Source organism: Balaenoptera musculus, chromosome 3, assembly GCF_009873245.2.
Source record: "Balaenoptera musculus isolate JJ_BM4_2016_0621 chromosome 3, mBalMus1.pri.v3, whole genome shotgun sequence".
NCBI classification, from domain to species: Eukaryota; Metazoa; Chordata; class Mammalia; order Artiodactyla; family Balaenopteridae; genus Balaenoptera; species Balaenoptera musculus.
Genome location: NC_045787.1, coordinates 167,225,256 through 167,367,418, shown reverse-complemented (window position 1 = coordinate 167,367,418; position 142,163 = coordinate 167,225,256). Strand labels below are relative to the sequence as shown.

The 142,163-nt window shown below is 53.2% G+C and overlaps 1 protein-coding gene across 7 annotated transcripts; it reads right to left on the bottom strand.

The window, feature by feature from the left end:
* Positions 1–37,064: 37,064 nt before the first annotated feature.
* PTPRS (protein tyrosine phosphatase receptor type S) lies at positions 37,065–140,255 on the bottom strand. Of its 7 annotated transcripts, none has more exons than XM_036846699.1 (35): positions 140,100–140,255; positions 100,887–101,086; positions 94,387–94,532; positions 93,677–93,818; positions 87,138–87,326; positions 80,828–80,938; positions 69,638–69,907; positions 67,567–68,148; positions 66,382–66,515; positions 65,976–66,120; positions 60,214–60,519; positions 58,650–58,843; positions 58,476–58,502; positions 56,247–56,364; positions 53,998–54,606; positions 53,449–53,546; positions 52,577–52,830; positions 51,598–51,691; positions 51,277–51,492; positions 50,637–50,794; positions 50,106–50,117; positions 49,815–49,927; positions 48,246–48,293; positions 46,927–47,024; positions 46,726–46,849; positions 45,964–46,139; positions 45,765–45,884; positions 42,450–42,604; positions 42,066–42,351; positions 41,653–41,831; positions 40,789–40,915; positions 40,578–40,703; positions 38,454–38,608; positions 38,127–38,262; positions 37,065–37,400 (listed from the first exon to the last, which is right to left on the bottom strand). In XM_036846699.1, exons 2-35 carry the CDS (start codon positions 100,975–100,977, stop codon positions 37,332–37,334), a joined length of 5,808 nt encoding a protein of 1,935 aa, XP_036702594.1. In that variant the 5' UTR covers positions 100,978–101,086; positions 140,100–140,255; the 3' UTR covers positions 37,065–37,331. The 7 variants fall into 7 exon arrangements, with proteins under 7 accessions (XP_036702594.1, XP_036702593.1, XP_036702596.1 ...); XM_036846698.1 differs by lacking the exon at positions 140,100–140,255 and adding an exon at positions 108,133–108,264; XM_036846701.1 differs by lacking the exons at positions 48,246–48,293; positions 140,100–140,255 and adding an exon at positions 108,133–108,264.
* Positions 140,256–142,163: the final 1,908 nt, after the last annotated feature.

The following is a 142,163-nucleotide window of genomic DNA, read 5'->3' as shown; positions in this document are numbered from 1 at the left end:
CTCTGGTGGCTGCGGCGGGGAGGACAGACTGTAGGTGGCCAGGGCAGGAGCCTGGAACCAGGGCGGAGGCAAGTGAGCTGGTCCAGATAGGCAATGATGGGGGCTGGACCAAGTGGAATCAGAATGACCATTCTTTGGGTTTAACAACGTGGGGTCCCTGCTGACCCTGAAAAGGGGCAGTTAGGGTAGAGCAGGGGCATGAATGCCTGGTTGGAGAAGGGTCCACATTTTTACACAAAGAATTGCCCTGTTCTTTGGTAAAAAGTAATATTCCATAGTGCAGATGGACTGTTAATTTGTTTAATCAACACCCTATTGATGGACTCGGAGGTTATTTCCAATTTTTCCCAATTGTGAGCTATGCTATAGCAAAGCAGTTTTGTTATTGCTCACGTGTGCATGTTTCTCTAGAATAAATATCTAAAAACGGGGGTGGGGAGGGGAGGACTGATGGGTGGAAGCTTCTGTCACTTTACTTTTAATTCCTGCAGCCAGGTGACCGCCCCCCCAAATACCTTGTGCACCCCGACGTGCGTTGGAGGAGGGTGCCTCCTCCCCGTACCTTCCAGGATGAAAGCTCTCACCTAGCCTGTGATCCCCATCTATCGGATCGGTGAAAAGCTATATCTGATCATGGCCTTAACATTTATTCCTTTTATAATGAATCAGGTTGAGCATCCTTTCAGATGATTAAAAGCCTTTTGTCAGAACTGTCTTGAAACACAGTATTTTAAAATTCCCCGATGACCATTTCCTGCCAGCGAGAGGGCTGATTTGATGTCCAATCTTTCGCCGTGCTGTATCCATCCAGCCCCGCGTCACTGGCTGAGCTGTGGGTCAGGGGCCACACCCAGGTTTACCCTTCTCTTATCTGATTCTGTGAAATTAGAAAAACCAAGCCCGTAATTACTGAGTAGTGAGACTGTCAGCAAACGGCTGGTGGTTGGACATCAGCTCAAAGTAGGACTGGGAAAATGCAGGCATGTCTTGCTAAAGACACCTGCCCATCACTGCAGGCTGGAAAACTGGTCCTTGCCATCTGGGGAAGGACCATACACTCGACACCCCAAGTTTGGTTGCGTTAACGCTGCAAAGAATCCCACATTTGTGTCTGCTGTAGTGTTTGGATATGGTTTTAAAATATACCCCCATGATGAATCATCCATCTTGTTCTCCAGCAGGAAAAGAAAATCATCACTGAAGGCTCAGACCTCTGGTGACGGAGCTCCGTTTTCTTAAGAAACCCCAATTTGTTCTCAGAGTTAGGAATGGCAGCCCCAAAGGGATTGCCCCGGGCTTCCCGAGTGGCTGAACACCTCCCGGCCACACTCCTGGTGAGCAGCCGTCTGAAATAACAGCCGCAGACGTGGGCAGCATGATCAGTGTTGCAGAGAAATATCTCAACATGCATGTTTCAGAAATGCATGTGAGCACTTTTTCCCAGGAATGCCTGCATCCTTCAGTGGACAAAGTCTTCTCGCTGCTGCTCAGCTTGAAGAGGGTGATGGGACTGGTTTCATGATCATTTTCATTGCTGTGTCCCCATGAGAAGGCAAGTCACTGCTACTGGCTGTTTTTGCTATATAAAGCTGTGTGGAATTTGTAGTTTATGAGCGACCACGTATTTATGCAGCCATGGCTCCTCCTGGTTGTCCCCCAAGCGGGTGGCCCTTGAGTACCCACCCCACCTCGCCTTCCCCTAGCTACCCTGTGGCTCACAAAGAAATGCTTAATTGTAAAGATCCTTCCTTAGAGAAAAAGTTTTTAGTGATTAAACAGGGCAGATGCTGTTGGTGGAAAAACCCAGCAGACATCCCCAGCTGCTTCTCCCTTGTCCTCCTCCTTTACGTTAAAGGCTGGGAAATCAAAGTACTTGCCTTCCCAGCCTCCCTTGCAGCTATATATGGTCATATGACATGGTTCTGGGCAATGAGACATAGGCAGGGGATTCTGGAGAAGTTTTTTATTTCCTCGTGAAAGGGACAGTCAAGGACATGCCCTTTTTTCCCATTCCTCTTACCTCTCCCTCCCATATGGAATGTGGGCATGATGGCCAGAGCCACAGCAACCATTTTACAAGAGAGAGGCTGAGAGATGTCCTTGACATCCTTCATTCATTCATTCATTCTTTGGATTGGTAGTATTTGCTTATTTACAGGGTGTAAATACTCTCACCATGGCTGAATTCAAGCTAGCAACCTGATGTCACTGATTGCAGAATCATAAAAAGAAGCACAGTAGCCCACCATCATATAGTGTTTCCACCAGATACAATAAATATAAAAAACCTGAAGAACATAAATGATAGCAAAACACAGTAAAATAAGTAGCAAGTGATGAGTTTTGAATATTTATTGCTTTTTTTAAATATAATTTCATTGGAAGTTTATATAATTTTATTTTTCATAATGGCTGTGTTTAACAACCAGTTCACAACAATAATTGCCTTATTTTGCTCAAGTTTGAGAGTGGGATTAAAAACGTTTGGTTGAGCCCAAAGGTCACTGAGTTTTGTTTGAAAAGTATTTCGTCTGGTCCTGTTATATTTTTTTGCGGCTCAGATTGCTAGGGGCTCCACATCATCTTTCAAGAGCATTTCCTAACCGTTGACACCAGGAACAGGGCTCGAATGACCACAGAGCTGATAAACGCCAATCGATTGCTGTACTTTCCATTCACACTCTTTCCAGTGCTTGTGAGAATTCCTCACGCTCACGACTTGATGAGTCCTGGCACATACAGATTCTCTGTTTCCTATTTGGGCTGACCTGTAACTACCACTCATGCTAACAGCATATTTCTAGGTATTTACCTTACGATTTTAGCACAGCTTTTACACCTCAATGAACCACTTCCAAGCCACTGATACAATTAAAAAAATTTTTTTTTATTAAGCCATCATTTACATACCATAAACATATCTTCACTCTCACAGTTCTATAAGTTTGGCAAATGCATCCTCATGAATAACCACCACCCAAAACATGATATAGAACATCTCCCTCCCTCCACAATATTGCCTCATCACCCTCCAAGCTCCAAGGCAACTGTTGATCTGTTTTCTACTCCTCTAGATTAGTGTGACCTGTTCTAGAACTTTCTGTAAATGGAATCCTGCAGAATGCAGCCATGTGTGTCTGGCTTCTTTTCTTCAGCACAGTGCACTTGAGATTCACCCTCGTTGCGTGTTTCAGCAGGGAGTTTCTTTTTCGTAGCTGTATAGTATTCCACGCAGGGCTGGACCACAGTTTGTTTTGTATGCTCACCAGTCAATGGACATATGTGATTGCAAGTGAAGCCACGTGAATTCATGCATACCCACAGCTGCTTGTGGGTATTTCATGAGACTATTATTCTCAGCTTTCACTGCTGCTTACTGAACCTTCTCCAGCTGGGGTTTCCAGCATGGAGCTCTTTCAAAGAAAGTTGCAATGATTAACCTTGTATCTGATTGCAGAGCAGAGGAGGGACAATGCATGGGCGGACCAGGGACATTCACAGCCACCAGTGTGGCTGGAACAGGGTGAGTGATGGGGGAGCGGGAGGAGACAGAGGGAGCTTGCCCCAGGGAGGAGCTTGGCTTTTGTGCATTTTGCTGGAAGAGGACTGGGATCTCTGGAAAGATTCTGAGTAGGGAAACGTTAGGATCAGCCCAGAGTGGGAGTCAGGAGACCCTGTGAATCCCCTGAAGGGCCACGATGATAGAACTAGGCGGGGCTGATGGACCAGCCCCACATCCCCCGGGAAAGGGGTGGAGGGCAGCCCGCGAACCCCTGCCTCCGCTGGATTAAACGTATTGACACCAGGGTCACGACCATCTGATAACAGAATCTGTTCAGAACAGCTGCCTGGTGACAAGTGTAATAAAGCGTATTAATGAGGCCTTTATTACTCCCTAATTAAAAGCTAATAATGAAGAGTTAATTGCCTTTAAAAGATGAAGCAAGGCCGGGCTGGGATTTATCTCTGTTTGCCTTTGCTTGCCTGGATAAGCTGATATTTGGGAACTAATTAATTGAATCAAATCTTACAGAAAACTAATAATCTCCTCATGCCGCTTGGGCTGTTGAATTAAAAGGTGTTTGCTGCGTGTCTGAGTGTTTCCATTTTAAGGTCCTGGGTCCTCTGTTCCTGGCAGGGGGTGGGGTTGGCGAGGTGAGGGGGGGTGGGCTCTGGGGGCCATTTGTCCTCCTGATTCTGGTTCACCCTCAGCTGCCCAGAGGCTGTTCCAGGGAACAGACAGACCTGGCCGAATCTCAGATCTATTTCCATAATAATAATAATTATTATTACCTTTTATTTTGAAATAGCTTAAGACAAAAGAAGTTACCAAAAATAGTACAGAGAAGTCCTATGTCCCCTTCACCCCAGCTCCCCTAGAATCCTATTTTACACAGCTGTTCTACCTTATCCAAACCAAATTGGCATCATACAGTTAACTCAGGCACAAGCCTTATTCTGATTTCACCATTTTCCTTTTAGAGTTTATATGGGGATATGTCACATGTCAGCAAGTTCAGCCTTTTAAAGTGTACAGTTCAGTGGCTTTTATTGTATTTACAAGGTTGTGCAGCCATCGCCTCTAATTCCAGAACATTTTATCACCCCAGAAAGAAACCCCGTCCCCATTAGCGTCATTGCCTTTCCCCCTCCCCCAGCCCCTGACAACCACGAATCCACTCATCGTTTCTGTGGATCTGCCTGTTCTGGACGTTTCCCATCAGTGGAATCACACCCTGTGTGTCCTTCTGTGTCTGGCTTCTCTCACTGAGCATCGTGTTCTCAGGGTCCATCCACGTTGTAGCGAGTGTCAGGGCTCCTCTCCTTTTTGTGGGCAAGTTTGTGAATGAATGTATGTTTTCAATTGTCTTGGGTCTGTATTCATTTTTAATTGCACACATCAAATGCAAATATGCCACTGAACACTAGGCATAAAGCTAAATCTTTCTCCACCTCCTGCCTGTTTCCTCAGCCAGGACCCCCCTCTCAGAGGTCAGACCCTATCACATTTTGGCGGGGGGGCCCCTCCTACACACTGTTCTCTGGGTGTTGACGGATGTCCACATGTCCCCAGGGAGATGCATTCACTGTCTTGAGACTGTTTTCACGAAGATGAAATCTCAGTTCTAAAGAAATTTGACCTTGTTCCTTGTTTGTTTTTCTAGAAAATCCCCATACAATTACCTGCATTTATTTTTCCCTTTTGCTTTTACAAATTGAGTTATCACTTAACTATAAAATGATGCTACAACCTTAAGAGTACAACTTGATGGTTTTGCATATGGAGAGAGACACCTGGGTTACCACCACCCAAACAAGTAGAACAGGGGTTGGCAAACCCTGACCCTCCAGCCAGATCCAGCCCCGTGCCTGTTATTGTATGGCCTGGGGACTAAGGGTGTTTTTACATTCTTTTATTTTTTTTTTTGGCCGTGCCGCTTGGCATGTGGGATCTTAGTTCCCCGACCAGGGAACGAAACCGCGCCCCTTGCATTGGAAGTGCGGAGTCTTAACCACTGAACTGCCAGGCAAGTCCTGTTTTTACATTCTTAAATGAATTTTTAAAAACCAAGAGATGACTAATACATCACCACACATGACAACTGTATGAAATTCCCATTTCTGTGCCATAAATAAAGTTTTACTGAAACACGGCCGTGCCCATTCGTTTGTGTATTATCTGTGGCTGTCTTCGAATGACAGGGACATTGCTGAGAAGTTGTGACAGAGACCCTCTGGCCCATCAAGCCTAACATATTTCTTCTCTGGCTCTTTACAAAAAATGTTTGCTGAGCCCCGACGGGCGGGTCTCCTTCGTGCTCTGAGGTTCAGAGAGGTCAAGAGCGGTGCCCAAGGTCACAAAGCTAATGTTCTCCTCCTTGGCTCACACAATAATAGGCAAACTTCCGGTCAGTCATTTCTTTATGCAACAGTTATGTAACCATGTCCCCCTACGTCCTTCCTGTGCTGGTTGAAATTGGGGCCTCAGGCTGGCTTCTGTGGAGCCCCCAGATTGGGGGAGATCAAGCTAGAACCAGACACCCCTCGTCCTTTGGGGTCAGAGCTCGGGGAGGCCAGAGCGGGCTGCAGTGGGGACCCCAGAAGGCTGGTTGGGGAGCTGCTGATGGAAGCAGGCTTTGGAGGACAGGGGTTCTCTCTGGGGAGAGTGGTGTCACAGGTACAAAGATACCACCGTGTCAGGTGGGGTGAGGCGATCAGAGCTTGAAGCACCCAGAGATGGTGCTGTATCTTGAACCCCCGGTCAAGAGCATGCACCACAACCCAAGAGTGACAGAGAACCATCAAAATCACAAAGCTGGTAGTGCCCCGCCATTATTCAATAACCTTCCTTGGCTCCCCATTGCCCCAGGATAAAGTCCAAACTATTGATGTTATGAACATAGCTTAAAAGGGCCTTCAGCATCTGGTCCCTATTGGCCTTCCCCTGCCCCCCCCCCACCTCTCTGCTTTTAATCCATTTCCGTTTAAAATCGTTATTGACAGGTAAGGACTTACTATTGCCATTTTGTTCATCGTTTTCTAGCTCTTTTTTAGATCTTGCTTCTTATCCAGCTGTCTTTTTGTGTGTTTTGAGGCCTTGGTATCAATATGCTTTGATTTCTTTATCCGGTTCATGTGTGTAACTACTACAGGTTTTTCCCCTTTCGTTACCACAAGGCTTACATAAAGTGTCTTCAAATTGTAACAGCTACTTTTAAACTGAAAATAACTGAACCTAGATAGCAATCCTAAGCTTTACACTTTTACTTTCCCCTTCACCTTTCAAGTTACAGTTTACATATGTTTTATATTGTGTATCCAATAAAAGATTATTATACTTGTGATTATTTTTTTACTTTTGCTTTTTAATTTTTAAACTCAAGTTTTATGTGAATTACACACAGCCTTACCATATCACAGAATCTTTGACCATATTTTTACCATTACCAGTGAGTTTTATGCTACCTCCTTAAGTTTTAATGATGTTCATTAGTATCCTTTTGTTGCCACTTAAAGAACTCCCTTTAACGTTTCTTGTAAGGCAGGTGTCCTGGTGATAACTCCCTCAGCTGTTGTCTATTTTGGGGGTCTTTATCTCTTCTTCATTTCTGAAGGACAGCTTTGCCGGATACAGAATTCTTGGTTGACATTTTTTTTTTCTTTCAATATTTTGAATCTGTCATCCCATTCTCCCCTGGCTTGAAAAGTTTTTGTTGAGATATCCACCTATAGTGTTATGGCGGTTCCCTTGTATGTATGTATGGGGGCCACTGGCTTTGCTCTGCAGACCGTCAGCTCTGCCTACCAGACCCTCCCCTCCAGCCTTGCTGGGCTTCACAGCCCCCCAGCTGTTACCAGTCAGGCCTTCTGGTCCACAGGGCCCCCCGCCCCCCCGCACGCAGCACCACGCAGGGGTGGGCGGGGCTATGAATTAGTATCCCTACCTGAGCAGGAGGGGGCTAGACGAGGCTCCAGGGTCCGCAGGGCTCCTCCTTTGAGGGTCCACATCAGGCAGACCTGCATCCCACCAAGTTCCCTGGTCAGGCTGTCACCATCCTGGTTCTGCAGATGAGCAAAGCTGCCGGCTGAGATGACTACTTGGACGCCGCAGGTAGGAGCTCTGTCTGCCAAGATCCCAGGGCTGATTGTTGTAAGCCCCTCCCCCCTTCTCCATCTTGGTCCTATTCCCCGTGGTCAAGCCCTGAAGATGCCCCTGCACTCTCCGTGGGGCGAGACCAAAGCGGGGGTTCCCAAGGAGCAACCCACAACGCTGGGGGAGCTGGGTGTCCACCCTGGGCTCTCTGAGCCCACTGGAGGAGCCCGCTCGGTTGGTACTGTGCCGGCTGGGGGGAGGGGCAACGCGGTCTGTATGCCGCTGTTTCTCTTACCCTCTGATGCAGCCTGTCTTGGTCTCTGTGGCGCAGGAGATGCTCAGCCTTAACTGCATGTTCTAGGATGTTCTCAGTGGTTCCTTGTCCATGAATAGTTGTTAGTTGTTGTTCTTGTGACAGGGAGCAAAGTCGGGAATGAACTATGTCACCATCTGGGTGGCATCACCTCCCTGTGTCTCTGCTTTTATACTCCAGGCAAGACCTGCAGGCCCCCAAACTCACCTCCTCCGGACCTTTGCACTTGCTGTTCCCTCTGCCTGGGATGCTGGGCCCCTCATCTTTACCTGTCTCTCTCCTGTTTCTCCTTTGGCTCTCATTTGGAGGTCACCTCCTCCAGGAAGCCTGCCCTGCCCCCTGATTTTGCTGTGTTATGTACCCTTCTCTCTGTGAGCCCCGGTTGCCAAGGACAGCTGTGTTCACCGCTTAGATCTCAATCTGTGGGTGTGTTGATTGACTGTGTGAGGGTAGTCTGAAATCCTTAGGGGAAGATGCATGTGTAGACCAGGATGCAAGCCAGAAAAGGCTTGGCAGGACAGGAGAAGGGCTATCAGGCCAAAGGACCAGCCCGAGCGAAGGCCTGGAGGCAGGACTTGCCAGAAGAGGCTTTCGGGCAAGTGGTCCACGGTCTCCGTGTGTCTGGGCCCAGCACGCGTGAATCATTGGAGGTGCCCATCACTCTGCCCCCATCACACTGCACGTGTGTGCCTTGTGGCCGCTCGCCGGGGACCTAGAGCATGGTAAGAACAGTCTGCTCACCCTGTGGTTGGTAAGGCTGATTGTTTCAGTACAACTTCTGCCAGGGTCATGGGCAATGCAGGAGACGTCGGTTCCTAACTTTTGAAGTTCAGTGAGCCCCTTATGGGCAGATGGGGCAGTGGCTTCTGCAGAGGTCCCCGAGCTGCCTCACTCTTAGTGCCTGGGGTCTCCCAGGGAGTCATGTGATCTCGGGTGAGTCTTTGCTGCTGGGAAGATTTGTCATATATAAGACCACAGACCTCAGCCCATTCTTTTTTTTTTTTTTTTTAACTTTTTATTTTGGAATGATTCTAGATCCGAAGGAAGTTGCCAAGATTGTACAGAGAGAAACGGTATACAATTATGTATATGATTATATGTATCTTACATAACCCACCCGTTAGTATAATATCCAAACCAGGAAACTGACATGGGTACATTGTGTCTCATTCTGTGCAATTGTATCACACACGTGTGTTGACTCTTGTAACCACCATCTGGATACAGATCTGTTCCATATCCACAAAGATCTCTCCTCCATCTCTATAATTTTGGTTATTTCAAGAATGTTGTATAAAGGCAAGAGTACAGTACCGTTGTGCTTTGAGATTGCTTTTTTTACTCGGAGTAATGCACTTGAGGTTCATCGAAGCATCTGTGCCTTTTCTTTACTGAGTAGTATTCCCTGGTGTGGATGGACCATGGTTTGCTTAACGGGTGAATCCCTGTTGCGGGACGTCGGGGTTGTTCCCAGTGTTTGTCTATTACGAATAAAGCAGCAACAAACACTCATGTCCAGGTTTTTGCAAGGACATAAGTTTTTATTTCTCTGGGATAAATGCCCAGGAGTACAATTGCTGGATCGTATGGTAAGTGTTTTGTGTTTTAAGAAACTGCCAAGCTGTGTCCCACAGGGGCTGTACCATTATACATTCTCACCAGCAGAACATGAGATACGGTTTCTCTGTACTCCATTCAGCTTTGATCTCCTGGAAGCCCCACATCCCAGGGTTTTTTGTTTTGTTTTGTTTTTGTTTTTGTTTTGGGAGGTGGTTTCCTGGGCCCCAGGGACAGCCCTTGGAAGAGGGGGGGAATGTGGGCTTGTGATTCTATTTCAGGGCAAATTCTGCCATGGACTGAAATTGTCCATCCCCAACACCCAAATCCCTATTTTGAAACCCTAATCCCCAGTGTAATGGTATTTGGAGGTGGAGCCTTTTAGAGGTAATTGGGTTTGGATGAGGTCATGAGGGCGATGCCCCCATGATGGGATTAGTGTCCTTCTAAGGGGCTGAAGGGACCAGAGCTCTCTCTCTCTCTGGGCCATGTGAGGACACAGCAAGAAAGAGGCCATCTGCAAGCCAGGGAGAGGGCTCTTGCCAGAACCCAACCATGCTGGCACCCCGATCTCGGACTTCCAGCCTCCAAAACTGTGAGGAATTAAGCCACCCAGTCGATGGTATTTTTGTTATGGCAGCTCAAGCCGGCTAGGACAAGTTGGAAAGCTCCCAGCCCCTGGAGCTCTGAGCCTTCCTAAGCAATATAGTATCCAAGATGCTACCAACCACCAGACAGAACATCCACACAAATCAGGTGCCAGAATTTGAAGCACATAATTGCAGGCATTCACTGAGGAATTTATCTTAAAAAACAAAATATGCAATTTGTTTTATTTTATCCTATGGTCCATACAGTTTTAGTCTTGCAGCTATGTGTGAATCTTTAAGTAAAGTAAAAGAAACCATCAACTGTTGGGGACAATTTTGGCATATTTTTCTCCCAACATATTGCACCCCGAATGACACACACCTCTCTCTGCCTCTTTGATTTTATAGTGCTAATAATCACAGGGGCTTTTTGCACACACACACACACTCACACATGAGGTTCTATTAGTCTTGCCAAGAGCCTCTGTCTCTTAACCCATTGCTAATCAGATCTAATCTTTTGGTGTGTTTTTTTTTTTTTTTTCTTTTTTTTTTAGAGTACCTACTCTTTTTTTTTTTTAATTTATTTATTTTTTATTTTTATTTTTGGCTGCATTGGGTCTTTGTTGCTGCGCACAGGCTTTCTCTGGTTGCGGCGAGCGGGGGCTCCTCTTCTTTGCAGTGCGCGGGCTTCTCATTGCGGTGGCTTCTCTTGTTGCGGAGCACGGGCTCTAGGTGCGCTGGCTTCAGTAGTTGTGGCACGCGGGCTCAGTAGTTGTGGCTTGCAAGGTCTAGAGCGCAGGCTCAGTAATTGTGGCGCACGGGCTGATTTGCTCCGCAGCATGTAGGATCTTCCCGGGCCAGGGCTCGAACCCCTGTCCCCTGCATTGGCAGGCGGATTCTTAACCACTGCACCACCAGGGAAGCCCCTAATCTTTTGGTTTTTTAACTTTTTTTTGTTTATAATAATTATAGATGGACAGGAAGTTGCAAAAATAGTACATAGAGTCCCGTGTACCCTTCACCCAGCTTCCCCCAGAGCTGACATTTTTTATGGCTCTAGGGCAATATCAAGGCCAGGAAATTGACATTGGGATAGTACTGTTAATTAGATGATGATATTCAGATTTCATTGTTTTTTTGACCTGTGTGTGTGTGTGTGTGTGTGTGTGTGTGTGCAGATGCAGTTTTATTCCATAGATGGATTTGTGTACCCATCAACACTGTCAAGATCCAGGACTTCTACTTCTCCATCTCCACAAAGCAATTCTCTCATGCTATTTTTTTTTTTTTTAATTTTATGGAAGTATAGTTGATTGACAATATTGTGTTAATTTCTGCTGTACAGCAAAGTGACTCATTTATACATATATATATTCTTTTTCATATTCTTTTCCATTATGGTTTATCACAGGATATTGAATATAATTCACTGTGCTATACAGTAGGACCTTGGTTTTTTTTTTGGCTGCGTTGGATCTCTGTTGCTGCACGTGGGCTTTCTCTAGTTGCGGCGAGTGGGGGCTACTCTTCGTTGAGGTGCGCGAGCTTCTCATTGTGGTGGCTTCTCTTGTTGCGGAGCACGGGCTCTAGGCACGTGGGCTTCAGTAGTTGCAGCATGCGGGCTCAGTAGTTGTGGCTCACGGGCTTAGTTGCTCCACGGCATGTGGGATCTTCCCAGACCAGGGCTCGAACCCGTGTCCCCTGCACTGGCAGGCGGATTTGTAACCACTGAGCCACCAGGAAAGTCCCTAGGACCTTGTTTATCCATCCTATATATAATAGTCTGCATCTGCTAACACCAAACTCCCAATCCTTCCCTTCCCCATCCTCTCTCCCCCTTGGCTGTTCTCTATGTCTGTGAGTCTATTTCTGTTTCATGGATAAGTTCATTTGTGTCATATTTTAGATTCCACATGTAAGTGTTCTCATATGGTATTTGTCTTTCTCCTTCTGACTTCCTTCACTTCGTATGATAATCTCTAGGTCCATCCATGTTGCTGAAAATGGCATTGTTTCATTCTTTTTTATGGCTGAGTAGTATTCCATTGTATATATGTACCACATCTTCTTTATCCATTCCTCTGTTGATGGACATTTAGGTTGCTTCCATGTCTTGGCTATTGTGAATAGTCCTGCTCTGAACATAGGGGTACATGTATCTTTTCGAATTATAGTTTTGTCTGGGTCTATGCCCAGGAGTGGGATTGCTGGGTCATATCCTCATGCTAGTTCTTTATATTAACCCCACCTGTGCTCCCCTGGCCCCAGGAAACACTAATCTGCTCTCCATTTCTTTGGTTTTGTCATTTTGAGAATATTGTATAAACGAAATCAGACAGCACATAACCTTCCGTGATCGACTGTCTTTGCTCTGCATGACTGCCCCGAGGTCTGTGCAGGTTGCTGTGTGTATCGATCGGTTTTTCCCTTTTTATGGCTGAGTAATACTCCAGGTATTGGTTTGCCAATATTTGTTCACCCATTCAATCACTGAAGGACATTTGGTTTCCAGTATTTTGCTCTTATGAGTGGAGCTGTTATGAATATTTGTGTACACTTTTTTGTATGAACATATGTTTTCATTGCTCTGGGATAAATGCCCAGGAATGCATTTGTCAAGTTGTATGGCAGCTCCATATTTGGTTTTTAAAGAAATTGCCAATCCAAGGTCCAGAGTTGCTCTACCATTTTACATGCCCACCAGTAACAAGTGACAGATCCAGTTTTCCTGCGGCCTCCCCAGCATCTGGTATCGTCACCATTTCCTGTTTTAGCTCTTCTAATACGTGTGATGGCATCTCATGGTGGTTTTAGTTTACGTTTCCCTAATGCCTAATGATGCTGAACATCTTTTCATGTGCTCTTTTGGCATCAGATCATTCTCTTTTTCCAAAAACAAAAAAAAATTAACTGAGGCTTTCCATACAGTAAAGAGTGCATATCTTCAATGTATGTCTTTTTATTTATTTATTTTTTGGCTGCATTGGGTCTTTGTTTCTGCAGGCGGGCTTTCTCTAGTTGCGGCCACTGGGGGCTACTCTTCGTTGCAGTGTGCGGGCTTCTCATTGCGGTGGCTTCTCTTGTTGTGGAACATGGGCTTCAGTAGTTGTGGCACGCAGGCTCGGTAGTTGTGGCTTGAGGCCTCAGTAGTTGTGGCACACGGGCGCAGTAGTTGTGGCTTGCCGGCTCTAGAGAGCAGGCTCAGTAGTTGTGGCGCACGGGCTTTGTTGCTCCACGACATGTGGGATCTTCCCGGACCAGGGCTCGAGCCCGTGTCCCCTGCATTAGCAGGCAGATACTTAACCACTGTGCCACCAGGGAAGTCCCTATTTATTCATTTTTAATTGAAGTATGGTTGACCTAAAATACTATATTGGTTTCAGGTGTACCACATAGTAATTTGATATCTTCACAGAGTATATTCCATACAAAGTTACTATAAACTATTGACTCCATTCCCTGTGCTCACATGTGACTATTTAAATTCAAATTAATTCAAATGAAATAGAATTGAAAATCCAGCTCTTCAGTCATGCTGGTCCCATTTCATGTGTTCAATGGCCATGTGTAGCTAGAAGCTACTGTATTGAACAGCACAGATAGAGACCATGTCCATCACTGCAGAAAGTTCTAGTAAATAGTGCTTTTTGGGACCTTCCTGGTGGCGCAGTGGTTAAGAATCAGCCTGCCAATGCAGGGGACACGGGTTCGAGCCCTTGTCCGGGAAGATCCCACATGCCGCAGAGCAGCTAAGCCCGTGTGCTACAACTACTGAGCCTGCGTGCCACAACTACTGAAGCCCGCGTGCCACAACTACTGAAGTCTGCATGCCTAGAGCCTGTGCTCTGCAACAAGAGAAGCCACCGCAGTGAGAAGCCCGTGCACCACAACGAAGAGTAGTCCCCGCTCGCCACAACTAGAAGAAAGCCAGCACGCAGCAATGAGGACCCAATGCAGCCACAAAAAAAAAAAATAGTGCTTTTCTTTTTTTTTTTTTTTTAATTTAATTAATTAATTTATTTATTTATGGTTGTGTTGGGTCTTCGTTTCTGTGTGAGGGCTTTCTCTAGTTGCGGCAAGTGGGGGCCACTCTTCATCGCGGTGCGCGGGCCTCTCACTATTGTGGCCTCTCCCGTTGCGGAACACAGGCTCCAGACGCGCAGGCTCAGCAATTGTGGCTCACGGGCTTAGTCGCTCCGCGGCATGTGGGATCTTCCCAGACCAGGGCTCGAACCCGTGTCCCCTGCATTGGCAGGCAGATTCTCAACCACTGCGCCACCAGGGAAGCCCAATAGTGCTTTTCTAGTGAGGATGAAGAGGTATCTCATTATGGCTTTAATTTGTTTTCATTGAAGTATAGTTGATTTACAGTCTTGTGTTAGTTTCTGGTGTACAGCACAGCGATTCGTATATATATTCATATATACATATTCAGATATATATATTCAGATTTTCTGTTATAGGTTACTACAGGTTACTGAATATAGTTCCCTGTGCTATGCAGTAGGTCCTTGTTGTTGTTTTAATATTCCTTTCTCATACTGTCCCCGAATGAATATTTTTTGCGGGGGGACCATGCCACATGGCATGCGGGACCTTAGTTCACCAGCCAGGGATCAAACCCATGCCCCCTACAGTGGAAGCATGGAGTCCTAACCACTGGACCGCCAGGGGAGTCCCTAGGTCCTTGTAGTTTATCTCTTTTATATATAGTAGTGTGTATCTGTTAATCCCGAACTCCTAATTTATCCCTCCCCCCTTTCCCCTTTGGTAACGTAAGTTTGTTTTCTATGTCTATGAGTCTGTTTCTGTTTTGTAAATAAGTTCATTTGTATCATTTTTTTAGATTCCACATATAAGTGCTATCATATGATATTTGTCTTTGTCTGACTTATTTCACTTAGTATGATAATCTCTAGGTCCATCCATGTTGCTGCAAATGGCATTATTTCATTCTTTTTTATGGCTGAGTAATATTCCTACATAAAGTACTGAGCAAGTAGGAGGTGCTCCCAGGAAGCCCTGGGAGGGGTGGAGAACTTAGATGGGAAGGAAAGGAGCCAATATAGGATGCATGCATAAGTAGGTGACAGCTATGGGTAACTGGGGCTCAGTCCCACTGGGGTCCCTGGAGACAGTACAGAGCGCAACCTGAGTTGTCCTACCTAAAGGATGAGGGAGCTGGGGAATTGATCTACCAAATCCTACTGTCCTTGTGAGTGAGGGGTGAGTGAGAGGCGAGCTTCAGGTGGGGGCCAGTAACCTCCCTACACCCAGGCTCACCCTGCACAGGTGCTGAGCTTGCTCTGGCAGCCAGAGAAAAATCCCACAGCAGAGTCCGGGATTTGCATTCAGCAGCCTTTGGCGTGTTGAGACGAGCACGTGGGTGTGGACATCTTCCAAGGCCCCCCATTCTTCTTAGGAAAGACTCCTCAGTGTCAGTTTCAAAGTCCAGCATCCCTTGCCTTCACCACTTGGACCTTGTTCCACGCCACACTCTTCACCCCCAAATTCTTCAAAGGCACCAAGCCCCTTCCACCTTGCAGGCCTTTCCCTGGGCTGCTCCCGGGAGCGCCTTCCACCCCCACCCCGTTCTCCTGGCCAACTCCAGTTCATCCTTTGGGTCTCAGCTTAAATGCCACCTTCTCCAGAAGCCTCTCCTGATGCCCCCATCCAGTTTGAACCCCCCGTTCCAGCTTCCTGCATCCTTCCCGTGCTCGCCTTTGGCGAAATTCTCATAGCCATATTTATACAATTATTTGTACATGATATAGCGTTTGTCTCATCTGCCTGCTCCCCCAAAGGTGCCTCACTGTATCTGGGGCACCCAGCCTGGGGCCTGGTATACAGCAGATGCTCAATCTACAGGGAAACTCATGAGGGCAGACCTTCCTCTGCCAGGGGAATGAAGTGTGGCCCGGATCACACGGCAGGGCTCGCTGACATCCTTCCTGCTGCCTCCACAGTCCCCCTGGGGACCCCCTTGGCCCTTTACTCCAGAACTCCTGTAATTGAAAGCAAATGTTCCCTCCAGAAGTTTACCATATCTGTGTTCATCTTCTTCACGGGCTAATTTTATTAAAGTTCCCCAAAGAGAGAATTGTAAATTCATTAGTGCGCATCTTAGACCAGACCCTCCTGTACACCGGGTAAAAAAAGATTAGAAGTAAGCTGGGCCCGATGATAATGAAACAGAAGATGCTCAAACATAATTCTTAATTAAACTGTAATGAGATAAGAAGTTGTTGCCGTCTTGTGGGCCTGGCCTGAGTCCCCCATGTCACTGTAACTCCGTGATTTATGATTTTCCTCCCTCAAAGATGTAATTAGTTTTTTTCTTCCCACTTAAAAAAAAAAAAATCCAAAACATTATTTAGATTATTTAAAAAAAACCTGGGCCGCAATCGGGGGTTGTTTTTATCCTGGTGCAATAGTAACGTCAATTTAGAAAAAAATAAATGTAGGAGGCTGAAGGAGGAGGGTTCAAGATGAGAAAATGCAGTGTAATAGCAGGAGACTGTGTCCAGTTCTGCCCTGAGCCGGCCTCTTGGACTTGGGATTGGCTGGTGCTGCCGCAGGGGATGCCCTTTCTTCTCTGCAGATTGGGGTCATTTAGGGCCCCCTGCCTCCCTCAGAGCCGCTTGCAGCCCCACGGTGCAGGAATATTTAGGGTCCACTTGGCTTCTGTCTCCTGGTCACTGAGCCCTGTGATTAGGATGGGCTTGTATCTCACAGGATCGTTTGGTGGCAAGTGACAGAAACCACTTCTGGCTGTCTTGGAGGGGATGGGATTGAGTGGTAGGATATGGAGGGGAACTTACAGAATGGAAATAAGGGGCAGTCAGGTTTGCTTCACGGCCTCATGATGTCTCCCTCCCCTCCTGTCACCTGTTCCAGTTTCAAAGCTCCAGGAGAGGGTGACCCAGCCTCAACCTAGGACTGCCCCTCACACACCCTTGTACAGGGTCAGGGGAGGACCAGATCCTTCACTGAAAGAGGTCATAATGGCACCCTGAAGCCACATGCAGCAAGAGGCTCCCTGAAATGGAAGCCAGGTCCAATTAAACATGACTGCTTAGGCCCCAAATGACGACTCTGCTGTGGGACTTGCTGCAGGCTCTTTGAAGGGAGGGTTGTGGTGGAGGGGGGCGGTGGTCTGGGGTCCCCAGTCAGAACATCTGTTCCTCAGGAGTGGGCTCATCACTGCCACAATGACAGGAATAATCAAAACCATTGAGCCCCCTTCTGTGCATCTGACACTGTGGTCAGTGTATCAGTCGGCTATTGCTGCGTAACGAGTAATCCCAGAACTTAACAGCTTGAAAAACAATATTTCATATCTCACAATCTCTGTGGGCAGGACTCTGGGTGCAGCTCAAGTAGGTGCCCTGCTTGAGGGTCTTACAGGTTATAACAAGGTGTTGGTCAGGGGCTGCCGCCTCATCTAAAGGCTCAACTGGCAAGGAGCTGCTTCCAAGCTTCCTCCATGCCTCTTGGCAGGATTCAGTCCTCATGGGCTGTGGGACTGAGGGCCTCAGTTCCTTGCTGGCTGTGGGCCACAACCCGGTGTCAGTAGATTGGCATTGCTGTGTGGTGGGCAAACGGACCCAAGGTCAGTTTGGTAACATGGTGAGGCAAGGAGAGTACAGTGTTTATTGTAGGTGCCAAGCAAGGAGAATGGGCAGTTCATGCTCAAAAGACCTGAACTCCCCGGTGGCTTTCGGGGAAGGGCTTTTAAAGGCAACATTAGGGGTGTGGGTTGTGGCGTGTATGATCAGCTTGTGGACCTTCTTCTGATTGGTTGGTGGTGAGGTAACAGGGTGATGTTTCAGGAATCTCAGCCGTCAGCCTTCTGGTTCCAACCAATCTGGGATCTAGTGCTTGTGGTCAGCATGTAGTCACCATCCTCCACCTGGGTGGGGGTCTTAGTTTCTGCAAAACAACTCAAAGATATTGTGTCAGGTTGTTATGTACATCCCTTGAGGAGGAACTAAGACTCTGTTTTATCACTGAAGTATTGTTTAAGCTATTATTACTTTTCTTGATTGACTGTTTTTCCTTTGTTTCTGCATCCCCTCACTTCCCTAATTAATAACTGCTGTGCCAGCTCTTTGGAATTCGGGGAAAGCCTAGGAGACTAGAGCTTTCCCAAACAAGAAGCAGGGGACACAGAGGGGATTTTGTACCCAGGAGGGCTCTGCAGAGTCCTGCCAGTTTCAACCAAAACCCAGTAGACTGGCTTTGCTTGCACGGGCGAGTGGACCCAAAGTCGGTTCAGTAACAATTCGTTCACCTATTCAATAGATACTTACTGTGCAACTACTATGTGCCAGGCCTCTGCTGGGTGCTGAGGACCCGGCAGTGACCAAGAGAGACCAGATCCCTGCCTTTAGGCACCTCACGATCTAGTAGGGGGAGACCAACGTTCAATAAATAACCACACACCGAAATATAAAATCACAACTGTGATCACCACTGAGAAGGAACAGCGAGTTAGGAGGATGGTTTAAGGGGGATCGACCTGGTCTGGGAGGGTCGATGAAGACTTCTGGAAGAAGTTTGAGCTGGGAGCTGAAGGATGTGTGTGGGGTACGGGGCCGGACAGGCCAGAGAGGAGTGCGCCAGACGGAGGGAACAGCTCGGGCAAAGGCCCCGAGATGGGACAGAAAGAGGGGCTGGAGGGAGGCTGAGAGTTAGGAGTTTGCCTCAGGAGGCCCTGAAGGTTAAAAAATGTGATTTTTTTTTTTTTTTTTTTCTTTTTTGGCTACATCACGCGCAGCTTGTGGGATCCTAGCTCCCTGACCAGGGATCGAACCCAGGGCCTCAGCAATGATCGTGCTGAAAGTGCTGAGTCCTAACCACTGGACCACCAGATAATTCCCTTTTTTTGTAGTTTTATTGGAGTAGAGTTGACTTACAATGTTGTGTTAATTTCTGCTGTACATTAAATGGACTCAGTTATACATATATATACATTCTTTTTCATATTATTTTCCATTATGGTTTATCACAGGATATTGAATATAGTTTCCTGTGCTACACAGTAGGACCTTTTTGTTTATCCATCCTATATATAATAGTTTGCATCTGCTAATACCAAACTCCCAATCCTTCCCTCCCTCCCCCTTCCTCTCCCTTGGCAACCACAAGTCTGTTCTCTATGTCTGTGTATCTGTTTCTGTTTCACAGATATGTTCATTTGTGTCATATTTTAGATTCCACATGTAAGTGATAGCATATGGTATTTGTCTTTTAAAAAAAAAAAAAAGGTTTTTTACATTGAGTTAATTACTGGGACTTCTCTGATGGTCCAGTGGCTAAGGCTCCGTGCTCCCAATGCAGGGGGCCTGGGTTCAATCCCTGGTCAGGGAACTAGATCCCACATTGCCGCAACTGAGACCAGGTGCAGCCAAATAAATAAATAAAATAAATATATATTTTTTAATTGAGTTAATTACATAGCCTAAAACTCACTGCTTTATACAATTCAGTGGTTTTCAGTATAGTCACAGAGTGGTGCAACTATCACCAGTATCTGATATCAGAACATTCTCTGTCCCCATTCCCTCTCCCCAGCCCCTGATAACCACGAATCCACTTCCTGTCTCTGTGGATTTGTCTGTTCTGGACGTTTCACATCAATGGAATCACACACTGTGTGGTCTTCTGTGTCTGGCTTCTCTCATTGAGCATCACGTTTTCGAGGTTTATCCGTGTTGTAGTGAGTGTCAGGGCTTCACTCCTTTTCATGTCTGAATAATGCTGCATTGTATGGTTATCCCACATTTTGTTCATCCATTTGGCATTGATGGACATTATGGTTATTTCCACCTTTTGGCTATTGTGAATCATGCTGCTATAAACATTTCCATATACGTTTTTGTGCAAACATATGTTTTCAATTCTCTTGGGTAGATACCTAGGAGAATTGCTAGATTCTGTGATAATTCTATGTTTAACCTTTGGAGGAACTTCCAAACTGTTCCCCTAAGTGGCTGCACCTTTTCATATCCCACCAATAGTGTATGAAGGCTCCAGTTTCTCCCCATCCTCGTCGATGCTTGTTATTGAATTTTTTAAAAAATTAATTAATTAATTAATTTATTTTTGGCTGTGTTGGGTCTTCGTTTCTGTGCAAGGGTTTTCTCTAGTTGCGGCAAGTGGGGGCCACTCTTCATCGCGGTGCGCGGGCCTCTCACTATCGCGGCCTCTCTTGTTGCGGAGCACAGGCTCCAGACGCGCAGGCTCGGTAGTGGTGGCTCACGGGCCTAGTTGCTCCGCGGCATGTGGGATCTTCCCAGACCAGGGCTCGAACCCGTGTCCCCTGCATTGGCAGGCAGATTCTCAACCACTGCGCCACCAGGGAAGCCCCTATTTTTTTTTTTTTTTTAAGTGAGCCATTCTAGTGTATGTAGTGCGGGTTCGCTCCCTGTGGTTCTCGTGGGTTATAAGCCTGGAGGGACATTGGAGGTAGGAAGTCACTGCAGAGAGAGCTCAGATCTAGTTGATAAAGCCACTGGGCTCCGAGAGAGGATGAAACTTGCAAGTGCCCCCAGCTCTCTGGTGCTCTCCTGCCTGGTGTCCATTGTGAGGGCTCCGAGGGTGGGTGGGAGGGAGGGAGTTAAGCCAACCCAGTCCTCCCAGGACTGGGAACCATCAGCAGGGCCCCAAGACAGCAAGGTTTGCTATTCAAGAGGCTCATTCAGCCGGAGCCCCTTTCTAAAAGGGCTAGAGAGGGAGGAGGCCCCGCTGCTCCTTGCGAACAAAACTCTGAGGTGGAGCGGCCTCATTCCTTCCTTTGTAGGGTCCAGCTCGGCTCTCTGTCTGGGGCACTGCGGGGGTGGGGACAGCCTCGCCTGAAGCCCTCTGGCTGCAGACGCCCATTGTTTGCCCTGATTGAAATGCAAAGAGAAAATTAGAATTCACCAGCTTCCTTTCCCCTCTTTCTTCTGGATTTTAATGAATTCAGTGGTTACAGGCCGAGCAGGTGAAGAAAATGGCTTTTGAAATGTTTTTCAAAAGAACAATTTTTGTTTCCAGTCTGGTCCTCGCGTTCAACTTCATTCGGCAGAATGTTCCTCCAAAGTTTAGGGGTCTGGGCAGCTCTTTCCCGACCCACCAACTCCCTTCTCCTTCTGATTCATAAGCTGACTTAAAGAGCCACAAATTGTGTCACCTGATTACGAGACAGATCAGCAGGAAAATACATATATGGGAGAATATATTTGCAAAAGACACAGCTGATCAAGGACTGTTATCCAGAATATACAGAGAACTCTTAAAACTCAACAATAAGCTCACCTCAGACTCAATGGTGACAAGCTGAAAGCTTTTCCTCTAAGATCAGGAACAAGACAAGGGTGCCCACTTATGCCATCTCTGTTTAAAATAGTCCTGGGACTTCTCTGGTGGTGCAGTGGTTAAGAATCTGCCTGCCAACAACAATGAAGAGTAGCCCCCACTCGCCGCAGCTAGAGAAAGCCTACGCACAGCAACGAAGACCGAACGCAGCCAAAAATAAATAAATATATTAAAAATATATATATATTAAAAAAAAACTAAGAAAAAAAAAGAACTAATATTGTTAAAATGTCCATATTACCTAAAATGACCTATAGATTCAATGCAATCTCTATCAAAATTCCAGTGGCATTTTTCTCAGAAATAGGAAAAACAATCCTAAAATTTTTTTTTTAGAGATGGGAATGATTTCTAATTTTCGATTTGGACGGTTCTTCCTCACTCTCTCTTGGGTTACTAGTCTTTTTTTAAATTTTATTTATTTATTTATTTATGGCTGTGTTGGGTCTTCGTTTCTGTGCGAGGGCTTTCTCTAGTTGTGGCAAGTGGGGGCCACTCTTCATCGCAGTGCGCGGGCCTCTCACTATCGCGGCCTCTCTTGTTGAGGAGCACAGGCTCCAGACGCGCAGGCTCAGTAATTGTGGCTCATGGGCCCAGCTGCTCCGTGGCATGTGGGATCCTCCCAGACCAGGGTTCGAACCCATGTCCCCTGCATTGGCAGGCGGATTCTCAACCACTGCGCCACCAGGGAAGCCCAACAATCCTGAAATTTATATGGAATCACAAGAGACTCTGAATAACGAAGCAATCTTGAACCAGAAGAACAAAGGTGGAGACATCACACTTCATGATCAAAACAGTATGGTACTGGTATAAAAACAGACATAAAGACCAATGGAACAGAATGGAGAGCCCAAGGACTTCCCTGGTGGTCCAGTGGTTAAGACTCCATGCTTCCATTGCATGGGGCACTGGTTTGATCCCTGGTTGGGAACTAAGGTCCCACATGCTGCACAATGCAAAAAAAAAAAAAAAAAAAAGAATGGAGAGGCCAGAAATAAGTCCACACACCAATGGCTAACTAATCATTGACAGGGGGGCTAAAAACACAGAATGGGGAGAGGACATTCTTTTCAATAAATGGTTTTGGGAAGCTGGATGTCCAAATTCAGAAGAATGAAATGGGACACTTATCTCACAGCACATATAAAAATCAACTCAAAATGGATTAAAAACTTAAATACAAGACCTGAAATTGTAAGAGACTAGAAGAAAACACTGGGGAAAATCTTCTTGACATTGGTCTAGGTGATGATTTTTTTTCCATATGACCCCAAAAGCAAAAATAGACAAGTGGGATTATATCAGACTAAAAAGCTTTTACCTATTGAAGGAACTAATCAACAGAGTGAAGCAACCACCTATGGGATTGGAGAAAATATTTGTCAACAATATATCTGATGGGTTAATATCCAAAATATATGAGGAACTTAGCTCAATAGCAAGAACACCCAAATAACCCACTTTAAAAATGGGCAAAGGACCTGAACAGACATTTCTCATAGCCAACAGGTACATGAAAAGGCACTCAACATGACTAGTCAGCAGGGAAATGCAAATTAAAACCACGCGATATCACCTCACACCTATCAGAATAGCTATTATCAAAAAGCCAAGAGATAACAAGTGCTGGCCAGGATGAGGAGGAAGGGGAACCCTTGTGCACTGTTGGTGGGAATGTCAATTGGTGGCAGCCACTATAGCAAACAATATGGAGGTTCCTCAAGGCTCCATACACTGTGATTCCAACTATAGGACATTCTAGAAAAGGCAAAACTGTGGAGACAGTAAGAAGATCAGTGGTTACTGGGGGTTAGATGAGGAGGGGTGAATAGGTGGAGTGCATGGGATTTTTAGGATGGTGAAACTATTCTGGGTGATACTACAATGATGAATAGAAAAAAGACGGAATCACATAACAAGAGCAACACACAACTGCATGCTAAAGAAAGAAGCCAGACCTCAAGGAGAATGTGCTACGTGATTTCATTTCTATGAATCTCAAGAACAGGCAAGACTAATTTATGGTGATATAAATCAGAACAGCCATTCTTCCTGGGGTGGGAGCATTGCCTGGGAGGGGGTGTGAGGGAACCTTCTTGGGGATGGTGCTGTCTCACCGAATACCAGAGGCTGGGTGGTTCATAAACAACAGACATTTATTCCTCAAAGTTCTAGAGGGTGGGAGTCCAAGATCAAGGCTCCTACTAGTATACCAGCCGCTTGACATCAGCAGTGGTCAAATCAGAGCAAAATCCTTACCCTCCTAAAGCTGACATTTTGCAACAGAGAAATATGATCAGTTTTTTTTTTAATTTATTTAATTTATTTTTGGCTGCATTGGGTCTTCGTTGCTGCACGCAGGCTTTCTCTAGTTGCGGTGAGCGGGGGCTACTCTTCGTTGAGGTGAGCGGGCTTCTCATTGTGGTGGCTTCTCTTGTTGTGGAGCACGGGCTCTAGGCATGCAGGCTTCAGTAGTTGTGGCACGCAGGCTTCAGTAGTTGTGGCACGCAGGCTCAGTAGTTGTGGCTCACGGGCTCTAGAGCACAGGCTCAGTAGTTGTGGTGCACGGGCTTAGTTGCTCCACAGCATGTGGGATCTCCCCGGACCAGGGCTTGAACCCGTGTCCCCTGCATTGGAAGGCGGATTCTTAACTACTGTGCCACCAGGGAAGCCCTATGATCAGTTTTTAAAAGATCATTCTGACTTTTGCGTGGATAAAGTACAGGAGGAGCTGGAGGCTGGGAACAGGAAGCAGGAGCTTCCAGGGAGGAGTGGGGATGGAGAGTCATGGGATGAAGGATGTGGTGAGGGACTGGATATGGGGCTGGCAAGGGAGATGGGATTCCCTGGTCATGGCCCAAAGAAAACACTGGAAGTCCAAGATCAAGGCACTGGCAGAGCTAGTGCCTGGTGAGAACCGACCTCCTGGTTCATAGATGGCCATCCTCTCACTGTGTCCTCATATGGTAGAAGGAGTGAGGGAGCTCTCTGGGGTCTCCTTTATAAGGGCACTAGTCCCATACACGAGGGCTCCACCCTCATGACATAATCACCTCCTAAAGGCTTCACCTCCACATACCATCACATTGGGGTGGGGTTCAATATACAAAGGGAGGGGGCACATACAGACTATATAGCAAGCTGGAAACATTCTTATTATCTTGATCTGGGTGGGTAAGTAGATGTAAACATTCATCCAGCTGTACACTTAATATTTGGACTTTGATGGTGTGTAAATTATACCTCAATTTTTTAAAAAGATAGGAGGAGGTGAGCAAGAGGTGGGGTGGTTGTGATAAGTAACACTCAGCTGTGTCTTTTTGCCTGGACCTGAACAGTAGAATTAAGAGAGAATTAAAACAGAACGTCCTTATTTTCAATTCAAAGTTATTTGGTGCCATTCCCTGGGCCATCTAAAATCATCCCCCTTCCCACAGATTCTACTTACCTTCTGTGCTTTGGTTCCCAAACTTGGGAAACCAGGTACACTGGTTTGCTTGTGCTGCTGTAGCAAAGCCCCACTGATGGGGCAGCTTAAATAATAGACATTTATTGTCTCACAGTCTGGAGGCTGGAAGTCCAAGATCAAGGTGTCGGCAGGGTTGGTTCCCTCTGATGCTTCTCTCCTTGGCTTGCAGGTGGCTGTCTTCTCCCTGTGTCCTCACATGGTCATCCCTCTGTGTGGGTCTGTATCCTAATCCAGCGGTCCCCAACCTTTTTGGCACCAGGGACCAGGTTCGTGGAAGACAATTTTTCCATGGACGAGGTGGGTGGTGGGGTGGGGTGTGGAGGTGTGGGGGATGGTTCAGACGGTAATGCGAGCAATGGGGAGCAATGGGGAGCGGCAGATGAAGCTTTGCTTGCTTGCCCGCCGTGCACCTCCTGCTGTGTGGCCCGGTTCCTAACAGGCCGTGGATTGGTACTGGTCCATGGCCTGGGGGTTGGGGACCCCTGTCCTAATCTCCTCTTCTTATAAGGACATCAGTCATACTAGAGTAGGGCCCACCCTAATAACCTCATTTTTAACCTAATCACCTCTTTAAAGACAGTATCTCCAAAGAGCCACATTCTGAGGTCCTGGGGGTTAGGACTTCAACATATGACTTTGGAAGGACACAATTCAGCCCATAACCAGCTGGTTTAACTCAGTGTAGAACCAGAAGAAAGATTCAGCTGGCTGGACAAAGGCTTGAGCAGGGGCAGTCTCTAAGTGGGTGGGGGCAAATCGTCCTGGCAGTACTTCCCTCATTCCAGAAACGGCTGTTTGTAGTCTATGGAATAGTGGGGGAAGGTTGACACCCCCTGGAGCTGGCTCAAGATGGCTCTATTATCTCCCAAAGATTCATCTGGTGGAGGAGGCTGCAAGTTGGGCCTGAGCGGAATTGCTGGGATAACAGCTGTCAGTCAAGGGCACAGCCACCAGTCCTCTTCCTCCTCTAGGAGTCTGTGTCCAGCTCCCCCAGACCCCAGCCGGGGTGTATGAACATTAAAACTGTCCTTTGGAGGGGAGGGCCCATTGTCAGTCTGTCTGGGCCCTTCACATCAATCAAAATGTGTTGCATCTGCCATGCTGTTTTCAAATGCCATGCTCTCTGACTGGTCCTTGCATGAGTTGTGCCTTCTTCCAGGAACCTTTCCTCTCCACAGTGAAGAAATTAAAATCCTTCTCGCCTTGACCTCTGGGAAGCCTTTCCCGACCACCCTCCCATCTATGTACCCATTGACCCCATGTATTCCACCTGGCAGAAAAGAACAGAAATGTCCTGTTTATGGGTCTGTCTCCCCAACTTGGCAACAAACCTATGAAGGCAGGGGTTATATCTTATGCATTCTTAAATATCCAGTTCCCAGTGCAATGTTTGTTCAATTCCTGGCCCTGCCATTTTTCAGGCTGTGTAACCTTGGGCAAGTTACTTAACCTCTCTGTGCCTCAGTTTTCTCATCTGCAAAAAGGGGGTGATAATACTACTTTCTCACTGTGGTGTAAAAACACCACAGTTACCACTCAATAAACAGGAGCTCTTTTTCTATGATTGTGACAGGGCCCCCAGGGGAGATGGCATAGTTAGCAAGATTTAGCTGTGCTCTCATGCTTGTGGGCTGCTGCTGTCTGCCCACGATGAGCTAAGTCTCTAATACCTGATAGTGGATGGAAGGGCTTTATTTTTTTTAAATTTATTTTAATCACAAATACTGTATAAATGCATTTTCCATCATAAAAACAAAAATATTATTATAAGAACTAAAGTTCTCTTTCACTCATCTTTCATCCTAGTCTGGTCTTTGCCCTCTGTTCTAGTTTATATGGCTGTACAACCTCCACCCCCAACCTCCTGTTGTAAGCTTCAGTCATTTTGTTATGCTCATGGGTCAGTCATTTGGACCAAGAGTGGTGGGGATGACTTGTTTCCATTACGTGATCTCTGGGACCTGAGCTAGGAGGCTAGGACTCCAGACCAGGGCAGCTATATGTGGCCTCTCTGTGTGGCTTGGGCTTCCTCACAGTATGGCGGGGATCCAAGAGGGCATCCTGAGAAGATGCTTCCAAGAAGTGAATGTCTCAAGGGAACCAGGTGGAAGCTGATAGCCTTATATGACCTCATTTACAATCTTTCTTTTCTTATTGTGTTAAAATAACATAAAATTTACCATTGTAATAATTTTAAAGTGTGCATCTCAAAAAAAGTGTACAGCTCAGTGGCATGAAATATATGCACATCCGCATAACTCTTTTCATCTTGTAAATCTGAAATTCTGACCCTATTAAACACTAATTCCCCATTCTCCCTACCTCCCAGCCCCTGGCAATCACCATTATGATGTAGTGTCTTTTTTTATTTACAATTTCTAATTGGTTATTGCTGATAGTACAACTGGCTGATGACTTTAAAAATATTATTATAACTTTTTATTTTGAAATTTAGACCCACAGAGAAGTTGCAAAAATTCCTGTGTAACCTTCACCCAGCTTCTCCTAATGTTAGCATCTTACATAACCACAGTACATTTATTGAAACCAGGAAATTAACATTGATACAATACTAGCAGCTAACTTACAGACCTTATTCAAATGTAAGCAGTTGTGGTTTTTTTTAAAATTTATTTATTTATTTATTTATTCATTTATGGCTGCATTGGGTCTTCGTTGCTGCCCGCGGGCTTTCTCTAGTTGCGGCAAGCGGGGGCTACTCTACGTTGCGGTGCGCGGGCTTCTCATTGTGGTGGCTTCTCTTGTTGTGGAGCATGGGCTCTAGGCATGCGGGCTTCAGTAGTTGTGGCACGTGGGCTCAGTAGTTGTGGCTCATGGGCTTTAGAGTGCAGGCTCAGCAGTTGTGGCGCACGGGCTTAGTTGCTCCGCGGCATGTGGGATCTTCCCAGACCAGGGCTCGAACCCATGTCCCCTGCATTGGCAGGCGGATTCTTAACCACTGCGCCACCAGGAAAGCCCCCAAATGTAAGCAGTTTTGACTCTCAAGTCCTTTTTCTGGTCTGTAATCAATCCAGGACCCATGTTGCATTTAGTCATCACATTCCCTAAGTGATAGATTAGATTCTCATTCTTTGCCTTTTATGTTCTTGGGTACGTGGAAGCGTACTGGTCAGTTATTTTGTAGAAAGTCCCTCAAGCTGAGTTTGTCTGTTTTCTCATGATTAGATTGAGGTTATGCATTTGGGGGCAAGAATATCACAAAGGTGATGTTGTGTCCTTCTCAGTCGGTATATCAGGAGGCAAATGATGTTGATGTGTCTCATCACTGGGGCCCTTGACCTTGATCACTTGGTTAAGGTCCTGTTGGCCAGATTTCTCTATGGTAAAGTTACTGTTTTCCCCTTTGTAATTAAAAAAATAACATGTGTGGAGATATTTTGAGACTATGCAAATACCCTGTTTTTAATCCTTTTCTTTTCACCCGTTAATTTTTTTTGGGGGGGGGGGCTGTGTTGGGTCTTTTTTGCTGTGCGCGGGCTTTCTCTAGTCCTCGGGAGTGGGGGCTACTCTTCGTTGTGGTGCACGGGCTTCCCATTGCAGTGGCTTCTCTTGTTGTGGAGCATGGGCTCTAGGCATGTGGGCTCCGTAGTTGTGGCTCACGGGCTCTAGAGTGCAGGCTCAGTAGTTGTGGTGCACGGGCTTCGTTGCTCTGCAGCATGTGGGATCTTCCTGGACCAGGGCTCGAATCCATGTCTCCTGTATTGGCAGGCAGATTCTTAACCACTGCGCCACCAGGGAAGTCCCAGGCCAATGACTTTTATGGTGGCTTTGTTAATTGGTATTTTGTTGGATTTTCTTCTTACTTATAGTACAATTTAAGATGATTCGTTCAAGTTGTCTGGTAGGCAGTCATATTTCTTGCAGTAATGAAAGCTTTGTCATTTTTCTTTCACACTTGTACCTCATTTCTTGTTCTTGTCTTGTTGCACTGGCTGGGGTCCCTAGTATTATATGAAATGATTGTTATGATAATGGAATTCCTTGAATCATTTCCAAGTTCACTGGATATGTTTCTAGATCAGAGACTGGCTCACTATGGCCTGTGGGCCAAATCCAGTTCACTACCTGTTTTTATAAATAAAGTTTTATTGAAACACAGCCACACCCATTTGTTTTGTCTATGGCTGCACGTGTGCTGTAGCAGCCCAGCTGAGTAGTTGCAACAGAGACCTTCTGGCCTGCAAAACCTAAACTATTTGCCCACTTTTGTTCTAAAGTTTCAGCATTCTCAATTACTTTATCAAATTAAGGAACAGTTGTTTATTTTTTTTAAATCAAATGCTTTGGGGTGATATTTCTTTTTTCCATGGATTGATTTATTATTTTATTTCAGATATACAAAAGTGATATAATGATATAATGGACACCATATCCTTAACACCCAAGTTAAAAATTAAAACATATACATTGAGTTGGATTTACATGTGTACCCTTTGCTGAATGCGTTCCGCTTACTCCTGCCCAGAGGGAACAATTACCCTGAATTTGTTTACAGATGAGTTTTTCTAAGAGCTTTATAGTTTTAACCCTTTTACATTTAGGTCTTTGATCCATTTTGAGTTAATTTTCATATATTGTGTGAGGTAGGGGTAAAATTTCATTCTTTTGCATGTGGATATGTGGTGTTGTCCCAGCACCATTAGCTGAAGAGACTTTTCCTTTTTCATTGAATGGTCTTGGCACCCTTGTCAAAAATCAATTGGTCACAGATGTATGGGTTGATTTCTGGATTGTCATTTCTATTCCATTGATCTGTATGTCTATCTTTATGCTTTATCACAGTGTTTTGATTACTGTAGCTTTGTAGTAAATTTTGAAATTGGGAAGCGTGAGTCTTCCAAATTTATTGTTCCTTTTCAAGATTGTTTTGACTCTTCAGATTTCTCTGCACTTCCATATAAGTTTGAGGATTAGCTTTGCCATTTCTGCAAAAAAATCATCATTGGGATTTTGATAGGTGTTGCATTGACTCTGTAGATTGCTTTGAGTAGTACTGCCATATAGATGAGTTTTTATATATTTGCTGCTTATGCATTTATCTCTAATATATACTTGCTTTATGTGTTTTAAAATGTTCTATAATGGAGTTACACTAACTTTTCTTCCTGTGGCCTGCTTGTTTTTGCTTAGTGTATTTGGGATTTGTTTATATTGTGGTGCAGAGTTCCAATTGCTTCGTGTTCATTGCTGTATAGTATTTCATTGTATGACCAAACAGAGTTCTTTATACATTCTCCTGCTAGTGGATATTTTTTAAAAATTTTATTGGAGTATAGTTGATCTGCAATGTTGTGTTAATTTCTGCTGTATAGAAAAGTGATTTAGTTATATATATATATTATATATATATTCTTTTTCATATTCTTTTCCATTATGGTTTATCACAGGATATTGAATATAGTTCCCTGTGCTATATAGTAGGACCTTGCTGTTTATCCATCCTATATATAATAGCTTGCATCTGCTAATCCCAAACTACTAATCCTTCCCTCCCCCGCCCCCCTCCCCCTTGGCAACCACAGGCCTGTTCTCTACATCTGTGAGTTTGTTTCTGTTTCATAGACCATGTTCATTTCTGTTATATTTTATTTTTTAAATTTATTTATTTTATTTATTTATTTTTGGCTGTGTTGGGTCTTTGTTGCTGCATGCGGGCCTTCTCTAGTTGTGGCAAGCAGGGGCTACTCTTTGTTGCGGTGTGTGAGCTTCTCATTGCGGTGGCTTCTCTTGTTGCAGAGCACAGGCTCTAGGCACTCAGGCTTCAGTAGTTGTGGCATGTGGGCTCAGTAGTTGTGGTGCACAGGCTTAGTTGCTCTGCGGCATGTGGGATCTTCCTGGACCAGGGCTCAAACCTGTGTCCCCTGCATTGGCAGGCAGATTCTTTACCACTGCACCATCAGGGAAGTCCCTGTGTTATATTTTAGATTCCACATGTAAGTGATATCATACAGTATGTCTTTCTCTTTCTGATTTACTTCACTAGAATGATAATCTCTAGGTCCATCCATGTTGCTGCAAATGGCATTATTTCATTCTTTTTTATGGCTAATATTCTAGTGTGTGTGTGTGTGTGTGTGTGTGTGTGTGTGTATCACATCTTTTTTATCCATTCATCTGTTGATGGACATTTAGGTTGTTTCCATGTCTTGGCTATGGTAAGTAGTACAGCTATGAACATAGGGGTGAATGATCTTTTCGAATTATAGTTTTGTCTGGGTATATGCCCAGGAGTGGGATTGCTGGATCATATGGCAACTCTATTCTTAGTTTTTTGAAGAACCTCCATACTGTTTTTCCATAGTGGCTGCACCAGTTTACATTCCTACCGGCAGTGTAGGAGCGTTCCCCTTTTCTCCACACCCCCTTCCTGCTGGTGGATATTTAAGTTGATTCCAATCCTTTATAAAATAAAAATATTATTTCCAGGTTTTAAATTTATTTTTTGTTTATAATAAAAATGTATTATACAGTGTCCTTTTTAAAAAAAAAACAAATAATTCCACTATGGACAAACCTCTACATGTCTCCTTGGCCACATCTGCCCAAGACAAGTCTCTGTAAGATGTGTAGGAGTGGAATTATTGAGTCAAAAGATTATGTACATTTTCATCTGACTAGATACTGTCAATTTGCTCTCCAAGGTAGCAATTTATTCTAACTTTGAGTGGGCTTTCTAATGTTAAGCCATCCTTGCATTCCATAAATCCTTCCCTATTGAGTCATAACATCCTATTCTTTTGAAGAGATGCTAGATTTGCATTGCTAGTATTTTCTTAGCCTTTTTGAATCTAGGCACATAAGTGGGATAGATTTTTTTTTCTTGGCTTGTCCTGTACAGTTTGAGTACTATCTCTTTTTTTCCCTCTGTAAGCTGACATAGCTTATAAAAGATTCAAATCATCTTTTTCTTGAAGATGTGGCAGAACTCACCTGAAAAACCATCTGGGAAGGTGCCTGGTACGGCGGCTAGATCTTTGACCATCATTTCCATGTTTTTGAAGGTTATTCACTTTTTAATGACTTGGTTTTCTTAGATTTTTTCCTATTTTATCATTTTATACAGTTAGTGGTATAACGTTGTATATATGTAGTATATGCTCATCCTTTAAAATATCTCCCTTGTAAGAATTGTTGGTTCCTCTGTCATCCTTAACATTTATTTGTGCTGTCTTCTTGACAAAGGTTTTCCTCTTTTATGGGTGTTTCCAAAGATCCAGCTTTTTATATTATTTTGTTATTGTTACTGTAGTTTCCCGTTTCATTAATTTCAGATTTTCTTAATAATGTTTTCCCTTGACTTTCCTTGGGTTTATTTGTCCTTTTGTGGGTGCTTGAGTTGAAAGCTTAACTAGTTTATTTTCAGTTATTTTCCTCGTAAATTCATATAAGGCTACATATTTTCCCTGAGTACTTTCTTTGACTACATATTTCATTTATATGCAGTGATCTCCCTCCCTCCATAAATGCACTTACAACTTTGAATTTACCTCTGAGTACATTTTTGGTTACAACCCAAAGGTTTTAATTTGCAGTTGTCTTATCATTCCGTTCTAAATGCTTTGTAATTTATGTATGGCTTATCTTTTTTTTTAAATTAATTTATTTTTTGGCTGCATTGGGTCTTAATTGACGGTGGCTTCTCTTGTTGCAGAGCACGGGCTCTAGGCACGTGGGCTTCAGTAGTTGTGGCTCGCGGGCTCTAGAGCGCAGGCTCAGTAGTTGTGGCGCACGGGCTTAGTTGCTCCATGGCATGTGGGATCTTCTCAGACCAGGGCTCAAACCAGTGTCCCCTGCATTGGCAGGAGGACTCTTAACCACTGTGCCACCAGGGAAGCCCTGTGTGGCTTATCTTTAACTCATTTGTTTTAACACTTCCACCTATGTAAATTTGAGGAGCTACATGTCATCACTGATTTATAATTTTACTGCATTGTGGCTAGTGAGTGAAGCCTGAACGTTTTTTTTTTTATGGTCTAATTCATGGTCCTTTTTTTGGCGATGGGCTCTTAGTGTTTGGACAGAACATACATTCTTTATTTGTTGGGCACATAGTCCTGTACATATCTATTTGCTCAAGTTTGCTATTGCATTATTCATCTCCTCAAGATCCTTATTATTTTTATTTTTTTATTATTTTACTTTATTATTTTGTCAGTTTGGTCTTTCCATTGCTGAGTTAGCTTCAGCACCCAGCACCACTGTAGTTCTGTTCATTTCTCCTCGTGGGTATTTTAGTTTGAAACATTTCTAAGTGATGTTATTAGTTAGGGACAAAGTGTGTATTTAGGGTATTTGCACCTTCCAGAGCACTAGAATGCTTTGGCCCCTCACAGGTCCTTGGTGATGGGAGGTGGGGCTCTGTTCTAGGACCCTGTCCCTCTCAGCTTGGTGCTGATGCTGACTGTGGTCCGGAGGAGCTCCTAGATGTCTTGAACTTTCTCACTCTCACCGTGGGAAATGGCCAGATCTGGGCCCACGTCCAGGTTCCATTACTTACCATCTGTGTGATCTTGGGTAAGAAACCTGGCCCATTGGAACCTCAGTTTTCCCACCTGTACATTGGTGCATTGTCAGAAGGATTGAGATTGTACAAGCCAAGCATACAGTAAGTGCTCAATAAATGGGGGATGGATGTTATGGAATCCTACGGAGGGTCAAGGCAACTTGGAGATGCTTAAGAGTCTTGGTGTTCTTGTTAGTGGGTTGAGGCAATTCCTCAGGGCCTTCCTCTTCCAGGAATTCGTCAGATAAATCCCTGTCTGCCACCACCTACCCCCAACTATAGCCATGAGCATCTCAAGGGAGGAACCTCAGAGCTAAGGGTCACACACTCAAGGAAGGCAAGGTAGATCCTATTCAGACACCTTAGCCTCAGTGGGCTTGAGTGAAACAGAGAAGGGAAATAAGAGATGCCTTCTTAGAGGAGCTTTTAGTACTGGGTTTTGAGGACTGAGTAGGAGTCCTATGGGCAGAGAAGCCTGTTGATAAAGTCTTGGATAATTTAGGTAGGACCAGGCTTGGGTTAGACTCTGACTTTTTTATCCCTTTGGTCCCCCAGTCTATTACTAAGAAGAGGACCCCTCCACTACTTCTTGAATTCAGAACTCAGAGGCTACTAAATGTAGTCCTTTACATGCTATTTCTTCACCTTTCTCTCTTTACTGCCTGTTCTTCCCACCATCCCACAGGGGGAGAGTGAGGGACTTTTTTCCCATGTCAGCTCTGCTATCGGTCCCACTATCCCTCCCTCTCTACTGTCTTTCCTGCTTGTCTCCCCTGATACTCGTCTCACAATTTTAAAAAAGCCTCAATCTGTAGTTAATGTTTTCCCCCATTTTCCTGGATTTGGATGCTCTCTTTTCTTGACTGTACTTGCCTGAGACTTATTATGCTGTTTTTTATTGATTGATTGATTGATGGCTGTGTTGGGTCTTCGTTTCTGTGCGAGGGCTTTCTCTAGTTGCGGCAAGCGGGGGCCACTCTTCATCGCGGTGCGCGGGCCTCTCACTATCGCGGCCTCTCTTGTTGCGGAACACAGGCTCCAGACGCGCAGGCTCAGTAGTTGTGGCTCACGGGCCCAGTTGCTCCGCGGCATGTGGGATCTTCCCAGACCAGGGCTCGAACCTGTGTCCCCTGCATTGGCAGGCAGATTCTCAACCACTGCGCCACCAGGGAAGCCCCCTATTATGCTGTTTTTAAAGAAAGGTTTTTATTTTGTTAATGCAAAAGAACCTCAATCATGCCCAATTAGAGTTACTTGAGCTGAAAGTTTGGTTCATATATTTTAAAAGTTGACTTGTTCTCAGAATTTGTTTTCTTATCAACATGTTCAAGGCTATGTTTTCCTCTGGGTATCCCTTTGGCTGCATCCCACAGGTTTCATTACATAATGTACTATCTGAATTGTTCAGTTTCAAAAACTTGTAATTTCTATGTTGATTGCTTCTTTAACTCATGCCTCGTTTAGAAACATGTTTTTAAAATTTCTCATTGTAGGCCTTTTCAGGGGAGTCTAAGTATTACAGAATCTAATCCTGGGGCCAAGATCAGGTTATCTTATATTTGTTTCTTGAAATTTATGAAGATCTCCACTGCTCGTTTTTATTAATGCTGATTTTTTTTAATATTTTATTTATTTATTTATTTATTTATGGCTGTGTTGGGTCTTCGTTTCTGTGCGTGGGCTTTCTCTAGTTATGGCGAGCGGGGGCCACTCTTCATCGCGGTGCGCGGGCCTCTCACTATCGCGGCCTCTCTCGTTGCGGAGCACAGGCTCCAGACGCGCAGGCTCAGTAATTGTGGCTCCCGGGCTTAGTTGCTCCGCGGCATGTGCGATCTTCCCAGACCAGGGCTCGAACCCATGTACCCTGCATTGGTAGGCAGACTCTCAACCACTGCGCCACCAGGGAAGCCCCTTAATGCTGATTTTTATAAATGTTCCATATGTGTTTGAGAATTTTAGGGGTGGGGATAGAGGGTTTGGTAAATCTGTTTGACTGAGCTTATTAATGGCGGTGATCACTTTTTTGATTTATTTACTGACTACCGGATCTGATTGCTTCTAAAAGGGATGACCCCACTCTTTCCTAGGCTGGGCCCCTTCCCTAAGACCCTCTTCTCATCCCTGGAGCATCTCTGTGAGAACAGGGGGAATCTTTCATCCATCTCAGGGTCTTAAGCCAGATGGGGAAGGGACCCAAGCATGGGTGTAGACCCAGAACGGCTCTCCCTCCATCCTCCAGGGTCTGACTCTGGCTCAGAGTAGGGTCCACTCACTGGGTGGCCTAGAGCGTGGGGAAGAATAGTGCTCCCAACCCAGTTCTTCCCTCCATGAACTCAGCTTTATCACTGACCCTTCTGTGGGCTGTGGATGAGACTGGCTGGGGTGTGAATCCCAGGTCCACTTCAAACCACTGTGTGACTTTGCATTGGTGCCTGCCCTCTCTGTTTCCTCATCTATAAATTGGGTTGACTCCCACCTCAGAGGGCTGGCCCGTGGTAGATGCTCAGTTGTGGTCACAGTTATCAGTAAGAGTAACTACTATCAATGAAGCAGCCCCTGCAGGGCCAGGGCTTGGGGTTTGCGTTCAAGCTCTCCAGGCCCCCGGCTGCCCCAGGGAGATGGGGTAGACGAGGTGGGGGCTTGACAAAGACTCCACCACTGGCCGGGGTCAGACGATCTTCCTTTAATACAAAGTCGATTTATCTACATACACAGAGGTGGGAAAACCACCCAGCTGCTTCCGTTTGAATAAACAGTGTTGAAAGCAACGGCAGATCTGCTCTTGTACAAAGAGAAAAACTTACTTGCTCAGGGGTTGTGGGGGGGGGGGGGGGCGGGAAATCCCATCCTTCTGCCCCAAAACTTGCCCCATGGTCCCAGGGGGCGGAAAGGGTCCCTGATCTGGGGCAGCACATGGCCTCTCTCTCCCCGAAGAAGTGAGAACCTCCCGTTTTGTTCAGTCCTTCTCCTCGGGGTGGGAGACAGGGGGATGGGGGCTCAGGCTGCGGGGAGGGGGTCGCTGCCATCTCCTCTGTGGCAGCGCCCAGCCCGTGGGCTCGAGGCCTGACGCTGGTGGGCCCGAGTTCCCCTGCTCCCCACCCCCACCCTCCTGGATATGTCTGAGAATTTCATTATAAAAGAAGCAAAAAAAAAAAAAAAAGAAAAATCAGGAGCAAAAGGTCCTATTCTTGAGTGAGGCACACCTTCAGATGGTAGGAAAAAAAAAAAGAAAAAAAAAAGCAAGCCACAGGGGCAGTCTAAGCCCGCGCACGCCTGCCAACACAGCTGGCACACAAGAACGGCTGCTACAGTGAAAAAATAGACTGTCTGTGAACGGAATAGGAATAAGCCAAGTTTTTCTTTTTAAATTCGTTGACTGTCAAGTCTTTCTTTTTTTTTCCCCCGTTTGTTTCTTCTTTAAAAAAAAAAAGAAAAGGAAAAAAAAATACACTATTTAAAAAAAAACAGGAAATGTCACTGGATAGTTACACTGCGTTCGAAAGAGAGCTGCATCGGGTCCCCATCCCCGGCGCCCTCCAGGCTGTGGGGCGGGAAGGCTCCCCAGGGGAGGACGAGGGCCAAGTTCACAGCCCCCGCCCTCCTCCGGTTCTGGGGAAGAACCCCCCCCCCCCGTTTGCTCACCGCCTCCCCCCTCCCCCCACCCCGGAATCTCTCGTTTTGGAATCTCGTTCTGGAAGGAAATGAGGAATGTGCCGAGTAGCGAAGGCGGCGGCCGGTCCAGGGGGGGTGGCTGGGGCCACGCGGGGGGTTTGGGGCTCGAGGGGCCGCGTCGCTCCCGGAGACCCTGCGGAAACGCGGCCGCCGCCTCCTGCCCCGGCCGCCGGGGTCCAGGCCTCGGGGCCCGCCCGGCACGGGAGGCGTCGGGGCCGGTGGAGTCGGGCCGGGCCGACAAGGCTCTAGGTTGCATAGTGGTCAAAGCTCCCGAGGTACTCCAGAGCCGCCTGGTAGCAGAACTGGTACTCGTCCTGCGTGGGGGAGGGGAGGGGTGGGCCTCTGTCAGCGCCGCTCCTGCTCTGAAGCCTCCCAGGGCTGCCCGGGGCCCCCAGAGCAGCCTGCGCCTTCGCTGGGCTCTCCCCTCCTCATCCGCCTCCGCATCTCTTAGGACGCGGCCGCTTGGCCATCCCCTACGACACCCCCCGGGGGGCTGGCACACTGCCACTCCAGCTCCGTCTCCCCAGAGACGGGAGAGTTTGGAGGACACTGGTTTTTCTTTTGCTTTTAATTTTCTTTCTTTTTTGGCAGCGCCGCACGGCCTGTGGGATCTTAGTTCCCCGACCAGGGATCCAACCCATATTCCCTGCATTGGGAGCGCAGTCTTAACCACTGGACCGCCACGGAAGTCCCTGGAGGACACTGTTAGAATGTCCCATGTGAACTCGATGGCAGGAAGTCCCTCCCCGCTCTGAGCCTCACTTCAGGGTTCGGGACCCGTGCCGGGGTCCTGGCTGAGCCTGACCTCGCTGTGACTCTGGGGCCGGGATGGACGCATCCCTGCCCACTCCAAGGGACGCTTCTCAGCTCTGGCCTTCAGCTTACTCTTGCGGCAGCCCAAAGCAGGAGGGGCTGAGGACCTTCCACCCACGAGCACCCAGAGAGTGGAGGGTGGCTGTGCTCATCTCACGGGGGAGGAAACAGAGGCCCGGGCCAGCACCGGCATGGGGCCCGGCCGCCGCCTCCCGTCCCGCCCTCACCTCCATCTGCACCATGGCTGGCCTCTGGGTCCGCAGCATCTTCACGGTCTGGAAGATGTCCACCACGCCTTCGTACCGCATCCGCTCCAGCACGATGCTGAGCGTGATGAAGACGCCCGTCCTGCCCACGCCGGCGCTGTTGGGGAGAGTGCGGGAGTTCAGGGGCGGGTGCTTGGGGGAGCCTGACCTAACTGCCCGATTCCCGTCCCTCCTGCTCTGAGGCCTCCCAGGGATGGAAAGAGCCCAGACGGGAGCGCCTGAGGCCGTCCTCACGAGGCCTCGGTTTCCCTAGCCGGGCCACGGGCCGGGGCTCGGGGAGCAGCCCACCTGCAGTGGACAGAGATGGGGCCGTCCTGGCCGAACTGTTCCTTGGTCTTGTGCACTTGGCCGATGAAGTCGATGAAGCCCTCCCCTGACTTGGGCACGCCCTGTTCCGGCCAGTCCGTGAACTGGAACTGCCGGACAGTCCGGGACTGTCCATCCTGGAACAGAGAGAGAGAGAGAGAGAGCCCGCTCTTGTTATCAAGGTCAGTGGCGGTCATGGTTGTTTTCCCACCCTCGCCAAAGTCCCAGCCTCCACCACCAGCCAACACCACCCTCCGTCCTTCCCCATCCTCCGCCCCATTTTCCGCCATCCACCCTGACGACTCCTTGTCCTGTGCTGTCTAATGGCACCATCTTTCACTGAGATGCCCCAATCTCGTCTTCACCACCCGAGGATGCCACGCTCATCCTCCTCACCAGCCTCTAACTTCACCATCCAGTGACACCACCTTATATGGCCATCGTTCACCCCCCACCCCACAAATGCTCCTCTCTGCCCAGCTCCAATCCCATCCACCCCTGCTGTCTGCCATCTTCCATCCTGTGCCATCCCAGAGTGCACCCAACACCTGCCCTTCTTGGTCCCATTCTCCAGCTCCCTGGCGTCCTCCACTCTGTACCATCTCAGAGTACAAGAGCACTGCCCCATACCATCACCTTCCAGTGGTGCCATCTTCCATCCCCCACCACTGACTGACTGCTCACTGTCTTCGACCACCCACCAGCGCCATCACCTACTAGCCTTCACCACCCAAGGGCGCCATCTTCTACCAGCCACCACTGGAAGCTCACCTTCTACCCGTGCTACCCAACACCGTTACCTCCTAACTTTCACCATCCACTGCGGGTAACTCATAGTCCTTGAGCATCCCACGATGCCGCCTCCCACTGACGTACTCCACCCCCACCACTCAACCATCCTTCTCACCAATCCCATCTTCCCACGACCCAGCAGGGCCATCCAACATCATGGCTCTCTGCCACCTTCCATTCATCACGACCCAATGGTGCCATCATCTTCCATAATCTGTCCCTAGTAATTCAGCACTCTTCCCCCTCTAAGGACCATCTTCCACTGACGCTCACCACCCTCCTTTACTCATCATCTACCTTTTCCCAGTCACAGTCTCTATGTCAAAATGGTGCCATCCAGTGATGTCGTCTTACCCTGATGGTCTCCATCCTCCACCACCTAACACTTCCTTCCTCCAATCCCACCTTCCTCTACCTTATGCCATCAACAGCACTGTCTACTACCACTGATCGCTGAATGTTCGTCATTCTTTACTCTCTCCAAAGTCATTTCCCATTGCGCGTCTCTATCCGCCACTGGCCAAACATCTGCCCTCTCCAGTCTCATCTTCCTCCACCCATTGCTGATAACACATCACCCTTCACTAACCCGCAGTACCATGTTCTGTTGGCATTCTCCATCCTGTTATCCACACGTTCCAATCTCCAGCCCCACCTTCCTCCCACCCAACACCATCCTTGTTTACCACCCTCCTCCACGACCACCCAACAGCAACATCTTCCACTGATTCTGCAACCCCCCCCATTCCACCAACCCAACGGTGCCATCTTGCACTACCCACGCACGATGACTAACGATGCTCTTTACCCATCAGTCTTTGCCATCCACTGGCAACATCCCGACTGACATTCCCATGCCCCATCATGCCACCCGTGGATTCTCCGCTCTTTTCCATCTACGGCTCCGTCGGCCACCACCCGGCACCATCAATCCATTACCTCTCCCCCAGCCCGCTTTCAGCCCTCTAACGCTACTACCCTCCATGGGTTGTTGCTTCCAGGGAAACGCCCCACTCACTCCCTTTAACATGATCGCCTTGGGCCATGTTCCCTCGTGAGTGGTGTGACACACGCTCCAACGGGGATGCCATGGGGTCAAGGCCCTCTCTTCCACCCACTTGGTGGTGGGAGTGATTGTCCAACTGGCCAACTTCACTCCTCTTCCACCCAACCCTGGGGGCTTTTCCTTCCCCTGGGCCTTTGCTTCTACCCCCAACTAGGGAAGCCCTCTCCAGACCACTAGAGGAACGGTGAGCAGCCTGTAGGGTCCGGCCCGGGTTCTGGTGCTTCCCAGCACTCCGTCCCCAAACTCACCCTGGCGTCTGTGACCTTGAACTCCCGCAGGATGTACTGAGGCATGTTGTATTCCGCCATCGGATCCACCACGAAGTACTGGTAGCGGGCGGAGCGCTCGGCCGGCCAGTACTGGTGACATTTCTCCTGTTGGGGGGGTGGCCGCCGTGGTCAGCCCTGCCCCCCGGCCCTGGCCCGGCCCCTGCCCCGCCCCCCGTGGCCCCCGGCTCACCCGGCCCATCTCCCGCAGCTTGGTCAGCATCACCACGATGGTTGAGTTGTTCTCCCAGAGCATGCGCCAGAAGTCCTCCGTGGTTTCCGCCAGCGGCCCCTGCGTGGCGATGTAGGCCTTCTGCTGCCTGCGGGGGGTGGGGGGGGCATGTGTGAGTCCAGGGCCACGGGGAAACCCCGGCCCAGGCGTCATCTCCCTCCCTGTCTGGTTCAACCCTCCAAATAATCCCGTTTTCCACCTGGAGAGACCATCAGCCTGAGAATAGAGTCCCGCTTCTCCAGGAGGCTGCAGGACTGTCTGCTGACCTGTCCTGCCTTCCTCCTCCGCCCGCACTCGAGTACCATTAAACTAATGTCCGTTGTTTGCACAGGCCAAGCTCTCCCTAGGGCTGTGCGTAGGCAGTAGCCCCCCCCCCCACCCCGGAACAGCCTCCCTTGGCCAGGGTTTCTCAACCCCGGCACTGCCGACGTTCGGGACTGGATGATTCTTTGTGGCGGGGCCGTGTCCTGTGCACTGTGGGGTGCTGAGCAGCACCCCTGGCCTCTGCCCACTAGATGCCAGTAGTAATCCTGCCCCCTCACTCCCGTTATGACCATCCAAACGTCCCTAGATGCTGTCAAATTTCCCCTGGCTGGCAGAGTTGCCCAGATTGAGAACCTCTGATAGAGAAGGACAGACAGAACCATGTTACGGACAGCAGCCATCAGTTAAATACACGTCTAAAGATTCCCTCCACCTCAGCTGTGACTGAGACTGGCAGCGTCTGTCTAGCTCTCTCCCATGCGAGACTGGAGGCCCCCCGAGGGCAGGGCTGGGACCTTTCTGGAGCCTCAGCATCGCCCGGCAGCGGCCAGGGGCGGGTACCTGTAGCCATCAATGAAGCTGGCGTTAATGTAGTCAGAGCCCTCCACACCCCGGATGGGCTGCAGACAGACCCGTGTGCTCTCGTAGGGCATGATGTTGACCAGGCGGTTCTTGAACTTGTTACAAGGCAGATTGGCACTGATGAAGCGGGATGTGTGGGCTTTGGAGTTGGCCAGCCGCTGTGGGGACGAGAGACGAGGGGACAGGAGGTCACCATCAGGACAGCCTCCGGCTGGGAACCCGCTTTCCCCAGGGATGGGGTGGGCTGTGTGTTTTCAGCCAGGGCGCTAACAGGGGCCTGGCAGGCAGGGGAACACCAACCCCCCCCCACCCTCTGGTCCCCTTAACTCTGGTCTCCCGCTCAGCCCCCTCCCCGAGCCGGCCCACAGCAACCTCTACCCCCCCCAGGCCACCTTAAACTCGAGTTCCATGCCGGTGACGTGCTCGCCGGGCTCCACCTGGGTCAGCTTCTGGATGTAGGCGTAGAGGCTGCGGGCAGGCACCTCCGTGTTGCCGCAGCCCACGGCCTCCAGCAGGGCCTCGTGGATGAAGCTGTACTGGTCCTCGGTCTGTACCATGTAGTTGCGCTGGGACCGCATGAGCGTCACGTGGCCGTACACGTCCACCGTCTTCTCCGGCTTGATCCGCTCCAGCATGGCGTCGATGACAATGAAGCAGCCCGTGCGGCCCACGCCAGCGCTGCGGAGACAGGCAGGGTCGTCAGGGGCCCCCCGGGCAAGGGGGTGGGGTAGGTGCGGCGGGGCGCCGCGGGGAGCGGGGGACCGGGACAGGGGTACCTGCAGTGGACCACGATGGGGCCCGCGTCCGGCGGGTTGCAGGTCTTGACTCTCCGCAGGAAAGCCAGGAATGGCGTCGGGTACTCGGGCACCCCGTGGTCCGGCCACGCCGTGAACTGGAACTGCCGGACCTCCCGTTTCTCGCTGGAGCCGTTCTGGGGGCCAAAGGGACACCGCTGGTCACCGCAGCCCACCACCCACGTGCTGGGGGCCACGTTCATGCCTCCAGGCCACCACTTCTCCGAGTGCCTCCGAGTGACTCAGGTGCGCGGCTGCCCCGGGGCTTGGGGGTGTCTCTGCCTGGGAGTTTCACTGGCATCTTACGTTCAACGCGGCCAGCACTGTGCCCCCCACTTTCTCCCCAAACCCGCTCTCCCCATCTCAGCTGATGGCGGCGCCATCCTTTCCACGCACTCCGGCCGGAATTTAGGAGTCGCCCTTGACTCCCCTCCCCTGCCTTCCCACATCCAAGCCATCAGTCAGCACCGTCAGCTCTGCCTTCAAAGTCTACCCCAAGCCCACCCACTTCTCACTCGCCCCCTCCATGGTGACCACCCTGGTCCAGCCCCATCAACATCCATCCAGACCAGAGCAGTCACCCTGGTCCCCGGGCATCCCCACCGCAGTCTATTCCCCCCGCAGCAGACGGAGGGCACTGGTGAGCACCCAAGTCAGGTCTCGCCCCTCCTCTGCTTCCTCTGCCCACAGCCCTCCCTGGGGGTAAAAGCCCAAGTCTCCCCTGCAGCCCACAGAGTCCTGCACGACCTGCCCCGTCCCCTCCCTGCCCTCCCCTCCTCCCTCTCTCCCCCTCGCTCACTCTGCTCCAGTCACACAGGACTCCTGGCTGTTCCTAAAACACCCCAGGCACAGTCTGGCCCCAGGGCCTTTGCCCAGGCTGTGCCCTCTGCCTGGAATGCTGTTATCCCAGATCTCCTCCCTTCCTCACCAACTCCAGGTCCTCCACTACCCATTCTATTCTTCCCTGTTTTATGTGTAAGATTTCCTGTCATTTTACATATTTATTGTCTGTGTCTTGTCCACTAGACTGTAAGCCCCACGAGAGCAGGACACTTTGGGTGTCCTGATGCCCAGGTAAGCGTCTGACACACAGTGTGTGCTTAAGGTGTGAATCAACTGAAAATCCGTACTCCCTTGTGTCCGTTTACTGTTTTCTGGCACCTGGGCCAGATGTATGCTTAATGTTGAGAGGACCTGGCTGGCGGCCAGGGGAACACTGTGGTGCCAGGAGCACCTCCGCTCCCCAGCATGACACTAAAAAATGTCCCCTAAAAAAAAAAAAAAAAAATGTCCCCTGTCTCCCAAAGCACTAGAAATAAAAACAAAAATAAACAAATGGAACCCTAATTAAACTTACAAGCTTTTGCACAGCAAAGGAAACCATAAACAAAAAGACAACGTACAAAAAATATCTGCAAACGATGTGACCGACAAGGGCTTAATTTCCAAAATATACAGACAGCTCATACAACTCCTCAACGACAAGAAAAACAAACAACCCAATGGAAAAATGGGCAGAAGACCTAAATAGACATTTCTCCAAAGAAGACATACAAATGGCCAATAGGCAAGTGAAAAGATGCTCAACATCGCTAATTATTAGAGAAATGCAAATCAAAACTACAGTGAGGTACCACCTCACACTGGTCAGAATGACCATCATTAAAAAACTCCACAAATACCAAATGCTAGAGAGGGTGTGGAGAAAAGGGAACCCTCCTAACACTGTTGGTGCGAATGTAAATTGGTGCAGCTACTGTGGAAAACAATATGGAGGTTTCTCAGAAAACTAAAAACAGAGCTACCATATGATCCTGCAATCCCACTCCTGGACATATATCCAGACAAAACCCCAATTCAAAAAGATACATGCACTTCTATGTTCATAGCACCACTATTCACAATAGCCAAGACATGGAAACAACCTAAATGTCCATTGACAGATGAATGGATAAAGAATATGTAGTACATATATACAATGGACTACTACTCAGCCATAAAAAAGAACGAAATAAGGCCACTTGCAGCAACATGGATGCAATTAGAGATTATCATACTAAGTGAAGTCAGAAAGAGAAAGACAAATACCACATAATATCACTTATATGCAGAATCTAATGACACAAATGAACCATCTATGAAACAGAAACACACTCACGGACATACAGAATGGATTTGTGGTTGCCAAGGGGGAGGGGGTTGGGGGAGGGAAGGAGTGGGAGGTTGGGGTCAGCAGATGTAAGTTATTATATACAGAATGAATAAACAACAAGGTCCTACTGTACAGCACAGGGAACTATATTCAATGTCCTGTGATAAACCATAATGGAAAAGAATATGAAAAAGAATGTATATTTATGTATAACTGAATCACTTTGCTGTACAGCAGAAATTAATACAACACTGTAAATGAGCTACACTTCAATAAAAAAATTTTTAAAAAGTGCCCCCAGGGCTTCCCTGGTGGCGCAGTGGTTGGGAGTCCGCCTGCCAATGCAGGGGACACGGGTTCGAGCCCTGGTCTGGGAGGATCCCACATGCCGCGGAGCAACTGGGCCCGTGAGCTACGGCTGCTGAGCCTGCGCGTCTGGAGCCTGTGCTCCGCAACAAGAGAGGCCGCGATAGTGAGAGGCCCGCGCACCGCGATGAAGAGTGGCCCCCGCTTGCCACAACTAGAGAAAGCCCTGGCACAGAAACGAAGACCCAACACAGCCATAAATAAATAAATAAATAAATAAAAATTAAAAAAAAAAAAAAAAGTGCCCCCAGACATTGCCAAATGTCCCCTGAATGGCAAAATGCCCCAACTGAAAACCACTGATGTACAAGGACACACGGAACCATGTTATGCACAGCAGCCATCAGTTAAATACATATCTAAAGACTCCCTCTGCCCCAGTCTCGACTGCCCACTGTGTCTTCCATCCAAGACTGGAAGCCCCTTGAGTGCCTGGCCAAGACCCTGCCAGGACCCTGCCATAAACCCAGGCTGGGTGAGGCCAGAGAGCAAGGAAGACCTGGTGTGGGGGACAGGGTGATTGATGGCAAGGGGACAGCAGGTTCACTGCTAAGTAGGATCCTGCTGGTTTGTCCTCCTGCAGTGGCTAGAGACAAGAGCTGTTCCCCTCTGAGTCTCAGTGTCCCCATCCATGAAGTGGGCCACCTGAGAATGTGGTCAGCCTGGGTCAACATGGTTTCTTCTCTGTCCCATGGGGAGCTCCCAGGGCAGAAGCTCGTCTTCCTCCTCCACCCCCATCACCCCGTCCCCAGAGCCCCCAGTCCCGGCCTGGGCCCCACCTTGTGCAGGGAGAACGTCCGCACGCAGAACGTGGCCAGCTCGATGGTGTCCAGCAGGGTGACCTGGATGAAGCCGTAGGTCTCCGTGCCCCTGTTGGGCCAGTACTGATCACATTTGATCTGCACCAGGTAAGAGAACAGAGGTGAGTGTGGGCCAGGGCCGACTGAGGGCTTGGGGGCCACAGGGTCCAGGCCTCACCCGTGATTTCTCCTCTAGCCGTGTCATCATAACGATGGTAGCGGACCGCTGCTCCCACACCATACGCCAGAAGTCACCGAAGGTCTCGGGCAGCGGCCCCTGGGTGGCAATGTACGCATTCTGCCGCCGATAGCCATCCACGTAGTTGGCGTTGATATAATCGCTGCCCACGATGCCTACGGCCGGGGTGAGAAGCCAGAGATCAGTGGGGGCACTCTGTCCTTCTCGGCTGGTTCCACCTTGGTCCACCGCCTCCCACTTCCTGGAAGCCCTCCTGGACTGCCTCAATCCGTCCCCAAGGAAATCGTGCGGCATGTCCTTCATGGTTTCTCCACCTCAACGCTATGGCCATTTGGGGCCAGATCATTCTATGCTGGGGGCTGTCCTGTGCATTGCAAGTTATTGAGCAGTATCCCCAGCCTCTAGCCCCTAGACACCACTAACACCTCCTTCCTCTAAGCTGTGACAACAAAAATGTCCCCAGACATCGCCAAATGTCCCGAGTGGTGGAACTGCCCTGATGAGCGTCACTGACGTAGAGAAACAGATGGAAGTATGTCATGGACAGCGGCCATCAGTTAAATACATATCTAAAACTTCCCAGTGGCTTCTGGCTGGCGTTGGACCAGGCCTCAGTCTCCCCACCTGTCCCCTAGCTAGTCCACTCTGGCCTGGCCCCGTGGCCAAGAGGAGGCATGGGGGTCTACGCGCTCTCTGTGGAGTGAGGCCGGGCATGATGGATCCTGGGGCCCCGCGTGCTACCTTCGATGGGCTGGAGGATGACACGAGAGTGGTCGTAGGCGATGACGTTGGCATAGCGGTTTTTGGGCTTGTTCACTTCCAGGTTGGAGTGCTCCCACGTGAACTGCTGGCCCGGATCGATGGACTGCGGGGAAGGGGAGGCGGGGGGTGTCAGGGTGGTGTCTGTGGGCCCAGGAGAGTGGGAGGCGGGGGCCAGCTCACCTCGTACTCCTGGGAGAGCTTGAGGCTATCGTTGGCCTTGAGGCGTTCTGTGTGCTCCGCCATGTCCGCGATGGGGATGGGCGGGTGACTGAGCATGCCTGCGGGAAGAGAAGACCCGCCGGCGTGGCCGGTCACTCGGGGGCCAGCCTGGGGGCCGGGGGGGAGGGCGGGGGGGGTGCTCTACAGTGTGAGTCTGCGATGGACGAGCTGCAGTTAGAGGGAGTGGCGGGGGAGGGGAAGGTTCAGGGCAGCCCCCGTGGGGGCAGGGACCCCAGGCCTGCGGGGCTGGAGGGGGAGCCCGAGGCGGCGGCTCTGGGCCGAGCCCCAGCTCCCACCCTCCCCAGTGCCCCCCGCAACCAGCTGGGGATGCAGGGGCTGGGGAAGGGTCAACCCCCCCAGGACTTCAAGCTCCTGGTGCCTCGTGGCAAGAAGCAGGCAAGTGACACAGAGATGAAGAAGCGGATGCAGCTGGCCGGGCTTTCGGAAATACCGTCCCTGGGGCAGGGGCGGGAGGCCGATACCCCTTTCGGCCCCTTGGGGATCACAGGGACCAAAAAGTCCTCTGCCAGGTGGAGCTGAGGGACCGGGGAGGGGAGACACGGGGTATGTGTGTGTTGGATGGTGGGGCAGCTGCCACGAACCCCTGACCTCTGAGGGCTCATTTTCTCATCTGGTACATGGGATGGTGACATCCCTTATCTTTGGAGCCCCCGGTGGGGGGGTGGCTGGAGGTCGTGGGGTGGGCCTGGCTCTTTCCTCCCCATATCTGAGCCTGCCAGACCCCTGTCCTCTCCTCTCCTGGGGCCTGGTGGCCATGCATGCGCTCACACATTCGCTCTGCAGCTATAGGGAGACTGAGAGCTATACGCCAGCACCGAAGCACTGGTGTTAAACCGATAAAGATGTGCTGAGCCAGCTGGTGAAGAGCTGTTGTTCTGAGCCCCTGCGTGTCCCCCGCCACCCTGGGTGCTGCCCCAGAGCCCACAGCTAAGGGGTCTGAGGCTGGTGTCCATTTGGTGGGTCCCCTATCACATGGGCGATACTTACATGTACATACATGTCTCACCTAGACGCCTGCTCCCAAGCTCGCTCTCTCTCTCTCTCTCTCTCTCACACACACACACACACACACACACACACACACGCAGTCACAACCCGCGACCTCAGGGCCCAGCAGACCACACCCCCGCCCCCCCCCACGCCCGAGAAGCCAGCGCAGGACAGGTGGGCAGAGAGAGAGGAGGCGGGATGGAGAAACCAAGGATGAAATACAAACAGGGGCGAAAGGAAGCTAAGAACAGAGAGACACAGGAACTAACTTTCAAAGTGAAACCCCGGCTCCCTGAGGGGGCTGCTGAGGCCTGAATCTGCAGAAACAGCAAACAATAAATAAATGAAAACACGCGGGGAGGCCACCTCCCCCCGCCCCTCGCTGGGTGCACGCGCAGCAGCCGGCGGACAGACGCAAAGGGCAGAGCAACAAGTGAGGGACACACGGCCGCCTGGGCCCCAACCAGAGAACCGACAGCAGCTGCTGTGCACCCCTCCGGCTGGACACCAGCCAGTCCTGATTTTCAGCTGTGACTTCGGAAAGATTCCAAAGCTTCAGGCTCTTCTATCAACACGTCCCCCCAGACCAACCTGGCCTTGGGTCCCCTGTTGGGGTCAGCAGAGGGGATTTTGGAGGAGAGGCAGGATGGTGAGGGAGAAACTTGGGGGCAGGGGAAGGACATACGGGCCCATGCCATGACCTTTAAGGAGGACAGCACCAATCACTTAAACATACACATTTAAAATCCTCATTTGGATGGAAACAGAATTGATATAAGCTAGTCCAGAGACAGAAAAGAGAAGGGAGTATATCAGGGGTGCCATGAGACCTTTCATGATCTCTTATGAAGGACTGCAGCCATCAGTTAAAATAAATGATCAAAATCCTCGTTTGGATAAACATGGAACTAACATGAGACAGTCCAGCAGCAGAAAAGAGAGAGAAATAAATATGTTAGGAATAGCAGGCAAGGCTATATGCATGAGCCCTTCAGGAGGACTGCAGCCATCAGTTCAATATAAATGTTTAAAAATCTCCATCTGGTTGGAAAGAGTTAATATGAACGAGTTCAGAGACAAGAAGTGAAGAGCTGGGTGCAAGCAGAGAGACAGACGTTACCATGCTGTGAGTTCATAAGGAGAACAGCAGCCATCAGTTAAATTAAAAATTCCTTATTTGGTGAGAAGCAGCTGGCATGAGCCCGTTAAGAGGGAGGAGGTGAGGGAATGAGAGGATCACTGCACATGAAGATGATCAAGGGCAAGATCCTGATTCACTTCTCCCACCAAGCATGGCAGGCGACTCTGCTGAATCCTATTAACCTACAGGGAACTATAAAGAGGCAGGGAGAACATGAGCATCTGCGGCCATGGAGGGGAGAGAGACAGACTGTGGTGGAGGCGGAATTCTTGCGCCTTGCTAGGGGCACGTCCCTGGGGAATGTGGGAAAAACCCTACCACCCACCACTGAGTGGCCTTAAGACTAGAGGTGTGAACAGAAGCAGAGCTCGTTCTGCCAGAAGAAATGAGGATTCAGAAAAGTTTTGCTTTTGTCTTTGTCTGAAGATGTCCTTTAAGCTCCCAGAGAAGACAGCAGCCACCAGTTAAATGCAACTCTCCAAAAGCCTCCTTTGCTTGTAAGCAGAATCAACCCACGACAGTTCCAAACCCAGAGCCACGGAGGAATTTGGGAATTAGGAACTGAATCGTACCAAGCACAGTTCAGTGGGGGCAGTCCTCGGGATCCACCGAGGTGGCAGCTTCCTCTCTCCCTACGCTACCTCTCCCCTCCCCCACCCCGTCGCTGTCGTCCCTGGCACCTGGGATCAGCACATACCTGGCGTCTGGAAGTTAATGCGTCTCATTTCCACGGGGTCCTTGGGGTGGTGGGGGGCGAGGTCGGCGTTGTTCAGTAGGCATTTGGTGCGGGGCTCTGAGTCCTTGCGTTTACTTTGTAGGAGCAAGCAGACACGCGAACATGTGACCCAGCTGCGCACAACTGGGGTTCCCACGACCACGCACAGACACGTGTGCAACGGCTGGAGCAGCCAGGCGCCCGCTCACCCAACAGGCACGACGCCACCCCGGTTCCCCTCCTTGGCCTCCAAAGGGCAGGACCAGTTCTTACCTGTCAGGCTTACTGCTCCCGAAAACATAGGTGAGGAGTTGGGGAGGGGGGGAAAGAAAACAGGTGAGGGTGTGCTGGCCATCAGGGGCCTGTTCTGTGACTGTGGGTGGCTTTCTTTCCCTCTCTGAGTCTCGGTCTCCTCCAGAAAATGGGGCTAATCCTTCCTGCGTGGGTCCCCCGCCGCAAGGAGTAACATCTCAGCCCTCTCTTTCTAAGCTGGGACATGTCCCACGTGACCTTGTTTAAACTGGACAGAGGCAGCCCCCACCCCAAATCTTGCCCAGTGGAGCGCCAGACTTGACAGGAGTCAAATCACTGGCTGGGTTGGAACCCTAGCCCTGCCATTTCCCAGGCTGTGTGACTCTGATCAGGTGGCTTAATTTCTCTGAGCCCTGGTTTCCCTGTCTGGACCATACAGGGCTTCTGCGATGATCCTCTGAGATGACTGTTCCCCGCTGGATCTTTCCAGACCCCTCTCCTTTTTTAAGAAGACTTCCCTCCTGTCAAGTGGTGGGGGGGCAGGGGGCTCACTTCTTGTAGAGCAAGATGGCAATAACGATGCAGATGATGAAAACCACAGCCAGCACGGGCCCGATCACCCAGATGAGCCCCTCCTCGCCATCCACAATGGGCTGTGGGTCTGGGTTATCCAGCTGGAAGGGGTCTGAGAAGGGGCTTGCCGCAAATGTCTGCAGGAATGGGGTGGGGGGACCTCCATCAGTGCCCGTCCTCCTCACGGTGGCCACATGGGTCTTTCTCAATCACAAATCCATGTCCATCCCCTACTCTAAACCCTCCTGCAGCTCCCAAGAACCCTGACCCTGGTGGCCTGCATGGCCTGGCCCTTGCCAATCTTCACTCTCCCCCTTCCTGTTTCAGCCACTCTGAAATCCCTTTTGCTCCTCTTGCACCCCAGACCTTTGCACATGCAAACTGTGGGATGCCCTTTCTTTACCGAACTCTTACACATCCGTCAAAGCCTTAGTTCCGAAATCCTTTCCTCTAAAAAACCTTCCCTATGGGATACCCTCAACCTCAAACCGTTCCCTCTGCCCAACTCTGACCACAGTTAGGAAGATCTGTGTCTGGTTCTGAGGTCAGGGCCCTAGAGACTGGCCTGCCTCACTCAGTGGGTGTGGCTGGATATGGGCAGACACCATTTGGGACTTACGGGTTCACTCTTCTGCAGCACAGCAAGCACAAAGAGAACGTATCGGTGGCCAGGCTCCAAGCCCCTGTTGTCAAAGCCACCGTACTGCTTCTGGTCACCGGGATGGAAGGTGGGTGGCAGCACTGAGAAGCGAGCCGCGATGTAGGGCCGGGGCACCTCCAGCTGGCGTGAGTGCCGCAGGCTGCGCCTCTGCAGCCGTGCGATATCCTGGATCAGCTGTGGGAACAGAGATGTGGGCCGCTCAGAACCTGGCTGGGAGCAACTGGGCTCACGAAAGCTGGGACATGTCTGGGCCCCACTGGTTGGGCCCCAGGCTCTTACCTCCTCCAGGTCCATTTCCTCTGGGCTACCCAGCGGGGTCAGGAACTGGCCACCACGAGATTTGCGCAGTGGCACCATCACAATGAAGTAGTTCCTATCAGGAGATGGAGTCATGGGAGGTTGTCTACTAGCATGACCAAGGGATGCTATCTGGGGCTGAGCTGGGGAGCTGTCCCTCTCTGTATCTTCCCTTCTGCTCATATACAATGGGCGTATGGCCCCAGTCACATAGGACTATAGTTCCTGATTCAAGCCTCCAGGCTTTTGATGATACTGTACCTTTTGCCTAGAAAGCCTACCCTGTGCAATTACAGTTGACCCTTCAACAACATGGGGGTTAAGGGGGCCGACCCCCTGAGCAGTCAAAAATCCATATATAAGTACAGTTGGTCCTCTGTATCAACGGTTCTCTATCTGTGGATTCAACCAGCCGTAGATCGTGTAATACTGTAGTCTGTACTTGTTGAAAGAAATACGCATATAAGTGGACCCCTGTAATTCAAACCTATGCTGTTCAAGGGTCAACTGTATATTTCTCAAACTCCTATACATCCTTCAAAACCCCAGCTTCCATGCCCACACAGTCTTGTAATCCTCGATTTTTCCCTGCTTCCCAGAGTCATCCTCTCCTTACTGGGGACTCTCAGCCCTGGTGCCTCTCACTGCCACACCATGGGACTGAGGGTGTCTGTGTCCAGCTCTGCCTCCCCACCAGTCTAGGAACCTAGAACCAGTATAAGGTCAGGCATATGGGGGCGTCAGGGAATGCTCAAGGAGCAGACACGAGGCCACATTTAGTGACAACATCTACGAGAAGCACTGGACCTTCAGGGGAACCACACGGGGTGGGGCTGATGCGATCTCTGTTTTACAGACAGGTGAGGAAACTAAGGCACAGAGAGGTCAAGCGGCTGGCCCCAGTCACAGAGCTGGCTGGTGGAGGGGTGCAAAATCCCTGAGGGGGGCGAGTTGAGCTTACTGGACGGGCACAGGGCTCTGGCCGTCGGGCAGATACACCACGATGTAGCCATCGGAGTCGGGCTTGGGGGTCACGCTGGGCTTAGAGCTGAGCAGGTTGAAGGCGGTCCAGGCAGTGACTGTCTGCTGGAGGCCACCCAGGCTGCTGCCGCGGTTGGTCAGCACGAAGTTGTAAAAGGTGTTGGGCTTGAGGTGCGTGATGAGCTTCTTGGTGGTGCGGCCGTCCACGTCCAGCGTGAGCCCATTGTACTGGATCTGTGGGCCGGGCCAGCTCAGTAGGGCTCTGGGTTGAGCCCCTGGTCCTGACCGAGCCTGGATCCCAGACTTAGCCCTGACCCTGCCAACTGTGACCCCAGACTGAGCCTCAATCCCAGCTGAGCCCCAATTCCAACAGAGCCTTGATCCCAGACTAAGTCTTGACCCCAAACTCAGCCCCAACCCCAGACTGAGCCCCGAACCCAGGATGAGCTATAATCGCAGCCAAGTCCCGGCTCTAAGTCCCAATCCTTAAACAGCCCTAATTCCAGACTGAGGCTTGAGCCTAGACTGAGACACTGAGCCTGAATCCTAGCTGAGCCCCGATCCCAGGCTAAGCCCCAGCTCTGACTGAGCCCTAATCCCCTACTGAGCCCCAAACCCAGAATGAACTTCAACCCCTGGGACTGATCCCAGGCTAGGCCCCAATTCTGACTGAGCCTTGATCCCAGACTAATAAGTCTTGATTGACATCAGACTAAGCCCCAACCCTAGACTGAGCCTCAAGCCTACCCGGCAGCGAGTCCAGCTGACCCCGAGCCCTGGACTCAGCCCCGACTCCAGACCAGGCCCCAACCCCGGCCAAGCCCCGCCCCCCGACTCGTCGGGAGGCTGCACCTTGTAGGGCGTGGGTGAGTGGTAGTTGTCGGGGAACTCCCAGCTGAGCAAGACCGCCGTCTTCATGATCATCTTCACCTTGAAGTTCTTGGGCGAGACTGTGCCAGGCAGCGGCAGGCGGGAAAGAGCAAAGGAGAGGTCCCGTGAGTGCTGGGGGGCGGGGGGAGCGGGGGGACGGGGCTGTGTGTGGGGCGGCCCAGGCGCTCCCTGTCGTCCGCTGTGCCCGTGGCCTTACTGCCTGGCCCTGGCCCGGCCCTGCCTGTTCCAAGTCCCTGCCGCGGGAGACGGCGCAGCTGCAGAGAGAAGGCGGAGGTGGAGGGGGGTTGGGGGGGACGGGGTGGGCTGGGGGCGGTGTAGGGGGGCGGCCGTGCCACCTAGGTGTGTCCCACCTTTGCCAACGCCGGAGCCTCGGGGTCCGGACTCGCCTTGAGCGTCCACGAGGAAGCAGAAAAGTGACCACTTACCTGGGCGGGGGAGAGGGAGGGGGCTGGGGTGGGGGTGGGCGCGAGGCCCGGTCCGGCTCTGGTGCGGGGATCACCGCGCGCCTACCTTGGTCCCGCAGGAACGTCCGGTAGCGGACGGGGGGGCTGTAAGGGCCGGGGCCGCGGCGCGTGTGGGCCCGCACTTGGAGGTCATAGGCCGTGTCGGGCTTGAGGCCCTGCAGCGTGAGCACGTTCTCGGCGCCCGGCTCGGCTGCCGCGGGCAGCTCGGTCTCTCGGGCGGGGCCCAGGGCGCCGGCCTCCCGCACGGCCACCGTATACTTGACAACGGCCCCGTTGCGCTCGGCGGGCACTGGCGGCAGCCAACGGAGCAGGACTGTGCCGGCGGAGGCGTTGCCGGCCGCCTCGAGGATCTGTGGGTGGCCGTGGGGCGTATCCTCGGGGATGCTCAGGACCTCGGCCGCCTCCTCGCCCAGGCCGCCTCGGCTCCGGGCCGCCAGCCGGAACACGTACGTGGCGCCCTTGTGCACGCCCGACGCAGTGTAGTGGTCCTCGGTGGGCGGGAACTCCAGTGTGGCCAGGGGCGACGAGTCCTCGCGGCCGAACTGCAGGCGATAGCCCAGCACCTGGTCCTCGGCGGTGCCGGCCGGGGGCTCCCAGCGTGCCAGCAGGCTGCCCTCGGTGGTCTGCTGCACCGACAGGGTGGGGCGGCCCAGCACTGTGGGGGGGATACAGGGCCGGGGTCAGCCTGGGAGCACAGGGTGAGATTGCCTTTTTTTTTTTTGGCCACACCGTGCAGCTTGTGGGATCTTAGTTCCCTGACCAGGGATTGAACCCGGGCCCTCCGCAGTGAAAGCGTGGAGTCCTAACCACTGGACCGCCAGAGAATTCCCAAGGGGTTGCAATTTTTAAAAGCGGTCTTGGGAAGGCCTCGCTCAGAAGCAAAGACTTGAAGGAGGTGAGGGAGGGAGCCGCGGGGAGGTCTGGGGAGAAAAGTGATTCAGGCAGAAGGAACAGCCAGTGCAAAGGTCCTGAGGTGAAACTGTGCTGGGTGAGTACAAGGAACAGCGAGGAAGCAGGGGACTCATAGGACCCGATAAAGGAAAACATTAACAGATGTCACAGCAGGCCCGCATCTATGTTTCTCCTTCTTCTGTTAGTAAGTCACTCAGCTCTTGCCTCCTGCCGGCACCTGATTAATATCCATGGAACGGAGGAGTGTCCAAAACCCTGCCCCTGCCCCCACGGTTCTCACAGTCTGGGTAGTGATCAATGTGTCAAGGCCCTGAGAAGCCCTGCAGTGCTGAAGCTCTACACATGAAACCAGGCCTCTCCACTGCAGGACTTATCAGGACCTTTAATGGATGGTGGCATGAACAGTCACAGTGTATGCAGCAGGCTATGCTTAGCAAGCATGGCTCCAATGTAACGTCCCTGAGAAAGGACGGCAGATCACAGGAAGCTTCCTGGAAGAGGTGACGTGGGCGCTGGAGGACACAGAGACGAGGCAGACGAAGGGAACGGTAGGGGCATGGGCTGGCAGCGGTGTGGAGGGGTGCTGTGTCCAGCTGGGAGGCCTTGAACATCAGGCTCTGTGGTCAGCAGTGAGGCATGGAGGGTGCAGGAAGTGGGGTGGAGGCCAGCATGGAGGGTGCAGGAAGTGGGGTGGAGGCCACGGGGGCCTTTGTTCCTCGAACACACCAAGCTTGTTCCCTCCTCTGAGCCTTTGCCCGGGCTCTGCTCTCTGCCTAGAATACCCTCCCCCCTTACATTTTCATGGCTCTCTCTCTCTCTCTCCTCACTCAGCTGTGTCTGGCTGGTGAAAAACCAGCCTCTTGGGACTGATGGGAGGGGCCCGAGGGGGAAACTGAGGCAGGGCTGCCAGGAGAGGAGGCTTCAGGGTGCAGCAGGGGAGATGGGCACACCACCCTGAAATGACAACCCGCCTGGGGTGATCAGAGCTGGGATAGGGGAGGCACGGGGTGCTGGGGGCAGGAGAGGTGCAGAGAGGCGGCCTGACCAAGACCGTGGCACGGGGGTGAGTGGGGAAGGCTTCCTGAGGAGGTGCTGACTAACCAAAGACCCAAAGGATGCAGAGGAGACGGCCAGCCCGGAGAAGGGTATCCAGGCAGGGGGAACAGGAGGCAGAGGGTGAGGAGTTAAGAGTTGGCTGTTAAAGGTTTCCATCTGGCTAGAGCTGAGCGGGGCTGGACCACACTGGGTCTTAATATCCTCTGGAGCAGCCCCACACCTTTGCTCTCCCTGTTCCTCCTGCTTGGCGCATCCTCCCCACCAACAGGGGCTCAAGAACTCTGCAGGGATGCTCTGAGGGCAAAGGGGCCATAGAGGGTCTCGCACCTGCTCCCTTGGTCACTACCACCTTGGGTTTACTGCGAGCGCCATCGCCTTTCATGGTGTAGGCGGCTACCGTGATGGAATAGGCGGTCTCAGGCTGCAGGTTTGTGATGATCATCTCCTGCGGGCAGGGGCAGGGGTGGGGAATCAGTGACACAACCAGGGCTGCCCACCCTCCTCCCCATGCTAGGGACAAGCAAGGCAGACACGGGGCCCAATCTGCGGGCAGAGACGTGCACCCGAGCTCATGCACAGACCCCGACACGTAGCACGTCCATGCTGAGATGGGCACAGGTGGTCTGACATCTGTCGTGGACCGCCTGGCCCAGTGCAGTCCCCGCCCCTCTGGTCCCCAGCTACCACTCTTGCCCCACCCCCGTTCTGTCCTCCCTGCAGTGGCCCCCAGAGGGTGCCTGTGAGCAGCTGAGTCAGGTCTCCAGGGCTCTGGTCTCCCTGGGGGCAAAAGCCCAAGTCCTTCGCACCACCCCAAGTCCTCTGCCGCCCACAAGGCCCTGCACGACCTGCCCCTGTCCCCTCCCTGCCCTCACCTCCTCCCTCCCTCACTCTGCTCCAGCCACACGGGACTGCCTTGCTATCCCTCCTCCAACCAGACATGGTCCTGCCCCAGGGCCTTTGCACTGACTGTGTCCCCCCCCCACCCGAACCCTGTCTCCACTACATCCATTGGTGTGCTGGAGATTCCTTATACCAGCTCTTGAAAGCCAACAGTCGAATTTTCAGAAAATTTGCAAGCCACTTATTAAACAGCCGTTATTATAAATGAAATTATATAAACGTACGATCAAATAAATAGTAAAAACAAAGGTAATAAGTACTCAAAACCCACCCCTCCGTCATTATTTTATCACGTTTACTATTATCTATGTCCTCGACATTATTCTATTCTGTCTTATATCTGTGTGATACAAATACTATACAATGACGAGCTACCACAAATCTGGTAGGTAGCTTGAAATCGACACGGTGGGAGTATTTACACCATGGAAAACGGCAAATGCTACCAGTCAGGACTGCGCCCACCCGACAGCTGGCTGTTCAAGCGTTTACACCACTATCTATGCCCCGTCCCCACCAGAGCTGTAACTAGACACGTATTTGTGTCTTGTTGCAAGTAACATCCCTCTCCCCTGAACCGTGACCCCCAGGAAAACGGGCTCTGGCGTGTCTTGGTCACCGCCGCATCCACGGCACCTAGCACAGGACCGGCAGGTGCTCAGTAAATCGCTGCTCATTCAGTGAATGACAGAGCACCCTGACCCTCACACAGTCACACGCGTGTCCGTTTCCCATACGTGCACACCCACAAATATGTCCGGCATGCCTGGGAGCTCCGGGGTGGCCCTAGGTCAGGAGCATGGGGGGGGGGGCAGGATGCACGAACAGAGGGTCTCCTGCCCCTGAGCCTCACATTCAGTCCTTCCTGGGGTCTTGGTGGGTTGGAGGGTCTGAGCTGGAGCCATGTGGGAACCTCCCCCCAGACTGGGGTTGGGCAGGGCGGGGGAGAAGCAGAGCTACTGGAGTGGGTGGGGCCGTGTCAATTTAACATCAGGCTTGGGGCTGTCAGAAGAGCCTGTGGCCCCTATCTTAGGGGCAGAAAGACAGCCCAGAGAGATGCAGCGACTTGCCCAGAGTCACACAGCAATCCTGACTCTGGTTCAGGGCCTCCTGCAGGCCTCCTTTCCCACTTGGGGCCCACTGACCCCTCTCATCACGCCAGGGCCAGAATGAAGGGGACACTTTGGCCTAAGAGAGAAACTTTGAGGTCAGGTAGGGCTGAGTCAGGTGACAAAAGGGTCAGGCTAGGCTGGAAAGTGACTCAGTTTGGATCTGCCAGGCCTGGGTGCAACAGGGGAGGCTGTGGGCTGGAGGGGGTTGGTTAACGCTGTCGAACAGCTGGAGCAAAGGTGTGGTGGAGAAGACCCAGGCCGGGAGCTAGGCTGGAGGAGGGAAGTTGGGAGGCAGGAGACCAGTGGAGTCCAGGGGCCATTCAGCTAAGAATGGATACCTCTGCGGTCCCCAGCAGAAGCCCATGTGCCTGATGCAAAACCGAGGCTGCCAGCTAGCTCCAAGAGGTAACTAGGTGTGCATCGGGGGCCCAGGGGAGGAGACCCTTTTACAAGGGGCGTGCGGGGGATGGGGTCACAACACTGCACGGCCCGCCCGCGGGAAGAGCATGGCAGCGGCGCGGGGTGGCAGGGGGGCACTACTTACATATTCGGCCGTGTCGTCCGTCTCCCACTGAGCGCGGGAGGAGGCGGCAGGGGAGAGAGGAGGAGGTGAGCGGAGTAGCCAAAGAGAGAGAAACACAGAGCAGCAGCGAGAGGGCGGGAGCGCAGGGGGCCCGGGCCCCGCCCCACCCAGGCCCCGCCCCGGAGCCCCGCCCACCTGGGCATCGGCCAGCATGACGTCCTTGATGCGCGGCGGCCCTCGGGCCTCAGCGCCCTCCATGCGCACGTAGTGGACCTGGTAGCCGCGGATCTGGCCGTGCTGCCGGCCGGGCGCGGGTGAGCGCCACAGCACGCGAATAGCCGTGGCGTTGAGCGCCTCCGCCTCCACCTTCCGCGGCGGCGCGCTGGGCACTGGCGGGTTGGGGGGAGGGGAGGGGCGGGCGGGGCCGTTACTGGGGTGCCCAGCCCTGCCCCGGGCAGCGCCACTGACCGATGCCAAGGTGCCGAGTGACTGCCGGTTAACCCGGCGCTCTGAGCGCTCACCGCTGGCCCGGAGGGAATACCTCCTTCACGCTTCCCACAGCCCGGGGAGGGGGCCCTGATGGTGCACCCCATTTACAGACGGGAAGCTGAGGTCCCCCAGAGCCTAGGTCACCTGCCCAGGGCCACAAGACATGAGCGGGCCGTGCATGCCCCACTCTAAGAGGTTTACCCACACTGCTTCCAAACTCAGAGCATCCCTTCTAGACAGGGGTTCTTATGCTCCCTTTACAGATGGGGAAACCGAGGCACAGAGAGGTGATCCCAGGACCACAGGGTTATCAAGAGGCAAAGCCGGGATGGGAACCCGGGCAGTCCAGCTGCACGCTCCCACACACTCCAGGGTGCAGCCTGCCCACTCCGCACTGGAGCGCTTTCTCAGCCAGCCCCCAAGCTCAGAGCCCTCGCCACCCACCCCGCCCCCACCCCAAGGCCTGGCGTGAAGAACCGCTTCATTTCTTCCCCATGGTTAGGACAAAATGTTGGGGCTGCCAACCGCAACTTCCAGGCCAATGGCTCAGAAAACAGCTGGTCCAGGTTTCCTGCAATTTTATTGGGGAAGCTGCCTGCTTCATTTTCCCCCATGCCCTCAGCTTCTACTGTGTGACTAGCGTCTTAGAACATTCTAGCTCAGCTACGGTGGGAATATTTACACCACAGAAATCGGCCAGTGCTACAAATCAGTCTCTATGCCCCAGAGAGCTGGCGGTTAACCATCATCAGCACGCAATCTACCTACTTTCTAGGTAGGATGGCTCAGACCCAAGTAGCTCCAAATCTCAGGTTATCCCTAGAATCTAAAAAACCAGGTTTCTGGGGTCAGGGACCATAATTTTTGTTGCAAGTGCTGCTTGCTGTTTCCTACACTCCATTTCCATGGCTTCCACCACCGGACCAAAATACAGGGCTCCCCGCTTAATGTTCCAGGCCCAAGGCTCAGAGAGAAAATGTAGCCCGGAAGGTCCAGAACAGAGAATTCCAAGATCAAGGAGCCCGGGTTGGCTTGGGGAGGCTGATGGCCGCTTGTCTCCCTCTCCTGATTGTGGCTTCTACGGTTGGCTAAAAAGTTCATTCGGTTTTTTTCCATAAGATCTTACTGAAAAACCCGAAAGAACTTTTTGGCCAACCCAATACCTTCTGACCACCAGCCAGCCCAGTTTTCCAGGGACAGAAGGCTCCAAGGCAGGGGCCGGGCTGGGGCCTGGGGGTCCCGGGGGTCCCAGGCCGGGGCCGGTGCTTACCGTCCTCGTCGGTGCGGATGACCACGGGCGAGCTCTCGGGCCCTGGTCCCACCTCTGTGTGAGCGATGGCCGTGATGCGGTACTCGGTCCACTTGTCCAAGGCCTCCAGCAGGATCTGGGTGGTGGTCGGGGGGATGCCGTTCACCTCCTTGGGTTGCGGGTCCTCTGAGCCCAGCGGTCGGTAGCGGACGCTATAGCTCACCAGGGCCCCGTTGTGCGTGTCCGGCGGCGGCGGGCGCCAACTTACCAAAATGGCCGTGGAGCGCGTGCTGACACATTTAACGTCTTGAGGGGGGGCTGACGGTTCTATTGGGGGGGGGGGAGAACGTGGGGGTGGGGAAGGGAGGCGGGATGGGCGGGGAGGGGGTGGGGAAACAAAGGATGGGAAAGAGAAAATAAAAAAGAAGATGATAACAAACAAAACAGAACCAAACCAAAGAGAAGTCGAACCCAAAAGAAGCGGGTGTCAACCAAAGGTGAGATGGGCGGGTGGGTGGGCGGGTGGGGATGGGGGCAGAGAGGGCTGGCCAAGAACGCTGCACTCACCACAAGGGGCTGCACTTGGCACACAGTAGGTCTTAGAGAGAGGGCAGCCACAGTTCCCAAGGAGCATATGCACGTGTGCTGTGCACCGTGCCAAGTGGAACAGCAGTAAAAGCCCCATTTACTGGGCACCTACTATGTGCCAGGCACCATGCCAAGTGGCACAGCAGTAAAAGCCCCACTTACTGGCACCTACTATGTGCCAGGCATGGTGATAAATGAAATAGCAATAAAAGTCCCCTATACTGGGCACCTACTATGTACCAGGCACCATGCCAAGTGAAACAGCAGTAAAAGCCCCATTCACTGGGCACCTATTATGTGCCAGGCACGGTGCCAAAACAACAGTAAATGTACTTATTTATTGAACACCTACTGTGTGCCAGGTATAGCACCAGGAATACAATGACAATAAATGTACTTATCTATTGAACACCTACTGTGTGCTAGGCACTGTGCCAGAAGAATAGCAATAAAAGCCTCATTTATTGGGCACCTACTATGTGCCAGGCACCGTGCCAAGGGCTTCACAGAATAACAGTAAGTGTACTTATTTAGTGAACACCTACTGTGCACCAGGCACAGCACAGGAGCAGAATGACAGTAAATGTACTTATTTATAGAACATCTACTGTGTGCTAGGCACTGTGCCAGAGGAATAGCAAAAGCTCCATTTACTGGGCACCTACTATGTGCCAGCCACTAGGCCAAATGCAAAAGCAATAAAAGCCCCATTAATTCAGTAACTACTATATGCCAGGCACGGTGCCAAGGGCTGCACAGAATGGCAGGTGAAAAATCTACTTATTGAACCCTACTATGTGCCAAGCACCATGCCAATGGCTTCACAGAATAACAGTGAAATACTTATTGCACACCTACTGCGTGCCAAGCATTGTGCCAGAAGAATAGCAAAAGCTCCATTTACTGGGCACCTACTATGTGCCAGGCACAGCACCAGGGATGGAATAACTGTAAACACTAATTTACTGAATACCTACTGTGTGTCAGGGGAATAGCAGTAAAAGCCCCATTTATTGGGCACCTACTATGTGCTAGGCGTGTCTCTAAAAGCTTCACAGGTTAACAGTAAGAGCATCTATTTACTGAACACCTGTATTGCCAGGGACCCCAGAGGGCAACCCTGTGGTTACTTCTTGGCCTCACTTGCAAAGAAAACAATGTCTGAGTCTTGAGCACCTACTGTGTGCCAGTTCGCATGCCAAGGGCTATACAGAGTAATAATAAAAAGCCCCTGTGTATTGGGCACCTACTGTGATGGCACTGGGTCAGGGCTTTATAGATAACACAGCCCACAGTTAGCACCTACTGTGTGCCAAAGTTTTAGTAGCTCATAGTTCTTCTGTTTTGAGCCCCTACTGTTCACCTGATGCCAACCTAAGCCCACTGCAGATCAATAGCACATCTCATTTATTGAACACCTACTATGGGCTGGTCACTGCAACAGCCCTCTGAAGATAAAAGTAGCCGTTGCCATTTACGCGGCGCCTACTGCATGCCAGGCACTGTGCTAAGGTCTTTATTGAAACAGAAAAACAGTGCCCACATACTAGGTACCTACAACATGCTAGGTACTATACTAAGGACTGTGTAGAACATTAGTAATTCTCATTTCTTAACAGGGCCTACTGTGTGTCAGGCCCTGTTATTACTGGATAACAGTAATAGTCCCTACGTTTGAAGTGTCTACTATGTGTCAAGCACTGTGCTAATGACCTTATACAAAAACAGTAATAGTTCTTACTTATTGAGTACCTACTATTTACACACACAGTTCCAAGAACCTTGCAGACAACAGTTTCATGTTTGGAGCAAAAACGAAACCATGCTAGGCCCTTCCAGACTGACAGTGGCTCCCATCTGAGCACCTACTATGTGCTTAGCACCAGGCCAACCTCTTTAAAGTGCCACTTATTGAGCGCTTACTGGATGCCAGGCACTGTGCCAAGGGTTTTTGCAGAGCAATCATTGTAGCCCCCATGTTTTGGGGACCTACTGTGTACCTGGCACCAGGCTGAGCTTGTTACAAGCTACTAATAGCTTCCATTCATGGACTGCCAACTCTGTGCCCAGCACCCTGCCAATCCATATTTAGACTGAAAATGGCAGCTGCCATTTATGGAGCACCTACTGTGTGCCAGGCAGCATGCTAAGGACTTTGTTAAACAACAGTGATACTCCCCATATATTAAGCACAAACTGTGTGTGTTAAGGGCTTTATGGAATAGCAGTAATAGTCTCCATGTGCCGAGCACCTACTATGGGCCAGGCCCTGTGTTAAGAGCATTACGGTAGATAATCCTCATGTTCCATGCATCTTCTGCACGCCCAGCAGCCTAGGCCCTCTGCAGACTCAAAATACGGCCCACTGATTGTGCCTCATTTAATTCTCATGACCCCCTAACGTGGCTGGAACTAGCACCCCTCCACCGCCACCCCATGTTCCAGGTGGGGAAATGGGTTTCAAAGCCCACCTGGTTTGCCTGGCATTCTTTTATCATTGGTTGTATACCTACTGCGTGCCAGGTCCCACCCGTTCTGGGTGCTCACCTCCCATGTTACAGGTGAGGAAACTGAGGCCCAGAAAAGGCAAGTGGCTTGCCCCAGGGCACGTGGCGCGAGCCAGGCCTTGAAGCCAGGCTCAGCTGCTGTCCATGGGCTGTCTTGGTTGAGGCTGGGAATTCAGACCTCAGCCTGTGCCTTTATCAGCTCAGGCCAGCTGAGGATGGCTGGAGCCACACCCCCTCAAATGTCCATGACCCTAGAGCCCGCCTCGTCTGGAGGGAGGCTCAGAGAGGTCACTGGCCTTGCTTGAGGTCAAGGCATAGAGAACCTTCACCATCATGCTAGCCGCACTTATTCACTGCATGTGTTTACAGACCACTTACTATGTGCACACCCCATGCTAGGGTCTGGGACCCAGAGATGAATCAGAGGTCCCCATCCTCAAAGACATCAGGCTACCAGAGACCCCAGAGGCCACTCCAATGGCTTACTGCAACCAGAATGACTCTCTGGCCTCACTTAAATTGAAACACTGGGGTTCCCTCCTCCGGAAATAGACACTTGGGGGTCCCTTCCCCCATTTCTTGACCAGCCACCCCAACCAAAAGTGCCCGGGGGGAATCAAGCAGGAGTGGAAAAACCAACCGAGGAATGTGCCAGAAGGAATGGATTCGCTAAGAAAGGGGAAGGAAAAATAAAACCAAAACCATAATAAAAGAAGAAACAACGATGATGGTGATGATGATGAGAAAAACCATAATAAAAGAAAGAAAGACGCCTTCCAGAAAACTCCCAGTCTGGTTACCTACCTTCCACTCTTCAACTGCTAACTTAAAAGACTTTCTTACGAGGGAGGGAACGGCGGAGTGCTGAGCTACAAGGCCAGACCGAGCTCTGGGTGGGTCTCTGGCCGCCGGCGGGCGCGCAGCCCTGCTCCGGCCCCAGTGTGGGCACGCCGCAGTTCCGGGCTGGCGCCGACGAGGCAGGAAGGTGGGACGGTGTCTGGGGAGACCCACGGCTGAGTGGTCTGGCCTCCACCTACCCTTGAGTTCAGCCTAAGAAGCCCGCACTCCCCGGGGGGGATACGCCTGGCCCTGCGTCTCGGCTGCCAGATCTCTCGGGCCCCACCCGTCTTCGGGTGCGAAGTGGGGAGTCCCTTCTCCCCCACTCCCTGTCCTGGGCCGCCCCGGAGGTTCGGAGGTTCGCGTGGCTGGGCCAAAGCCGCTTTCTCGACGACCTTGGGACCTTGGAGGCTGCCTCCTTCACAATCCGGCCCAACCTGCGTGACTTGTCGGGAGGGTGCGGGGCAGTGTGGATGCGCACACGGGGCAGGGGGGGGGGGTGTGTGTGTGTGGGGGGGGGCGTGGTTCCGGATGCCACGTTCCTGGGCAGGTGTGCCTCTCGGCAGCGGAGTGGAGAGTTTAGGGGACTGAATTTGGGCTCTGGACGGTCTGCACAGCCCAGAGCTGCTGGGGCACACGGGGCACAGGCTAGGGGGCACGCAGGGTGGGCCGTTTTTGTGAACCCACTAGAGACCAGCGCGTACTCACCTTCGCGGCACCTGTGCCGGTCTCTCACGTGGCCACCCAAGCCACAGGACACCCTCACTGATCGCCTCACGCACAAACATTCCTGTGAGTTGCGGAGCGCTTGGCTCGGCCCCGGTGGGGCGGGGAGGAGGGGAGGGGGCCGGGGGTGACGGTGGGGTGCTGTGTCTCCAAGTCCCCTGATCCCAGAGGCTCAGACACCCCGGCCCAAGTTGCTGTCACTCAGGACTGACCCGTGACGCCCTGTGTGCGCACGCCCGGGAGTGGGGGAGGCGGGGGCTTGAAGGTTTGAACACTGAGGCAGCTTCCGGAACAAGGCCTGGGGTGGCTACCCCGTGACTGACTGAGCAGGGGGAGGGGAGAAGAAGAAAGGGGGGGGGTCACGGCGGGGGCCACTTGGGCCAGACTGAGCAGAGGAAAGGGAGCAGAGAGAGGAGGGGGAGGCAGGGAGGCGGCGGTCGGAGGGGCCTGCCTAGGCCCTGAGCTCAGAGCAGGCAGGGAGGGCGCGGCGGGGGCCACGGTGTGGCCCAGAGCCCGCTGCAGTGTTCTGGCCAAAAGGTGACTTTCTGTGACAGGGAGGCCAGGCGGGCACAGCGAAGAACTCCAGGAATTCGAGGGCCCTATGTTTTGGGGGTCCTGCGCTCCCCCCAGAACCTGGCATCAGCTCTGACTCCCCCACGCCCCCGATCCCCTGGCAATGGGAACCCAGTCTTGGGGGCAAGAAGGGTCATCTGGGGAGGTAGGATCGTCTCTGCATCCTCTGCTCTCTCGGAAGGATGGGGTGTGAGCTGTGACGGCGTCACAGACCCCTCCAAACACCTGTGAGATGGGCGCAACGTGGCCATTTCACTAACCCCAAATCCGGGAGAAGCAGAGGAGAGAGGAGGTGCCATCAGCGAAACCGGCCACGGCTGTACCCCAGGGAGATGGAGAAATTGGAGCCTGCGGGGCCCACGGGTGAGCCCCTCGCTGCACTGGTGGGGGAACCGAGGCGCAGCGTGGATGCAAGCGCGCCCGAGGCGGAGGAGCGAAGCGGGACGGGCGGAGGCGCCCCCCACCCTTGCGCAGGCCCCGCCTGGGTCAGTGCGCAGGCGCCGGCCAGGTCCCCACCCCCGCAGGTCAGGGCGGGGTCCGCGAGACACCTACTGGACTGCAGCGTGCGCTGCCGCACCACCGAGGTGAAGGCGCCCAGGCCTTGCGGGGAGCGCGCCGCCAGGCGGAAGGCATATTCGGTGTTGGGCTTGAGGTCGTCCACCACGAAGGCCGTGGCCGGGTCGAAGGTCCTCCCGACCTGGGGGCGGGGTGGGGAGAGAGACGGAGATGGAGAGAGACAGAGAGAAACCAGAGAGATACAGACACAGACCTCACAGAGTGATGGAAATGGAGAAGGAGAAAAGAGTGAGAGGTGGAAAAATTAGCAACGGACAGGGGCAAAGAAAAGGGGGGAAGAGAGACATTCCGGCACAGGCTCGGGGAGACAAGGGAGTCGCCCAGAGCGGGAGCCGGGGGCGAGCGCCAGCCCGCCTCCCCCCCCCCCAACCCCCCCACGCACCTCTCTGCCGTGGTCGCCTTCCCGGAAGAGGAGCTCATATTTGATGATGCTTTCCTGCCGCGGGGGGCTCCACGAGAGCCCGATGCTCGTCTCCGACTTGGCTTCGGCCCGGAAGTTCATGGGCTGGCCAGGCACTGCGGGGGAGGGGGCGAAGAGGACTGGCATTGGGGGTTGGCCTGGGCCCGCATAGGGTATCCAACCCACCAGGTTCCCATTCTCCCAAAAAGGGCCCCGTGAAGCTGAGCACCACCCTAAAAGGAAGGGCTTGTTAGGCTCTGGATGCTTCTGGAGTGTTCTCCACTGTTCTTATTTCTCTTATTTTCCCAGGGACCCCCTACCGCCCCTCGTTGTCAGCTGCCCACCCCAATCCCCCCATCCTCTCTGCTGCCAGCGGGAAGACATTTTTAAAAATTCCCTTCTCAACGCACCCCAGCATCCTCCCCATTCCCCCAGTTAAACAGAAAACTGGTGGGGACCATAATTTGGAATGTGGATCTCCACGCTGTATCTGATTTACGGCAGCAGGGTTCCAAACCTCCTGTCCCTTTGCTTGGACAGCTGCCTGACTCTTCCTGGATTTGAGGTTCCAAAGCCTGAGTCCATAAGAAAAAGCCCAGAAACCTGCAGAGAGCTGGGGCCCCACACACCTAAATGCTCCACACCCCTACCCCACGTCCTTCACCCCAGCAGGTGAGAGACCAGCTCACAGACCGTGGGTTAACACACTTTCTATTATTTCAAAATGGGCAGCATGGATCCCTCCAGTGAGAGCAGCGAACAGGGGTTCTCAAACTCAGAGATGGATGGGAGCCGGGGCAGTTAACAGAGAAGAGGGAGGCGAACGGAAACCACACCCTTTCTCTCAGATGCAGCCGGCGGCGGCATCTATCTGGATGCCATACGGACGACCGATTGTAGCCCCATGGGCTTGCCAAATCGGATTTTCCAAGGGTAGCCAGAAATCTGGGTTTTCTAGGACAACCTCCCGCTTTGCAACGCTGGCGTGAAAATACTTTAAAGCACCATGCAGGCCAGATAAACCACGTGGTAGCTTCCAGGTAAGATGGGCCGGCTGCATGCTGGGAGACACATCACCGCACGGCCGCCTCCTTCCCTCTGGTGGGACAGCCCCGAAACCTGCCGCCCCACCGCCCCATGAAGCTGTGCTTCCCGCGGGCATCTCACCTCCCTGCTGTGTCTTGACCTGGATGGGGTCCGAGAGGGGCCCATCGCCTACGGAGGTGAAGGCCAGCACGCGCACAGTGTACGTCTCGTCCTCCAGCAGGCTGCCCACGGTGGTCAGCAGGCTGTCGTCCACGTTGTGCTTCTGCCAGTTGCCCACGGGGTGTTCGGGCTCCATGGTGTAGTAGACCCGGTAGCCCCGGATCAGGCCGTTGGGTTCCACGGGTTCCTCCCACTGAATGATCATGGTGGTGGCGCTGAGCATCCGGGCCTGCACGTTTCGGGGCGCGCTGGCAGGGGCCTGCTCGCCAGTGCGGGTGACCACCGACTCGCTGGGCGGACCCTGGCCGATGGAGTTGACGGCTGACACCCAGATCTCATACTCCGAGTTGGGGCTCAGGCCGCCGATGCTGTAACGCGTCGTGGTGATGTCCTCTTTGATCTGGTATGGCCCGTCCTGGCTCTTGGACTTATATTCGATGACATAGTAGGACACGGGGTCTGGGTTGCCAGAGTCCCACGTGATGGTGATGCTGGTGGCTGTGTTCTCTGTCACCACAGGGGTCCCGGGGGCTTTGGGGAGAGCTGTGGGTGGGAGGCAAGGTCACACATCGGGCATGCTGGCTGCAGACCCCAAAAGCTGTGTGACTTTTAGTCACACAACTGCCCTCTCTGAGCCTTCATTTCCTTGGTGGCAACCGTGGGCCTAACGACCCCTAGCCCACCATCTATAGCAGGTGTTGGCAAACTACAGACCAAGGGCTGGCACCTGTTTTTGTAAATAAAGTTTTATCAGCACACAGCCACGCTTATGTATCGCTGCTAGCTGCTTCTGTGCTATGATGGTAGAATTGAGTGGCTACAGCAGAGACTAGATGGCCCGTAAAGTTGAAAATTTTTACTTAAAAAAAAACTGGCTGTTTAAGAAACATATTCACTTCTGAAGGAAACAGTGGCAGCCCCTGGGCTACAGCTCTTCTCTGTGCTTTACTCTGCTTCACTCTGCTCAGCCATGGGGCCCTTCTGTCTGTTCACACTTCACACTTGCTGTTCCCTGCCCCTGGAATGCTCAGATGGCCAGATGGCTTAAGGCCACCCTCATCCCCCTGGCTAAAGGTGCCCTTGCCCAGTTCTTATCACTGCCTGATGGTACGTCATGACCAGGTTTGTATGTTGTCCCCACCAGCAGGGACCGAGGTTGGTTTACAGTGTGTCCCCAGCACCTGGATAAAATTGTGACTTTCTCTCCCACTTGTCCCAAGATCTCATATCACACAGGCCCCAGGAAGCATGCACCAGAAGAAGTTCAATCCCTCAGCAAAATGACCAACACACCAGCTGATGCTGACACTTTCTATGGCCCTAGGGCAGGGCTCGGCAACCTTTACCTGCAGAGGGCCACACGGTAAATCTTTTCAGCTTTGCAGACCACATGGCCTTTGCTGAGAATTACTCAGCTCTGTCACTGTAGCCCCAAAGCTGCCACAAGCCAGGTGTGAACAAATGGGCAGGTGTCGATAAAGCTTTATATATAAAAACAAGTGGAGGGCCGGATTCAGCCCATGGGCTGTAGTCTGCTGGCCCCTGTTACAAAGCTAGAAAAATTATTTGGGGGCACCCTCCTCTGAATCTCGCCACAAACTTGAGACATCAGGAGAATCTGTAATCCCTCCCCACCCCCCAATGCTCTATCTCTCTGAGTTTTGCACAGCCTGTTTCCCTTTTCAACTTTTAGTCTTTCCCTGACCTAGCTTTCCTGGGAGTTGGAACCTTTATTCTGCGGGTCTGAGTGGTGCTACATAGTCCCCATCACTGCTCTAATCAGTCTGCATCATAGCTGCCGGGCTACGTGTCATCTCCCACTTTGGACCGTGAGCCCAATAGAGCAAGACTGAGTCTCGTTCCATGGGGCCAGGCCCAGAATAATTTGTCACCAATAAGTGTTTGTTGACTGTCCTCTTCACAGCCAGGAAGGACTGAATCCTGAAGAGTAACTCAGAGGTTTTCCACCCGTACCCCCCACCTACACATGAGGTCCGACCTGCCTCCCCCATGCCCCATGGCCCCTGCTTACATTTCACTGTGATCTGGGCCACGGCCTCGATGACGCCCAGGCTGGACATGGCCACGCATGTGTAGTTGGCAGAGTCCTTGACGTCTGTGAGTTCCAGCACGTTCCGGCCCACGGGCATGTCATCCTCAGGTGTCAGGTCCTCGGCCCCCTGCATCCACTTGACGTATGGCATGGGCGAGCCCACGGCCACGCAGGTGATGTTCACGTTGCCACCTGGCATGATCTCGTGGCTCGTGGGCAAGATGGAGAACCGTGGAGCCACGCGGCGGACTGGGGGATGGGGTGGGTGGGAGATGTAGGGGTGGGGGAGGGGAGGGAGATGCAGGGGGTTGGGGGGATGGGGAGACGGAATGCAGGGGAGAAAAGAAAGAAAAGCAGGAAGAAAGAAAGAAGGAAAGAAAGAAAAAAAGGAAAAAAAAAAGTGGAAAACAATTTAAATATAAACAGGGCTGTTTCCTTCCCCCCAGTTGAAATTTTTTCTTCCAAATGAAAGAAAATAACAACAAAAAAAAAACAAATTAAAAAACCAAATTCCAACACAAAGAAACCAAAACTTCAAAGGAAGGTACTTCACAAACAATATAGAGAGAGATATATCGATATATAATAAAAGAGACATGAAGCATTATTCCATAGCAACAGGGTTTCAGAGACCAGAGTGGCTGGTCCACAGCACAGTTAGGAACACAAAAATTTATCAGCCGTTTCTCATCTTTGCTGACAGACGTGGCTTTGGGGAGCAGCCCCTCCGCCCGCTCTCCCAACTGGGGAGCTTCGGAAGATTCGGGCTGCAGGGGTCGGGGGGGCTCTGGGAAGGTGGGGCGGGGCGGGGTGGGGCGGGGGAGGTCATGGGAAGAGTTGGGACCAAGAGGCAGAGGGGACCAGGATGTCAGCCCCCCATCCTCACTCCCTCTGGTGACCCGGGGGCCCCCGCCCACTTCCCCGGGGGGCCCTCAAGGAAAAGATGAGAAACTCTAATGAAATTTTTGTGGTTTTTGGGTATAGAAACCCTTCTAAAAGCTTCTGTCGGATCTGACAAGTTTCCATTGATAGATGCAGCTCTCAGAATCACAAACAGCATGCAAAATAGGTTGGTTGAGAGAAAGAGAGAGAGAGACAGAGACCAAGAGACAGAGAGAGAGAGAGAGACAGAGACGAGGGAAAGAGGCAGAAGGAGGAAAAGAGAGAAGGTTAATGTGAAGAGGCCTGGATCTCAGGGGCCTTTAGTGCATACTCACGGGGGGGGGGGGGAACCAGACAGAAGAGATAGATGGGTTCAGATAAAGAGAGAAAACAGGAACACAGAGAGGGAGGGACAGAGAAAGAGAAAGGAGGGGGGAGGGGGCCCACTTCAATGCTGCATATTAATTCTAGCAGATGTGACCCAATGTGACATGTCACATTGTCACATCACAGCCCTGGCAGAATAAATAGGATATTAATAATAATAATAATAAACGAGGGGATGAACTTGAACGTTGAGAAAACAGGGACATGTTCTGTGCATTTCTTAGCGGGGAAGCGGATGCAGCCTTCTGTCCCAATCTTGCAGACCATGAAGGCAGCAGGATGCATTTCGGGGGCTCCATTTTCGGAAGCTGCATGGGTTTCGGGGTTCGGGGGGAAGGGGCGGGTGCTAATGGGCACCTGAACTGCCAAGAGGCACGGCTGCCCCGTCGGAGATGTTTCCCTGCAGTGGAAAGGACTTGGGTTAGCTGGTAAACCCTTCTAGCCAGAAGGAGCTTGTCCCTGGCTTCAAGGAGCCACGTGGACGTGCCCCCAGCTTTGGGCAGTTCAAGGAGTTTTGTCTCAAACTGTAGAGATGACGGATTGGAGGCTCAGCAAGGCTAAAGAGGGCCACCAAGTGACTTTTCGGCAACCCGACCTGCCTCTAATTTTCACAGGGAACTGCGGTTGCAGCCGCACCCCTAAGGGGGTCGCTGTAGGGGTGTCTGCCCTGTTCTACGGAGGAGGGGGCTCACTCGCTCTCTCCCTCTCTCTCTCTTCATGGGTTCCAAGCTGGAAATCTCAATCCCTGTTCTCTGAATCCCCGCTGGAGAGAAGGGGGGCGGGGGGGGGGCTCCGTGTGGGCGGAGGGAGGGCCAAGAAAGCTGGCAGCCCTTCAGAAAAGGAAGCCCCGCGAAAAGTCCAGGAGTCACGCTGGAGACAGGATGGAGGAAGTGGAAGGTGTTCGGCAGGGGGGAGGAGTTGGGGTGGGCAGGGAGGGGAGACAGAGGGGCCATGCAGACAGACTTGGGGTGAGGGGCAGGGTTGGGCTCTGAGATGGGGGAGCGGCTTTCTGGCAGGGCTGGGTGGAGGTGTCGGGGGAGAATGGGGTCTGGCCAGCCAGCGGACGCGGTCCAGGCCAGCCGCCGGCATCCACAGCGAGGCACGAGTGGGATGCCCAAACGCTGCGTTGTCATGGAAACGGAACAAATGGGGGATGAGTGTGAGGGAGCTAATTAATCAAGGACAGAAAACGGCATCGACATCCAAAACAAAACCAGGGGAAACAAATGAAAAAACAAAGTGGGGTGGTGGGGGGGGAAATAATCCAAAAAAACCAACCAAACAAAAAACCCCTCCAAAACAAAACACCTGAAAGCAAGAAAAAAAACAAAACAAAAAAAACCATGGAATGGGTGTGGGGCTGAAAATCGGGGTCTGAAAGGAGGACGGCTGTGACTTCCCCAGGGAGGTGCCCCCCAACCCTGGCAGAACACAGCATCTGGCCTCCCCACCCAGCACCCAAGGGTCCTGGCAGAGGCTCGAGGCGGCCACAGTGGTGAGATCCTCATCCAAAAAGAACCTTCGGAGCAAACCAACCCAGCCACAGGAGCCCCACTTCTCAGTGACTCTCCCTTCTCTTCGTTTAGAGCTGAACAAACAGAGGCCAAGTCACTTGAATCACACAGCAAGGTAAACTCCTCAAGACCTCAGAGTCCCATGGAAAACCTGCTTCGGCAGAGGTGGGGGGCTGATGAGGCTGGATGAGCCCTGGGAAGGGCCCTCATCCTCCGGGAGCCTCAGTTTCCTCCTTTGTGAAATGGAGGCCATCGGTGATGTGTTGAGAAGGCCATTAAGCTGACCGGGGCAGTGCCCAGCACACAGAAGCTGCTCAGCCTGGGCATGGGCCAGTGAAGTTTCCTTCTGGCCTTCCAGGATGCTGGAAAGATCAATGAGATGCTCATCATTGAGGGAGTTTGGGGATGCATTAGAGTTTAAAAAAAAAAAAAAAAAAAAAAGTAATGGGAAGAATTTCTATTGAATCCCTCCCACTTTGAGAGGCCAGTGACCTCATGCCCATTTTGTGGATGAAGCAGTGGAGGCCCAGAGAGGAGCTAGGGCTAGTTGGAAGACACAAAGAAAGGAAGTGGTAGGGCCAGAGCTCAAAGGCAGGTATGCCTGATCCCTACCTCTGAGATAAAGTGAGCCTTCTCTTACCGCGGTAATTAGCAAGAAATTATATCCACGTGTCCCTTCTTGGCTCTTTCAAACTTGTGTCCTTACCCTCTGGGGATACCGAAGAGGGCAAAAGTACTCATCACCCATATACACCTATCAACTGAATAATCATCAGTTGAAAAATATCCAGCAGCCATCAAAATAAATGTCCAGAAGCCATCAGTAAAAGGTTCATACTGAAAGGGATTATCGGAACATCAGAGGGAATAAGGGCTAGCTTTAGGATTTAAAGGTTAATATAATCCCAGTCTATCCCCGTGTAAGGCTCAACATCACGCCCCAAAGACCCCGTTCACATCGGATCTTATCTTAAAATATCTTCCCTTAGGAGTGTCATGATTTGGAAGGTACCTCTAACACTTTTCGGAAGTAGACACAAGGCGTACATCTTGAACACGTAACAGGCTTGCGGTACAGGGTTGTTAATTATAAGTCAGTTAAGTGTGGGAGGGCATTTATGAACAACTGTAGTTTTCGTGCTCACGATCCCCAACATGGCCGGCAGCCATCAATTAAATGGATCTGCCAATATGCTATAAAGGCTGACACCTAAGACACTTTGCCCGCTTGCTTTCTCACCTACCCCGTTCGTTTCTAAGGGTGTGCGGCAGGAAGAGGGCTGGTTTGCCACGAGTTAGGGGAGGATTGTGCCCATGAGCACTAGGTGGCTTAAAAATCCCCTGAGGGGGTCTCATAAGGCCTCTGGGCAGCCTTCCAGTTGGCGAGGGCGGGCGGCTGACGCTGTGTTCTGCCCAGTTTGGTGCTGACTCCCACCCACATCATCTTTCCACCCCTGGCTGCAAGCTTGAGGTGCAGGTTAGAAAAGTAAGGTGGGCACGGAACCCATGGGACGGAGTGGCCCCGCAGGACCCCCGCCCCCAATTACCGACCTGAATGGAGGGTCCAGGCAGGTTATAAGGGGACCACACCAGCCTTGGTCCTCAGCACGCTCCAGCTGGCTCTCGTTTCCAGCTCTTCTCGTCACCGAGTAGCCGGGGGGGTCCCAGTTGGGGGGGACCCGCGTGGGTGAGGGGATCAGGAGGGTGGGCGGTGGGGGGGTGGTGGGTTGGGGGGGGCGGGTCGCTTCAAACCCCGATTCACATGGAAAAACAACTCAAAAACCTTCAAAGCAACTGGGAGACGACCCCTCCCCCAGGCAGGAAGAGGCAGAAACTCAAAAACCAAGAAAGTGGGGGGCGGGGAGGGGTGCTCCAGGGGAGGAGGGGTTGGGAAAGGGTGAGGGGGAAAACTCAAAAGTGAGGTGATCTGGTTGGAGCACTAGGTAGGGAACTCAACAGTGTCAGACATCTCAACGATTCAGCAAGCCGCAGCTCTGAAGGGTGGGGGGGCTCTGCTGGGCATTTTGGGGTGGGAGAGGCTGCTGGGTGCTCCTCCGGACTCCAAAATGAGGATGTGGATGGGGAGGGGAGGGGAGAGGTGCCAGTTCTGCAGCCTCCACAGGGTTTACTTTAGCTTAGATTACACCTGTCAGGGGACGGGAAGGGGTCCAAGGCCTAATTCCAAAGCCCCTCCATTGAACCCCAGCCTGTGGCCCAGGGAGGGTGGGTACCGCCCCGCGGCCTGCCCTGTGCATCTTCCTTCCCCTCCCCCTTCTCCGCCACCCTGCCTCCCCACTGCCACCACCAGCTCCCTCCGCCATCGGGATAGCGTGCAAGGCCCGGAGGGACCTGGCTGGACCCCTGGCCCACGGGCTGACCAGCGGCCTTGACAAGCTCTTGTCATTTTGAGCTGGACATTTTGCTGCACCATAGATACTTTTTACTGTTTGTTTTTTTTTTTTGGTACCCTCTCTCTCCCGATTTTTTTTTTTTCCTGGTTCTAGCAGAAAATGGGATGATATCTTGCCAATCGACTGATTCCCCTTGTCCCCTCGCCGTGGCCGCCAGAGACACAGGGCTTTCCGAACGACAAGGTGTAATCTAATGTTCCCCTCACCCCCCCAAAACAGAGGAAACAGCAATGCAAAGGGTGTGAGGCAGGCAGCAGGCGAGGTGTCTAGAGCTCAGTGTTCCTGCAGAACAGCCCCGGCCCCCACCCCCTCCCCGACCCGCCATGCCCAAACGGAGGAAAGCCTGCCTTCCCACCCCTGGAGCCCCCTCTCCCCTTGGGATGAGGGTGGGATGAGGAGAAGGGCTGGGTCTTGACCTACCACTGCCTACCACCAGGGTCAAGTCAGGGGCTTTGGGGGTGGAGGGTGGGGTGGCATGGCCAGGTGTAATCAGCAAGAGCCAGGGAGGTCGCCAACATACCCCAGTGGTAGTCTTTCTGGAGATACAGGAGGTGGCGGAGGGCGGGTTCCAGGCCCAATATCTGTATCTACGCTTGTTTTGGGGTGCCAGGAGGTAAGGGGAACACCTAGAGGTCATATCCACCAATTATACGGCTTGGGTGCCAGAGTTTTAATTTTAAAAACAATTTGCCCCACAGAATTCCAAGCTATGAACTGATCTGAAGAGGCCTGGGGATGGGTTTCAGATAAAGGGTTCTGAAGAACACTTGGAAATTGGGGCAATCTGGATCTCCCTCTGGCATTGTATATTGAGTCCCGATCTCTTAGCTCAGCATTGAGAACTGGCGTTAAATTATCCCCATCTGGCTTCTTCCAAGATCCTGAGAATATCCTATAAGTCCCTTGAAGGTGGAAAGTTCTTTCCCATGTCTCTAGCTCGCTCCAAGTTCTCTCCGCATGTTCCTATGTCATCGGGTGGATGGCACACCATTTAACCGGGTCCTGCACCATGGTTCAAAAATGCTATGATGCTAGACCAAGTGGTAAAGACACCATCGTCAGCCACTAATTCACATCTTAAAGGCTGACAATTTTAAAGATTTTAAAGAATATTAACAGCCAGGGAGAATATAACCTGATCATCTTCCCACCCTGTCAAAGTCTGAGCTGCATCTCCCTTAGGAGAGTTCTGGGAGCAGAGCTCCCAGCTGCATTAAAAAAATGGGCTTGGTTTTGACCTTGGTCCTTTGAATATCAGAGATATACTTCAGGAGAAGGGTAAATCTGAATATTCCACCCACTGGATCACCCAGGGTCAGCAGAAGCTGGAGATTGTGAATTGAAGGAAGAGTTAGGTTGAGGGTGGGGATTCGGTGCAAATAACTCCCAGGGCTGGTTGCTCTGGTAACACTGTAAATGCTTGTAGCTTTCAGGCCAGAACATGCTAGGTGGCTCTTCTCTTCTGCTGGGCTGGTACTTATCTGCAAGGGTAGCCTAACATCCAAACTGTTCCTTTTTTTTTTTTTTTTTTTTTGCCCCCTTCTGATACTCTGGCCACAGAACTTCCTGGGGGAGTGACGGGGAGTAAGATGAGAGATGTGGCTCTGGGGAGGCCACTGATCTCATGGGAATGGGGTTGGAGCCAGGAGAAAATGAGACCATGAGATGGGCTCAGACATGCATTAGCAAAAAATGAGATCTGAGCAAATGAATTAACATCTGCCCTCCAATTCTTTTCAAAGCAGTTTCCCATAAGCCATCTTATTCAAACAGTGGATGTTTGAAATACATGATGGGGAAACTGAGGTCCCCAAAGGGAAGTGACTTGCCCAGACCATTTATCTGAACTCAACTTCCCTGTTTTACAACAACTTTGCTTGCAATTTCTTATGTGCCATGCACTACACAGGGCACGAGATGAGCATTAATTTGCTCGATGGAATCCTCCCAACTACCCTGTGAGCTAGGTAAATCAATGCTTCTTATTATTCAGATGAAGAAATAGGGACTCCAAGCAACCAAGTGACTAGCCCAAGGTCACACAGCCAGGGAGGGGCAGAGGCAGGACTTGAATCTAGGTCTCCCCAAGCCGCAGGTCTATGCTCTCACCACCAGTCTATACTGCCCCAAAAGTCCAAGTGGTCTTCAGAGACCCTCAGCCACCTCTCAGTTTCAATTCACTGGGACCCAGCTTTAGTGAAGGGGCCGGGAGACCTCTGTCTTCCACCTTTTGGAGAGGTTCTGCCTGGCAGCTCTCACTCTGGATTCAAAAGGAGACAGGAAAAATAAATCCCTTGTTATTGCATCTGAAGTCCTCTTGCCAACTTGCCCCTGAACTTAATAATTGGGAGTTTAGAGAAGGCAGGTGAGGGACAAGAGAGAGAAAAAGGTGACCCCAAACAGGCTGATCTCAGCCCTCCACTATCATCAGTGTTGGGTAGTAAGCTGGGGGCTAGTGGCTATAAATCTAAAGGGATATTTTATTGGGGGTTGTTTTTTATTTGGGGTTGGAATGGGGTTCTCAAGGGCTTGCCTTTCTTCAGGGAGGGAACAGAAGATGGGAGCGAACATCTCCAAAGGTTTCAAGAGTGAGAGAAACACACAGAGAGAAAGAGAGTTGAAAGAGAGAGAAAGGCAGAGGGAGAGCTGGGGAAGGGGAGGGGGGAGGGGCTGTGCCCAAAGTTCCCCAGGGTTTTCTCCAGAATTCCACAGTTCTGATGCTCAGGTACTCAGAAAGTGACCGTACTGTGTTGCTGGACAAAAGACGCCTGTGACTGGGCCCAGAGCCTGTGAGGTGGTGGGGGAAGCAGCCAACATCACCTGGGAGGCAGAGGCGTAGCACTAAAGGGCAGAATAACTGGCCAAGTAGTTCTTCCAAAGTCTGTCATGCTACATTTTCTGATGGGTGGATCCATATTGGTACCCAGCCAGGATGCAAAAAGTCATCACACCAGCTACCACGTTGAGTGCTGCCTATGCAGTGCCAAGCATGCATCATTTTGGGAGGACGGTCCACTGAAAGGTGGCCATCTCTCATATTTGGACATGTTGCTCCAATGAACAAGAACTCAAAATGCCGGCTACCCATTCAGCTGTGCTTCAAACGCCTGTTTTGGGGTTGTTTGGGAGGGTGGGAGGTGGTCTCATGCTGAGGCAGAAGGATGGAAACGTGCCTGCTTAAGCTCCCTTCCAACATGGCTGCCCTGTGGGGCTGAGGCATCAGCGCTGGGTAAAACAGAGCTGGCAAATTGGGCTGCTCTCCTCACACACCCCGCCCAGGCTCTGACCTCCCACCATCTGTCTATGCCACCTCCCTTGTGCTCTTGAGCCCGGGCGGTCACTTTCTGCCCCAGCATCCCAGCTGTGGGACCCCTTCCGCCCTCCTGGATGGTAGTTGGGACAGGAACACTGGCTTTTAAATCACAATGCTTTTGGAGAACAACCACACAACAGCTCAGCCCAAGAAACCCAAACCAAAGAGCACGGAAACACAGGACAGAACCAAAGACGAAACGCTTTTGGGGAGGAGGGGGTCGGGTGAAGGGGATGGGAGGGGGGAAAAAAAAAACGAACCAATCGGTTTTTCCCCCCCAAACGAAACAAAATCAAAACATTAATAATTAAATAAAAGGAAGGAAGAAAGAAAAAAACGAAGAGAACCAAAGGAGAAAAACGGAACGGAAGACGAGAAACACTCCAACAGAAGGCGTTGGGAATTCACCAAACCGAACCGACAAGAGTGGCATGCAGAGAAGATTTTTACATTCTCCCAGCATGCATCAGGCCCAAGTTACCATGACGACGAGGAGTGCAAAAAACTTAGCAACAACATTACCAAAGGATGCATAGAGGCGACCACAATGCAAGCATCGCATGTGTGCGGCCGGCCCTAGGCCGGGCTGGGCGCGGCTGAGATTTTCGTGTCTTTCTGGGTTTTTGCTCTCACTTGGTGGTTTTTTGTTTTGTTTTGTTCACGTTGAGCTCAGTATTCGTATTCGTCATTTTTTTTTTTTAGTTCGTTTTTCTATTATTTTCTGTGTGCATGTCTGCGTGTGTCCGTGTGCCTGTCTGTGTGCGTTTCTTGTGTGTGTGTGTCACTTTCGGAATGTAAAAATGTGGGTAAAGAAAGTAAAAAAGAAAAAAACACACCAACCTTCTCGAAGCTCTGAGGGATGTAAAGGGGGTTTGATGCAGAACACAATGACATGGGGAGAAGAGAAAAAATAGGGGAGATACAGAGAGTAAAAAGAGGACTTCCCAAGGCTAAAAGCTGCAATAGTTTGTTGATTTTTTTGTTTTCTTTAAACCAAAAAAAAAAAATTAAAATTAAAAAATAAAAAGAACAGCAACGACCTTTTAGTCTTTCCTCCGCTCTTTCCTTGACATACAAGATCTACATTTGCTTTCCACGATTTTTTTAAAATTCAATTTTGGAGCGTCTGAGACCCAGGCAAAGAATGGGAAGCTGGACTCCCCCCAAAAGAAAGGACCCCACCTCTGGGACGGGGCGGGGGGTGCTGAGGACACAGAAGGCCCCCCTCCCTTGTCGCACCCTGGGCTAGAGGCCCCACCCCCGCCCTGCCCCATGCCTGCTGCCCACACTGTCCTCCTTGAACTCTGCCAGACTTACAAACCCCCATCCCAGGTGTTTGCAGAGAAATAAGCAGGTTAGACGAAGACCAGTCAGTTGGAGTCGTGGACGCGCTATAACTCACCAGAGGTGCCGTGGCATCGGATCGGATGTGTGCCCCCTGCCCGCCCCCGCCCCGGCGTCCCCGTCCCCTCCCTCCAGGCAGCCTCCTTCCTCCTCAGAGACGAGACGCAGAACCCAAGTGCAGCCAAGGCGCTGCTTCAGGGCTGGTTGGGGCTGTGCTTACTGGGGACCAAGGGGCTGAGGGTCTCCAGGCGAGGGAGGAGCCGCATGGCCTCCCAGGTGGAGAACGGCAGGGACTTGGTGCGTCGAACGGGGGAAACGGAGGCCCGAAGAAGGCTGGCATGGGGTCAAGTATACAGAGCCAATTGGGGCAGCCCGGGGGGATGAACGGGACCCTGTTTCCTGGCAGGCGGGAGCTGTTTCTACCACGAATCGGATCAGAAACAGCCAAGGGGATGCAGGAGATGGAGGAGGAGACAAATTAAAATTTCTGAAAGGACGGAAGAGAACCGACCCGGGGATGAGACGGGGTCCACAGAGACATCTAGGAGCAGGGGCGCCCCCCCCCCAACCTGGCACCTTTGAGGGGACACCAAGGGGCCCAGAAGAAAGTTTGTGTAGCCGCTTCCCAGGCCCTCCTTGGGTGGGTTGGGGCGTCGGGGCAAGGACACCCGTGCTTCCAGGCGTGACTAAGTGGGAAACTGACAAGCCTCAGCCCAAGCCCCAGGGCGTCTGCCGAAAGGAGCCCTTCTCTGAGGGTGACTAGGAGAGCGCCAGGCTCTGGGACAGCTGAGGGTGTGGGGCTGGCAGGGGCAGCCTTGAAGACCCCTCCCCAACTCTTAGATTAGGGGGGCGGTGAAGCAGGGAGCTACGAGGCCACGAGTCTGGAGAAGCGAAGCGAGCACACAGCAAAGGGGAGGCACTGCACGACACACCACAGAAGCCGACTCGGATGGGCGGGCGGGCGGGGTGGGGCAGAGGCCTGCAGGCTCCCCCGGCCCTGTAGGCCCACGACTGACCCCTCCGGCCCTGCCCCATTCCCTCCTGCCGCCCCCCCACCCCAAGTCCTGCAGCCCACGGGGCGGCCATCACAAGGCACGGGGGTGGGGGTGGGGGTTGAAGCTGCCCCCATTTTACAGGCGAGGAAACTGAGGTCCAGAGAGGGACACAGCCTCGCCCAAGGTCCCGCGGCCACAAGCGGGGCTGGGCCTGCCTGCTGGGGTCTGCAGGGGACAGGGGAGCCCGGAGGCTGTGAGCCCGAGGAGGGAGAGGGACGGGTGGGGCGGGTCCCTGCCTTCGACCTGGACGCAGCGTTCCCTACCTCGCACGTAGAGATTGGCGGGTGAGGAGTAGCGCACGCCAGCGCTGTTGGTCGCCACACACTCATATTTGCCCTGGTCGGTCTCCTCGCTGCTCTCAATCTGCAGGGCTCCTGTGGGTAAAGGGGACAAGGCCCGGCCCATTAGGGGAAACCTCGAGGTGGAGGTTGGTGGGAGGGCTGTCCCAGAGTCCTGTCTCTTAGTCGGTCTGGGCCGGAGAGGCAGATGAAAAAGCTGAGTCAGCCTAGAAGCCCCCACTGGGTCAGGGCCTCCCTGCCTGCCTTTCCCCACCCTGATCCTGGCCCATCCTGGCCTGAACACACCGCCTGCCCCACAAATCCTCCACCCTCAGCTGGGACCTCGTAAACGACGGCCAAGTTGAGTGACAAAACTGGGGAGAATGGGTTTGCAGGAAAGCACCAAGTGATGTTCTCCAGGCAGGGTGGGGTGGAGAGCAGGTTGGCAGTCCCAACCCACAGCAGCCGTTCCAAAGACCCTGACACTTAAGGGGCCCACCACAAATGATGTGCCAATTCAGGGAGCTGGTGATCGCCGGCTGGTTTCAACCAGTGCCTGTGTGTAAAGGACCGCAGGTCTGGGTTCCTCAAGTATGTTTGGAATCACAGGCCTCAAGGCCCACGGTGTCCAGAAACGGAGACAGGGTTGTATATCTTCAGGGGTGTTTAAATTTCAGGACTGGGTTACCGCTCCACAAGAGCAAAGGTAAAGGAGGCTGAGAGTGATGTACATCAGGTATGTTTGAAAGCAGAGGCCAGGATCCACGCTTTCTGTACCTGAAACTGATTGAAGAGTGAATTTCCCCAGAGATTTAAAGTCATCTAAGTAAGTCAGCCTGAATTCACAGATCTGTTTTAAAACCACGGGCCTGGATTCAGGATTCCGGATGCTCACAAGTAAATGAATTTTCTCAAGTGTGTCTGCAACCACAGACGGACACCCAAGTCCACGGTGCTCATAGGTTAACGGGGAGAATTTTCAAAAGTGTTTGAAATCAGGTGTGAAGGAAAACCTCTAACCCGTGCAAATAAAGTTGAGGCTGAAATGCCCCCAGCGTGCTTGAAATTATAAACCTGGATCAAAGAATCTGTTGGTCATGAGTGAATAAGAATTTTAAAAAGAGGTCAATTTTCTCAAGCTTATTTAAAATCACAGGCCCAAATCAAAGGTCTTGGTGCCCACAAGTAAATGAAAAAGGGCAGATTTCCCCACAATATGTTTGAAATCACAGGCCCAGATGAAAGCCTTCACTTCCCATGAACACGTGAAAATGAATGAACCTTCTTAAGAATATTTAAAAGCACAGGGCCTTGATCACACACTACGGTGCTCATGACTAAATGAAAACGTGGCCAAGATTTCCCCAAAGATATCTGAAACCACAGGCCTGGGACAAATCTTCATTTTCACAAGCAAAATACATCTCTAAGTATGTTTGAAATCACAGGCCTTGATCAAATACTTGAGTGCCCGTGAACAAATTAAAAATGAGGCAGAGGTTTCCACAGTTATGTTTGAAATCAAAGGCCTGGACCAAAGTCCTCATTTTCATAAGTAAATAAAACTGCGTAAATATCTATAAGTACGTTAGACACACAGTCCTGGACCCTGTGACTGGCTGACTGGTAAATGAAGGTGCGGGAACACCTCCAAATGTGTTTCAATCACACATTGTTTTTGTTTGCTGCTGTTGTTTTTGTTTGCTGTTGTTTTTGTTTGCTGTTGTTGTTGTTTTCCCCAATCACAGGTTTTGATCAGAGTCCCTGGCACCAGGAGTCCAAAAATCCAGTCCAAGGTCCCAAGCAGACCCCTCCTCCCAGCCTTGTTTGTGGGTGTCCCACGGAAGTGAGGGGAACCCACAGATCGGGAAGTTCTCTCTGGGGGCTGTGGATTAGGCTTCTGCCCCTTCATAACACTTCCTACCAACCTCAAGGCTCCAGGGAAGCAGGCAGGCAGGTATTACTACGGAGGCCCAGAGAGGGCAGGGAGGCTGCTCAAGGTCACACAGCATTTCGTGGCAAAGTCAGGACTAGACATGGACTCTTCCCTAGGGCTCCCACCCAGGCCTGTTCTAGTCTATTCTCTAAGGGCAGCACCATGGGGCTGCCTTTGAGACTGCCTATCTCTCTGCTCCCTCAAGCTGGACCCTCCACTCCCCCTGCCCCGCCACCCAAATCAAAGCTCCAGAGCTGGAAGGCCCCCTCTGCACGTCCATTGTACAGATGGGAAAACCAAGGCTAGAGACGGATGACGGCTGCATACAGAGCAGTGGCCAGAAGCCTGACTCCCAGCGCTCTGGGTGAGCATGGGAGACGCTGCCCCTTCCTGAGGACACAACCCCCTGACTGCGGCCAGGTGACCCAAGGGGCCACCACGGCCACACTCAGCCCCCAGCCACAGATAGTGACACAGACACAGAAACTGCACGGACACTGGGCAGGGTGGCGAGGAGAACACATGTGGAGGGGGGCCTGGGGCAGACCCCGTGGAGCCTGGGGAGCTGGGCGGGCGGCGAGAGAGTGTGAGTGGGCGGGTGGGTGAGGAAAGAGCCTCTTACCTCGGATCGGAGTGCTTTCTGTAAGGGAAGCAGAGAGAGTCAGGTGAATGTCAGAAGGCAGTCCTGGGGGGGCCAGGGGGCCCCAGGGAGGCGGGGCTGGGCCACGAGCCAGGCCTGAACACTCTGCCCCCAGGGCTGGGAGGGGGCGCTGAGGCAGCCCTGGGCCTACAAACCCTGCAGGCCTTGCTGAGGAAGAATCAGGAGGGCTTCCCGTAGGAGGCAAAGAATCTCCTGGGGAAGGAGAGGCTGAGTCTAGAAGCCCCTCTGGACTGGCCTGAGGGGCGTGGCCATGCCCCAGGGAGGTCCATGGCCTCGCCTGGCCCTGTGGGCTGCCTTTCTTCTGGGCCGAGGAAGAGAGGTCCACGACCTCCCCCCCTATTCCTTCTTGGGAGGGTCACGGAATGATGGGGGTCTCGGGAGTCTTGTTAGAGAAGGGGGAGAGGGGTTAGTGCCCCAGGGCTGGGCATTAATAAAGCAAAGGGAAGGTGTTACAGACAGGCCAAGTAGGAGGGACAGGGGAGGGCAGTGAAAGGGGATGGAGGGCAGAGGGAGGGCCCTGCAGCCTCCTTAACGTCCAAAAGGAAAAGAGGAAGAGAACGATCTTTGTGTCTATATGGGTGCTGGGGGCTGGGACACCTCAGGAGACCAGAAATGGTGGTGCCGGGCTAGAGTTTCCCACCCTCTGCTCATCTTCCCAGGGGAGATCTGGGCCCCCTCTCTCTCTGCTGAGGACCTGGGCACCCCAAGGCCAAGGCAGAGAAGCTGCCGAGAGTGAGAAAACACAGCTCTTTCTGCCTGGCCCAGACCCGTTTTGCAGATGAACAAACTGAGGCCCACAAGGAGCCAAGGAACTGTCACGCCATGAGCCAGAGGCAGGGGTGAGCCTTGAACCCAGCTCTCCGGCCTCCCAGGCTGGGGCCCCTCTAGAACTTTAGGGGGGCCCTATATTATCTCTTACAAAATCCCCAACCTAATGGGGCCATTCCCCTTCTTCACACAGAGGGAGGGGAGAGAGGAGGAAGGAGGGGAATTTGCCTAAGGCTGCACCATGGAGAGCGAAAATCTGGGTCAGTGGGAATCTAGGTCAGCTATGGCTCAGGCTGTTTTACTACACTTGGACTATCACCATAGTCCAAGTGACAGAAGCCAGAGGCCAAAGGACAGAACTTCCCAAGATGGCCAAATAGCCCATGGCCACTATGTTGAGAGGAAAAGGTACACCTCTTGGGTATTAAAGGTGGTTTTGCTTTCTACTCCGAGGAAGATGAGAAGTTACTATCACGGGCCAATATCAGTCATTCTTACCTTAGTAAGAATTAGCCCAGCAAGTTGGATTCAGGGGATTTAGGCTGGGCTGGGAAAAGAGGACGAGATACACCCAGTACTAGCCCAGCTGGAACATTCCTCCCTCTCCCTAGATCCAGCCCGCAGACTTCTGTAATTTCACATTTTCCAGCAGTGTCAAGGCCCAGAATGGGGCAGGGGGTGCCGTATGTGCGAAGCTCCACTAGCCCCTCGTGGTCTTGTCTTTTTTCCTCTTTTCCTTTTGGGCTCCTCTCTCTGCAGCCCCCGGGTGCCCGGATGGGGAGGGCTGGGTGGTCAGGGGCAGGGGGGCGGTGGGGGGAGACGTTAGTAAACATGCCACGTGGAGTGGGTCACAGTTACTGTCACGGTGGCCATTAGTCAGAGGGGAGGGGACGGGAAGGGGGGACACGGTGGGGTGGGGGGCGTTAGTTGTTGACGTGGTGAAGAAATTAAACTTACCAAAGGTTTCTGAACGTTTACAACGGAGGGACAAGAAAAGAGAACAGGAACATTAACGGGTGGTATGCAGAAGCCTGTATCCTCGTGGGTGCGGGAGGGGAGGTCAGAATAATGATCAGATTGATTACAATTTTTTTTTTTCCTTTGGCCGTGCTGTGCGGCTCGTGGGATCTTAGTTCCCCGACCAGGGATTGAACCCGTGCATCCTGCAGTGGAAGCTCGGAGTCTTAACCACCAGACCACCAGGGAAGTCCCTTGATTATGATTTTTAAAGCAGCTGATGTTCACTGAGCACTTGCTACATGCCAGGCAGCCTGTCAGGGGCCCCTCACAGAAACGCTAGGGAATAGGCACGGTTTATGAGGATGCTGAGACCCAGGGGATGGGGCACCAAGGTCCACAGTCTTAATCATTTCATTATATTGGGGCGACAATGGTGGAAACCAGCAGAGAAGCAACTGGATCCCAAAGGTTGCCATCACTACTCCAGCTGAACCCCCCAAGCTGCAAATATCCTCAGACAGGTCAGGACGGGGAAGGCTACATCTCTCCCCAGTGCGAGGTCCGGGTCTCTCCCGGGAAGAAATTCTGGGCTTAACATCTGCCCCTTTTCAGGGTTTGGGTCTTTGTTGAGGGAAGGCGAAAGCAGAGGATGGGCAGACAGGACTCCTCAGAGGATGGGACTGGGCAGTGAGTGGGGGGGAGGGGCGCTGAGAACGATGGGGTGGCCTTCAGGCAGGGGTGGCTCCAGGGCGGGGGGGCCCTCAAAGGAAGGGGAGAGAGAAAAGAGAGGGTGCACCAACATGTGTCCATGTGACTGAAACATGCGTGAGTGCCCGCGGGCACATCCCGACCACACACGTGTCCGCGCACACAAGGACCAGCCTGAGACGTGCACATGGGAGGGACTGTCACGCAGATACACGTGTGACCGAGACACACGTGGACAGGCTTTGCTATATGGGGTGGGGAGGCAACCCTGTGCCGATGGCACAGCCTGTGTGTGCCCACACACGGGGAGCAGGTCAGGACACACAGGGAGCCCGGACACACACACACGGACGTTCGTGAGGCAGTTAAGACAGCTGACACAATGCACACACAGCCCCGCAGAGAGATGGACCCACAGACAGAGGCACAGAGGTGCTGTGCTAAGACACGATTGTGGAAGTGCCTGGCCCCAAGGTGGCTAAGGCCTTGTGCTCTGTCCAAGGCTCCCCTATCCCGGCCAGGGCCTGGACAAACAGGCTGGACTGCCTGTCCGTGCCCCATCACGTCCTTGCTGCTTCAGTCTTGGAGACACTCTCTCCCTGCAGCCCTCTATGGCTCCCCAGTACCTTACCTGTCTATGCCCACTATCTCCTCTGGAGACACCCACTGCTTCAGTACTGGAAATACTCTCTTGCCTTTGCCTTATGCTCCCCTCTACTCCCACCTGTCTGGACCCCATTATATCCTCACTGGACAAGTCTACTGCTTTAGCACAGAAGATACCCTCCCTCTGCCACCTTCCATGGCTCCCCATCACCTCTCCCTGTCTGTTCTCCCACTGCGTCCCCACTGTTGGGGCACTGTAGACACCCACCCTCCTCTGTGGGTTTCCATCACCCGCAACTATCTGTGCCTCATTAGGACCCCACTGCGTAGGTACTGGAGACCCTCTGCCCCTGCGGCCTCTGTAGCTCCCCATCATTGTACATATCTGGGTCCATTATATCTCCATGCAGGCACTGAAGAACTCTCCCCCTACCATCCGCCATAGCTCCCCATTACCCCTGCCTGTCTATATCCTATTACACCCCCACTGGTTCAGCTCTGAAGACACTTTCTCCCCCAATACCAATGCCCTCCGTGGCTGCACATCAGCTCTGCCTTTCTGTCCTCCATCAGTCCCCAGGGCTCGGGCCCTGAGATGCTGCCCTCCCCCTTCTACCCTCTGTGGCTCCCGCATCCTCCTGGCCACCTGTGCTCACCTGATCGCAGCTGCTTGATGCGCCCATTGCTGGCACTGGGGTCCACGGGCAAGAAGTCCTTGAACCAGGTGATCTCGGGGTCAGGGTTGCCACTCGCAGCACAGAGCATGGTAGCTGTCCGAGTCCGCTCTACCACCTTCAGCTGGGGGCCCATGTCGATGTTGGGGAAACCAGGGGGCAGCTGGTCCTCTGAGGGTGGAGGCGGGAAAAACAAAGCAGAGGCCCAGTTGTCAAGAGGCCATCCCACCAGGGTGGGGCTCAGGGACGGGCCCTGGGTCCAGCCCCTGCCTGGCTGGGTGACCTCCTATAGCCTGTTTCTCTCTCTGTCTGTGAGAAAGACCACTCTCATGTCGGGGAGCTGCTGGGAGAACATCAGGTGAGACCAGTACCTCTGACCCGGGGCGATCCTGCCCCCAGGGGACACTGGGCCATGTCTGGGGACATCTATGGTTGTCACTCCTGGCATTGAGTGGGTGGGCCCAGGGATACTGCTCCACCCCTCCCAGCGCCTAGGACGGCCCTGCAGAGGACGATCCGGCCCTGATGTCAGCAGCGCAGAGGCTACAAAACCCTTGGGTTACTTTACAGCAGCCAGAAGGAGCTTTTTGGAATGTAAACGGCACCACACCGCCCCGCCTGCTGCCCGTGGCGCCCCCCACCCTCCGGAGGAACCCAGCCTCCTTGCCCGACACTGGCCCCCGCCGGCCTCGGCCGCCCCGTCGCACGCCAGCCTCACACTTCTCGCTCTCCCCATCCAGCTACACCAGCCACCTTGGTCCCCAAAGTCGTCACGCCCCCTCCTGCATCACCCCTGGGCATCCACATCACCTCAGGCTAGCTCGTGGCCCCAAGTTATAAGTCCTCCTGGGGAATTTCCTGGCGGTCCAGTGGTTAGGACTCCGTGCTTCCAGTGCAGAGAGCAGGGGTTTGATCCCTGGTTGGGGAACTAAGATCCTGCATGCCACACAGCATAGCCAAAATAGTAACAATAATAATAAAAAATTCTCCTGGACTCCAGAACATCCAAGCGTCAAACTCCATGGCTCATGATGTATCCGCATCTCCGCCATGTCCCTACCGCCCCCTGCGGGTCCTGACACACAGCAGGTGTGCCTACTACTGAGCCCGTGCTCTAGAGCCCACGAGCCACAACTACTGAGCCCGTGTGCCACAACTACTGAAGCCCGTGTGCCTAGAGCCCATGCTCCGCAACAAGAGAAGCCACCTCAATGAGAAGCCCGTGCACCTCAACGAAGAGCAGCCCCCGCTCGCCGCAACTAGAGAAAGCCCGCGCGGAGCAACGAAGACCCAACAGCCAAAGATAAATAAATTAAAAAAAAAAAATCTTAAAAAAAAAAGAGTGGATGTATGTATTTGTATTAACAGATACACTTTGCTGTACACCTGATACTAATACAACACTGTGAGTCAATTATACCCCAATAAAAATTTTTTTTAAAAAAAGAAGAATGTGGTTCTGGCCTGAGGCGATGGGGCGGGTGGCCTTCGTTCATGTAATCTGCACATCGCACCATGGGCTCCATGGCCTGACTCAGCTGGAGTTGATGCCAGGGTGGGGTATGCAGCTCAACAGCCTCCCACCAGGTCCCACCCCCTCCTGCACCTTTGCCCTCCCCCTCCAGCACCTGGACTCCTGGATCCTTTTGCTCTCACCCCTAAAACCCCCAGCTCTGGTCTGGCCTGTCATCTGCAGTGGACAAAGGGTCCCCTGGGGTAGGGCAGGCTTCCTCAGCTAAAATGAAAACAGCCACTAGCTCCCTTGTTATGGGCTGAAATGTGTACCTCCCCCCTCCTCCAATACATAGGTTGAGGCCCTAACCCTCGGGACCTCAGAATTAGATTGTATTTGGAGACAGAGTCTTTACAAAGGTCATTAAGTCAAATGCGGTATTAGGGCGACCCTCATCCAACGTGACTGGTGTCCTCATAAGAAGAGGAGATTAAGAACCAGGCACACACAGAGTGGAGACCGTGTAAAGACCCAGGAGAAGAGGGCTGTCTCTGAGGCAAGGAGAGAGGCCTCAGAAGGAACCAACCCTGCCGACACCTTGATCTAGGACCTCCAGCCTCCAGACTGTGAAAAAAACATGTGATGTAAGCCGCCCAGACTGTGCTACTTTGTCAGAGCAGCCCTAGCAAACTAACACAGTCCCTGCCTCACCCCTGATGGACAAGTGACAAAAAAGTGACCGCACGCAGGGCTGATGAGACCGAGGAGAAACAGGCCCGCTAGTCCACAGCTGGCAGGAATGCTCGTTGGTACAGCGGGACCAGGAGGGGTGAGTTGGTACCATCCACCTGAGACCCCCGAGCCCTCAGCTCAGCGGCTGGCTCCCCAGGCCCGCGCACTCAAGGAGGAAGGCAGAGGTATTCCTGAGGCACCAACAGTAACGGGAGAATGCTGGCGACAATCTAAACACCTGTAGAGACCTGGGCCATCTATGAATGGGTCCCTGAAACAAGCAGAAGGAATCTCCTTCCAGACAGATTCGTAACAAACTCCAAGATGCACTCCTAAGTGGACAGAGTTCAGTGTGAAAGATGTGTAGACCAAGGATCAAAAACTACAGCCCCTGGGACTTCCCTGGTGGCGCAGTGGTTAAGAATCCGCCTTCCAATGCAGGGGACGCGGGTTCGATCCCTGGTCGGGGAACTAAGATCCCACATGCTGCGGGGCAACTAAGCCTGCGCGCCGCAGCTGAGCCTGTGCGCTCTGGAGCCCGCGTGCCACAACAAGAGAGAAGCCCGTGCACCGCAATGAAAAGACCCCGCGTGCTGCAACTAAGACCCAGCACAGCCAAATTAATTAATTAATTAAAAGAAAACAAAAACAAAAAACTACAGCCCCTGGGCCAAACCTGGGGCCCCCGCTTGTTTTTGTTGACAAAGTTTCATTGGTGCACGGCCACGCCCATTGGTTTCCTCATCATCTACACGGCTTTCCTGAACTGAGAAGTTGCAAGAGACACTGTCTAGCCTGCAGAGTCAAAAATATTTACTCCGGTGTTTTACAGAAGAAGCCCGCTGCCTCCAGGTAAAGATAAAGCTGCTATCTGTGTAAAAAGGAAATAATAAACGTGTATTTGCTTACAAATGCCCAGGAGGGGCACCGGGCATGGTGGGTGTGTTGGGGGATGGACAGGGGGCTGGGGAAGAGGTGGGCCAGAGGCTACCATGTGGGGAGGGAACAGAGACCCAGGTACATGGAAGGGGCAGGAGGCCAAGACGGGGTAAGGGAGAGCCTGGCCGGGGCACCATCACCCCGTGTCCGCAGCTAAACAAGAGAGCTGTGGTTCCGGCCCAAGCACGGGTCGCTTCGTAGAGGAAAACGGCCCCAGTCCCAAGTCCTGAGCACTATGTACCAGGCCCTGTAAGGTAGCTTTCTGTGCCCACCTCTGAGATGGGATCTATTTCACAGAGGGGGAAACTGAGGCTCAAACACACGCGTACCCGCCCGGGTCATACAGCCGGGACACAGCAAGGCTGGGATTTGAACCCAGGCCGGGCTAAGCCTGAAGGAAGCTGGGTGTGGCCGGCATCTGCAGAACCCCCAAGCCGGGCCTGGACCTGTGGGGTCGGATGGGGTGGCTGGATCCTGTCTGAGCTGCTTCCACACCCAGTTTGTTCTTCCCGGCCCGGAGGCCTGGACCACCTCATGCATGGTTCTGATTGGCTACTGATGACGTCACCGGAGGTTTGGGCCAAGACAACTGGGCCTCAATTCTTGGTGCTCAAACCTGGCCCAGGCGTGCTGGGGGCTGGGTCTGCTGGCGTCCCTCTGTGCACCCGTTTCCTCTGTGTGTGTGCACGGGTGCACGAGTGTGCATGCGTGCTCACCCACGTATGCACCCGCACCCCACGCGTGTCCACACGTGAGCACTTCCTGGGTGCGTGCAGCCCCGCGAGGGGCCCCCGTCAGTGCCTGTGGGCGGCAGCCAGCCAGGGTGGGGGAGGCCGCGGCCGCCTGACGTTACCGAGAGCTCCTAATTAAACAAAAATGTTCATCGAGTACCACATTGTGCCTGATTCCTCGGAGTTTAATTAAAACAACAGCGCGGGAGGCGTGAGCAGGGTCCACAATCAGATGGCAGCGGAGGAAGGGAAGCTGGGGGTGCTGGGCCCGGCAGCCCAGACCTTCCCGCTCAGCCGCGGGGGGGTGGGGGGGGGAGGAGGGTGTCCCTGGGGCTCGCGGGGCGGGGGCGCCTGAGGCGGGGGAGCCTGAGGCGGGGGAGGCAGGGGGCACAGGCGTTCTGGGTTAAACGCTCTGCGCTGGGCGCCCAGCCCAAGCACCACGTCTTTCTAGGCGGCCCGAGAACAGAGAGATGCCAAGGGTCTTGTTGGGGGGGGGGGGCGGGGAACGGAGATGTGTCTTTCCCAGACTCCCAGAGACTGAGCAGTTAATAGATTCACAGCGTGTCCTTTTAACTCTCTGAGCGCTTACAATGGAGGCTGGCACAGTAGGGGGGGGCGGGGCGGGAGGCGGGCTGTTCCTGAGAAAGGTCAGGGCAAAAATATCTGCTGGGAAGAGGCGGGGCGGGCTGGGGCGGGTGGACTCCTCCCCTTCCCTCCTCCTCCCTCAATCCGCCAGCAGGATGGGCTCCAGGACACACACACAATGAAAACTATGAGGCCTCTTGTTAAAAAATTACTAGGAATTTCCAGGCGGTAACGGCAGAGCCTTCTGAGGGCGGTTGCACACCAGGGTCTGGGACCACGTGCCCCTGCGGCCAATGTGACAGTTCCTCCCAGGGCTCCAAGTTGACCGTGGCTCCACTGCCTGGGAGGACACTGGATGACTCCCAACCTGGGAGCCACATGTGGGGGCCACCTGCCCCCAACGGCTGGCAGTGGCTTGTACTTTTTTTTTTTTTCATTTTGGCCGTGCCGTGCAGCATATGGGATCTTAGTTCCCTGACCAGGGATCCCGCATCCCCTGCAGTGGAAGCGCAAAGTCTTAACCAATGGACCACCAGGGAAGTTCCAAGTGGCTTCTACTTAGAGATCAGACAGGGTCAGGGTGCCCCTGTAGGCGACAGGCAGAATCCACCTACCCACCCACCCACCTGACAGCTGCAGTATGGCTGGTGGCAGCTGTCTTGTCACAACCAGAATAACAACAATGACAGTAATAATAATATCAGATCGGTAGAATCAACCAAATGATTGTTCCCCTCGCGGCACCATGCTGGTCCCCCACTTGTATCTGGTTCTGAAACAATCCCTTGTGGTGAACATCATTATTATCCCACTTTGGAGGTGAGGACACTGCAGCTCAGAGAGGTTCATTAACTTGCCCAAGATCACAAAGCTACGGAGGGGCAGTGCCAGGATGCAAACTCAAGATGCAGGCCTCTGGGTTAAAACCACCTTGCAGGGCTTCCCTGGTGGCGCAGTGGTTGGGAATCTGCCTGCCAATGCAGGGGACATGGGTTCCAGCCCTGGTCTGGGAAGATCCCACATGCCGCGGAGCAACTGGGCCCGTGAGCCACAACTACTGAGCCTGCGCGTCTGGAGCCTGTGCTCAGCAAAGGGAGAGGCCGCGACAGTGAGAGGCCCGCGCACCGTGATGAAGAGTGGCCCCCGCTCTCCGCAACTGGAGAAGGCCCTCGCGCAGAGACGAAGACCCAACACAGCCAAAAATAAATAAATAAATTTATAAAAAAAAACAACAAAAAACCACCTTGCAAGGGAGAAGGCAGCAGGGAGCAGCTGGGGTCGGGGGCAGGCGGGTTTGTGGTGAGACTGTCTGAATGATGCTGTTTTACAATAAGGAAGCCATTTTCTGGTCCCTAGCCCACCTGAATGAGGCCAGCAAGAAGCCCACAGGAAGGATCTGTGTGAATCTATGAGGAGGTGATATTTAGCTGTTTCTGCCTAGCCAGCCTCTATTCCTCCTTTGTTTCTTTAGGGGAACCACCCCTTACTGACCCCATCTACTTGACTCCAGGGAAGACTCTGCCGATCAGAGTATTTGTTCCTCCAGCCACACTGACCAGCTCAGGGATGGTCATCTGAACCAAGCTGAGCCAACGAACAGCAGCAGTCCTGGGTCATTTAGTCCAGGGGGCCCCGGAGCCTGGGGCTAATGGGGGGAATCTCACTAAGGATACAGTTGATAGGGAAGAAAACAAACCCAGAGGCAGAAAGTGAACTCTGAGAACATCAATATGAGCTCCTGGATCCAGCTGAACCTGAAGCTAGTCTACTCCACAGATATTTTAATTACATGAACCAATGAATTCTCAGTTTGAGTTGGATCTGCCTCTTGTAATCAGAAGAGCATGATTAAGATGACAGATGGAGATGATTCTAGTCCCTTAACACTTTTCTTTTCGGCAAAGACTCAGTAAATTCCTACCAGAAGGCTCTGGGCCCCAGTTGTATTACAGGCTAAAAAAAGGAGATCAAGGTCCCCCCAGAGAGAAAATCCAAAGCAAGACTTTCATGAATCCCTTTGGTATTTGTCCCCAAAGTCCAGGCCCCAGGTCCTCCCCGACCCACCCTGGGGAGCCCAGTACCTCGGAGGACAGTGAGCTTGGCATGGACGGTGATCTCCCCGACGGAGTTCTGGGCCACACACTCGTACACGTTCTCATCCCGGGGTGTCCGGAGTGGCTGGATCCTCAGCACGGCCCCCGCACTCCCATCAAACTCAATCGTCTGCCATGGGTAGGGGACAAAGGTCAGGGTGAGGCTGGGGTCCCAGGCGTGAACAGGAGAGGAGCTGGGGGCTGTACACACATGTGTGTATACATCCATGTAAAGATGCTGGAGGCAGAAAACGGTCTGTACAAGTAAAGGGTATTGTGCATAAGTGGGTGTGTGACACTCGCACGTAAGTCTGGTGACAGGCATGTGAAGGCGTGCTGGACGTGGAAATGTGCGTGTCTGACCATGTACTTGTGCACAGAGTTGTGAATTCCCTTCTGTGTGCAGTGCTGAGATAAGATTCAGAGAGGGCAGGGAGTTGCTTGAGGCCACACAGCACAAAGGTGGCAGAACAAGCGAGCCTGAAGGGCCTTCATGGGGCACATGGTGGGGGGTGCACGTGGCAGAGAGTGGGTGGGAGAAGAGAAGGGACCTGTCTGGAGAGGGTGCCTGCCCTGACTGCCCGTGCTCCACCTGGGGAACGTTTCTGGGATGGCTTCTGTGGCTGAGCTGCCGTGGCCCCGTCCAAGGGTGGGGCTGGCCCTCAGCTGTCTCCCCTCCCCTCTCCCCCCCGACTCACCTCAAAGCGCTGCGAATTGACCTTCTTGCCTTTCTTGTTCCAGGTCACGCGTGGCTTGGGATCGCCCGTGGCCTGACACACAAAGGAGGCCACGCCCCCTGACACGCCAATCTGGTCCTTGGGTTCTTTGATGAACCTGGGGGGTTCTGGGGAGAGAGCAAGAAGCAGAGGGGCTCTGGTGGGCCCGGGCATGTGACGAGGACCCTATGGGGCCAGGTAAACATGCCCTCCATCCTCTGTCCGGCCACAGAGGTACCATGTGGGCCCGACAGGAGGGCTGGAGAGAAGAAGAAATGATACCACTGCCCCCTGTGGGTACCCCGGGCCCTGCCCAGCACCTCCACCCCCCCGACCCGGATACAACAGCCTCACATACTCACACGAGGACACACCTCACGTGGGCACACCTGCTCAGACCCAGTGCCACAGGGGAAGGGGAGAGGGGATACCCCTGAGACTTCAGGGTCCCTAAATTCAGCCCCTGAAGGCCCTCAGTAGTGACCAGCCAAACTATGGAGGGTCCTTGATCTTAAGAAGACTTGGGAGGAGAGAACTTGGTGGAATCCCCTGATGGGACATGTGGGGAGACTGAGGCATCAAACAGGGAAGCAGAGGGGTGACCAAGGGACCTGAGGTCAGAGCCAGACCAGAGACCGAACCCAGGGCTCCAGCCTCTTCATCCGTGGGAGGGGTCCAAACACAAGGAGTCAGAGCTGGAGGCCAGAGCTCAGAATGGGTGATCGGATGCGGCCAACCACTAGAGCAAGTGCTTATTGAGCGCCTACTGTATGCGGATGGTGTACACTCAGCAACGTCACAGCCTTCTGACAGTGCCGGGGGACAGAGCCACCACGATCCTCATTTCACACTCGAGAAAACCAAGGCACAGACCAGGCAAGGCCCTTGCTTCGACACAGCCAGCCAGTGGCTGAGCGGGGATTTGAACCGGGCTGGTCCTGTGCCCCCATCCTTTGCCCCTCATGATGATCTGATGTGCTAAGTCTCCCCAGGAAGGTCTCAAGTGGGAGCTACTATGTCTTTGATGCCTACACAGCCTCAACTCTGCACCTCGAACAGGCTACAGTACCTGAGAGTTCATTAACATTGTCCTCTTTTTTTTATTGACTTTTCACAGTAACCTCTGAATCGCCCAAAGGGATACTGGATTTCCATCCACAGTAATGCTACAATGTATCCCATTAAATGAATTCAGTTACTTCTGAGAGTTTTACCAACAGACCCAAGGGCTGCAACATACTTACAAGGTCCAGAGGGAAACAACCTACATATCCAACAAAACAACAAAAGGGGATTATTAAATAAACACTGGGCCACCCACTAAGTGGAATACTATGCAGCTGTAAAAAGGGACAAGGATGCTTTTGTAATGAACTACTAGGACAGGAACAGCAAGATACACTATGAAATGGACAAAAAGTGAGGGGTAAAAAGTATAGTAAATGCTCCTGTTTGTGTGATGAGAAAAATGAAAATGGGGAAAGTGTGTGTGTGTGTGTGTGTGCGTGCACAGAAACAGCAGCTGCCTCTGGGAGGAGAAAGCAGGTGGCTGGACACAGGGGAAAGAAAGCTTCATACCCTGGTAACTTTTTTACATTTAGAACTATTTGAAGATAAATTGACATTATTATTTTTGTAAGGTCTGAATAGAAAGGTGAGCCAATTAAAGAAATATATTAAGTAAGTAAAAGTAAAAGTAAAAAGGTCTGAGGAGAGGCAGAGAGAGGATGGACAACTCAAGCTTGAGCAACGCCAGGCCTCTGAGCACTGAGCCACTCAGGTTCACCTAGAAAGTTCTGGCTGCTCAGAAGTGCCGAGAAGTTCAAGGAGGCCTCAGGTTCCAAGTCTGGGTGCCACAGGGCCCAATTTCTCCCATCTGTGACTCAGGCTGGGCTTTGAACAAAATAAGAGTCCCCGTCTCAGTGGCTTGACTGGCCTCACCTCCCTCATTCCAGGCTGTGCTCCCATTGATATGACCATATAAGTCTACACTGGCCACCTCTCTGGAAAATCAGTAGACCCCACTGCATGCAGGCCTCAGTGGGCTCACTCAAATCCTGTGTATCTTACTGGGGAAGTGACTGTTAATTCCACTGTACAGATGGGATTGTACAGGTTCAGGGAGGTTAATGAGCTTGCATGAGGTCACACAGCTCAGAAATGACAGCACCAGGGTTTGATCCTGGGTCTGTCTGTCCCCAAGCCCACGTCTTCTGTTCCTCTCACCTCCAGGCCCTGAGCCTGATTTCGATGTTTTTGCTCCACGCTGAGCCCTGGGCTGGGCCTGCCTCTCTGGCTCTGCCTGCCTGGGTTGCCCCTCCTACAGGAATGGTGACTGGGGCCATATGGGTCCCCAGCCAAGGTCACGGGGGAAAGTCTCTGTGGTCAGGTCAGGAATCTCGCTTCGGGGAAGAATCCTCCCTGGGGAGCCACTGGAAGGAAGGGCAGAAGTGAGCTGCAGGGAGTGAGAAGCATCCAGCTGCCGTTTTATGACTCGGAGCCGGGAAGACACCCCGAGCACCCTCCAATCCGGGAAACGAGACACGATGGGAGCCCGTGCCGTCCCTCCTCCTCTCTTCATCTGGCGGCTTCAACCTCAGCTCAGCCAGCACCTCCCCCAGGGAGCCTTCTTGGATTACCACTGGCCGGGTCAGGACCCCCTCTGTCCCCATCCTTCCATGGGCGCCCCCTTCCATCACGGCCCCGATCACACTGGGTTGAAATACTTGGTTATGTGCCACCTGGCAGGGTGGGCATGAAACAGACCCCACTCCTTGGGACCCCACCACACCACTTCTCTGTGCCCGGTGACCCTTGAAAAACTGGGGCTTTGAACCTTGATGCTTGCCTAATACTGGGCCCAATGAAGCTGCCCACTCGCTCCCTGGCGCCCCCTCGCTGCAGGGCAGACGCCTCTCAGCTTACCTCCAGGCAGCTCTGGGATCCCAGCCAGCCCGGAAGAGCTTTCTCCACCCGCTGCATCCCCCATTCGAATATTTCTTGCAGACGCTTAGATTCTCTCATTTGGACAAACCCTCCCTTCCTCTTCTTTGCAAAGGGGCCCCGGACATAAGAAAGACACACTGGGGTATGGCCGCAGCCTGTGGCAAGCAAGCGCTCCTTTTGTGCTGGGCTTGTTCTCACACTCAGCTCTATTCTGAGGCTCAGAAAGGGTGAGCGACTGGCCCCCAGTCACCCAGCTTGCAATGGGCAAGAGCTAAGATTCCAACCTGGTCCTATTTGGCTCCCAAAGCCCTGCAAATAGTACACTTGATATACAGGGTGGGGGGTCTTCAGCGATGGAGAGCACCCTGGGTGTTCCTGTTTCTTAGATGAAGAGACCGAGGTTCAGAGTGGCGATGCCAACAGCGCAGAGGCTGGGAAGGGCTTGGCCTGATTTCTGTTTTTCCATTTCAGATTTTGCAGAGAAAAATCTGGTGCCAGAGCTGGAGACCCACCCACCAGTCCCCTCCAACCCAGCCTGGGCTGGCCGCACAGCACCCTGGGAAGGCCCCACAGGACCAGAAGCTGTTTCTAGGGCAGAAATCACCCCTCTTGGTGCTGGATGGTGGACACTTCAGCTGCCTGCCCGGGCTCTCTACCACCTGACAGCCCCCGCCCGAATGGTTTCCTGAGGACCTGGGCTACTCCTTGAAGCTGGCAGTGCCAATCACGGTGCCCACAGCCCCTCTGCTGGCCCCCAGATGACAGGGTTCCTGCTAAACAGACCACCTCCTGGGGTCAAGATGCCCCAGCTTTGGAGACGGAGACCTGGGTTTGAGTCTAGGCCGCTACCAATACCTAAAGGGATACAGTAGTAACAATTCCAGGGGAATTCCCTGGCGGTCCAGTGGTTAGGACTCCGCACTTCCACTGCAGGGGGCACGGGTTCGATCCCTGGTCAGGGAACTAAGATCCCACATGCTACACGCAGTGCAGCCAAAAAAAAAAAAAAGAATTCCAGGGCTCACTGAGGGAGCATCCACAGAGCTAGCCCCGGCTACATGCCCAGTGCTGACGGCCTGGGTCACACTCCCTCACGGCTCACCTGGACCACTGCAGTCTCCTCTGCCCTGGCATCCCCCCATCCTGTCCTCCCCCGCCCCAAGTCTGTCCTCCCTCAGCAGCCAGAGGGCACCTGTGAGCACCTCAGTCAGGACCTGCCCCTCCTCTGCCCACAGCCCTCCAGGGCTCCCACCTCCCTGGGGTACAAGCCACGTCCTCTCTGCTGCCCACAAGGCCCTGCACAACCTGCCTCATCCCCTCCCTGCCCTCCCCTCCTCCCTCTCTCCCCCTCGCTCACTATGCTCCAGACACACGGGCCTCCTCACTGTTGCTCCAACACACCAGGCACAGTTCTGCCCCAGGACCTTTGCAAAGGCTATGCCTTCTGCCCAGGACACCTTCCCCCTAGACGTGCATGGGGTGCACTCCTCAGCTCCTTTAGATCTCTGCTCAGATGTCATCTCCTTGGTGTGACCTTCCCTGATGCCCTCCCACCCATTTAAAATGCAGCCCCTAAACCTCCACTCATGCTTTCATCTCCCTTCCTGTTTATCTTGCTCCCGGGCACGTCCACCATCCAGCACACTCGGTGTCTCTCCCTTAAGATTATCAGCTCCAAAAGGGGGTGGGATATCTGCTTTGTCTCCCAGGTCTAAACCAGTGCCTGGCGCACAGTAGGTGCTTATGAAAAACCCACTGAGTGAATGAGAGCACAGCCCCACCCATGGTCACACGATAGAGCGAGGATTCAAACTCAGGACAGGATAGCCTCCAAACTCTGTGATCTCTACCCCCTCCTCACAATGGCCACTTTGCAGCCTCAGTTTCCTCACCTGTCAATGGGAATGATCTCAGCATCCTGCCCAAGGCTGGTTAATTATCACTGGAGCAAGATGTCAAAGTCGTAAATATATGATTTATTCCACTAGTGTAAGTTAAATCAGTGGTTGTCACGTGGGGGTGCCATTCAGGGGATGGGGCCAGGGATGCTACTCCGCACCCCACAGTGCCCAGGACGGCCCCCCAATGCCCGAGAATGCTCTGGCCCCGACATCAGCAGTGCCGAGGGCAGGGGAAACCCTGCACTAAGTGAATGAATGAAAAACTAAAAATGCTCAGCCCTCGGCCCACTATTCCCACTGCAAGGAATAGAGCAGAGAAGATACAGGCCCTGGGAGGTGACCAGATGGATCACAGCCCAGGCACGCCTGGCTGTGTGGGGTGATGGGTAGCAACCCGGGCTCTGGCGCCAGGCAGACTGGCCGATTCCTGGCTGTAAAACATAATCTTACTGTGCCTCAGTTTCCCCATCTGTACAGTGGGGATGGGGAGAATAGCCTCCATCTCATCAGGTGGTGGTGGCTGATCTGAGTGTGTTAGGCATTTACTACAAAATAATATAAAAACGTGAAAAAGCATGGATTGATGAGGCAGGTGTGTATGTCTCTGGCGTTCTCACCCAGGGGCAATAATTATCATGCTCGTGGTAACCCGGGATTGTGGGCCTACTGTGTGCAAGCAGCATGCAGGGGCTTATCGTGTGTCCTTGTCCCAGGAATGCTGGGAGATGGATGATGCTGAGTTTCATTCTGTCAAGGTAGAAACGGCCGCTGAGCGAGGCTGAATCACTAGCCCAAGGTCACACAGCAGGTTAGCAGCGAAGTCAGGATTCAAACCCAGCCTAACAGCAGATCCCAGTTTCTTTCCCTGCTGACCTGAGCCTTTGTGTCCCCATCAGCCTAATGACACCTCCTCTAGGCCCCTCGTGGTGGGATAGACCGTGGCATTAGGACTAGGACTGACTCTCATCCTCTCCACGTTACTGCCAGAAGCACAGCCTTGCCCATCCCCAAACTACACCAACCTCTTTCTTCACCTCCAGGCCTTTCTGTGTGCTAACACCTTCACCAGTAATGCCCTTTCTATTGGCAAACTCCTATAAACCCATAAAACCCCAGCTCCAATGCCCTCTCTCCCAAGAAGCCTCCCCTGGCTCCGCCTGGGAAGGTTTGATTGCCTGTGTGTCTACCAACTGGGTGCTGGTGTTTCTACCTGTGGCAAGGGAAGGAAAACTCTGTGGCTACCTCAGGAGTGACTTCAAGTAAGCCCCAGTCCCCTCTGAGCTTTGGTTTCTCTCATGGAAAAATGGGGATGGTAATGAAACTAGCATGCTGGGTTCTGTGAGGTGGAGGGAGATGAAGCAGGTAAAGCCTGCATTTAGCGCTGGGCTTGGTGCAGATTCAACGCTGGGCAAACAGACACTGTCATCACTTTCACTATGACTGCTTTTTTATACCATTCTTGTTATTCACCTCTGCACCTCTCAGGACCCAGTGCACAGCAAGCATTCTACTCGGCCTCGTTCACAGAGCACAGAGGCTCTGCACGGCAAAACCAGCGCCCTCCCCCCGCCCCGGGGGTGGGGTGGGGACACGTGTTCACACGTGCACATGCAAACTCAAGACGCCCGCACTTACCTTCTGTGGCACAGCCTCCGACCAGCAGGACCACGAGGAGGCCCATGGGACCAACCACAGATGCCACACCATGGCCCCAGGCAGGCGCCATGCTCGGCCGTGACCTGCAACCTCCAACCTCCGGCCCTGGAGGGGGGATGGCCCCCCCCCCACGGTCCCTCACAGAGAGGCCTCAAGCCAAGCGTCAGTCGGGGCAGCGTCTGCAGAGACAAAAAGAGGGGCCGTGAGAGGGGAGCAGGGGGATCCAGGGGGCCTTCATGGGGGAGGCAACAGGAGGATCACAGAGGGGCAGACGAGAGTCACGGGATGCGAGGGAGAGGGTTACAGGACAATGGGGGAGGGTCATGGGGCGACGATGGGGCAGAAAGAAAGCACTGAGCCCCCACGATGAACTGAATGTTGTGTCCCCCCAAAACTATTATGTTGAAACCTAACCCTCAGTGTGATGGTCTTAGGGGCCTTTGGGAGGTGATTAGGTCATGTGGTGGAGCCCTTGTGAATGGGATTAGTGCCTTCATAAAGAGACCCAGAGAACTCCCTCGCTCCCCGCCACCATGTGAGGACATAGCAAGAAGATGGTCGTCTGTGAATCAGGAAGCAGGTTCTCACCAGACACCAATTCTGCCAGCGCCTTGATCTTGGACTTCTGGCCTCCAGAACCGTGAGAGATGTGTGTTGCTTAGAAGCCACCCAGTCTATGGCATTCTGTTATAGCAGCCAGAACAGACTGAGACAGCCCCTACCCCTGGCTGAGCCCCCGACCCCAGGCTGAGCCCCAAACCAGGACTGAGCACCCCCGCTAGAAAGCGCTCTGAACATCTAATTTCTCCCCCCTCGCAGGCTGGGCCACCCACCCGAAGGAAGAGGCTCCAGCTAACACTGCTGAACGTCCCTACAAATCTGCCCATTCGGCCACCAGACGGACCTTCCCCCCAAACACACCTGCCCGTGCCTGCCCTGCTCTGACACCTCCCATGGCTCCCGTCAGCCCCACAGGAAGCTGCTCCTACTGGTCTCGTCCCCTCTCTCACGAGAGGTGCAGCCACACGGTCCCAGCTCAGTCCCACCCTGCTGCGCTCTCTGCTGGAAATGCTGTCCCCCCACTACCGCGTGACAGGTCTCAGCTCCACTGTCACTTCCTCTGGAAGCCCTCCCTGCCCCTGGCAGGTCAGCTCCCACCCCCTATTCCACATCCCACGGCTTCAGAAATGACGGAGGTCATCCTTCACAGCATTTACCCCAGTCTGCAAATCAAGTGAGAATGTTCATCACCCAGCGTCTGTTTCTCTGGTGAGAATCCAAACTCCTCTAGAGCAGAAGGGTCCTTCTCAGGGGCCAAACCCTAGGACGGCCCCCTCTCCACTCTCGCCAGGGCCAGGGTGGAAGCGGGGGCAGGAAGAGGCCCAAGGATGAGGCCCTCGTGGCCGGGTCAACCTCATACACCCACCCCAGGCCATGCCCCAGGCGGGTCCGCACCATGGCCACGGGGACGGGTGCCACGTAATCATGGGGCAGCCCCTGTGATTCTGGCTCCCAAAATATCCAGCTGTGGTCACCACGCCCAGCCCCAGAGTGGCCCCAGGGGAAGGGTGGGCTGGTGGTGGCTGGGTCATGGCCCAGGGTGGAGAGTGGAGAAGGAGGAGGGTGGGGATAGGGGCGCTCAGCGGGCACACAGTCAGACCACGGACAGTCAGACCAGACAGAAAAGGAGGATGCTTGCACATAGGCCACAGACAGACCCAGACACACGGTCAGACCGCAGACAGACAGGGAGACCAGACATAGTCACAGATGTATTTGTACAGTCAGGCAGCAGAGATGGGTCCACATGTGTAGTCAGGCCAATAAAACTGACACACAGACCACAAACGTGGACAGGCACAAAATCAGACCCCAGACACACAGAATCAGACAAGATACAGACAAAGGGTCACGATGGGGCAGACGATACACATACACAGTCAGACCCCAAGCAGTCAGGTCAGAGACACACAGGTACACGCCAAAACCACAGACACACAGCCAGGTGAGACATACACAAAGGGTCACGGTCAGGCAGGCAACACACATACACGGTTGGGCTACAGGCAAGCATGAACACAGAGGCACGTTGCAGCTCCACAGGGCATGGCAGGTGAAAACACACAGTTCACAGACTCGGATGCGGGCACGCAGTGGGGCTACAGAGATGGGCAGTCAGCAGAGCAAACTTGCCCCCAGCCAGACAACATGCACACTGACACGTTAACGTCAGATCCCCCGCATCCGCGTGCACGTGCATAGACAGGCAGGCGCACAGTCAGACCACAGATACACACTGGGACCCAACCACGGGCCCTTTAAGAGCAAAAGGGGCTGATGAGGACGGTGAAGGTCCCAGCTGGGGAAATGGCCCATGGCCAGCTGGGGCCAGGGTGACCACGGCAGCTGGCCCGACCACAGATGCACATCAGCTTGGCCACATCTGGGGAGGGGGCTCGGCTCTGGCCCAGACCACTTGGATTGGCTGCCCAGGCCCGCACAGAGCATCTGGGGAAACCGAGGCAGAATTTTAACACGGAGGGGCTCAAACCCACCACCCCGGGGCGGCGGGGGGGGGGGGTGTGTGACCTCCCTGCTCTAGTCTCCTCACCTCTGATGCCAGCTGGCATGGGCAGGGGTCACCTGCATGAAGGGCCCTGGCCACGACGCCTCCCCCGCCCCCTATGCGCCATTGGAGCCAGGGGCAGCTGCCTTCTAAAAAGGGAGGCCCCTAATTACCCCCTGACTCCTGCAGCCCCGCCTTCCCAATTACAGGGCAGGATGGGGCTGATCCAGGCACAGGCGGGGCCCAGCCATCAGCTCCCAACTCCCCCAAAGAGGTCATTCCAGCCTGCTGGGCCGGGGGAGTACACGGCACTGGGGGCTTTCAAGGCCTGGAGCGGGAATGGGGGTGGGAGGCGTGGGACAAATTCAGGGTGGAAAGGATCAGACAGAACACAGAAGGCTAAAAGTTCCAGGATTGGGACTTCCCTATCGGTCCAGTGGTCAAGACTCTGCGCTTCCAATGCAGGGGGCGTGGGCTCGATCCCTGGTCAGGGAACTAAGTAAGATCCCACATGCCGTGAGGTACAGCCAAAAAAAAAAAAAAAAAAAAGTTCCTGGGTCTCTTAGGCCCCCATTCTCCCTGGAGGAACTTGCCATGGCAAAGCCCCAGACCCTCCCACCTCTTCTGGCTTCCTGCAAGAGCCGGGGGTAGGCTCCCCTGCAAGGGGTTGGGGGAGAATATAAGCAAATTCTGTCAGCTCTGTCTCCAAAATCTAGGCTGAGACTGTCTACTTCTCACCCCTTCTTCTGCCTCTACCCGGTCCAGCCCCCTCATTGCTCACCTGGACCAATGGAGTCATCTCCTGCCATGCCACCCCCCACCCCGTCGGTCTTCCCCTCAATGCCAGAGGGCACCTATTAGCACCCGAGTCAGGTCCCATCCCTCCTCCTTTGGTGGTAAAAGTCCAAGCCCTCCCTGATGCCCACAAGGTCCTGCACGACATGCTCTGTCCCCTCCCTGCCCTCCCCTCCTCCCTCTCTCCCCCTCGCTCACTCTGCTCCAGCCAATGGGTCTTCTGGCTGTTCCTCCCACATGCCAGGCACGGTCCTGCCCCAGGGCCTTTGCACGGGTTGGTACCCTCTGCCTGGACCTCTCTGCCTCCAGATTTAATGTTAATATTATGACTTGACTGAGAATTAAAGGATGAATGGGAATGGGGGTGGGTGTCTCCACAGAAGGAACAGCATGAGGAAGGACAAGTAGCTATACTGAGCGGTCCTAGCAGGGAGATGGGGAGAGATTAGGGCAGAGCGGTGGCCACACACTGAACCCACAGAGCAAGGAACCCTAGGCAGCTCTGAGCAGGAGGGGATGTGGCCGGGTTGGTACCACACCAAGCCTCCTCTCTGACGGGTCTTGCAGTAAAGCAGCCTGAGCCATCAGCCTCCCCACTGCTGAGAAAGGGAAACTGAGGTAGGTGCCTCAGAGCTGCACGACGCGGCAACCCCCAAGTTCTTGGAGGATGAACGTGGCCATTAAGAAGGGAACAGCCACCCATGGGGGTCACAGGAAATAACTTGGGTGGGAAATGAGGCTGGGCAGGGGATGGGGAGGAGGGAAGGGAGTGGCCTCTGGACCTGGAACCCAGGGCCCCAGAAGGGTCCCTGCCCACCTCTGGGCCAGGCGCAGAGCTGCCCACCATCTGTTCCCAACAGCCGGGCAGAGGTGGGCGCCCGTCTTGCACAGATGAAGAAACTGAGGTTCACAAAGGAGCGGGGACTGTCAAGGACCCCCAGCTGGGTGGGGCCTTGGTTCCAGAGCCCACGTTTACACAGGACTGTGTCCTTCCCTGGCCACTGTGTGACCTCAGGAAAGTGGACGACCCTCTCTGGGCCCGGTGCGGCCTGCTGGATGGCCTCTGGGGGCTCCCAGGCCTCGCTCACAGGGGGTGAGTGGGCACCCATTCTAGTCAGGTGCCGGGGTGCAGGTCACGCGATCCTGGAGCCAGCTCTGTGTGCCCACGCCAAGCAGGGAGCATAAAAGGGTGATTGTGACCCAGGACTGGGCAGCAAATAGGCCCCGTGTCACTCGTATGGGGCCGGGTGTCCCAGGGCCTGAGGACTCTGGGCTGCCTCTCCCTGCCCCGCCTGAGGGTCTGGTCTGTCCTGGGGGTCTAGGGGCTCACGTGCACAACCCCGACTCTCAGGGACTTCCCGGGGCCAGGGGAAGGAGAGGTGGGTGACACTGGCAGCGGGGCTGAAGGAAAAGTCCCCTAGGGACACACGTCTCCGCCCTCACACCCACGCCCCACACCTCTCCAGCCCCAAAGGCTCCCTTCAGGGCCAGGGGACTTTCCTGCTGCCTTGAACCCCTTTCCCAGGGCCTCAGAGCCCCTGGAGGGCAGGACCCGGGCCTCCAGCCACCCTGGGTTGCTGTGTCCCCAAAGTGTGAGACAGGGTCCAAGCTCTAGCTCTGTAGCCCCTGGTGGGCTCCAAGGGGCTCTGGTCAAGCCCCTCTCCCTCCTGGGGCCTCAGTGTCCCCTCACCGGGCAACGGGCTCAGGATGTAGCCGGGTGGGACTGGCCCTGCCACCTTCCTGGAATGGGCTAGGACCAGGGCTGAGGGATCTGCCTTTAGTTGACTATCGATTTGTACTGAGTGCTGTCCCCAAGGGTCCCCACCACCAGGAGCGGATGGGCAGGGCAGCTGGGGAGCCAGGCCCAGCCCCAGAGGGAGTAATAGGTAACACCAGCTGGGTGCCCCCCTCCACGTGCCCAGCCCTCTTAAATGCTCCCCGTGCTTCCTTCTGTTTGACAGCAGAGGAAATTGAGGCTCAGAGAGGGCTAGCTGCACATGCAGGGTCACGCAGCGTGAAGGGGCTGGGCTGGGCTAAGATTTGAGGCCAGAGACCAGCTCTCAATCAAGCCCAGAGTCCACGCTCCCTGGGTGCCCAGCCTGCCAGGATGGCCCCTGCCAGCATGCCCCCCACGCCGGCTTCATGGAGGAGCCTGAAACACCAAGATCTGGGTGCACCCCTGCCCTGCTGCTCACACCTGCCAGGGCTCCCCAGCGCCTCTGCTCAGTGTCCTGGGCTTGCCCTGCTGCTTCTTCCCACAGGTCACCAGTTCTCAGAATGCACCGGTCCACCTCTGGTCCTTTCTCAATACAGGTCCTCCTTCCAGGGGGCCCACCTGTCAACTCATCCTTCAAGCCGTAGCCGCAGACCTACCCACCCCAGGCTGAGACTGGACTCTTCCCCCAGCCCTGGGACCCCTCCTCTGCCCAGTCTTGACCCCCCCAACCCTGGGGCTGGAAGTAGCTGTGTTCGACTCTGCCCCTCCTCTGCTCTAAAACCTTCCATGGCTTCCATCAAAATCCACTGAAATCTAGATTCTTAACCTCAGCCTCCAGAACTGCCGACTCCATCATGTTGCACCCCGACTGCCCTGTTTGCCCTATGGGTGTCCCTACTCACTGCCTTCTGGCTCACACAAGGATATTTGTGCACGCTGTTCCTTCCACCCAGCGCACCCTTCCTCGTTCTCCATCAGACCTCAGCTTTCACGCTCATCCTCAGGTCTCGGCTGAGCTGGCACCTCCTCTAGGAAGCCCTCTTGGATGCCACAGGAGGGACCAGGGTCCCCTCTGGGCTCCCTAAGCGCCGGTGTCTCCCATCCCAGCTCTGCTCCTGTCATAGACCCATCATCCTCCAGGATGGGAGTCTTCTCCCCACCCTAGGAACATGCATTTATTAGACGCCTACTACATGCCTGGCCCCACTTGACACTTTACCCGTACCATTCCTGTGGTCATGTCCATTTCAGAGAGGGAAACTGAGGCCAAAAGGAACCGCCACAGGCAGCAGAGGCCAACGTAGACATGGCCTCCAGGTGCAGCTTACATCTGCTCTTGGTTGGGGCGGGGGGGGGGATGTCTGCTCAAGCCTTAAGGGATGGAGGTGAGGTTCAAGGAGAGTCAGCCCAGGAGTCACAGGAAGCCCCTCTAAGGTCGCCCAGGACTCTGAGTAGGAATCCTGGGAAGCAGGATTCTCCAGGCAATAATGGGGGGTTCAGAGGCATGGAGCTTGGAGACAGGTATGGAAAGTGGGACGGTGGGAGCTGATATGCCTGCCCAACCCCTCAGTTTATTAAAGCCCCGACTAGGCACAGCATCGATCTGGAGTCCATAAGCCTGAGGGGCACAGGGACAAACTGAGAGAGGAAAACTTTCTGTGAGTTTTGGGGAGTGTCTAAGAGCAGGGATCCCAGCCACTAACCCCCCACCCCCAGCCCAGCAGTCCTGCCACCTCCTCCGCGGAGCGGGTCCCCAGCGGAAGGAAGGATGCCAAAGCACCCACCCGCTATCAGAGTACCGCCCCCCTCACGGCTGGCAGCGAAGGCTGCCCCAGCCTGGCTCCGCCCCCAGGAGGTGGGGGAAGAGGTCGGGCTGGGGGCCAGGCGGGGGAGGGGACCCCACAGAGCATAACGGTCTGGAGTTTTCCAAAGTACGAGAGCGACCGGCCTGAACGGGGTGGGGGGTGGGGGGCGGGGGGGGGGTGCGGCGCGCCAGGCAGCGGCGGGCTCGAGCTATCCCTGGAGGGCAGCTGGGCCAGGCCGCGCGGGGCGGGGGTATGGGGGGAACCCGGGGTGGGGGGCTAGGATACGGACAAAGGCCAGTGCAGACTGGGCCTCGAGGTGGAAGGGGATACCGACGCACTCACCCTACGGCTCAGAAATCGGGGCCCGGGCCCCGCGCTGCCTCGGCCGGGCCCGCTGCAGCCCTACCCAGGGTCCGCCCGGAGCGCAGCGAGAACTCGGAGACGCCGAGGCGCAGCGAGCTCGGCCTGGGGGCGGGGCGGGGCGGGGCCAGGGGCGGGGCGGCCAGGGGGTGGGCCCGGGGAGGGGGCCCCAGAGCGAGCCTCGGGCGGGGCCCGGCCGGAAGTAGGGCGGGGGACCAGTCGGGACCCAGATCAGCGGGCACTGAAATCCTACGTGGATGGGGGTCCTGTGTCGAGCAGGCCTCCGAGGAGGTCACTGTGTCCCCCGCAATGTGCACAAACATGAGGGGGTGCCCCCAGTGGCACAGCTCAGGACCCTCCCTTTGGAAGCCTGATGCCAGAGGGATCCCCTACCCTGCTCCCCCTTCCCTTCCAGGCGCTGATCGTGGCCATGGCAACGGATGAAAGGGCTGGATGCTGGACAGGGCGGCAGAGGGCTCCCCAAACACACCCAAATACAGGAGGTCGAAGAAGGGGCAGAAGATCCCCTCCCAGCCTGGGTTGGATGGCAGAGGCCGCGCCCCCTACAAACACAGAACTCTACAGGGTGGGGGAGGGGCAAAGGCACAAAGAGGCTTCTCTCCTGCTGGGAGTCAAGTTGGGGTCCGGGGGGGGCGGGGGGATGAACGGGGACACCGTGGCAGAGGCCTCAACCTTAGCCACAACCCTGAGGAGGGGGCGGAGAGCGCAGGGCCAGATTGGAAACAGATGGGGCCACCGTGCCAGGCCAGAGACACCCGATCCCGAGCGGGGGTGGGGGAGGTGGGGGGGGGAGAAGGGGCGTCCCCACCCAGGCAGCCAATCCTGGCCGCCGCTGCTGCCCGGTGCGGGTTTGAAAACTCCAAGGGAGAGGCCGGGAACGCCGAGCCCCAGCGGGTCCTGGGAGCTGGGGGGGAAGCGTCAGGGAGGGGTAGGGACCCTGACGGAGACCCAAGGGCAGCCGCCGGGGCGGGGTGGGAGGCGTTCCCCCAACTGATCCCATTCCTGGCGAATTGGGATCAGTTCCACCATTAGTGCTCTGGACGACTCCCATAGCCTACGTGTACTGAGATCTTAGTATATTCCAAGCCCTGTGACGGCTCACATCACCCCACCATCAATCAGCCCCATTAACCAAAGGGGTTAGGGAGGAATAGAGAGAAATTACCAAGGTCAGGAAGAGCAGCGATTCGAACCAATGTTTGGGTCCAGAGGCTAAGCGTCCTTACCCACAATGCTACAGAGGCCTGGAGCCAGAAAATGACAAATCACTATAAATTTAAAGCCCAGGAGGAAACGGCAGTGCTGGAGACAGACAGGCCCCAGCCTCTAGAAGTGGGACAAAGAACATGGGCTTTGATGGGCGGCACCCAGGCAGCTGCTTGAGCCCCGAGGCACCCCAGATAGGGACAGGGACGACTCACTTCCCAAGGTGGCCCATCCACGCCCTGCTATGGCTGCCTTGGCAGGTCCACTCCCCATCTCTCCCCAGCACCAAATGCACCCTCCCCTGGGTGATCTGCCCTTTCCAGTTCTGCGCCTCAGTCCCTCACTTTGCAAAATAGAGCATATAATCCCACCTCCCCTGGCACTGGGGAGGCGTGCACTGGGGTCCTCAAAGCACCAAGCACAGAGTAAGTGCTCTGTGAATGTCCGCGTGCAGACTCTCCACCTGCCCCTTCTACATGGAGCACACAGTAGGTGCTGCTAAACATGAGATGCTCCAACATCTCCCCTCCCCCCCACAGCCCTAACCCTGGGAGGCCCACAGTTGGTGCTTCATGGAGGTGGGACCCCTGGCGCCACAGCACCATGTGGGAAGCACATAGGAGGTGCTCTGGGTCAACGTGGGGGTGAAACTGAGCGGCAGAACCTCCCCCAGCATGGCAAGACACACAGTGGGCCCTCAGAAAACGCCCCCAGAAGCATAGTAGGTGCTTTGCAGGCTGATGCCCAGGCAAAGGGCTCGTGCAGAATCGCTATGAAGATGAACAAAGCGGGGGAAGAAAGGACACATGGGGTGGGATGCACTGTTAAAAGGGAGGGTCAGGGAGTGGGGAGGTGACATGAGTAAGACCTGAAGGAAGTATGGATGTTTGGGAGGAGTGATCCAGTCAGCGGGCACAGCACGTGCAAAGGCCTTGGGCAGGACTGCGCCTGGCATGGTGGAGGACAGCAAAGAGGCCCGAGTGGCTGGAGCAGAGTGGAGGAGGGGAGGGCAGGGAAGGGACAGGGGCAGGTCTTGCAGGGCCTTAGTCTACCCCGAGGGAGGTGGGAGCCCTGGAGGGCTGTGGGCAGAGGAGGACAGACTGGGGGTGGGGGGAGCCGGGGTACCAGGGCAGAGGTGACTGCACAGGTTCAGGCAAGCAATGAGGGGACTGATCAGGTGGAGGCAGAGAAGGGGGGGCATGCGGGAAGCATGTACATTCTGGATAGATTATGAAGGCAGAGGCAAGGAAATTTTCTAAAGGACTGGTTGTAGGGTGCGAGTTAAAGAGGGGACTCAAGATGAGCACCTTAACAACTCTGGCCTGAGCCCCTTGAAGGTTAGGGCTGCCACCTCCGGGAAGCCCTCCCTGACTGCTTTGCCCACCCAGTGCCCCCGAGGGCTGACCCCGGGAACCCACAAACATTCAGTTGCTATGTCCTCTGTATACACCCAGGAGGCAGCTGTCCTTGGGATGGAGCATGGGGCTAGATCACGTCAGCTCCTGCAGCTGGGACATTTGGGGGGATAATTTTTTTCAAAATAACTTTTCTTCTAATTATAAAATAGGCGTGTGCAGCAGAAAATTGGGGAAAATCAGCATAAAGAAGGAAATAAAAATGGCCCACAATCCACCCCTCTCCTGGAGAGAATCTGTTAGCATGTGGTCATTTTCATTCATTCTTTCCAGAAACACTTACTGAGCACCTACTGTGTGCCGGCCCACTGAGGACACAGCAGTGGGATGACAAGCACCGCACACGTGCCGCCCACCCCCCACCCCCGTTCTCCCAGGGCTCAAGATAAGCAGGAGAGACAGACATCCACAGAGAAACAAACATTGTCAATAACATAAGGCTGGAAGTACTGAGAGGTATGAAAAAGAAAATAAAATGACCTGTAAGGCTCTAGAAGCGTGGAGGGGTCTGGGGGTACCTCTCAGAACACCTGGATGAATTGAGCGAATCAGAGAGACAAACTCCTAGGGAAACAGAGTTTCAGGCAGGAGGAACAGCAAGTACAAAGACCAAGGCTGACAGCCTCCTTCCAATCTTTCTCCGATGTGTTTAAATGGGTGCACAGAGATCACCAGTATGAAACCATTTGCCAGGGTCCAGCCCACAGAGTTTACGGGGACCTCACTTGATCTGTAGTATGAACAGCAGAGAGACATGTCCTCAGATGAAGCTGTGACCCATCGTTTACAAGCAAAGGGTCATTCCACTGGGATGGTCACAAGCCTTTGAAACCTGCCCTGATGTGGCAGCCCCAGGTAAAACTGCACCCTGGACACCCTGGGCAGGACGCCCCACTCCCAATCCCTTCCCTGACTTCACATTTGGGGCCAAAATTCCTGAAAATTTCATTTAGGAGCAACCACCAAACTCCACACCCTTGGTTTTGGGAGCAAGAGAGAAACTGGTTGGGCAGCTTCCTCCTTTCTCGGGCTCCAGGGCTCCCGGGCCCCAGGTTGCCCAACGGGGCCCCTCCCTACCCAGCTCAGCATTCATGCCCCGGAGCAGCAAGCATGTGGGGACCAGCCCAGTGCCTGCCTCGCCCATACTCACATCTTGGCCCTGGCGCCGTGTCTGCCTGCCAGCCACACCGCAGCAGGCACATAGCCCGCCACAGGCACGCACCAGCTCTCCATGTGCCTTTTTCACCTTCTGGTTCCCCCAGGCCCGGCTACCACCCTCTCCTTCTGGACAAATCCAGGATGCTTTCAGGTGCAGCTGGATCCAGCAAACCTGCTCTTCCCTCTGTCCTCCCCTGCTCAGCTGATGGCAGCTCCATCCTTACAGAGGCTCAGCCTAGAAGCTGGGGGCTGACCCTGACTTCTCTTCTTCCTTCATGCTGCCAGTCTGGAAATACTCTCAAGTTTCCCTCCTAAATTTTTCCTGAGTTTCTTCATCTCTCTCCAGATGCCCTTCCCACCCTGTCCAGCCCCCATTAGTGCCCACCTGGACCAGTACAGTCACCTCTGCCCTGGCCCCCCAGCTCCGGCCTTTACTCCCCACAATGCTGTCCTCCCCACAGCAGCAAGAGGGTGCCTGTGAGCACCTGAGTCAGCTCCCATCCCTCCCCTGCCCACAGCCCTCCAGGGCCCCCACCTCCTTCCAGGTAAAAGCCCATGTCCTCCCCACTGCCCACAAGGCCCTGCATGACCTACCCAGTCCCCTCCCTGCCCTCCCCTCCTCCCTCTCTCCCCCTCGCTCACTCTGCTCCAGACACACAGGCCTCCTCGCTGTTCCTCCAACTCCCCAGGCATGGTCCTGCCCCAGGGCCTTTGCACATGCTGGTTCCCCTCTGCCTGGAACATCCTTCCCCCACATTTTCATGACTGTTTCCTTCTCGCCATTCAGGTCTCCCTCAAACATTGCCTCCTCAGAGAAGCTGATCACCCCGGCTCAGGTACCACCTCCATCAGCCTTTATCACACATCCTTTCTCTAGCTTTTTTTCCTTTTTAGCACTTATTTTCATCTGAAATTATCTATTTCTTGTTTACTGTCTAGATCTGTGATGTCCAATAAGGAACCACTAGCCGCACGCGACTAAATTAAAACGAAATAAACAAAATTCAAAATCCAGTTTCTCAGTCACACATGCTGTGTTTCCGGTGTGGCTCGTGGCCACAGTATTGGCACAGACATCGCATATTTCTATCAGCGCAGAAAGTTCTGTGGACAGCTCTGATGGAGGAGGTGGGAGCCCGGAGGGCAGGGCCGGGTCGGTTTCGGCCATTGCTGGTCCCAGGGCCTGGTGTACAGTAGGTACTCAATAAATGCTTTCTAAATGAATGAAAGAGGGACTTCCCCGGTGGTCCAGTGATTAAGACTCCATGCTCCCAAAGCAGGGGGCCTGGGTTCGATCCCTGGTCAGGGAACTAGATCCCGCATGCCGCAACTAAAGATCCTGCGTGCCGTAACTAAGACCCAGCAGAGCCAAATAAATAAATAAATATTATAAATAAATAAATGAAAGAACAAACTAATGGCTAAGAGGCCTTGTGAAGTCTGGAGGGGCTGATTTGCAGGACAGGGCAGAGGTTGGCAGGCACCATCTGCAGCCACAAGTCCACAAAGCTGGGAATTGAACCTGGGTCGTCCGTCCCAGGCACCCTCTGGGGGCTGCTGCTCCGGCCCCAAGGGCAGAAATTTGTAAAAAGCTGCTCCAAGCACAGCCAGACTCCACTCTGCGGCCAGGCGCCAACGTGCTGACTCAGCCAGAGGCAGGGGGCGGAGGGGTAGTGAGTGCCCTTGCCAGGCACGGTCCCTCCAGGTGGGCCCCCGCCAAGCCCCCCATCTCCCACCTTGGACCAGCTGTGGCCGCTTTAATGGATCTTGCCGCATTCTCTCTGTAAACGCCTCTGCGCTCACCAGATCCCCAGTGAGGACATGTGTGGCATTCCCCCCAAATCCTCCCCGCCTTGTTCCCTACTTCTGCCACATCCCAATAACCCTCATTCAATCTTTCATTCAACTGGCTCACGCAGTTCTCTTAAACTAATTTACTTTAGAAACTAACTCTATAATGCAAGGCTCTAACTGCGGAGCCTTGAAAGTCACCAGAAAAATTATTACAATGAAACTATGTACCGAATTCTTCCATTTTCCCTGGATACTGTTGCTAAGGCCAGCAGCCCAATGGGATTTGGTTATAGAGAGATTGGCAGGTGTTGGTTTTAAAAATCACCCTGCACTGGACTGAGACTTTCCCCTTGACTTGTTATGGACCAAAAGCGGAGTTGCTGCTGGTCTGTGTAGCTCGGTGCTGTCGGACGCCTCCTCCACAGGTCACCCCAAAACAGCCTCATCCTGGGGGCAGGTCCCCCACTTTAGAATTCATGGCCCAGAGGAGGCAGGAGGCCTAGGTTCTCTTCCCAGCTCTGTCCCCAGGGGGCTATGTAGCCCTGAGCAAGTCCGTGCCCCTCTCAGGGCCTCTGTGTCCCCACCTGTGCAGAGGATGATTGGGTTTTCAGTGCCTGGGGCTGCTTTTTGTGGGTTCAAGGCCTTTGAAGATCAGGGACACTGAGGCACTGGCCAGAGAGGTCCCCAAGACAGGGCTTCATGCAGTTCCTGACTGACTTCCCTTGTGAGGGTGGGATCCAGTCTTGGTCACTGCTGAAACCTCAGCATCTATCCTGTGCCTGGCCCTATCCTGAGTTTTGGGGACGCAGCAGGAACCAGGACAGACAACCTCCCAGGGCTTCTCTTCTAGGGAGGGAGAGCGACAGATGGCGTAGCCATGCAAAGATAGGGGAGGGGAGGGAATTCTGAGCAGAGGACACAGCACATGCAAAGGTCCTGTGGTGGGAATGAACACACTAAGTTCTAGGGAAAGAGAGGGAGATGGGATTAGAGGGGTAAGGTGGGGGGATGTCATTTAAGGAATGCACACATTGAGGCATGAACGATTATCACACTTCAGTAACAATTCTTTCACACACACACCTGCATTTATAGAGCACCTGCTGTATACCAGGTTCCAGGCTGAGCACTAGGGACACAGGATGACCCAGGCAGCTTTGGCCTGGCGTCAGGAAGTTCATAGGCTGTAGGGGAGGCAGATGGGGTCTCTGGCAGTTCAAAACCAGATGTGAGATGGCGAATGCATCTGGCATGGGGGCGGGGCAGGCTTCTGGTAGGTGGTGATATCTAAGATGTGAAAGAAAAGGGGAACTGGGAGAGGAAATCTAAGTGGCACTGGACTGAAAGGAAGAAGTGGGAATAGGAACCTTGGGCCAAGTCCCATCCCATAGGTGAGAAGCCTGAGGGACCGGGGGGCTGCTGAGGGGGATGGGACAGCAGAGCTAGGTTCCCTGCTTGGCCCAGACTTGTTGTGTGAGCTCAGTTGCAGGCACAACCTCTCTGGGCAGCTCCCCAAGCTCTCAAGTCCTGGGTGACCAGGGGGAAGGTGACATCTTTGGACAGGGGTTGGGACCTGTACCCAACCCCTCCTCTCCCAAGACCTCAGAACGCTCATTAAGACCTAGTATGGGAGGGACTTCCCTGGTGGCGCAGTGGTTAAGAATCCTGCCAATGCAGGGGACACGGGTTCGATCCCTGGTCCAGGAAGATCCCACATACTGCAGAGCAACGAAGCCTATGTGCCACAACTACTGAGCCTGCGCCCTAGAGCCCGTGAGCTACAACTACTGAGCCCACATGCCACAACTACTGAAGCCTGCGCACCTAGAACCCGTGCTGCACAATAAGAGAAGCCACGGCACTGAGAAGCCCGCGCACCACAACGAAGAGTAGCTCCTGTTTGCCACAACTAGAGAAAGTCTGCACACAGCAACGAAGACCCAATGCAGCAAAAATAAATAAAATAAAATAAATAAATTTATTTAAAAAAAAAAGACCTAGTATGGGGCAAAGTGCTCCAAACCAAGCTGGGCACACAGTAGGTGCTCAACGAGCACACTAGCTCCTATTCCTGGCTCTTCCCACGGGCCAGGCCTCCATGAAGCCACTCACTGAATCACCTCAAAGATTGGTGTTATTATTCTCCCCATTTTTCAGCTGGGAAAACTGAGGCCCAGAGGTTGGGTCCATATTCTCACCACTAGAACAGAACTAGGACTTGAACCCAGGCTGGGTTCTCAACTTCTCTCCCCACGCCACTCATTCAGGCCTTGGCTTCCCCTCCTCCTGCCTGACTGGAGGTCAGCCAGTCCTGGAGTTTGTGGCATCTCGAACCTAGCCCATCTGTGATTTTGCAGCCCACACGTGGGTGGGGGCTGGCTGCCTCGTGGAAGCACAAGGATGGACCACTGGTTCCCAGATGTATCAGTTATTATGATCAATTATTAGTTATTCCCCAGCAGTGGCCCCCAGCAAGCCGTGCTCATTTGGGAGCCGTGATGGAGGAGGTACAGGTTTGGGTGAGGACGGTGGTTTGGGCTCAGCAATTGTCCTGGGAGATGTCACCTCCAGGCCTTTGCATTCTCTGTTCCTCTGCTGGGAACACTCTTTCCCCTGAAACCCACATGGCTCCCTCCTTCACCACCTCTGTTCAAGTGTCACTTCTGCAGTGAGGTCTTCTGGAATGCCCTCTTTAAAATTTTGCCTCCCACTCTGGGCCCTCCCCAGTCCCCTTCTCTAAATTTTTTTGCCCCCTAGAGCAACATACCACTCTCTGACATTTGATTTCCCCCCCCCCCCCCCGTGCTTTGTTAATTCTCAAGCTCCCCAGCTGGAGTGCTAGCTGCAAGAGGGCAGGAGATTTGTTCTTTCAAATTCCTCCTGTTGAAGGCAGGAAGCAACTGGCACACAGCAGATGCAAACCTTTGTGGAATGGAGAGTCCCTCTTATCTGCCCCTAGAAGCAACCTGTTGCTGGTTTGTGTCAATCTTTGTATATCTTTCCCAAGCAGTTACAGACCAAAGGTGACACCAGAAAACAGAATGTTTTTCTTTTTCTTCCGTGAAATTGTATCATCTTGTCTGTATCATTTCCCAACTTGTGTTCTTTCACAAGACACTGTATCTACAGTGTGCATACACATCCCTAGACTCTTTCCACCTGCTGTGTATAATCTTCCATTACAAGGCTGTGCCCAGCTATTACAATCCCCTGTTGATGGACACTTAGGTTGGTTCCATTTTATTTCTCAGTCTCGACCAATGCCTGTGAATCTTTGCGTCCACGCCTCCCACATCTCAATGCAGAGAGATGGGCAGCTGGGGTGTCTGCACCTTCCCTTTGGGCCTGCTAACATCACCTCTCGGAACTTATCTGAAAGGCACATCCCCGTGAAATGACATCTGTAGAAAGTCCTCACGGCAAAAGACTTGAAGCAACCTAAGTGCTCAACTATAGGGGATTGGTTAAACATATAATGGTGCAAGGGACCAAATAATGCCACAAAAGATTAGTATCTTTTAATATTATGAGACTAGTATTGCCGTTGTGAAAAGGAGAGAGCCAGATGTATAATTATGACATTACTTTTAAGATACTACATTTTTAAGGGGGGGAACCCCAAGGTACAGAACAGATGCTACCATCTGGTTAAACAAAGGAATACAAATCTACCTGCCTACTTAATGTTCACCGAAGATGTCTAGATAACTGCGCTGTCCAAAATGGTGGCCACAAGCCACACGTGGCTATTTACATTTAAATGCAATAAAATGGAATGAAATTTAAAAGTTGAGTCCTCATTTGCACTAGCCACATTTCCAATGCTCAACAGCACATGTGGCCAGAGGCTACTTTATTAGAAAGCATCAGCAGAGAGTATTTCTAACATTGCACAAAAGGTCTGCTGGACAGTGCTGATATAGAGCAGGGGCCAGCAAGCTACAACCCATGGACCAAATCTGGCCCACTGGCTGTTTGTGTCAATAAAGCTTTATTGGCACACGGCCACGGCCATTCATTCACATATTGTCTCTGGCTGCTTTCATGCTACAATGGTGGCATTGAATAGTATTGACAGAGACCACCCGCCTCACAGCAGGGCTGAAAAGATTTACTATCTGGCCCTTTACAGTAAAAGTCTACCAAACCCTGTCCTAGCAGGACGCTGGTGCTGCTTCTGAGGAAGGAGCGGGGAAGGGGACTGAGGATACGAGGGGAGTGGTGGTAGAGAGGCTCTCCCCTGTGTATTCTTCTGTACCTCCTCAGTTGTGTCTTACATATATGTGTTATCTGGCCAGAAAAAAAAAAAAATTAAAAATAAAAGATGTTGCAAAGTGGCAATGCTGATTTATTCTCCCGCTGATGACGCCCAGGGGTCCCCCTCCCATTTCCACTCTGGATATCATCAAGCTTCAGACGTTTTTGCCAAGCGAACGGGCAAGAAATGGATCTTGTTGCTTTAATTTGCATCTTCTGGGCAAGAGATGGGGAATCTTTAAATATGGGATAAATGCTTGTCTACTCATCCATCAGTCCCCAGACTCTGAAAAGCCAGGGACCCCATCCATTTCAGTTGCTGAAGCATCCCAGCACCCGTGTGGGACCAGGCAAACAGTTGGTGCCCAATAAATGTGCGTCAAGTGGATGAATGAGGGCCTGAGGGAACTGGGCCCAGGGCTGGGGCTGCATTACAAGGTCTGGGATCCCTGGAGGCAGCAGTGGTCATCAAAGGCCAAGCCGAGCTTCTCTGAGGCAGGCTTACCAACGGACCTGGGGCTAGCCTGGCTCCCGGGCAGGCCAGAGTCGCCAGCCCCTTGGGCAGGAGCCTGGGGACATCCTTCCTAGGGACCATTCTCAGCAGAGGGGGTGTGGGCAGGGTGGGGGGAACCTCGGGCTCCAGGCGGGAGAGAGATTATATATTCATCAGCATCTTAAACAAAAGCCCCACCGCTGCCTGTCAGCTAGGCTCTGGCTTTTATGGTAATCGGGGATGAATTACCCACAATGCCCGGCCAAGCGCAAGTGGTTCTTGGCCCAGATCCTAAACTAATTTTTAAATGTTCGTGTGTATATAATTTCGTTCACGCCCTCCTGTCCCACTTCCATCATTTGTGGGAGCATCGGGGAAGGGGCAGGGGCAGAGGGAACCCCGGGTATAAAGCAGAGGGTGCTCATCAAGACCCCCACCTCCCGCCCTTGGGCCCCCCTGGCACCAGGCCCTGGGCCCAGAGCGCGTGGAAGTGGGAGGTGAGTGCCCAGCTGGAGCCAAGGGGAGCCTGGAAACCACCAAGAACTAAAGCCAGCAGCCCCGGGGGTGGAAAACACACAGAGGAGAAGGGAGAGGAGCAAGGTGGGGAGGGTGTGTGGGCCCATGGGTGCTGTGCCACATGCTGTATGGCCTGGGGCAAGTGCCTTAACCTCTCTGGGCTTCAGCCTCCTGGTCTGTGAACCAGGCCTCCTCTGTATCTTGAACTGGAAGTTCAGTGAATCTCAGAATTTCTGCCCCAAGAGCCCCAGTGGAGCTTGGAGCTGGCAAAGGCCCAGCCCCATCTAAACCCAAACGTGTAGCTGGCTGTGTTCTAAGTACTCTGTACATATTAACTCATTTCATTCCCTTCCGTTACCATCCCCATTATACAGATGGGGAAACTGAGGCTGAGAAAAGGATGTGCCTTGGTCAGGGGCCACTGGCTTGCTTATAGCATGGGACACAGGCCCCAGATCATACCCATGGACTAACTTAGGAGCCACCAGATCCAGGAGGTCCCCTCCAACACCTGCAGAGAGAACCACTCCCTTTGCCTTCTGGAAACCTTGGCGGGTGTCCTGTAACACAGGGGTCCCCATGCCTGTCCCTCCCGTCCTAGCAGATGCTCAGCCCAGAGATCTAGGAGTTATCCTTGATGCCTCTCAACCCCACCCTGCACCCACTGCTTGGCCAATCCACTGGCTCTGCCAAAAACAAATCTCTCCAGAATCCACCCACTTCTCCCCCTTCTCTGCCTCCATCTGGTCCAGCCCCAACATTGCTCACCTGGACAAGTGCAGTCGCCCCCACCCTGGTCCCCAGCTCCTGTAGTGGCAAAAGGGCGCCTGTGAGCACCTGAGTCAGGCCCCGTCCCTCCTCTGCCCACAGCCCTCCAGGGCTCCCACCTCTCTGAGAGCAAAAACCCAAGTCCTCCCCTCAGCCCGCAAGGTCCTCACGACCTGCCCCGTCCCCTCCCTGCCCTCACCTCCTCCCTCTCTCCCCATCGCTCACTCTGCTCCAGCCACACAGGCCTCCACACACCAGGCACGGTCCTATCCCTGGGCCTTTGCATGGCTCTCCCCCCCGCCCCCCCACCCCAGGAACACCCTTCCCCCAGATCGCCACATAATTCACTCTCTCACCTCCTGCTGGTCTTTACTGAAATGTCACCTCCTCAGAGAGCCCTGCCTTGATTCCATAGCTAAAATAGTCCCTCCTTATCACCTATCCCTTTCCCTGGTTTCATTTTTCTTAAAGTCATGCTATAGTTCCTTAAATATTTAACCTATTTATTTGTGTATTGTTCTTCTCCCTGCTATGCTTCACAAGGATAGGACTTTTTCTTGTCTTCTTCACCACTTTATTCCCAGCACCTGGGTCAGGGCCCAGCATACAGTAGGTGCTCAATAAATATCCACTGATGAATCTCTAGATGGCCCCCAGCAGGATCCTGGGCCCAGAGGAGGCACTGTGATTGTTTTCTCAACACTTAGAAGCTTTTCTTGGGGTCTAAAAAAATTTTTAGATCTGAAACCATGGGAGGTTTCTGCAACTGGTCTGGTGGGAGCCGCCGAAGAATAAAAACATTCCTATCCTGCTAAACTGTTAAGCGGAAGCCTGTGCTCACTTGCTGGTGGCTGGAATGGAGATTACAGACACTCTGTAGGGTGACCAGGTGAGATCCAGTGAATTCTAAAATGTGCATTCCACACAGAACCTCTTACTCATGCTTGAAGCCTGTGTGTGAAAAGCACTGCCACTCATCTCACAGGAAAGTGAAAGAGAGAGATGGGTGGGCATGATGGTCAGGAAGGGGCTGGACAAGCCAGTGGCATAGTACACAGCCCAGAAAAAGGAGATGAAGGCTCTGTACATACTGAGTCTGTTTGTGAAAAAGCACGGCACGGAAGAGTTGGGTGTAGGATGTGTGGGAAAGGACAGAGGAGACCAACAGACCTAGAGGTACTAATGCTGAAATAATAATAGCAATAATAACAATACTTGCTAATATTTTAAGACCATGTATTATTTGTTAGACACATATCTCACCTAATTCTCTCCATTTTACAGAAAACAAAACTGAGCCTCAGAGAGGTCAGGCCACTTACCCAAAGTCACACAGCTTGGAGGTGGCAAAGAGGGGATATGAGCACAGGTCACCTGGGCCCAGAGCCTGACCTAGGATGAGGTGAACAAAGCTTGCTAGCAGTCGAGCTCAACACCTGGTAGACAGTAGGTGCCCAATGCCATGGAGATGCCCAAGGGCAAAGGGAGCAGAGGAAGGACTGCTCAGGTGGAAATGGTGAGAGTTACTGAGCAGTCGGTCGGATGTTTGCTGGGGAGAAGAGAGGAGGGCTTGAGCAATCAATGCAAACGTTGGAAACCGGGCATCGGGGAGCGAGGTGGCTGGCTCGGAAGAGAACAACTGGCTGCCAATCTCATTTCCTCCTGTGACAGAGATGGGCAGGGCTGGCCGGAACCCACAGCTGGCATGAAGCCAGGGCCAGCGGGGACCTCCTCACCTGTCACCCGTGATGTGTTCATCAAGAGCAAGGGGAAAGTCATAACCATCCAGGGTGGGTGGCAGGAGGGAGTGTGCGTGGGCCCTTTTGGTGGGGGGAGGGGAGAGCCTGGCCCAAGGACAATGTGGTCCCTGACAAACGTTTCCTCTGCTCTGCCTCAGTTGGACCAACTCACCATTCAACCTGTGTTTACAGAGAACCATACGGTATGAGGTCCAAGACCACGAGTTTGATGTGAGTTTGGTCCCAGGCTCTGCTCCTTGCTTACTCAATGACCTGAAGTAAGTCATTTCCCTTCTATGAACCTCAGTTTCCCCATCTGTAAAATGGAGTCATCACTCCCTGGCTTGGGACAAGTCACAGGCTTTAGATTCAGAGCAACCCGAGTCTGAACTGTGGCTTAACCTCCTAGCTGAGTGGCCTCGGGCAAGCAGTTTAAGCAATCTGGGTCTGCTTTTCTTTCTCTTTAACAAGGAGTTAAAGGATCCTTGTCTGAGCCCCTGGATCAAGCCATGCCTGAAGCTGGTCTATTCTAACATCAGTCTTCTCAGTTACAAGAACCAATCAATCCATCTGCTTTTTTAAAAAAACTAAAGTCAGTTGATTTGGGTTTCTCCTCCTTTCAAGCTGCATGCCCACTGTGCAACTGAGGATAGAGCCTCGTTAGTAGCATGGCAGGAAGCTGAGGATAACCTTCAAGGTTATCCCTGCTCAACAGTCAACCGGCTGAGGGACTTCAAACAGACTCAAACCTCTGGGTCTCAGGTCTTTCAGAACGCAGATGCTGGCAAACAACACCCACACGGCATCATCCATATCTGGGACTGAGGGCAGTGCCTGCTTACTTTGCACCTATCTCGTGCCCATTGACTGGCTGCCTATTATGGACCCATTGGTCTAACATCTACCATGATCCATTCAGTGAGCACCTACTATGAGCTGGGCCCCGTGAAAGACACAAGATTTAACCACTTCACCTTGAAGGCTCACAGTGACTTTGCATGGGAAATCCTTGCCCATGCTGTTCCCTCTGCCTGGAACACCATCCCCTCCTCTTTCTGCCCATGTAACTCCTACTCAACCACCACATCTCAGATCAGCTGCCACCCCCTCCAGGAAGCCTTCTTTGACCTCCCCTCCCATTGTTCACTCTCAGAGCCTTGCATCCTCTCTCCCTCTTCCTCATCCCAGTTCCAGAGCTGACGATTTCTGTATTTCATTGAGTTTAAGCTGCATAATTATTTTACGTGTCAGTAAGAAAGAAAAAATGCTGCCAATTAAACTGGACATGACTTCCTTATCACACAGAATTATCATTTGACAGCGACTGAAAGAGCTTTTTTAGACTTCTTTGGACATACACTTTGATCACCTTTCTCTCCTGAACATAAATGCAAAGTGTAAGTAAAATATATGGTTCAAGTTTTTCTAAATCACCTCTGTGTTCCAAGCCCACCTCTTCTGAATTGCTTTTCACCCCAGTGCTGCTGATTTGGGGTTTTGCACGTGGCACCGGTCCCTGTGCAGTCAGGCCCCAGGCACCTAGCATTTCCCACGGGTGGCTGCCCCAGGATTTCCCTCCAAGCCTCTGACATCTGCACTAAGGGATCCACGGAAGGTACTGATAATTCATGGAAGGCTCCCACCCACCCTCCAGTGGCCCAAGCACTGTGGTTTTGTCAACTAACATTTTGGAGGCCGCAACGGTCAAAACAGGAATAACCAATCTGCCTAAAACTACCTGGTGCGCAGCAGGAGCTCAAAACATATTACTGAGATGACGAGCAAATTGCTGAGTCTGATTTCACAGTAAGTGAGAGTTCAGAGAGGTTGGGCAAAAGCCATAAAGTCACACAGCAAAGTAAGAGGTAAGGGCAGATTCAAATCCAGGATCCCTGGCTTTGTCCCGGTCTACCTGCCAACAGCACTTACAATGTATTTTTCTAAAATGGGGCAGGGCAGGGACCCCAGCCAACATCTTGACTAAAGAGAACTCAACCTCACAGGAGCCTTTAAATACACCGCATAAAAAAAAAATGATACAAATGAACTTATTTATAAAACAGAAACAGACTTACAGGTATCGAAAACAAACTTATGGCGTGGCAATGACATATATACACTACCAAATGTAAAATAGATAGCTAGTGGGAAGCAGCCGCATAGCACAGGGAGATCAGCTCCGTGCTTTGCGACCACCTAGAAGGGTGGGATAGGGAGGGTGGGAGGGAGACGCAAGAGGGAGGGGATATATGTATACATATAGTTGATTCACTTTGTTATATGGCAGAAACTAACACAACATTGTAAAGCAATTATACTCCAATAAAGATGTTAAAAAAAAAAAAAAAACCAGACCAAACTTATGGTTACCAAAGGGGAAACGTGGGGGGAGGGATAAATCAGGACCTTGGGATGAACATACATATACTACTATATATAAGATAGATAACCAAAAAGGACCAACTGTATAGTACAGGGAACGCTACTCAATATTCTGTAATACCCTACATGAGAAAAGAATCTGAAAAAGAATAAATATATGTACAACGGAATCACTTTGCTGTATACCTGAAACTAACACAACATTGTAAATCAACTATACACCAATAAAATTTCAAATAAATAAACAAATAAATAAAGAGGGTTAATCTATACATAAATTAGGAGGAAGTGACAGATGTGAAGTGCTTAGAGAGCAAGCTGCACCCCAGCCAGGCCACCCAGCCGCTGTGCAACATCTAGCTGTGAGACACTGGGCAAATGACTCAACCTCTCTGGGCCTCAGTTTCTCCACCTGTCAAATGGGTATAAGAGTCCCTGCCTCACAGAGCTACCATGAAGATTAAACCTATGAAAAGTCTGCCTTCAAACTCTATCCCAAATCTCCCCACTTCTCCCCCATCTTCTGTCTCCACCTGTTCCACCCCACCATCCTGCCTGGACCAGTACAGTCTCCTCTGCCCTGTGTCCCCCACTCCCACCGTCTAGCCTCCCCGCAGCAGCCAAAGGGCTCCTGTGAGTGTCTGAGTCAGGTACCCACTTCCCTCCTCTGGGTAAAAGCCCAAGTCCTCCCTGCCTGTGGTCTTACATGACCTGCCCCCACCCCTGTCCCCTCCCTGCCCTCCCCTCCTCCCTCTCTCCCCCTCACTCACTCTGCTCCAGACACACGGGCCTCCTCGATGTTCCTCCAACACGCCACACACGGTGCTGCCTTTGCACAGGCTGTGCCCTCTGCCCAGAACATTCTCCCCCGACATAGCCACTTGGCTTCCTCCCTCACCTCCATCAGGGTTTTACTCAAATTGTCAACTCCTCAATAAAAAGCCGTCCCTACAACCCCATTTAAAATGACGGCCCTGGGACTTCCCTAGTGGTCCAGTGGTTAAGACTTCGCCTTCCAATGCAGGGGGTGCGGGTTCGATTCCTGGTCAGGGAGCTAAGATCCCACATGCCTCATGGCCAAAAAAAACCCCCAAAACATAAAACAGAAGCAGTATTGTAACAAATTCAATAAAGACTTTAAAAAATGGACCACATAAATAAAAATAAAAAGTAAAAAAATAAAAATAAAATGACGACGCCCTGGGACTTCCCTGGAGATCCGGTGGTTAATAATCCACACTCCCACTGCAGCGGGCACGGGTTCGATCTCTGGTCAGGCAACTAAGATCCCGCATGCTTCACGGTGCAGCAAAAAAAATAAAGAAAAAGAAAAAGAAACTTAAAATAAACATCAATTAAAAAAATAAAGTTCAGGGGCTTCCCTGGTGGCGCAGTGGTTGAGAATCTGCCTGCCAATGCAGGGCACATGGGTTTGAGCCCTGGTCTGGGAGGATCCCACATGCCGCGGAGCAACTGGGCCCGTGAGCCACAATTACTGAGCCTGCGTTTCTGGAGCCTGTGCTCCGCAACAAGAGAGGCCGCGATAATGAGAGGCCCGCGCATCGTGATGAAGAGTGGCCCCCGCTTGCCACAACTAGAGAAAGCCCTCGCACAGAAACGAAGACCCAACACAGCCAAAAATAAATAAATAAATAAATAAAATTTAAAAATAAAATAAAGATCAATTTTAAAAATTAAAAAATTAAATAAAATAACATAACATAAACGACAGCCCTCATCCCTCCACTCCTTTTTTCTCTTTCACTGTGTTCTCTTATCACCACCTGACATGACACATATTTGGCTTATTACCTCTTCCTGATCAGAACGTGAGCCCCACAAAGGCATACACTTCTTCCCCACCGGGCCCCAGCAGAGACCCAGCACACAGTAGGTGGCCGGATGACAAGGCACAGATGTGGGGAGGCGGCGGCCACAGCTGAACCAGCCGCCGGGCCTCCAGGGCTGGCTGGCGGAGGAAGCAAATCCACGCCTCCTCCGGGGGGCCCTTCCTGTCCCCATTTCTGAGCTATCCCTGGACTCTGCCCTCTGCCCCCTTTCCTGAGCCTCCAGCCAACACCTGCTGAGAAAACGCAGGAAGCAGGGGCGGCCTCCGTGGTGCCTGTGGCCTGGGATGGGCATATGTTCCTCCGGGCAGTTTAATCCCCGCCCCGTTGGAAGGGAGGCCCCAGGGGTTGAGCCAGGACCTCCAAGCCAAACAAACAGATCGACTCAAGAAGCATCCACCTCCCTGATCCCGCTGCCAGGAAGAGGTGCCATTCTGGAAGGTGCCTGATAACTATTCAGGGAATAGACGTATTATTTAGGGGCGCCGTGTCACCCTCACTCTGAGCCCAGCAGTAAGGCTTCACCCTTGTTAACGCATCGGATCCTCCCAAGGACCCTGGGAGGGTGGGGTCATCATTTTCCCTGTTTTACAGATGGGGACACTGAGGCCGGGAGGTGAAATCACAGCAGACGAGGAATAGAGCTGGGACTCGAACCCAAGCCATCTGGTCCTAGAGTCTGGTTCTTAACCACTAGTCTACATGGTCTCAATGAATACAAGTATAAAACATGGCAGGAAAACATCTGCAACACCTACAGACCATTTGCTGTGTCCTCAGCCTGGTGGGGGAGGGGGAAACAGCGAGTGTACCTTATCCCTCAGCCACCTTCCAACAATCTGGTAACGTGCCCCATTCTAAAGATGAGGAAAACTGAGTCCCCGAGGGAGGAAGTGATTTCCTGAAGGTTCCCAGAAGCGGCAGTGCCCAGATCTGGCACCAAATTCACTCTATCCTTCCCTGGGATGGGTAATGGAGGCCGTTTCAGAGGTGGCCCGAGTGCTATAACGAGGTAGGCTCACATCTCAAGAACACCCACTGTGTTCTGGCCCGAGTGAAAAACCGTCAGGGGTCTTATTTCCAGGTGGGTATACTGAGGCTCAGAGAACTTCAGCCATGTGCCTGAGTCCCGAGATGTCCCCATTTCAAAGACTGGTGAACCGAGGCTCAGAGAAGTTGCTCCACGTGCCTGAGGCCACACAGCCAGCAAGAGGCAGCCCTGGGATTCGGACCCAGGGCTTCCTGACCAGACTTGGAACTCTGGGCTGGCGTGAGCCTGAAGTGGAAGCTCTCAGCTCTGCAAACCAGACAGCCCTTGGCCGCGATGGAGGATCAGGATCCATGGGGGACACACAGTGTGAAACCCCAAATGACAAGTGTCAGGATGGAAACAGCCTGTGGGTGGCTGGGCTTCTTCAGGCGTAAAAATGGGGGGGGGAACACCTAACACCAACTGTATTTTTAAAAATCCAATAAAGAGGCTGGACCATCAGCATGGCATCACATCCGTGGGCAGGCAGAAGCCCCAGAATGCAGGGACGCGGCTATTTTAAAGGGGCTATTTCTGGAGGCCGAGGTGAGAACACGGGGGCGAGAGGAAGGATCAGGAGCAGCCGCTGGGTGGCCCGAACTGGCCGATTGCAGGGGGAGGGGGGAGAGGGGAGTGAAAAGGGAGAACTCGGGAGCCACCTGCTTGGTTGGTGCCAATGCAGGCGCTGCCACCAGCCAGCTGGAGGACCTCAGGCGTCTCAGAGCCTCATTGCTTGCCCTGTGAACAGAGATCTGTGGGTGCAAAACGTGCACGGGGCCCTACTGTGCACGGGCGCTGCTGTGGACACAGCAGAGGAGATGGCCGAAAAAAGGAGGTGGATGACAAGTAAAAGGCATAAGACATGGAGACGGCGACAGCAATTCCAGTAAAAGCAGAGCAGGAGAGGGGAAGATGGTGGCCAGGTAGAGAGGTGGATTTGCAAATAACACTCTTACAAATCGTTTCACGAGTAATAACTTTGCAAATCTTCATAGAGAGGTCAGGGGAAGCCTCACTTAAAAATGAGCAGAGACCCGAGGAGAGAAGGAAGAAAAGCACTGTGTCCTGAGGCTCACCTACCACCGCTATTAGGATCAAGTTGGGCTGTGGATGCCAAAAAACTCACAAGAGAGGCATCTTCACATAAAAGAAGCTCCCAGGTCGGCCTTTCAGGGCTATTTTGCCCACCCCATAATCATCAGGGTCCAGGTTCCTTCCATCTCTTTGACCCCCCATTCTTATCCCTGATACCTGCCTCGTGGTCCAAAATGGCTGCCTGGGTGCCTACCATCACCTCCATATTCCAGCTGGGGGTGGGGAGAAGGAAGCATGTGTTACCTCCCTTTGAAGGCATTTCCAGGAAATTCTGTTCATTTATCCCACTGGTCAGAACTGAATCATATAGCACAGACAGCTGCAAGGTACAATGGGAAATGTTTTTTTTTTTTTTCACGAGGTGGCTATGTGCCCAGATAAGTCAAAGGGCTCAATTGCTGTGGAGGAGAAAGACGGGATATTGGGAGACCCCACCAAAAACATGTAGCCTGATGGGGTTAGGTCTTACTTTCAACCCAGTGTATCTGAGAGACTTTGGCCTGCATAGAGAAGACAGATGTTATCAGGGCCAGCCCCCTGCCTCCACGCCAGGATGCTTTTCATTCATCCCAGGCTCCGCCTCCCCAAATACCCCAAGGTCAGAAACTGGCCGCAGCCCAAGTTCAGGCTCCGTGTTTCCAGGGGCCCCTCGGAAGGCAGGACCCCACCTATGGTCTGTGCTCGCTAAGCACCTGGGCCCAAGGCACCAGGCATCTCCCGTCCCGCCTTGCGCCTGCCTGGGGAGGATGCCCAGCCAATTCATCTCCTTCTCCTCAGTAAACAACTGTCAGGGAAAATAAATAGTTTTTAATAGGCTCATTAATTGAATTCAGGGAGAAATAACCTTCTCCCCAGGCTGTTGAGAAGGAATACTCAAGACACACACGAGAAAGTCCTAGCACCCCGGTCCGAAGGTGGAGACCCCCAAACAGTTCTAGCCATGTTCAGCCACGTGGACTCGACCAGCAAGGGCGCCACCCCCCTCCCCGGCTTTTTCCAGCCCTCTCAAGGTTGGAAGTCTCCGGTGAGTACTAACTGGGCTTTAACGCCTCAGTAGCCCTTGGCCTCTGCTCTAAGCCTGTGGCGGCAGCAGGATGATTTAATGTCACTTTTTCTTTTCTTTTTTTTTTTTTGGCTCTCATCACATTTATTTCAAAGGTTCTGCCTTCTTATGTCAAGGACATACCAGGTTGCCCATTCATGAGAGTAAGACAAATTTTTCTCCTTTAAGTTTTCAAAGAGAATGGGTTTCAAGAAAACTACCAAGTCACTAGGAGGACCAGGTAGATGGGGCAAAAGGCACACGTCAAAGTGAGTGACTGAAATTTGGGTGATGTCGGGGAGAGCACTGGATGGGGAGTCCAGAGGCCTTGATGCAGCCCACAGGGTGACCGAGGCACAGAACTAGAAGGTCAGAACTGACCCCCTGCACCTGTCGAGGGCTCTGGCCACACAGGCGTGACTCGGTTTCCCCACCGCGGCTCAGGTGGTCCTGGGGCAGGCCTCCTGCCAGCCTGCTCTCAGCACTGCAGCGGGAGACTCGACACCCCTGGGAGAAGCCAGACTTGGGCCCTGCTGCTCCCAGGACCCCCAAACCCTTTGTCCCCCAAAGCTCTGTATGCAGGTCCCCCAATTTGCCCCCAGAAGGCATTCATTGTCATGCTGTATTGTATGATGTTTAGCCAGTTACATCTTTTGCCATGCCAGCGCTTTCCAAGCACACTCGGTACGGATCTTTCTAATCATTCAAGAGACAGTCTTGCTCCCATTTTAAGGCAAGGAGACTGAGGCCCAGGCAGCAGAATCCACTGGACCAGGGTCATGTTGGGCGTGAGGCCAAGACTCAAATGTGGCTTATTCAGATGTCCAATTCAATCCCTCAAAGAAAGCCTGGCCCATTCCTGGGGGCTCCTCAGTGACTTTTCTACCTATCTGGCCGGATGCACACGGTGTCAAATGAACATCAGGGCTACTTGAGTCTTAAAAATCCCCTGGCCCAGCTACTATGCCCTTTGGGGGTCCCCTGCTCCTTTGGGCTTCTCACCTCTTCCCCAGGAGACAAGAAACCTCATGGACTATTTCAGGGTTCCCTGACCCCATGACACCTGTCCTCAGGGCCCCTGGCTCTCAACAGCCAATCATCATGGCTTCTGCGCCAAACAGCTCAGACATGCAGAGACTCGTGAGGGCAAGTGAGTGGCCGAAGTCACACAGCACCTCCACCGGGGACTTGGTCTCCTAGCCTCCCTGCCCAGGGCAGTGGGAACTGAGCCAGGGCGTTTCAGCTGCCTGATGTGGGGCTTTCCCAGCCACTATGACCCGCCTAATCTGGACAATTAGACATGCTGGTTCTAGTACAGGAGGGCAGTGGCTCTCAAAAACCAGGGTGGCTGGTCTGGGGAGAGGGAGCCAGGTGGAGCTCCCATCCTGAAAAGGGGGGCAGACAGACCGTAAAATAGCAACTGAGGAAGTAAAATAAAAAGAGTGCCGGGCAACACTGGCTGGATAGGGTTGGCCTGGCCAGAAATGGAGCTCCTGGTGGAGGAAACAGCAAGGACAAAGGCCTGGAGGTGGGAGAAGGAAGGTCAAGGTGGTTGGTACAGAATGAGTGAGGAGGGAGTGGGTGGAGAAGCCGGCAGGGGACTGGCTGGCAAGCAGGGTTTGGGTGTGCCAACCAGAGAGGCAAAGCAACTTCCCTGAAGTCACACAGCTCGTAAGAGGCAAAAACATATCTCAGATCCAGAACAGCCGACAACATGTCCCTCCTTCTGCAACCAACCTTCTGGCTCCATAATTGCTATGTGCTCCAGCTGGGCAAAATGAAACCGCAGAGCCTCCTTGTGCAAAAATTATTAAGAATTTCAAGAAAGCAAGAGCAGATCATTCAACCAAGTAAAGACCCCCTGAACCTCCACAAGCACAGAAATGCCACCTCAGTTCGCCTGTGGGCACATAGGCAGCCCCAGGAAAAGGCTCCAGCGTGCCAGTTTCTCATCCTCACTCCATGCCTCAGTTTCCCCATCTGCCAGGTGGGGCGACAGCTGCCACCTCTCAGGGCTGTTCTAAGGATGAAGTGAAGCCGGAGCCCAGGGCCAGACACGCAGTGTAGGCTCCACGACGGGGACTTCATGCCTGTTTGGGTTATTTCTCCTCCATTGCGGTTGTTTGGGAAATTGTGGGTGTGGAGCTCCATTCGCATCTCCCCCAGCGGTCCATGAAGATGGGGGATGGGAGAGCACAGTCATTTAGTCCCTGCTTGTGTACCCTGGGTGCTAGGTCCCATATCAACGTGACAGCACTTAACTCCCAATGACACAGCAGGCAAGATGTATCCCCATTTCATGGATGAGAAAAGCGAGGCTGGGGGGAGGGAATAAGGGGTCACCTCACACAACCAGGGAGGGCCTGTACCAGGATTCGAACTTAGTGCTCCGGCCTCCAAAGGCCAGGTGGGGAAAAAGGGGAAAGACCTGCCCGCAGCAGCCCCTCCATCTCCCAGATCCAGCACTGTCACCAGAAACCCCAGCCATCTGTGCTTCTAGAATCCATACGTCAGGGGCAATTACCCGCTTGTGACAATCAACTGGGCCGTGGGGCCGGGACAGGTGGGCAGCGGGAACCCGTTAGCAATCTCGGCGTTTGAGTCCAGCAAGACGGTGCAAGGCACGGATGGCGGACGTTCATGGACAAGCCAATGGCCCGGCCGCCTGATTTCTCTCACCACTGGGGTCTAGAGCACAAATCAGGTTTTCTAAGGCTCAGCATTACTGACATTTAGAACCTGATCATTCTCTGTGGGGGGCCATCCTGGGCGCTGCGGGATGTTGAACAGCATCCCTGACCCCCCCTGCTCGATGCCAGGAGAGCCCGCAGTCGTGATGACCACAGATGTCCCCAGACATCGCCCTGTGTCCCCTGGGGGAGCGAAATCGCCCCTGGTTGAGAACCACTGTAATGAACTCTACTGATAACGCAGGTGACCCGGTGCCCCAGCCCGGAGAGCAAACAGGTATTTCCGGAAAAGACAAGAGGCGAGGAACGAGTCCTGCAGCCAGAAGATAATTCACGGCCCTGCCCCGTGGGACGAGCCGGCTTCCTTCTGTGTAGCATTTAATTTAAGTTCACCATTATGACCAATATTAATATAATCAGAGCCAACGTTTATCGAGCGCAGCTGCTGGCCCAGGCCCTGTTCTCAGCCCTCCCCGTGAATAATCACGCCGCTGCCTCCAAATAACCCCTCAAGGTGGCTGTGATTCTTCGATCCATTTTACAGCCTGGGAAACTGAGGCTTGGGGACGGCAAGTGAGGTGTCGAGTCCACACAACTGGCAAACGGAGGTGTTGTAAGGAGAACGATCAAAGAATGGAAAAATAGGGCAATTTCATGTAAAAAAAAAAAAATCTCGATTTCTGGTTTATCTTGGAAAACCAAGCAGATCTGGCTGTGGAGCCATTCAGGGCTGCCCGTCTGGTGCCCACCACCCCTTGGCATGACCTGCCCAGCCCTGATGGGCACTGGGGTTTGAGAATGACATTTCTGCCATGTCTTTTTTTTTTTTTTAATTTTTAGTGGAGTATAGTTGCTTTACAATGTTGTGTTAGTTTCTACTGTACAGCAAAGTGAATCAGCTATACATACACATATATCCCCTGTTTTCTGGATTTCCTTCCCATTTAGGTCACCGCAGAGCACTGAGTAGAGTTCCCTGTGCTATACAGTAAGTTCTCATTAGTTATCTATTTTATACACAGTATCAATAGTGTATATATGTCAATCCCAATCTCCCAATTCATCCCACGCCTCCCTTTCCCCCTTGGTATCCAAACGTTTGTTCTGCCATGTTACCCTCTCTGGACTGGTGTGAAGACATCCAGCCCACCCTTCTAGTGCAAGGCCCAGCCGGGCAGGCGGGCAGGCAGGCAGGCAGGCGTGGCTGTGTGGCTTTGGGCAAGTTCCTCTCCCTCTCTGGGCCTCGGCATGACAGTTGTTCCAAGAGGTGTTTCCCCAACTCCCAGGTCTCCACTAGCAATGATCTTTGCACCCAAGCTCTGGGGGCTTTCAGCAAACTCTAGCTGCACGTGTGGAAATTGTAATGTGAACTCCTCAGTGTCGGGACCCCATGTGGTCACCCACCTCTTGCTTCTGCTTCCCTCACCTCCTGCCACACAGCTGAAGATGCTCCACCTCCCAGCTTTGCACCTGCTGTTCCCAATACCTGTTCAACTCAGAAAGGTCCCCCTGATCCCCACCCCCAGACAAAATAGTGGCCTGGTGACCTGCTGGGGGCCATGGGATTTCCAGTCTCTGCAGAGCCCTACTGCAGCCAATATTTTTCTTGCTTATTTATGTATTCAGTCTCTCCCAACAGACTGCAGGGTCCAGGGGATGGAGGACCGAGCCTGCCTTGTTTACTGCTGTATCCCCAGAATTCGACTTTCATTTGCTTTTATTTACAAAAAGAAAAAAAGGAAAAGAATGTACAAAGAGCTTTCTGTCTACCTGGCATGTATTTGTTCATGAGTAAAGCAACGCCAAAGCACCCATTTTACAGATGAGGAAACTGAGGCGCACGGCAGCTACATAACTAGTCCAAGGCTCCACAGCCGGTCTACATAAAGAGTCTGAAGCCCCACAGCTGGTGAGCAGCAGAGCTGGGATTTGAACCCAGAGTCTGGCTCTTGAGTTCTCTGGCTGCCGGTATTCAACAAATACTGATTGATTGAATGAATTAATTGGTAAATGAATGAATGAAGGCTCACACACCAAGCTTATAAACTGACTGCTTTCCTGAGCACCTCTCAGCAGGGCCCAAGTCAAAGCGGAGCCCACACGGCCCTGAATTGTCCCGGACCTCCCCCCAGGCACTCACCCAGATCCACCATAGCTCTGGAAGTCGGGGGGGCCACTGCCTGAGGTCTCAGGAGTGCGGGAGCCACCTGCCCTCTCCGCCTGCCTTGCCTGGCTTCCCATGGCTCAGATCCTGCCAGGCCCTGGCCCGGTCCTGCCGCAGAAGTGGGACGGCCTTGGTTAGGCAGCCAGTGACGGGGAACGCCCCAGTTTGCAGTGGCTGAGTCATCCTAACATTTCTCCCATGCTAGACCCCGTGAGGGGCTGAGGGTTGGGGGGGTGCTGCTGGGGAGCCCCCATCGGGCAGGTCTGGCTATGGATGAACACATCACTTGACACACGTTAACTCATTTAATCCTCCCAACAAAGCTATGAGGTGGATAGCATTACTCTCCATTTTACAGAGGTGACCATGCAAGCACAGAGAGGTTGAGCAACTTGCCCCAGGTCACACAGCCAGCGAGTGGCAGAGCCGGGATTTGAAACCAAGCAACCTCGGACCAGCATCCATACTCTTACCCTCTGAGGAAGGCAGCTGGGAGCCCCGGAGTCTCCACAGTGACTCTCACCCAGCAGGTGAACCGTCATCAAAGCTACTTCTTTGACAATGGGGCAGAGCCCCGGCTCCTTCTCAGGGGTTAAGACTTCAGGTTCTGGCAGCCACTAGTCCTGGGTAAGATTTCCAGTTCTGTCACTTGTGGGCTGTGTGACCTCAGGCCAGTGAAGACCTCTCTCTGTGCCTCAGTTTCCCTGTCTGCAAAATGGGGTTCCGAGCATGCTCCTAAGGTGCTTACTTAGCGTAGGACCTGGCACAGGCACCAACTCCAAATAAGTCAGAGCAGCTATTATTATCCCCCAACATCCCCTCATTTGCTGATCACGGGGTTAATTATAAGTGGCATTAAATTATACACACACAGACGCATCGACCTCCCTTCCCCAGAACCCCTGAATTTCCACCAACACTCAATTACCCACACGACAGCACGACAATAGAGCATCTTCCCGGCCCCTCTCCACCTGGCCCGCCTCCATCCGAGGGTCCCAGGCCTCTGGCACTGAGGCTGCGACACCATTTGGGGGCCGGGCGTCATAAGACAGACGCAGTCAGCAACCGATGACACGTCCAAGAGCTGAGGGAGGCGCTTTACCTACAGCATCTCCTGTCCAGGCTTGCCATGAAGCAGGCTGTGATTGCTCTGATCTTAGAGATGAAGGAGCACAGAGAGGTCAACCAACCAGCCCAAGTATGCACAGCAAGGTGGTGCTGGAAATCAGCCCCCCCGACCCCCAAGCCAGAGGCATAACCTCATTTTGCAAGTGAGGAGGCTCCCACACAGAGAGGTTAAAGGGCAGGGGCGATGCCCCACAGAGAGGGAGAGAGGAAGAACCAGGAAACAAAAAAATCAGGATTTTCAGTTTCCCTACGAGGAAACGCCTGGCCTTCCTACAGGGGACTAATGTAACAGCAAAGAGTTCAAAAAACAAACCGAAAAAACTCAAAAGCCGCAGGGACCATCCAGGGAGTTCTGGAGAAAATCTGCCCCTTCAAAAAAAGGGTATTTATGGGAGCGGGGTCACTGTGACCCAGAAACCCAATCCATGGGAATGAGTATGGGGATCTCGGGGGAAAGAAACCTTGGTGTGTTTTCAGGTATGGAATCCTTCTGGCCTCCGCAGGACTGGGAGGGCGCCTCGATTCCGAGAACAGGAGAGGGATTCCACGGCCAGCCCGGAATAGCACCAACCCCCAGGTCCAGCCTGGCCAGACCCGGGGGAGGGGCAGGGGGATGGGCAGCTCCTCAGAGGAGGGGAGAGAGAAGAGAGACAAAAATAAAGCAACACAAAAGTCGGGGCCTGTCCGTGAGTCACTCCCACCTGCTCGTTAATTTTCGCCTTTGCAGAAGTGTAAGCCAACTGATTTTTTTCATGCTCCCCACACACAACACCCCGCCCCCCGCCCCCCAACAACGCTTCTGAAATATCAGAGACAAGACAGAAATGGTACGTCGGGGTTCTTTTTTTTTTCCCTTTGTGTGTGTGTGTGTGTGTGTGTGTTTGTGTGTGCCTTTTCTTTCCTTAAAGAAAAAAGAGAGAAGGGGGGAAAACCCCGAAAACCACACTCAAAACCCGTGAGCTTCTAGAAGGCCAGAGGGGGTGACAAGTTGGACCGCTGGGTCAGCAGACCCAGGTGTCACCGCTTCCTGTGCATCTCAAGCTAAGATCTGCCTATGTCCGGGCTGTCCGTCCTCCTGGTGACAGGCTAACATGCGCTTGAAATTCACCCCTTCCAACACCCCATCTTCTCCGGCTATAAGCCAGGAGCTTTCTGGTTCCAGGCTGAAGTCAGACAAAATTTTTGAAACCATCTGAAAAGCCCTCATTCTCCCCAGCACAGTGGTGTGACTTTTGTCCACGGACCCACACGGGGTTTTGTCAGCTTGGCACCTGGATCTTGCCCCCTGTCCCCACTGGAGGCTGAGCCCCCCTGCCTGGCGGGCAGCTGGGGTCTCTCCACACCCCCCCGCCGGGCATCTTTTGTAGCGGGAAGGACAGGGCAAGGGCAGAGAGGGGCACCTCCTCCTTGCAAATTCTGGGAAACGGGCCACCCACCCACGGAGGGTGTGCCAGGAGGCTGTCCTAGGTGCAGAGGAAAGCGGGGTGGCATCTCAGCGCCCCTGCCTAGGCCCCCTGCCTCTTTCCAGAAGCACAAGCCCTCCCTCTACCCCCAGAAAGGGAGCCACGGCCCGCTACGTGCTCGCCAAGCCCACTGCACTTCCCAAGAACCTTTCTCAGGCTCCAGATGACTCTACAAATGGAACCTAATGCAGCTCCATTTGAGGAGGGGGGGCGGGGCGGGGATAGCTTTCAGCTGCAAACATTAAGCTTTGTCAATTATCCCCCAAACCCGCCAGGTTTATAAATATCCGTCCTTATTTTTAGGGTTTTCCTCCCCATCCCGAACTCTCTCAATGCCCCCCCTCCCCCCATACACAATGGTTACACTAAAGTCACGCGAAGCAGGTGAACCCGGGGCTCCCGGACGCGGCGCCTCAGAGCCACGTGGTCCCTGCCCGTTCCTGCCTGCCCCTTCCTGGCCACCTCGCTGACCATTGTTCGGTGGAGTAATCAGCGAAGCCACAGGTCTCCTAGCGCCTGGCTCCTGGGAGCGGCAGCTGGAGGTGCGCTGTGCTCCAACACCTGTGACAGGCCGTTCAGTGCCAACCCAGAAGGCAGGAGGGGAAATCGAGTCATCCCTGGAAAGCCGTTTGCTGAGGGGAAGTGGATCTGTCTCCCCAACCTGTCCCGGATCTAGGGAATACCAGGCAAAGCCCCACGCTCTGAGCAGCCCAAAGAAGAAAATGAGCGCACAGTGATGGCTCCAGAATTGTCCCCCCAGATGCCACCACTAAATCCCTGACATCCAGGGAGCTTCTCCCCTTCCACCTGCTCCTGACACTTCGGCCCAGAACCACAGCCCCAGCGTTGGGAAAAAAATGCCTCATGTCTCTGAATGGGGCCCACGGATATGTGAAGATGCCCGGGATCCCCTGGGAAGCAGGGGAAAAAGAAAGGTGCTTGGAATGCTCCAAGGGGCTAGAAACAGAAGCACGGTCAGTGGGCGATGATTCTGTGCGGGCAGCAGGCAGGCGCCTGGCTGGCAGTGCTCCTCTTTCCGTGCCCACCACACCGCCAGGGCCCCTGGGGGAGGAGGGTTCCCCCAAGGAGCCCAGCCCACACCCCAGCAGCGCCCTCCAATGCCACACCCCGGCCACACCAGAATGACCCATCCCCCTGTCCCCGCAGAGGGTGAGGAGTGGGCCAGGCGTGGCCTCTCCTTGCAGGATGGCCACCAACATGACAGCACCAGCCCCCGTTCCCCCCGGGGGGCCGATGTCATTGGTTGGGTGGCAGGAATAGAAAAGCGCCATGAGCTCACCAGGCAGGCCGGGTCTCCCGCGACGTTTTGTTTGCCTGTGCCCAATTATACCAACTCTCAGGGCAATCAAGTATGGCGGGTGTCTGCCCCCAGGGGGCTGGGGGGGCCGGGGCCCCAGGCAGAAGTGCACCGTCATGGTGAAGGTGCCCCCCAGGCCCGGGCACAGGGCAAGAAGAAGCTTTCTGGAGGGGGAAGAATGGAGACACAACAGCAGGCATCAAGAGATGCCTCTCGGAGGGCACTGTCGGGGGCGGGGAAGGGGAGCCAGCCAGAGACCCAGGCCCAAGTTGGTGGGCTCTAGGATTGGGGGGCGGGAAGCAGCCGCCCCCCAGCCCCAGCTGCCTGCCTTCCGCAGCCAAAGTATCAGCTGGCAGAGGAAGAAGAGAGCTGAGGGACAGAAGGTAGGCGAGATTGGCAGGGGGAGGGGGCACAAAGGAAGGGGACCCTGGGAGGGGGAGGGGAGCTATGCAAATGGTAGAATCGACAGAGTCCCTCAGCCATTAATAAAAGCTCCAGCAGCGGCGGCTGGTATCACAGGAGTAGAGGCGCGGGCTGGCTCTCTCTTCTCACTGGTGCAAGGTGGCTCAGAGGGGGAAGCAGGGCACCCCAAACAAAAGGAACCCTTGCCCCCTGCACCCCAGGAACAGCAACAATGGGGAACACCGAGGGAAGACTAGAACCCCGGCAGCCAAAGTCCTGGCGGGGGGGGGGGGCCGCGGGGAGACCAATGGGAGCCCAGAGCAGGTGGGTCCCTGTCCTCGGGACCCTCGGGGACCCTCCGGCTTTTGTCCCCGCTTCTCACAGTCCTAATACCCAGCCTGGACACCTCAGATGCCCACCCACCTCTTCGCGAGCTGGGGGCCAGGCTGGTTTTTCAGGGGTTTGGCCAGAGGCAGAAGGGCCCCACGCTCAGAAAGAGGACTCCCCCAGATGGAGATGGGGGGACAGGGGAATCCCAGCTGAGCCCAAGAGGGGGAGGGGAGGCACCCCCCAGACGAAGGCGCCGGGGAGGTTTGTTAATTTGGGGGGATGAGGACCCTAGGGGGTGGCTAAATTTGAGGAAGGGTTGCAGAGGAAAGGACACTCAAAAGCTGCTTATTTACGGGGCTACTAGAGGAGGATTTGAAATCGGGGAAGAATCACTAAAGAGGAGGCTCCAGATTTGGGGGGTGTGGCTGAAAAAAAGATTCCACTTTGGGGTGGATTCTCTGATTTGAGAATTTTGGAGAGAAAGCAGCCGAAGGAGAGTTCTCTGATTTAGGGGGAGTTTCGCGGGGGTAAGTGTCCAGGATTTGTGTGTGTGCTGAGGGGGGGAGGGTGGAATTCTAAATTTGGGAGTGATTTCCGTAAGGAGCAGTGAACTTGGCCGCAACCCGGCCAAAACCCTTGCGCTCAGAGTATGGGCGCTCTAACTCGGGGGGCTTCCCTCCGGGCACGGCGCCCCCCCCGCACCCCCTTCAACCTGGTTCAGACGGCTCCACCCCCGAGATGACGTCACCGCCCCTCCCCCCCAGCCCCCGAGGGGGCTCCCAGGGCGTGCAGAACCCGCGACGCTGGCAGCTCCAGGGGCGGCTTCCCCTCTCCCGGGATCCCCACGGGGCCCCCAGCTCCGAAGGGAGGTCGGGGGCCGGGCGCGCGCGCCCGCCCGTCCGCCAGAGTCCCTGGGGCTGGGGGCTGCCTTGCCCCACCTGGTGGAGCTGGGAGGGGGCGCTGGGGCCACAGTAGGGTGGGGCAAGGCTAAGGTAGCGGAGACCCCCCCACCAAAGGATAGATGAGGCCGGGAGGGCGCTAGGGGGAGACAGCATTGAGTAGGGGGGTTCTCTAGGGGAGGGGGATTGGAGAGCGAAGGCGGCGGACACAGCAGCCGCCCTGGGCGCACCGGCCAGTCGGTGCCCCCCTCGCTCCCACCTGGAGCCGACTGTCCCGGGCTGGTCTCCACTCCGGGGCGCCCGCGCGGCCCCCACCCCCAGCACAGCGTCCCCTGCCTCCGGGACCCGGCCGGGGAGCCTGGCCGGGCGCCGCTGGGGCCAGCACCCCCTCCCCACACACACGCGTCCTCCGTCCGCGCCTTTGCCCCGCCCGCAGCCCGGGGTGGTGCAGCCGGCGGCGCTGGGCAGCTTCCAACGCCGCGCTCCGGGCGAGTCCAGCCCAGCCCCCTCCCCCGCCGCGGCGAAGCCCCCAGCCCCGCCCGCCGAGCCCTCCCCGCTGCCCCTGTCTGCCCCGGCCCAGGCCCTCAGGGGCGTTGTTCGGACGCAGCTTGCCGGGCGCGGCGGCTGGGCGTGCAGCCGGCTGCAGCGGAGCATCCTCCAAGCACAATGGCCGTGCGGGCTTCCCCGGCACAAAGCCGGCGCTTTGCCCACTCCGCTGCCTCCGAGACCCCCACTGTCGCGCCTGCATTTTTTAAAATCGAATTCACTGATTTTTTTTCCCCCCTTTACCTGGAGGCTGGCTGGGCTGGGCTCCCCCGGCTCTGCCCCGCTTCACATCCTGGCTGTTGCATGGGATTCGAGCAGAGCCCGAGCGCCAGCGGCTCGCGGCGTGCGCGCGCCGGCCGGGCTGCCGGGCGGGCGGCGCGAGGACACTCACTGCGGCTCGCGCTCCCCTCGCGCCGGCTCGCGCGTCCCCCCAGCCGGTGACGTCATCCCTTCCGCTAGCGCCGCCGCCGCCGGCTGGGGGCGGGGCCGGGGCGGGGCCGGCCCGGCGCGCGTCACTGCGCAGCCGCGCAGTCGCCACGCCCCTCGGCCAATGAGGCGGCTCGGCGGGGTCACGTGGCCGGGGGCGTTTAAAGGGCTGTGGGAGCACGTGGGGCGTGGGGCTTCGCGCGACACGTGGGTGGCGGCGTCAGCCCAGGGGATCTGTCTGTCCGCGGGTCCGCCCGCTAGCCCCAGGGCGCTTGGCCCAAAGGCCATGGTGTTTGCCATGTGCTGCTCTAAACTCTTCCATGGCTTCCCAGTGCCATGGCTTCCCAGTGCCCTCCGTGTAAAATCCAGCCCCCTCTAGGGGGCCCACTTCTCTGCATTCGCACCCATCACTCTGCCTCCAGGTGTCCATACCTAAGCCAAGCCAGCTTCTTACAGTTCTTTCAATCTGTTCACTGCTGACTCAGGGCCCTTGCCCCTGCTGTTTCTTCACCTGGAATAGTCTTCCCCCAAGATCTTTCCCTTCTCTTTTTTCCCGTCTCTGCTTAACCTGCAGCTCCTGGGAGGAGCCTTCCTTGATCATGACCATCAGCCACCCCACACTCCATTCTCTGTGCCATTGTCCTGATTTAATTCTGATCATGCTAGGGTGTGGATCTCCATGGGGCCTGGAGATCCCTGTGTCTTGGCTGCATGAATGAGGGAATGAGTGAGGGAACATTTCCTGCAGAGTAACCACTTTAAAAACATCTATCCTAATTACCATCAGCTGCTGCCCTTGAGGCAGGACAAACCACAGTAGGAACCCCAGCTCAAACACTGACTTGCCCAGTGTGGGGCCCTGCCTCAGCTTCCCCACCTGCAAAATAGGTTTGCTTCTCTGGGTCTCAGTTTCCCATCTGTGAAATGGGGCAAGGTGGCCGCTGCTCACAAGAGAGTGTAAGGATGAAGTGTGATACTGTGCCTGACTGGCCTGTAGTTGGTGCTTGAAAATGGGATAATGAGAAGAGAAAAAAAAAAGAAAAGAAAAACAGAAAGATTACCACAGAGGGTGGGAGGGCTCAAAGACACCAAACAAGATTGCACATCAAATTATTGTATTCTGAACCTGTTGGAAGCGTTTTATTTCTCCAAGGTATGTGTCTGGAGAGGGCCTCATCCCCACAAAAGGACTCAAGTTTAGAATTTGGGGTTTTTCCCTCCAAAACCATTGATTCATTCATTCCTGGCCAAAGATGCAGATATAAACAAAAGACATTAACTCAGGGAACAAAATGAGAAGGCGGAAGTCATAAATAGGAGAAAAGAGAGGAGAGAATGAATAATTCAACAAGGAACCTAAATTAAGCTTGGAGTTTCCCAGCGGCCAGTGCAGGTTTGCAGAACCTATTTTGTCCTCCTTCCTAGCAGTGTGACCCTGACCTAGCCATTGACAATCTAACCTTGGTTTTCTCATCCAAGCAACTGGGAAACAGCCTCATCTTGAAGAATCAAATGGGATGGTCTGTGCACAAACACTTAGCTGATTTGAGGTACACAGTAGGTGCTCAAGCCTTGCATACTCGATGGAGGTAGAGTGAAATGAGACTGCTGGCTCTGGAGGAGCTGGACATGGCATGAGCCACACTCAGCCCTGCCACCTATTAGGAGAGGGACTTTGAACAAGTCACTCAGAGGCTCACTGTTACCATCTGCAAAAAGGGTGCAACCACATCTACCTCTGAGAGTTCTTGTGAGCGGTAAAGGAAGACAGTTGTAAAATATGGTGCAGGAAACCAGCCCATTCAGGCCATCAATCTGTGTGCCAGGCTGTTTTTAGGGCTGGGGCACAGAAATAAACAAAAAGGCTAAAAAATTCCTGCC

What these genes read in the sequence shown, in the direction of transcription:
- PTPRS (XM_036846699.1), bottom strand. Translation starts at nt 100,977, where the DNA reads ATGGCGCCTGCCTGGGGCCATGGTGTGGCATCTGTGGTTGGTCCCATG. An exon ending in CAAGCTCACTGTCCTCCGAG is followed by an intron (nt 87,327 to 93,676) that starts GTACTGGGCTCC and finishes CTCCACCCTCAG; the next exon opens with AGGACCAGCTGCCCCCTGGT. An exon ending in GGCCCAGATCACAGTGAAAT is followed by an intron (nt 68,149 to 69,637) that starts GTAAGCAGGGGC and finishes TCCCACCCACAG; the next exon opens with CTCTCCCCAAAGCCCCCGGG.